The sequence below is a fragment of the Asterias rubens genome, chromosome 20 (assembly GCF_902459465.1).
Source record: "Asterias rubens chromosome 20, eAstRub1.3, whole genome shotgun sequence".
In the NCBI taxonomy this organism is placed as follows: Eukaryota; Metazoa; Echinodermata; class Asteroidea; order Forcipulatida; family Asteriidae; genus Asterias; species Asterias rubens.
Genome location: NC_047081.1, coordinates 3,000,785 through 3,144,541, shown reverse-complemented (window position 1 = coordinate 3,144,541; position 143,757 = coordinate 3,000,785). Strand labels below are relative to the sequence as shown.

At 38.1% G+C, this 143,757-nt stretch overlaps 9 protein-coding genes across 13 annotated transcripts in view; 6 read left to right on the top strand and 3 right to left on the bottom strand.

Moving 5' to 3' along the window:
- Positions 1 to 3,010: 3,010 nt before the first annotated feature.
- LOC117303950 (bone morphogenetic protein receptor type-1B-like) lies at positions 3,011 to 31,577 on the top strand (the record flags this gene model as incomplete). Its single annotated transcript, XM_033788417.1, has 9 exons — positions 3,011 to 3,165; positions 15,365 to 15,525; positions 21,358 to 21,472; positions 24,206 to 24,353; positions 25,272 to 25,464; positions 26,023 to 26,320; positions 28,315 to 28,490; positions 29,140 to 29,273; positions 29,895 to 31,577. Coding segments are annotated over 9 exons (1,503 nt in total), but the record flags the coding sequence as incomplete, so codon positions are not given.
- Positions 31,578 to 38,395: 6,818 nt separating this feature from the next.
- Positions 38,396 to 47,079, top strand: LOC117303687 (serine/threonine-protein phosphatase 2A catalytic subunit beta isoform). The gene is made up of 7 exons (XM_033787955.1): positions 38,396 to 38,652; positions 40,694 to 40,903; positions 41,168 to 41,341; positions 43,848 to 43,937; positions 45,217 to 45,378; positions 46,156 to 46,274; positions 46,903 to 47,079. The coding sequence occupies exons 1-7, from the start codon at positions 38,551 to 38,553 to the stop codon at positions 46,973 to 46,975; spliced, it is 930 nt and encodes a 309-aa protein (XP_033643846.1). The 5' UTR covers positions 38,396 to 38,550; the 3' UTR covers positions 46,976 to 47,079.
- Positions 47,080 to 52,455: 5,376 nt separating this feature from the next.
- On the top strand, positions 52,456 to 58,830 carry LOC117303859 (receptor of activated protein C kinase 1-like). The gene is made up of 7 exons (XM_033788253.1): positions 52,456 to 52,677; positions 54,406 to 54,577; positions 55,109 to 55,256; positions 55,976 to 56,071; positions 56,597 to 56,707; positions 57,149 to 57,289; positions 57,949 to 58,830. The coding sequence occupies exons 1-7, from the start codon at positions 52,569 to 52,571 to the stop codon at positions 58,123 to 58,125; spliced, it is 954 nt and encodes a 317-aa protein (XP_033644144.1). The 5' UTR covers positions 52,456 to 52,568; the 3' UTR covers positions 58,126 to 58,830.
- Positions 58,831 to 59,493: 663 nt separating this feature from the next.
- Positions 59,494 to 64,768, top strand: LOC117303742 (guanine nucleotide-binding protein subunit beta-2-like 1). 3 transcript variants are annotated; one of them, XM_033788056.1, is made up of 7 exons: positions 59,494 to 59,808; positions 60,097 to 60,192; positions 60,772 to 60,880; positions 61,547 to 61,656; positions 62,635 to 62,775; positions 63,165 to 63,305; positions 63,672 to 64,768. In XM_033788056.1, exons 3-7 carry the CDS (start codon positions 60,862 to 60,864, stop codon positions 63,819 to 63,821), a joined length of 561 nt encoding a protein of 186 aa, XP_033643947.1. In that variant the 5' UTR covers positions 59,494 to 59,808; positions 60,097 to 60,192; positions 60,772 to 60,861; the 3' UTR covers positions 63,822 to 64,768. The 3 variants fall into 3 exon arrangements, with proteins under 3 accessions (XP_033643947.1, XP_033643948.1, XP_033643949.1); XM_033788057.1 differs by lacking the exons at positions 59,494 to 59,808; positions 61,547 to 61,656 and adding an exon at positions 62,108 to 62,258 and having other exon boundaries at positions 59,984 to 60,192; XM_033788058.1 differs by lacking the exons at positions 59,494 to 59,808; positions 60,097 to 60,192; positions 60,772 to 60,880 and adding an exon at positions 62,108 to 62,258 and having other exon boundaries at positions 61,571 to 61,656.
- A 2,398-nt stretch (positions 64,769 to 67,166) lies between these two features.
- LOC117303741 (erlin-1-like) lies at positions 67,167 to 77,529 on the bottom strand. Of its 2 annotated transcripts, none has more exons than XM_033788054.1 (12): positions 77,334 to 77,529; positions 76,449 to 76,568; positions 75,839 to 75,861; positions 74,846 to 74,926; positions 74,309 to 74,355; positions 73,813 to 73,874; positions 72,690 to 72,815; positions 71,756 to 71,829; positions 71,179 to 71,237; positions 70,277 to 70,538; positions 69,744 to 69,875; positions 67,167 to 68,657 (listed from the first exon to the last, which is right to left on the bottom strand). In XM_033788054.1, exons 2-12 carry the CDS (start codon positions 76,531 to 76,533, stop codon positions 68,628 to 68,630), a joined length of 981 nt encoding a protein of 326 aa, XP_033643945.1. In that variant the 5' UTR covers positions 76,534 to 76,568; positions 77,334 to 77,529; the 3' UTR covers positions 67,167 to 68,627. The 2 variants fall into 2 exon arrangements, with proteins under 2 accessions (XP_033643945.1, XP_033643946.1); XM_033788055.1 differs by having other exon boundaries at positions 67,167 to 68,654; positions 77,334 to 77,528.
- Positions 77,530 to 78,275: 746 nt separating this feature from the next.
- On the top strand, positions 78,276 to 102,985 carry LOC117303822 (tetraspanin-5-like). Its single transcript, XM_033788204.1, has 10 exons — positions 78,276 to 78,671; positions 79,882 to 80,041; positions 92,247 to 92,297; positions 93,473 to 93,619; positions 94,445 to 94,519; positions 99,402 to 99,500; positions 99,631 to 99,768; positions 100,795 to 100,845; positions 101,715 to 101,831; positions 102,718 to 102,985. The coding sequence occupies exons 1-10, from the start codon at positions 78,430 to 78,432 to the stop codon at positions 102,787 to 102,789; spliced, it is 1,152 nt and encodes a 383-aa protein (XP_033644095.1). The 5' UTR covers positions 78,276 to 78,429; the 3' UTR covers positions 102,790 to 102,985.
- An 8,313-nt stretch (positions 102,986 to 111,298) lies between these two features.
- Positions 111,299 to 122,620, bottom strand: LOC117303923 (stomatin-like protein 1). Its single transcript, XM_033788384.1, has 9 exons — positions 122,540 to 122,620; positions 120,441 to 121,366; positions 119,185 to 119,291; positions 116,752 to 116,818; positions 116,166 to 116,248; positions 114,471 to 114,730; positions 113,898 to 113,992; positions 113,177 to 113,419; positions 111,299 to 112,698 (listed from the first exon to the last, which is right to left on the bottom strand). The coding sequence occupies exons 2-9, from the start codon at positions 120,592 to 120,594 to the stop codon at positions 112,493 to 112,495; spliced, it is 1,215 nt and encodes a 404-aa protein (XP_033644275.1). The 5' UTR covers positions 120,595 to 121,366; positions 122,540 to 122,620; the 3' UTR covers positions 111,299 to 112,492.
- A 211-nt stretch (positions 122,621 to 122,831) lies between these two features.
- LOC117303744 (glutamate dehydrogenase, mitochondrial-like) lies at positions 122,832 to 137,691 on the top strand. Of its 2 annotated transcripts, none has more exons than XM_033788063.1 (11): positions 122,832 to 123,077; positions 126,368 to 126,483; positions 127,137 to 127,278; positions 127,660 to 127,860; positions 128,449 to 128,723; positions 129,501 to 129,638; positions 130,300 to 130,437; positions 131,280 to 131,360; positions 132,115 to 132,238; positions 132,797 to 132,951; positions 136,136 to 137,691. In XM_033788063.1, the coding sequence occupies exons 1-11, from the start codon at positions 122,957 to 122,959 to the stop codon at positions 136,253 to 136,255; spliced, it is 1,611 nt and encodes a 536-aa protein (XP_033643954.1). In that variant the 5' UTR covers positions 122,832 to 122,956; the 3' UTR covers positions 136,256 to 137,691. The 2 variants fall into 2 exon arrangements, with proteins under 2 accessions (XP_033643954.1, XP_033643955.1); XM_033788064.1 differs by having other exon boundaries at positions 135,597 to 136,228.
- A 4,666-nt stretch (positions 137,692 to 142,357) lies between these two features.
- Positions 142,358 to 143,757, bottom strand: part of LOC117303824 (folliculin-interacting protein 2-like) — a 19,274-nt gene continuing 17,874 nt past the window's right edge. Inside the window, exon 16 of the mRNA XM_033788206.1 lies at positions 142,358 to 143,757. This exon is cut by the window's right edge and continues 98 nt beyond it. Within this exon, the coding sequence (XP_033644097.1) occupies positions 143,640 to 143,757 (118 nt within the window). The 3' untranslated portion in view covers positions 142,358 to 143,639.

Here is a 143,757-nt window from a genome sequence, read left to right as displayed (position 1 = left end):
AGGCAATTCACCTTGCAGTTACAGGAAGACCGTTCCAGGATTAATTTCTCTCCTTTTTTTCCCCCGGCCGGCCAATCGTGTGGATTGACTGAACATTTCTGCACATTTGAGACGGGCGAAGGAAGAAAAACAACAGATTTTCAATTTGGCTAGTTGTTGTTATTGGAAGAGGATCGTGCGAGTACTCTTTGAAAGACGATCGCGTTCTAGAAAGGTTGATTCCCCGACTGCCGCTAAATTTCGGCCCGGGCAAAATTAGAACAGGTTATTGACTTCAAAGAGGCAGGGTTCTGTTTTGTAAACTCATCTTTAGTTAAATGAATCGCATGTATGTGTCTATTGTGAACCATGGTGCATGCAACCACCGGCTTGTGATTGATTTTCAACATCCAGTAATTTCTGGTGGTTTCCACCCACTCCCAAAACTAAGCATTTCTTCTAATTCTTATATTGTCACTTGTTGTACTTTCGATTGTAAATAATTTAAGTAATCAGTCAATCAATCAATCAATCAAATAAATAAATAAACAAATTTAATAAACAAATAAATTAGTAAAAGTGTTTATAATAGTACCAGGAAAAATGCCACAAACCATAGTTAAGTTAATGAATTTTAATCAAAAGTCCTTTTTTTTTTGTCATGGCCCAGTTCTTTTGAAAGAAAAGTTACCTCTCATTTACAAATCTCCCTCCCCTCTCTTTTCATTTTAATTTTTCAAAGGCCCAAATTGAACTGTCTGTCTACATTTGGCACCGAATCACTCAGACCACAACCGAGGCTGAATGCTAACACAGTACTTCGTTGTTTAACACCACACAGGGCCTGTCGCAACGCGAGATGTTATTGAGCGTACACGACCCGGCAACACTCTGACAGCTTGTCAAGAATAATATATCAGTAAAAGCTCTTTGCCTGCTTCAGGAGAAGAAGGAACAAAATAAAAAAAAAGTTTGGAAATGGAATTGAGAAAAAGAAAAGGAAAGAAAATACAGGGGAAAAAACTCGCTTGGATCTCTTGGGCAATGAGTGTACTTTTCTTAAGATCCATTCCTTTGATGTGAACAATAACACCATTTCCTGTATAGTGCTTCTTTGTAGTAGAGGGCCTAAAACCATTTCCCCTGAAGGAGTTGGAACGACTGAATGGTCTAGAGAAGTTGAAATTTACAGTTCGTGTGGAGGGTTTTGTTCCGCTGTGGTATTTACACATGTAGTTTAGCTTGTCTGAAAACAAGTTTATGTACACATTAAAGCGGAGGTGTGTTTGTATTTCAATACAAAGTGGTGTTTAGTCGTAGTACTTTGTAATTGTAGTAGGAAATATTGGATGTTGAAGGGAAGTAGCTACCATTTACGCCATTTTTTTAAGCAATATTATACATGTATGACTGCTATTTTTGCCTGTACTTAAGTTATAAGGAACCATACTTGTTTCCCTTTTAGCCTTGACTTGGTTTCATGTTATTGAAGGGAGTAAAGCACAATTGAAAAACAGGCGTGGAATTAAACAGTGACCACAGAGGCCATGTCCTCTCTTGCCCTGGTCTTTGCCTTAGTGCCCCTTCAGAAGTTTCCTCGTAAACTTTAAGATTTTGAAATGTAAGTGCATAACTTAAATTGGCCTCGCCCTCTAAAAGATGAAACTCCAGGCTTGGAAAATGGAATAGACATGATAAATTTATTACAAAAGTTAATGAGTAGGGTATTAACCACAAAAGTATTCAAGTTACATACCAACCTGTCATGTGGTTGGGTTGTCCAGCCAGATTTAATTTGATTTGAATTGACCATGATTTGACAAACCAGACAAAGGTTACATTGGTACCATCATAGGCAAATTCCTTGCAGTTTGGAAGACTGAGCTTTCCTGCTAGGTACAGTATTATGCACTAGCACTTACTGGGGAAGATCAGGGGTGTTGGGGCAGGGCGTAACAGGTCCATTCATAATGTATCAGACAACTCATCTTTTTGATGCCTTAACATCTTACTGCAAAGCTGTGACTATTCCATCCCTGCCACTGTTTTGTACAAGTTGTTTGTGTAATGTTACAGACAGTTGGATTACTTGTCACATTGTCAGCCCTTGATGATTCACGTCAAACCATCCCTTCAAGGGATCTTGAATATAAAACGTGGCCATTCCTATGTTTATTCACCCTCCATGCGAAAGGCAAAACTGCAGTATTTTCAAGGCAGTGTTTCCGCTCGTCCAGGCCAGTAAACTGAGATCATTTCTCTACTGGCGCTGATTCCTGATAGATACAATGATCTCCATGGGAGGTTATGACATCAGAAAGCTGTTGTTTTTACAGTCTTTGTGCAGATCAGGTTTTGTTTATCTACCCTCAAGTCAGAAGGCATTTGTCGCACCACTACTCTCTTTTACCCTCAGACAGGAACCTGTTTTGGATTGGATGAATGAGTGGTCTGGTGCATGGATTGTTTTTGTTTTTTCTCTAATTAAATTGTGATCAGATTATCCGATGATACTATCGTCAGCTAAGGATTATTATCTTTTCGCTTGAATAATGAAGGTTTTTTATGACAGATTTTGAGTACCTTTACTTGAATGTTCTACTGTTTAGTGGAATGTAGACCTGTTATGTATTATGCAGGATTGGTTGAGCTGACAAAATGGTTGCAGACATTGTTCATTTTTTCTACATGAGATAAACCAAATGTGAAAATTTGTGCTTTAAATCCCTTGTGTGAGTTTGGAGAAAGTTGTGAAAACGCATGCATTTCGTTTTTGGCAAGACCCCAATGCGCTGTGCAGGCATGAAACTAATTTAAAGAACGTAAGCTTACAATGTTTTTTTAAACCTACACATTATTAAATACAAAAATGCATGATTAAAAAATCACAAGATGAAGTGAAACAACTGGCAGGAGAAATGTTTGAAATTCACATGCAAAGCAGGTTTTAAGTGAACTCTTGAACAGATCCATATAGTGTTCGCATTCTAATTTTTTGTAATTGCTTTATGTTTCTCGTATTTTTTAAATATTTGCAGTACTAGCAGACGAAGGATTGAGGTGTTACTGCAGTGAACACTGCCCAGAAGACTCCCCAAACAACACATGTGTCCTCAGACCGGGAGGTTGGTGTTTCTCACAGATCCAAGCCGGTGAAGACGGGGTCTTTCACGATGAAGCCATTTCGTAAGTACTCAAGAAGGGATGCGATGGTCATGTTTCTTCTTTTTTCTTCTTCTCTGATTGGTCTGTTTCTTTTGTGAAAAGCCACTAATGGTAAGGGGCTACAAGGATTGGTAATTACTCAAAATAATTATTAACATAAAACCTTTCTTGGTGACAAGTAATGGGGAGAGGTTGATGGTATAAAACATTGTGCGAAACCGCTCCCTCTGTAGTGCCATAGTTTTCGAGAAAGAAGTTATTTTCCATGAATTTTATTTCGAGACCTCAGATTTAGAACTTGAGGTCTCAAAATCAACCGTCTAAACGCACATAACTTTGTGTGACAAGGGATGTTTTTTTCTTTCATTATCTTGCATGTTCGATGACCGATTGAGCTCAAATTTTCACAGGTTTGTTATTTTATGCATATGTTGAGATACACCAAGTGTGAAGGCTAGTCTTTGACAATTACCAATAGTGTCCACTGCCTTTAAAACAGACTAGGATGGAGGGAAACTACAAAGGGAGTTCCAAGGAGATGCAACTTACCTAGCAGGCCTGATACTTCACAGGGGCAACAAAGACGATTGCCTTTGTGCCCCCTGGTGTTTGTTCCCCCTGGTGCCTTCATGCCCTTGAAATGCTCCAGAAGAAATATGCAATTTCCTCATATGCTGCTCTTTACCAAGGAGCAAATATCTTGGTACTCTTGCCCTTTCTAAAATGAACCGTACAGGTCTGACCTAGATTTGCTAAAGGTAGGAATTGATATTCCTCTTAAGTTAAGATTGTAGGATGGAGGGAAACATGTACAATGCAAGGAGTTCCAAAGAGATGCAGTATGTGGATTAGCTGAAGGTAGGAATTGATTTTCCTCTTAAATCGGTCTAGATTGTAGGATAGAGGGAAACATGCACCAGGCAAGTACAGTGTACATGAATTCCTGGGGAAAAAAGGCAGTCTGTGGATTGAAGCTGTTGTTGGAATGGCTCTTTGTACTACATCTCACCAAAGCAAGATTGTATGGGTGAATAGAAGCAGAAAGCCTTGTTTGGCCTTGTTAAAGGGGGCATGTCTTAGAGGGAAGGTACACGTTTGGTAATTACTCAAAACAAATATTAACGGAAATAAAAACTGACTTGGTAATGAGCTCTGGAGAGCTGTTGCTAAGATAAAACGGCTCCCTCTAAAGTAGCAAAGATTTTGAAAAAAAGAGAGTAATTTCTCACTAAAATAAGAAAAGACTTCTAGCCAGAAGTCTTTTATTTCTATCTGAAAGCACACAAATTCGTCCAGCGAGGGTGTTTTTTTCTCTTACTTATCATTTTCTCGCAACTTTGATGACCAATTTAGCTCAAGTTTTCAAAGTCTTGTTATTTTATGCTTATGTTGGGATACACCAAGTGAGAAGACTGGTCTTTGATAATTACTAAACGTGTACCTTCCCTTTAAAACTTGTTCAGCTGTGAGTTTTGTTTAACTCATGGAATTTTGAGCTCAATCGCTCGCCGAATTATTTTGAGTAATTACCAATAGTGTCCACTGCCTTTAACACTGTTTCAAGCGCTGTACAGTCAAGAAAAACATTAAAATGCAGGGTTAAAAAACATGAGCAAAAATAGCAATATGGATTGTTAAAAATACACAACAGTTAAAAAAGTAGAAAAAATTTAGTAAAAACATTGCATTACAAACAATCATATTACACGGAATAAAATACAAAAAGATAAGCGTCAGGCGGACCCAGAATAAATCAACCCCATTTCTGATAAAAAGGAGACAGAAAGGCCCTTAAAGTAAAAGGTCACTGTGCAACGAATGGTACATAGTCTCTTATTATAGACAAGGTCAGTATTGTAAAGAAACGTTACATGGTCTATTATTTCCCCATCAACAATTAATTTAGATCCAAGGTGTTCTTACCAACATGCCAGAAGCTGGACCATATTGCCTTTATTACTAACATCTGCCAGGTAAATATTTGTGGTAAAAAAAAAGTATCACCACTCGACAGCTTCCCCCAAATTCTTTGCATCTATAAATGCTGTTAATTTGTTCCAAGCAGTTGAGCCTAAATGCTTCTGGAACTGTATATAAAGAGGATATTTAAAATTGTTATTATTTTAAAATTTGTATGCGGGTAGACTAGGCTAATGAAGAATAAATTAAATTGATCCTATCATATGGCCCTTTTCATAGTGTTTTGTTTTCTCGACACTGTATTAATAGCAATAAAAGCTTACTCGTGTGCATTACAATTACAGCTTTTGATGGTATAAAGCATTTGGAGAAACATTTCACTTCCGGAGTAATGCGGTCAATTGAAAAAAGATGTTAGGTTTTTTTTTCTCCCAATAAACTTCAATGTGAGATTTGTTTCTGTCGAAAATGTTTCTCAGATTGTGTGTTCCAATTGGGGTTAATTTTTTATGCGTGGTTATTTCACACCAAATTGTTGACAAATTCTTTGACACCCTTTTTTAATGTTTATTTCCTTTATCAAATTAAAAGGATAATAAAATTAGAATGATTGACAGCAAATTAAAAGGACAATAAAATTAGAATGATTGACAGCTCGTTAAATTATTCATCGGTTCTGTTCCCTTCTAAATCCTTTGATTTTCCCATAAACTGCATTTATTTGATGGTAAAAGATAAATAACCTTGAACACCAGCCTTCTGTCATTTCTAGACTAACGGTCTATGCATATATTATTTTTTGTTTTTTATTTTTTGCTCGTACTTATATTACACCGAACAAATTCAGACAATGCTGCTTTGCAGACAACACAGGCCTGAAGTATTTTTATATTTAAATAATTAACTCTTGTGCTCTAACGGGAGCTGTTTCTCACACTGTTTTATGCTATCAACAGCTCTCCATTGCTCATTCTTTAGAAAGTTTTTATGCGAACAATTATTTTGAGTAATTACCAAAAGTGTCCAGTGCCTTTAATGTTACAAGTAAGTATCTTGTTCTTCAGATAAGGAAACCATCCATTTATATTAAATGTTTTCCGGACTAAAAGTACATTGTACAGTTACAGAATTTTCCATAAAAATGTGTCATGTTTGAAGCTCATCTACATGTTGGTTTCACACAAACAGAATTGTGATCACCTATCCAGCTGGCCCTAAATGATCAAAAATTTGTCGCATTTGCGACAGCAAATCACATAAGTAGGCTAGCAGAATAAATTGAGTTTGCAGATAAATTGTTAGTGACCCCCATGCATAAACAATCAAGAGCCCGGGCTCGGCTCACTCGAGCATCTGTGGTGGTAGCTTTACACCGACATGTTGACAACAAATCCAAACCAATGCCAGAAATTCTCATCTCATCTGGTAACAAATTATTTAAACACTCTCCTTGCGACAAGGAGGTTTGGGGAGATTTTCAATTTATTTATACAACAGGGAAGGCGCTTATATCGGTGGTACGTTGCATATGGTGTCTAAACAACCGAAAGACTTGTGTGGTAAACATGCCATGCATTACCGAAGGAAGATTAAAGAGGTTGAACTGGGTTTCCATTGTATTTGAGATACAGTTGCGGTCAATGTTTCAAATGTCCATGATTTGAAGGGAAAAAAAGTTTGTTTTATGTGATTTGTTCTGTTCGGAGTTTTAACAAACAAAATTGTGTCCATCAATTTGTTTTTCTTCTGTTAGCATTACATGTTTGTCATGTGATTTCAGACTTGTTTGAAAGGGCTAGGGCACCAAGCCAATTTCTCCTTTAGTTAATTGGGCATCTATATAAGGAAGTTGTCAATTTTTTATTGGGACAATTAAAGGTGCACCAACATGACCAAGGCAATGACCTGGGGCAATTCGATGCCTCTGTGAATTATCAGGCCTGTTATTTACTAAAATTGTCTAACCCTCTTTTTATGTTTTTTGTTTTGTTGAATTGTTGTTTCCTTCCCCCCCCCCCCCCCCAGTCTCTGATTGGTTCTTGGCAATGACTGATAGACCCAACCCTGATATGTTATTTTGGTCTTCGGTTAAGTGGTACCCCTTTTGTGTTTAAAGTACCATGGGGGTGATGCACTGTCACAACATTGTACACGGTACACAGCCATTTACAATGAACATTTATCTCATTCATTCATTTCACTGCTTTTGTTTACAGTGTTCTAGCCCCTAGGTCCATACTCTGTTTACATTCAATGTGCTGAATGGTAGATCAAATTTGTGCAGCTGCCATTTCGGGAACATTTGATTAGAAAACGAGAGAAGCAGAAACTTAGTAAATACAAGCGATTAACTGTATTTGACACAAGGGAAAGATTTTGATAGTAGCTCAGGATAATTCTGCTGATTTGTAAATTCAAATGTGACAGGAGTCACCCTTATTTTTTTAAAGGCAAAGTATATCTGAGATTTTTTGAACCATTTGATTGTTAAAGGCAGTGGACACTATCGGTAATTACTCAAAATTATTATCAGCATAAAACCTCACTTGGTAACGAGTAATGGGGAGAGGTTGATAGTATAAAACATTGTGAGAAGGGGGTCCCTCTCAAGTGACGTAGTTTTCGAGATTGAAGTAATTTTCCATGAATTTGGTTTCAAGACTACCAGTTTAGAATTTGAGGTCTCGAAATCAAGCATCTGAAAGCACACAACTTCGTGTGACAAGGGTGTTTTTTTCTTTCATAGTTATCTCGAAACTGCAACGACCAATCGAGCTAAAATTTTCACAGGTTTGTAATTTTATGCATGTTGAGATACACCAAGTGAAAAGACTGGTCTTTGACAATTACCAATAGTGTCCAGTGTCTTTAAAAGGCAAAGTATACTTTTGATTTTTGGAACCATTTAATTTTTGTGCGCCCCGTTGATTTAAAAAAAGAAAAAAAAAACATTTGAAACTGACAAAGGATTCATGCATGAATCGTTTCCCAGATGCCTGAGGGTAGTTGTCCTTTCGTGAATGCTGTGCAGCCCGAGATGCGCAGTTGGTACCCGCTGTCACCTCACCAAACGTGGATGGATTCTACGTTCTTGTGAAAATAATGTGACAGTTTCGTTGATGTTTTCTCAGCAAGCAGACGCTGTATTCAGATAAACTTTCACACGTGACTATTTTTGCACTTTTCTCTGATAATTTTGGCAATAAATCAACATTACCTTCACAAAAACCAATCTATGACCCCACCATTAATACTTTCTACAAGACTTGTAAACTGGAGAAGAAGAAAATAAGACAGAAAAAAATTGATGGATTCTACGTTTTTTTAATACATAACCGTGACATTTTTGTTGATGTTTTCTCAGCAAGCAGACGCTGTATTTACATTAAAGGATTTGGGTACTTTTTCAAAATGTCCATAGATTTACATTAAACTTACAGGGTTTGAAGATAATGATAGTGGAAAGCTTCCCTTCAAATCTTACTTACTGAGGTGCTATAGTTTTTGAGAAATGAGTAAGACAATGTCATGAAAATCCGTTTGTAAATGATTAAAATAATTTTTGTCTCATGAGACGAAATTTTTTTTTCATGACATTGTTTTACTCATTTCCCAAAAACTACAGCACCTCAGCACGTAGTATTTTCAGGGAAGCTTTTTACTATCATTATCTTCAAACTGTGTAAATTAAGTGTAGATCTGTGGACATTGTGTTTTTTGTCCTACAAAAGTTACATAGACCCTTTAAACTTTCACATGTGACTTTTATTATATATTTCTTACATAACATTCCCAATGAATTAACATTACTTTGACAACAAACCCAATCCATAACCCTACCTGTAATAATATCTTAAAAACTTTCAAAACTGAAAAAAAGAAGAATACAAAAACAAAAAGCTGATCCAATTTTTATTTTTTGTCCTCATGAGGCAGTATGAGCAATAATATGAAGCCCAAAGCAGCTGTTTGGCCGTGTTTAGCCAATAGTGATGAAGCATCCATCCTAGGCTGTTCCTGACGTGTACGTCAACAGTCATACCATCATAAGTTGTTGTTGTGAAAGCTCCTAGGCTGATGATGTTGTCACCATTCAGGGATAGCATTCTCTTACACCTTACCTTGGAACGCTCCATCCGCTGTATTTTTAGCTACGGGCTTGTCACCCAAACTGTCCCCTAAAGAAACGGATGTACATGTAATTCAGTCGATACAAAAAAAAACACCTTGAATTTTTTTTTTTCTTTTTTTTTTTTTTTTTTGGCATACCTGATGAGCTGCCAATTAAACAAGAAAGTAATCAATAAACAATCATAGTAAATCACTGATTAACTACAATGGATAGTGACCAAGACCCGATTGCATGGCGCCGGTTACCATAAAGAAAAAAGAAAAATCGATGATAATAATATGCTCCCTAAAAATTCCATGCGTATTCCATGGATTACTTTTCGTAAGGATTTGCTACTGACGTAAGCAAGAACGGACACTAAATGATTTCTAAAACAAGAATTGTTGGTAGATTCAAATTGTTAAATGTTGAATGTGGATCGATCTTATTCAATAGCTGAAAATCCAACAAATGAAAATTTTCAATGTGTTTTTGACGATACAAAATAAGAAAAATATTGCACAGGAAATGGCAAAAAAAAAAAAAATTAATTGTAACAATTATCTTGAGAGGAGGAAAATACTTTCATGCCATTTTACAATGATATTTACATTAATGTTTAATTTAAAAATGGTTTTGAAAAAGGCCACAGACCAGAGACCTCTTTGGTCAAAGGATCCTGCTTTTTCAAAGGATCCCTCAGGTTCTTGCAAAACATGTCAAGATCCATATTTGTGAGATGCCGTGTTTGGAAGACTCACAGAAATGACAAGGAAAGGGAGGGCAGTAAGGGGAAGGGTGGGCACTTACAAAAATCCCCCGGAGAGCTTAAAAAACCACCAAAATAGGAAATGTGGGGCATAAAAATTCACTGGTTATTTAGGATAGAGTGATGAAACACAATGTACTAACGTCCAATACATGTTTTAAACTCTGGATGTGGTCTCATAATAAGTTTTCCTAAAATAATTTTGTAGCATTTAAAGTGAACATAAAATGAGGTTTGTGGTAGTACCATGTATAAATCTCTACACACAGTTTACCACTGCGATTCTCACCTTATTAAACAAAGTTTCAAATCCTACTTAATATGTATGCAAATTTTATCACAAAAACCCTGTACACGACTGAGCGCAAGTTTGTGTCTCATTCTCTATTCAACTCATTCTCTATTTGACCCAATGCAAATGAACTTAATATACTTTCTTAGTTACTTGGGAAGGAACCTACTCAGATAATGTACCCAAAACAAGAGATTGATTCTTGCTGGCCGTTTATATTTTTAGTGGTTTGACATATTTTGGTGGGGGCCTAGCCAGCGTCTGCCTGTCTCTAATCCCAGCTAAATCAGCCATCTCTCAGCACCTCTTACTTTATGATCCACACATCACTTGACGGCACCCTCCATATGTTGGGTGATGACCTCAGTTTACTTCCCGAGAGAGAGGGTAAAAACTGAATATTTTTTTTCACTTTTCAGACTGGGGGGAAGGGAGTACTTTTTTTTAAACGTTTATTTGAGGTTCGGTGGTAATTACTTTTCTTTCAGTTTGAGAGTTGAAGGGAAATTGGACTGATTGAACTTTGTTGTGTTGATTGTACAATCCTTCTTTGTTGAAGTAGGGGGTAAATGGGTTGTTTTTAGTAATGGCCATTCTTAGGTTGTCTATTCTCCCTGATTCTGCATAGAGTTCCCTGAAAACAAACCAATCTTTCCATGTTCTAATGAACCTTATAGTCGAATATCGTCACAACTATAGTTGGCAACTTGAGTGTTTCATTTGGGATGCCCAATTACCCATGTTTGATAGTGATTGAGATAGGGACAGTCGTGTTTCATTCCTCTCAAGTTTCTCTCAGTCTCAGCTTATGTGGTTCTAGCAACACTTGAGAACAACCTTGTGTGCTATCAGATGCATAAAAAAGGCTTCAGGCCTGATTTCTTTTACTATTTGATTGAGAAATTACCTCTTTCTAAAAAATATGAACTTCAGAGTGAGCTGTTCTCACAATAATGTATACTATTAACAGCTCTCCATTCTCTTAAATTACCAAGTAAAGTTTTTATGCTTACAATTATTTGGAGTAATTACCGATAGTGTCCAGTGCCTTTAAAGGATTTGGGTACTTTTTCAAAATGTCCATAGATTTACCTTAAACTTACAGGGTTTGAAGATAATGGTAGTGGGAAGCTTCCCTTCAAATCTTACTTACTGAGGTGCTGTAGTTTTTGAGAAATGAGTAAAAAAATGTCATGAAAATACGTTTGTAAATGATTAAAATAATTTTCGTCTCATGAGATGAACATTATTTTCATGACATTGTTTTACTCCTTTCCCAAAAACTGCAGCACCTCAGCAAGTAATATTTTCAGGGAAGCTTTCTACTATCATTATCTTCAAACTGTGTCAGTTTAGTGTAAATCTGTGGACATTGTGTTTTTTGTCCTACAAAAGTTACATAGACCCTTTAAGAACTTATATTAATACAAAGCAGTCACCTTGGGATGGCTCCAGTGTTATAGAAACCCCTCTTTGACCAGTGTAATTCAATCAATCACATTGGCACCCTCCCCCCTATTGAGGTCAAGAGGCAACCTTGAAGGTGACCTTACAAGGGGCCCCCACTCTCTGACCATAGCTTCCTCTCTGGAGTCAACTCCTTGTTTCTTATCTTATGTAAACACAGGAAAGTTTCCAAATGGGGGTATGGGAAAGGTGCCGGGCTTCACAGATTGTGCAAGCTTATAATACCTGTTAATTAATTATGATTCATGGAGGTTGCAGATGATTTATGACTTTGAAAATTATGAAAAAAGGGTCAGCAGAATGAAGTTCATGTTAATGTTTCATGTAAAATTAATAAGAAAGTTGTTAAGAAAAGGTTATGTAGGGGTTTAGGGTTTGCCCTTAACTTTTATAGGGACTAGCCAGCATGTAATTTCAATAGTTGTCAGTTTTTCAGTACTCCATATTTCAAAAGAAATATGGATGCTTTTCAATACTGAAATATAGCAGGACCACTTGGAAAGAGTCAGGCCCAATACTTCACGAAGGCAGTGAAGGCGATTGGCTCCGTGCACCCTGGTCATTGCGTTGGTGCCCTTGACATGCTCCAGTAGAAATTTACTATTTTCTCTTAGGGTGCCCTTTACCAAGGAGAAATTGCCTTGGTGCCCTTGCCCTTTCAAAAACGAGGCATACAGGCCTGAAAAGTTCTGAATGGTACTCGGTTGTTTTACCTAGCTTTTGGCCAGCAGACCACTTTTAAGGGAGAACTATGTTTTAGTGGGAAGATATATACAATGAAATTCTTCACCAACTTTGTGCAGGAGTCAGTTTATGTTGATTGATGTGAGGAAATCAACCTCTTGACCAGAAACAAGTATATGGGGGTTGAGGTTGAGGTCAACCAAGGTCAAGACCTGTTGTAGAGTGGCCTGTTTGTAGTGACAGGTTGGTTGTGAAGATAAGTTTGGAGTTGTAGGAGCTTATCTGTATACATTTCAGACTTGCAAATTTATCATTTGACCACCTGATTTCCCTTCATTTTGATCTGTAAAAAATACCATTGAAGGTAGAGTCATAGATTGGTTTTTGTCAATGTAATGCTGGTTTATAGGCAAATAAAATTCCCATGTGAAAGTTTTCAGCTGAGTACAGTGTATACTTGCTGAGAAAACAATCACAGTATTTTCACATGGACAATGAATCTATCCATTTTAGCGAGGTGACAGCGGGAACCAAATGCATTTCTGGACGCAGTATACAAGATGCATGCATGCACCAACCCTCAGAAATCTACATTATTTCTCAGGTCTGAATATGTTTAGGGTAATTGAGTGTATTCGAACCATACCACTTCAAAGGGAATCCCTTTTCAAAAAAGTTGTATACTATCAACAGCTGCAGTGCTTCTCATGTTTTTCCGGTCATTCATTTTTGGAGTGCATGTACATCCCAATGTATTAACCATACCTCTAAATCTTTGCACTTTGAAATTGAAAGAAGAAAACAGTGTTGGAGTGCAAGGCAGTCTCCTTTTCTTTTAATTTCCCAGTTGCAAATATACAAGTCTGATGTTTTTCAAAAGCACCTAAGGGTTTCCAATGGAGTAGATCTGAGTAGTTATCGAGGCTATCTTCTCAAATCTGTAATGGACCAGGACTAATATGCCACACTGTTAGACCGAGTGAAAAACATCCTTTCTAGATCTTTTGAACGAGGCATTTAGCATTTCCTGACCCACATTTTCTCGGAACAAATTAGATAATAACCTCTTATGGTTGCGGGGGAAAAAAGTGGGGGAAAAATGATCTTCTTAATTAAATTTAACACTTTTCTCTCGTAGCTGAGCTGTTAAGTTTAGTAAGACCGATTTCATGTTGTTAACACCCTCAAGAGAGGCAAAGCAATCTTGTCCGGGGTTTCGTTTCAAGAATCAAAGAAAGATAAGGGTTAAATTGATACTTTGATTTGAAGATATCAGACGAGATTGAGTTATAAGAAGATTCTGGATCACCTGGTTTCTGAGGGCTTGTTCTAAACCTCATCTCGGGTTTGGGAGCAGTGCATTTTGTGTGATGTTTTAACATCAAACGGAGCCTGAAGATGGAACTGTTTCCTGGCACTGGAGACTGGAGCCGAAGCCAAGATTTAGAAAAAGCCCTAAAGAAACCAGGTGATCCAGAAACTTCTTAAAACTTCAATGCGTATTTCAGTGGTAAGCAGAGAATTTATGCTTTTAAGCTTGCATACTACAAATTACTAGGCATGCTTTGCTTATACAACGTGGGTGGGGGGGGGGATGTAATGGTACTCTCATTTTATATCCTCTATGACTCCATTTCTGTATTGCCTTACAGTGAACGACTTGCATTGTATATCAGGGCAAAAAGTTCCACAAAATGTATCAATTGCTACTCAAAAAATCACAATTTGCTACTTAATTTTTGCATTCAGTGGGCTCAAAATAAGTTCATGCTAACTCTTTTGCTGTGCATTTGCTGTGCATTTGCTAGACCAAATCGCTCCCTGCCTAATACCATGTTTGCCTGTAACCGCTGACTCACCCGAAGCTTGGAGGCACACATCCGTTGCCCCTTCTTTCCCCCTCCCCAATCCTAATGTTACGGGATGGAATCTTTCATCATTTACTAATGATTATAATCCTGGTGTTAGGGGAAGGGGGGGGGGACTTAGTTTCAAGAAAACCACAAAGTTTGGTTTCCTCAATGTCTTGTTCTTCACTTTGAATTTGCCAAAATCTTTAAGTTGCTGTGCAAGTGCTGTCCTTGGAATGTTCCAAGGAGTGGGATTGTACTTCTTGGATTGATGCTTGGAGGCTATTAAGACATTTTGATAATGTCCGCTCTGGTGATTTTCTTACTTCGTGTTTTTCTTTCTGAGTGATTCAAAGTGTACACTCAAGTACTTGTGCATGAACAAGGCTGTTAAAGGCAGTGTACCTTAACAGCCATCGATTTCATCAAACTCTTCCTTACTTATGAATAATCTTAGGACTTAAGACGAGTTAAGTTCCATATCCAAAGACATTTGGAAGCATTAACCCCAAGTAAGGGCGGGTAACTTGTCCTAACTCCAAATGGGATTAATCCTAGCGTTTTGTGAAATAGACTGCAGGCCTGTATGCTGTGTTTTTGAAAGGGCAGGGGCACCAAGGCATTTTCTCCTTGGTTAAGGGCACCCTATGAGGAAATTGTAAATTTCTACGAGAGCATTTCAAGGGCCTGGAGGCATTGACAAGGGGGCATGGAGGCATTTGCCTTTGTCGCCTCAGTGAAGTATCAAGCCTGCCTTACTCAAAAAACTAATGACATAAAAACCTACTTGGTAGGAAACACTGCAGCTGTTGATAGCGCTTAATGGACCATTGTCTTGGCCTTGGTAGTTGGTACCCCTTAAAAAGTTGTCCAAAGACTTTAAGAATTTCCAGTGGAAGTGACCTTTTTCATAATGAAAATGGCCTTACCCCTTTATATATCCCAGAATTAAGAAACAAACATCTGATTAAAGAAAAAGCAAATGTTTTTTTTCCTTCTCCTTTTCAGATTACCATTCTATTATTGTTATTATTATTATACTATTATTATAAAACAAATTCTGTCATTCCTTTTTTAAAGATCACCATTTAGAAAGTTTCCATGCTATTTTCTTTTATGTGTTCCAGGTCACACGGTTGTCTTCCACCCCAGGAAGATGGCGGACTGTTTCAATGCAAGGGGAAAGAGCACACCATCTCACGAACAATGGTGTGCTGCAACGACAAACCAATGTGTAACATCAACCTGCGACCAACACTGCCCCCAACAACAACAGCCGAAATTCCAGGTAAACCATTCAAGCCTTAATCACAGATTAATTTCAATGCGTCATATTTTTAACCGCGTGAGGGCGCTCTCAATAGTATATTTATCACTTCCAGGGGTTTACACGATTCATCCTGCACAGTTTTAATAGGCGTTCAGTCACTTTTATTTCGCCATAGTTTGAACATGCTTTAGAGGTAGGGTTTATATAACGACTCCTTTTAAGGTCTTATTGTCCATGATGGATATGATGTGTTAGGGTTAGGGTTAGGGTTAGGGTTAGGTGGTAATGCGTTCCAATCTTGGATAACTGATTTGGGTTTGAATTAATTTACCCCAGGAGGTGATACAAATTTGTTAGAGAGCACCTCACGCAGTCAATAATACAGCAATGCCTTTAGAGATGTCTTTGGAAGCACAAAATATAGCTAAGCAAACCAAAATCTTCTTAGCAGAATGAGGTTACCAGCCAAACTACCACGTCACGTGTACAATTCGTGACTGGTATGCTCATTTCTGCTTAGCAGAACATTTTTAAGGAACATTTGTTTGCTTCATAGCAGCTTGATGAAATTGGGCCAAGAAGAAGGGTTCTGGGAAAAGGATAATTTAGGTTGTGTGTTTTCTTGGCAGCAATCTCTCAAGGAAGCAAAGTTTGTCTTTTAAATTGTTTTTATGATAAATCTTTATTACTTATAACTCTGAATAATCAAGGCATGCAACTGATCAGATGATTTCCTCTTTTTCTTTTCAAAACCGTGCCACTTTTCAATACCGTGCCATAGAAAACTGAAATACAATTCAAAAGTTTAGTGTGATCGGCCATTTCCATTTTTGCAATTAGAAAGTTGCATTTCTGATAGTCCCTCTGACCCAGGTTAGATCATAAGTAAAAAAAAAAACTAAAAAAAACATTAACTCAAATTTGTCAACTTTGTCGGAAACAGATTTAAAATCCACGAGCATTTTGTTTTCAGAATCACTGGAAAATGATTAGTTTTCTTGGCATTAAAGAGGGATACATGTTTACAGGCATTCCAATACCATCATTCTATTGTGCCTTTAAAGCTTCGGTGAATATTTACCACAGGCCTTAAAGTGATAAAAATTTCCTCACTCATAAAACAGCGATAGTTATAGAATACACCAGAAGTCAATTGCATAAAAACAGAAAAAAGCACCATCCCCCGTTTTATGTATTCATCTCTCCGGAGAAGTCATGAGAGTCACGGAGATAACTGGTCTAGGGAGACCACACCTCTGACCTCACTGGTGCCAGTCTATGGATTCCAGTCTGGACCTCTTGCCTGGTATCCCGCTCATGGTCTGCCATTCACTCAACGCGGAGCCCGGTTACCACTGAATTAAGACCCTCTGGGTCACTAGAAAAAAAAATACCCTGCCAGACTGCTAGCCTAGGGAATTGTATATAATATAACATTTCACTGGAGTAATTCAATAAAAATAGAGAAATTGCTGGGCTCTTTGGTTCTGCATCTACTCATCAGCGCTTGGGGTTATAGGGTGTATGTCACCGAGAGAAAAAGAGCAATATAGACTTGGGAGTTAGATCTCACATAGGCCAAGGGGTTGATGATGTATGTGGCAGTGTGTTTCAACGTGACAGCATCCGAAAGAGATGTGGGGAAGGAAAAAAAAAAAACAGTTGTTGAGATAAATACACATCCGTTGGAGCATAATTGAAAAGGAAGATAGGTTTTTATGCGGATTGACGAAGACAGATTCAAGCCTATATGCTTTGTTTTTGAAGGGGCAAGGGCATTGTCTCCTTGTAGGGCACCCGTCATACTATTAGGAAATTGTATGTTTCTACTGGAGAATTTCAAGGGCACTAAGGCAATAACAAGGGGGCAAGGAAGCAATCGCCTTTGTTGCCTCCGTGAAGTATCAGGCCTGCAGATTGTTTGACTGCCCAATGAGAAGAAAGGAAAAGGTGTAATCATGATAAGGCTATTTTGCATGTTGACGCGTCACGGAAGTATGGCACGATTGTCATATCTTGAAAACCAGATCCATAATCCATAGATTTCCATTTTTTTCATCCCTTCTTCAATTATTTTCCTGCATATTTTTATTTCTGGAACTGATACTATGTGGACTCGGGGCATGATTGGCACAGAGGCAATTTCGTCTGTTCCACTTTGTTTTTTCCTTCATTCTCTGTTTACTGTGATGCGGCTTGAATTGTTCCAGTTGTCTACACAATTTTAATTCTCCTTCTTTGGGGTCAAAATTACCATGCCCTGGAATGACAACATTTCTAGGCCTACCTAGGGTACATGTAATCCATCATAGATGTACAGTCAACTCATTCCCTTGTTTATACCCAATAGGAGACTTTCCAACGCTAGGTGGCAGCAGACATACCGGGTAAATTTCCATTGTTTACGTAGTTCTGAACATGCGCATAATTCTGCGAACAATGGATTTACCCGGTAAGTCTGCTGCCCTCTATCGTCCCAGAAAGTCTCCCATTGCTCACTTATCGCAGGTGTGAATTGTCCTCAAAGGTTTATGTACAAAGGGAAAATGTAAGGGTAAATATTTCATATTTCTGTTTGTTACTTTTTAGTTTTGTTGACATTTTTGTGTGATATCTGTCACTTTTGTTTTACCTTCAGATTGTTTTTTTTTTTCGCAGTAGAAAAATTACAAAATCTCAGAATTAAAGAGCTCAATTCAATCTAGCCATACTTCAACGAGGCACTAAAATTTGGGTACAGAAAACCTTGCCTTGAAAAGAGCATAATTTGCTTCTATGATTGGTGTACCAGTCGCAATGTCTGCCTTGAGTTGGGAGGGATGTAGCCTTGGCCTCAAGTAGTAGTGTCCTGGTTTTATTTCTTGGTCCATTCAAGGGATTTTTTCATTGATTGAGTGGGTGTTACACATGTAACCTGTTAAGTCAATGATGATTTAAGCATTAGGATTTGGATGCCATTATTTCATATTCTAAGTCATTCAACTATTATGGATTGATATGAAATTCATTTCATCTATGGGTTATATTGAAGTGTTCCTGTTTTCACATAGGTTTTTGATCATTTTGTAGGCACTGTAGCCTTTGTAAAATACGCACGCATGTGATTTCTCAGGATTTTTTTTTGAGTTCAAGATTTTCTAAAAATCTTGCAGAGCCTTAAAGGCAGTGGACACTATTGGTAATTACTCAAAATAATTATTAGCGTAGAACCTCACTTAGTAACGAGTTAAGGTTAGTAGTATAAAACATTGAAAGAATCGGCTCCCTCTGAAGTGACGTAGCTATCGAGAAAGGAGTTATTTTTCACAAATTTGATTTTGAGACCTCAGATTTAGAATTTGAGGTCTCAAAATCAAGCATCTGAAAAAGCACACAACTTTGTGTGACAAGGGTGTTTTTTTCTTTCATAGTTATCTCGCAATTCCGACGACCAATCAAGCTACAATTTTCACATGTTTGCTATTTTATGCATATATTGAGATACACTAAGTGAGAAAACTGGTCTTTGACAATTACCAATAGTGTCCAGTGTCTTTAAAATTATCTCGATTGAAGTGAAGGAGCCAACTAAAGGGAGAAAGACAGAGTCCGTGTTGTGTCTCAACCTATAGTTTTTTACTTCTGGTGATTCACTGAGTCTATACACCTGAATTGTTATCAGCAGTTTGTGTTTTTTACAGTTTTCTTAAAAATGCCTTCTTTATGGAGGGGAATAATTCACAGGGAAAAATAGTTCTTGTATTTAGCTTTCGCACTAAAATTAATCAATAATGTTTTTTTATCCTTACCAATCCTGCATAATACCTTTAAAGTTTTAGAGCAAAAAAATCAGTTGTCTTTGACAATAACCAGTGATCATCCCTGATAACCCAAGTAGAAGTCTAAGGGCCAATGCAAAAATGGTTCTTGTGTAAGCTTTTCAGACTAAAATTAGTCAATGGTGTTTTTTACCCTTATCAATCCTGCACAATACCTTAAAAGTTTGAAGGGAAAAATCAGTTGTCTTCGATAATTACCAGTGATATTCCCTTATAATGTCTCAACCCAAGTAGAAGTCTAAGGACCAATAAGGTTGACACTCTGAAAAAAAAACCTAGAAAAAAACTACTGGCCGTTCAGAAGTTGATTTCCGGGCCAACAATACCTAATTTCCGATTCTCTCACGGTGTCACACAGAGCCCAAAGAATCCCGTGATATTACCTAGGGAATCCCAGTGAGATGTTTAAAGCCTTAGATCAGGCACCTGTTGGGTGGATTAAGTGGGGACTAGGACAATAGACTCCTTTAAGCCCTAGGGTGGGGGAACGTCTGGACCAGTCCGAGACAAAAAAGGGATCAAGGGTTAGAGTTGGAAGGGGTGATTAAAATGTTTTATGAAAAAAGTGTATTTTTCTTTGAAATTTAATGGGATGTTTTTGTCGGGGCTATCAGGAATGTTTCTTTTTTAGAGGGCAATGCCATTTTTCATTTTGCAAAGGGCACTTCCGTTGGAAAATCTTTAAGTCTATGTGAAACTTTTGAAAGGGCACCAAGGCAATTATTTCTTAACAATTTTGTTTTTCCACTGGGGTTTTCAGGCGTGAAGTGCCATCTTTGAGGAGGCAAGGCCATTGTCATTTTGCAAAGGGCACTACCTTCAGAAGTCTGTCAGAAAGTTTTGAAAGTGCACCAAGGGCAAGACCAGGGCAAGACCAGGGCAATGGGGGTCATGGCCTGGGTTACAAAACCATAAATCTAAGCTTTAGAACATTCCGAGTATGTGTACACTTTAAAAAACTTCTAGCAAAAGAAATCAGCCATGGCGCATTCGTTTAACGTTACATTCTTAAACTTAAGATGGCTCTGTTAACACCTGTTTCCAGCCTGGCAGAATTTAATATCCAGTGTTAAATATCACCGGATCAGAAATTCTTCCCTGCTCGGTTTCGTGACAAGGAAATATGTCTACGCCACATTCATGAAATGCTTCTACCAGAAAAGGTGTGAAGAGTGTAGCCTACTTGTAATGTTGGACGGTTACCGGCCGTGAACTTCACTTGTCTCGTAAATACCGTCTATGGGCGCGAGAGTATAACCAGAGCGTCAAACAAGGCAGATTCCCTGATAATCCGCGGGCATAAATTATGAGGAGGATAGGTAGAGTTCAAATCTCTGTTAACGAGGTGTACAAATATGAATTCACGGCTTGAAGTTCAGGGCTGATTATTGTTGGTCACATTCCTGAGTCATGGCTTAGAAGAAGACGGGGGAAAAATATGAAAAAAACTTACGCACCTGTTTGGCTTGTTCCAATTCATTAATCATGGTGTCATGGGGGTAGGCAATACCTGTGAACTGTTACTGGTCTGCTTGACCCCAGCATATAAAGCAGGGTGAAGTTATTCATATGCTTTGAGCAATGGCTTCTGAAGTCAAAGTTGAATGCATAAACATAATGGTGACTTTCGATGGGTTTGGGAATATTTTATCTGTAGTTTTCATCCTAAATTATTGGACATTAAAAGCCCTGTTTTGTAGAATTTCTAAATCTTTGTGAAATTTCAACTTATGAAGGAGGTAATGGATAATATCGTTATTGTATACACCCAAACCAAACAGTACACTCCTATCACGTCCGCCATACCTCAATAAGGCTTATTGTTTTACTACACTGTCTAAATATCGATGTCGTCTTAGCTCCTTTTTATATTCCCCTCAAAATTGTTCACCATTTTACTGTGCTATTTTGGAGCTTTAATCAATTTGAGAAATGTACATTTTCCATGGTTATCTTTTTCAAAGAGTGGACAAAAAAGAATTGAATTTAATTAAAATCTCACTTTTTTGTTTAAATCTTTTATTTTATATAGTTGAGCCACCGGAGGATTACGAGTATGACACAACAGCTCATCAAATTGTACTACTAGTCTCTGTCACAATCTGCGCAGTTCTATTCATTCTTACAAGTACTTTCCTCTATATCAGGTCAGTCTACAACCCTCAAAAAGTAAACAATACAACAACAATCATGGCCAAAATGCTTGGCCCACCCATTCCCAACATTACAATGTCAACTTCCCCTTGACAATCAAGATTCTCTCCCCCGTCCCCCTGCACAATGTACTGGTTCACAGAAGACTGCGCAAAGAGAGCCATAACGGTTTACAGCACCTTGCGCAATAGACTGTGCAAGTCTCGCACGCACCGGAGCGAGAAAACACAATAACTGAAGAACTTAATTTTTTTTATGAATCAAATCTTTGCTTAAATTTTTTCTTAATGCCGAATCTGAACAACAAAAATACCCATAAGAGCTTGTTTAAATTAGTTTTAGCTTTTTAAACAAATACATAATTTTCGGTTAAAGTCTATGTATAGACAAAAGTAAAACTTTGGGACAAGGATGTTTGTTTGATCTTAAATGTTTTGAAACCCCTTTTGTAAATCTACGCCCGAATGTCAAACTACTCAAAGCTTGTTTATACGCAGACGCACGATGGTCGCAATGGCGTTAGATAAACGCGTGACGCATTTTAAAGAGGAAGCCGACGCCTAAGCGACCAATGAAAAGGCTTTCCACCCGGCGCCGCCAAAACAAGCGTCTGCGTAAGTTTCGCGATCGGAGATGGGCACAAATTCTTAATTTTTTTACAAGTAACCTGACCTGAGGTCAAGTTTAAATATCGGTTTTTCTTCGTTATTGTGTTGACTTTATTTTTACTTTTATATATGTTGTTAATTAGTACTACATTTTTAACAACATATGTCATTTTTATGGTCATAAACTATATTAAACTAAAGAAATGGACGAAACAAAACCTCCCCAACGTAAAACTCCATAAAGTTGGGACCACAATGGTCCCGGAAGTTCAAATCTGCGCGAGACTTGCACGGTCTATTTGCTGCCAATCAAACCAAGAACACAGGGGCGAATCCCTTCGCTTTTTCGAGAAGTGCACCAGGTTCATTTACATGCGTTACACAACACACGGGACCATCGGCTTTTATGTATGACTCATCTAAAGGATGAGGCATCATGGTTTAGTGTCTTTCTAAAAAAAAAAAAGGGACAGGTGTCACTACTGGGACTGGAACCCACACTCTGCTGATCAGAAACATTAACACCATAGCTCGAGTCCGGTGCTCTTAACTGTAGGCCATGCAGAGTTTCACTCTCAAATATGTTTTTAAAATTGTGAAGGTTTCCGTATCCTGCAACAATTTTGACACCCATCTTTACCAAAAAGGAATATCTCATTTGAGTAAACTAGATACAAATCTATTGCATAAAGAATGAAAAAGTGGTGGCAGGATACGGTAATGTATCTGTAAAATTCTGTTGTGTGTCGTGGCGAAGTGGTTAAGAGCACTGGAGTCGAGCTCTGTTAGTTAAAGCAAGGATGCCTCATAAGTGAACCCAACTCTTTCAGTGCCAAGGTCCTACATGTACGATCTATTTTATGTATTCTGAAAGTGCCATTACCAAACATGTAAAGTTTTTTGATGTATTCCGAAAGTGCCATTACCATATATGTAGGATCTATTTGATGTATTCCGAAAGGCCATTATTGTACATGTATGGTATGGTTTATCTACTCAAAAAGTGTCATCAATCGTACATGCCTGACCCATAATATACATTACGAGAGAGGGCATTATACTAAAGAATTACTATTAACTTGAGATGTTCCAATGCAACCCAAACCAGCAGAATACAATTTGTTTGGTGAGAAAGAGGTTTTGTTAATACACAATTTTTAAAATACTAAAAAAGCTGGGCATTTTAGGTTTAAATATTTTTTTAAAAATTAAGTGGGCACTGTAAGAGATAAGCACCGTAGCTCCCAAGCCTAAGGAAACCTAAAAGTTAAACCAGAAACACTGGGATTAACCCCTACTCTTCCATGATAAGTCATCTTTTACATGCTCAAAGTTCTTTTACGAACACTACCAATACCTATGGCTTCATGTCCCATCTTGGTAAAGTATCTTGCTCAAGGATACAGTTACCACGACTGAGACTCGAAGCAACACTCAGTTGATCAGAACCATCGTAGCTTTATGTCCGGTGCTCTTAACCGCTCAGCCCCAAACATTGGTTAAAATGTGTATGCTTTGTGTTTAAAAGGGCAGGGGCACCAAGCCAAATGCCACCCTATGAGGAAAATTTCTACTTAAAGGATTCGGGTACTTTTTCAAAACGTCCACAGATTTACATTAAACTTACAGGGTTTTGAAGATAATGATAGTGGAAAGCTTCCCTTCAAATATTACTAACTAAGGTTGTGTAGTTTTTGAAAAAATGAGTAAAACAAGTCACAAAATAACTTTGGTCTCATGAGACCAAAATGGTTTTATAGCAAGTAAAATCCCCTTAACCAGTTATGATATGATACCAAAACCATAGCATAACTGGTTAATACGTTTTTACATGCTAAAACTGAGACGAAAATTATTACTTTTACTCATTTCTCAAAAACAACAGCACCTCAGTAAGTAAAATTTCATGGGAAGCTTTCTACTATCATAATAAACCGTTCTTATAAAAAATAATAAAAAATAATAATCTTCAAACTGTGTAAGTGTAATGAATATCTGTGGACATTGTGTTTTTTGCTGGGAAAAAGTACATACACCCTTTAAAGTCTTTCAGGCAGGTATTTTTTTACAAACAAATGTATCTAAACTAAGTATGTTCTTTTCACTTGACAAAACCAGATTAAAAAAGAGGGAAGCAAGGCGGAGGTACGACACAGAGGGAAGCAGAACACGGCAGAATGACACGTATATTTCTGACGGTGAAACGATCAGTGAACTCATGGGTAGAGTCTCAGGGTCTGGTAGTGGCTCAGGTCTTCCTCTTCTTGTAAGTGTTGCAACAGTAATCAATGGTTGTCTTGCAAATTTATATTTGTTCTTCTAATAATTAAAGACAATGGACACTATTGGTAATTGTCAAAGACCACCAGTCTTCTCACTTGGTGTATCTCATCATATGCATAAAATAACAAACCTGTGAAAATGTGAGCGCAAATCGGTCGTTGAAATTGCGAAATAATAATGAAAGATAAAACACCCTTGTCACACGGAGTTGTGTGCTTTCAGATGCTTGATTTCCAGAACTCAAACTCTAAACTTGAGGTCTTGAAATCAAATTCGTGGAAATTACTTCTTTCTCAAAAACTACGTCACTTCAGAGGGAGCCGTTTCTCACAATGTTTTATACTACCAACCTCTCTCTATTACTCGATACCAAGTAAGGTTTTATGCTAATAATTATTTTGAGTAATTACCAATAGTGTCCACTGCCTTTATAGGACTCAAAGTGAATAAAAAGGTTTAAAACTACCTTTCGCCCAGGTAGTATTCAATAAGAGGGTTGGTTCTTTGCAGAACAGAGTAGTCTCCCAAACTCCAAAGAGTTTACTCCGCTGTAGTAGAATATATAGCAAGACAAGTGCTCAAAAGAACATGATCTACCAAGCCAGTAGATATACAAATGGTGTTATCGCAAACCATATACAGGTTTTAAACTAGTTGTTCAAACAAACAAGTCTTACACAGAGACATGAAACAGTGTAAAGAACTAGCCGGGCGAATATGCACCTAGGAAGACTATTCCAAAGAAAAGAAACGGCATAAGAGAATGATCTCTTACCATAACAAATGGAAGAAGCTCTTGTAGTTGTGGTGAGCAATGACACAAAAGAATTGTGTAAGTTGTACGAAACTTAACTGGGAGCCAATGCAGCTTATAATCCGGTTGATTTTACTTATTTTTCAGGTCCAGCGTACTATAGCAAAGCAGGTACAGTTAATACGCTGTGTCGGACAGGGCCGGTTCGGTGAGGTATGGAAAGCCAAGTGGCGAGGGGAGTACGTCGCAGTCAAGATCTACCTCACAGAGGAAGAATCCAGCTGGTTCAGGGAGACGGAGATTTACCAAACGGTTCTTATGAGACACGACAACATCTTGGGTGAGGACCTTCTTTCAAGACGACCTTTCCTTCCATCTTCCTTCTGTACCTCAAAATAACACCTGGGCCCAATTTCATTGCTCTGCTTACCGTAAGCAAAGAAACAGCGCTTATGGAAGCAGGGAATTCCACACTTATGTCGAGCGTATTTCGGGTTAGCAGGGAATTTTGTTGCTTGTGCCTGGGTACTCCATGTTACTAGGAATTCTTCACTTACACAGCAAGGAATTCTTCGCTTGCAAGTGCAGAAATTCTGTGCTTGTACAGTAAGCAGAAAATGGTGATGGTAAGCGCAGAATTCATTAAGTAAAATTGGGCCAAGGAGTTGCAGGTTCCAAGGAGCTTTTGGGAACAGTATCCTTAGCGCTAGAGAAGGACAATTAAGAGCCCCCAGCCATTATTGAGGAGAAAAATTCAGCATCTTTTGTTTACCAGGCAAACTTCAAAATGTCTGAATTCAGATACAAAATCTTAAAATTCTCATCCCAGAGATCTCCACCTTCAATCTCATTTATGACATCTCTTAAATAAATTTCCTTTTTTTCCTTTCCTTTTTAGGTTTCATCGCAGCAGATATCAGAGGTTCCGGGTCGTGGACACAGCTGTTTCTGATCACCGAATACCACGAACATGGCTCACTCTTCAACTACCTACGCTTTAATATCCTCGACACAAAGGCAATGCTACGATTGGCCCAATCAGCCGCTAACGGCTTGGCGCACCTGCATTCTGAGATCTGCGGCATGCAGGGTAAACCAGCTATAGCACATCGAGATATTAACAGCAGGAATGTTCTAGTTAAATGTAACGGGACGTGCGCCATCGGAGATATGTCACTAGCGGCAAGATTTTTAAGGTTCGGTTTGATCAGATGATTTCCTACCTTTTTTATTTGAGGCTTTGACCGAAACTTACAGAAAATTAACAACTACCATTAGGCATGATAATTTTTTTTTTGGCCCTTTGGAAAAGTCGGAACAACTGTGATTAAATATAAGCTAAAGTAGTAGTCCCAGCCTTTTTTCTATACCATCCACCCGGGTAATAGTTAAAAAAGCAGGACAGTTCTTTTCAGAACTGAGAAGTTTCCCGAACCCCTGAACATCTGCTCTGCGGTAGTAGAATAAAGCAAGACAGTTCTCTAAGAACAAACTCTACCTGGCAAGTAGATACCCACATGGTGTTACCGCAAACCAAATACACATGTGATTAAATAGTCTTAAAAGTCTATTTAAGACTACACCACATGTAGATGTAAGCCCTTTTGTCAATACAATTTTCTTCTTTTTTTCCAAGGACACAATATCTTACAGAAAGTTTTTTGCTGATCAAAAAGTTACTTGCAGAAGGACCCTTTAAAGAAACTCTTCTGCCGATGCCCCCATTAGTACGAGATTAAAGAACTTCACTTACATTAGAGTGGAATTTATTTCATAGCATCTCTGTTCCACCGATGAGGAAACGAGATTAGGATGTGTCCATGTTGCGTCTAATTAGTACCCCCAGGGTTTCTGGATCAAGTAGAGCCGCTCTCTCTCTCTCTCTCTTTGGTTGGGGGGAATTAGTCTCGGCAAATGTGCCGAATTGAACTATTTCCCCCCAGAGGACTGGCTGAGATGAGGTGAATTTCCTGTGATGGAAACGAACTCAGGATGTGTCCCTGTCACATGTAATCCATCACGGGGTAATTTCACTTTAAGCCGCTTAGCAATAAAATTGTAACTTGCTAAGTATTGAAACTTGAATAGTGTTTACTGAAAGAATGATCTGTGCAGATACAATGTTACAAAATTGAGTTGAGCTCACTCCACAAGAATGGTTACAAAAGTTTGACTTTACAAAACTCATCAAACCCAATATAGGTTTAGCCTTGGCTGTGTCCCTGTCACATGTAATCCATTACAGGGTTAGTTTCACTTTAAGCCGCTTAGCAGTGAAATTGTTACTAGCTAAGTATTGAAAGCTAAACGGCGTTTAATGAAAGAATGATCTGTGTAGATACAATCTTACAAAATTGAGTTGAGCTCACTCCACAAGAATGTTTACAAAAGTTTGACTTTACAAAACTCATCAAATCTTATAGATTTGGCCTTGGCTTTGTCCCTGTCACATGTTATCCATAACGGGGTAATTTCACTTTCAGCAGCTTAGCAGGGAAATTGTAACTAGCTAAGTATTGAAAATTAAGCGGTGTTTACCAAAAGAATTATCTGAGCAGATACAATCTTACAAAATCAAGTTCTGGGCCCAATTTCATTGAGCTACTTAGGCAGAAAGTATTGCTGAAGTTTAAGGCCTGTGACAAGACACTTATGTTTATATGATGCCTCGTGATAAACTGGACCCTGTCTTAAAGACACTGGACACTTTTGGTAATTGTCAAAGACCAGTCTTCTCACTTGGTGTATCTCAACATATGCATAAAATAACAAACCTGTGAAAATTTGAGCTTGATTGGTAGTCAGAGTTGCGAGATAATAATGAAAGAAAAAAACACCCTGGTCACATGAAGTTGTGTGCTTTCAGATGCTTGATTTTGAGACCTCAAATTCTAAATCCGAGGTCTCGAAATCAAATTCGTGGAAAATTACTTCTTTCTTGAAAACTACTACTTCAAAGGGAGGTGTTTCTCACAATGTTTTATACCATCAACAGCTCCCCTTTACTCATTACCAAGAAAGGTTTTAGGCTAATAATTATTTTGAGTAATTACCGACAGTGTCCACTGCCTTTAAGGTACCTGTACGGTTTCTTGATGAACTTCTAATAGGGATGTCACAAAGAGGCATTCATTCTTGACTCTAACATTTGGTGTTTAATTCACATTGGCTCTGCTCTTTCTTTTTACAGCGAGAGTAATGAAGTCGATTTACCGACCAAATCAAGAACGGGCAACCGGCGATATATGGCACCAGAGGTATTAGACGGAACGTTGAACACCAACGCTTTTGAGTCCTACAAGAATGCTGACGTCTACTCTTTCGGCTTGGTTCTTTGGGAAATCGCAAGACGATGCGTTACAAGAGGTTGGTTTTGGAGATTTGGACATTGTACAACTGTGAAAAACAGTGGCGTGTCGTGGCCAAGCGGATAAGAACACCGGGCGCATACACTGGTGTTTCTGTTCAGCAGAGTGGATTTGTGTCCCCATTGTCGTGACACTGTGTCCTTTAGCTAGAAAAAGAGAAGATGTTCGCCCCTATGTTCCTGGTTTGACTGGCTGCATAATGCGCCACAGCACCTTGCAAACCATTACTTGGTACTATGTAAGGGAATTGGTCTCATACTTCAAAACATAGTTCCAAAATACCTTGCCAGAAAATACTGAATATTGATGGATATGTGCACTATATAAGAAGCCATTATTATTATTGTCTACTAGATGTTATATTTGCATCGGGGATAAAGAATATTCATTTTGGTTTTTACCCATATGCATCGATGTGTGTAACAATAATAATAATAATAATAATAATTAGAATAGGTGTGTTTTTAATTTACTCTTGAAAGTCTGGAGTGTGTGCTTTCCTGAGCTCTGTGAACAAAAATCACCATCATATTACTTGGGTTGGATTTGAACCCACGACCTTTGCAATTCTAGAGCAGTGTCATACCAACTAGACCGCCGAGATTGCCCGGTAGCATTATTATTATCGTTATTTTTCTTTCTAATAGGTATTGTAGAGGAAGCTCAGACGCCGTATTACGACTTTGTACAGAGTGCGAATCCAACACACGAAGAAATGCAAAAGATTGTTATACAAGAGAGAAGAAGACCTGACATTCCTAACAGGTGGAGTGGAGATGATGTAAGTAGGCCTCTAGAGGGAGCCCTTCCTTCTTGTCACAATACTTTTACTATTAATGAATCCTTATTGAACGGAAGGTATACATTATTGTACATCTATGATTGTTTTTATGAAAGGGCATTATCAGGGCATTTTTATGTTATGAAAGGGCATTATCACTGCAGTAACTTGACTTACTATTGACTTTGGGATGTACCAAGGCAACACAAAACAGCAAGATACATTTGTTTGGTGAAAAAGACTTTTTATAGAGAATTTCGAAAAAGCTGGGCACTTAAGGTTCAAAACGCAAAAATGAAAGTGGCGCTGAAAGAATTAAGAGACCGAAGTTGTTGTTATTGTTAAGATAAGCAGTTCAGATATGCATTGGATATGCATTGACCTTCCTCTGAAAAGTTCATACATTTTTTGTTTAAATGCAAAGTTCAGGCCTAAAACTTTGCCTGCATGGCCCCTGGTCATTGCCTTGGTGCCCTTAAAATGCTCCATAGTTTGTACATTTTCCTCATAGGGTGCTCATTACCAAGGGGAAAATGCCTTGGTGTCTCTGCCTTTTCAGAAACATACAGAGTTTCAATTGAGATAAATCTTAAATGTTCTTTTTTCTTTCTTTGTTTGCAGAGCCTTTTGTCGATAGCACGGGTGATGACCCAATGCTGGCACCCTAACCCTGCTGCCCGCCTCACCATGCTACGGGTCAAGAAGACACTGGTCAAAATGCAGGATGAGGATTTCAAGGTCTAATTAAATGTAATATAATATTATGTATGTCTCAATTAACCCCCTGACCTCTAACCCATTCCCTTCACCCTCGCATTGAGATGCTAGTCAGGCTGCCCACCAAAGTTGAACCATCAAGCCCGGTTCATACTTCCCGAGAGTTCAAATGTGATACGAATATTGACGTCACAATATCGCAACTAATAAATTGCATCAGTCGTCAACTCCTGCGAAACATTGGCTGCGAAAACTGCCCTGTGACGTCAAAATTCGTTTTGCATTGGCAGGAAATATGAAACGGGCTTTACTAGTGAATCAAATTGAGGCCGTGTCGGAATTGAAGGCTGTCCTTAGCAACACCCTTAGCAAAATCTGTAGCCACCAATTCGGATACGGCTTAACCTTCATCTGAAGCTAGTTTAGATTGCACTGCAAAATGGAGATCACTTTTTGTCAAAAACTATGAGTTAATGTTGACTCTGAAGCAGTTCAGATCTAACTACTTGAATATTGTCAGTAAAAACTGCGGGCGACCTGACTAAACCAATTTCAGTAGTGTTGCTTCATTCATGACTGTTCTCTGGGAGTTTGGTTACCAGACATTGTGCTGTTTTAATAACAGCCTAAAAAGTTAACTTTTGTCTGGCAGTTAACTTTTAATTAGTACAGGTCAAGAATGTAGAAGCACTGCTGCAAATGTCACCCCCTCCCCTCAAACTTTAACTCAATTGATGCAGTGTGTGGGTCAGAAGTTCAAAACTGTTTTTAGAAGACGAAGTGAAAAGCCAGTCTTGCTTTAAAATGTTCAGAACTGAATTGATTTTCCCCCTCTTTAATTCATAGAAACTTCGTGTCACATAAAGTTTGTTCTGTTGTGAATTAGACTTTTTTGGCCAGTAGAATTTCTAATCTTCCTTTATAAATGAATAACGGTTATTATCAGTATTCATGAACTACAGTCGACTCTCGTGATGGCAAAGTCGACGGGACTGGCCAAATCACCTCGAGCCTGCAGTCCTGTGTCCAAATTTGAGCCCTGTCGCAATAACAATGTTTTTTTTAGGAGACTTGACTGTAGTTGTTTAGGAGCTACTGCTGTTGTTTTAATAGTCAACAACTGTTTCATGAGCTACTCTTTTGATCAACAGACTGGTTTACTTAAACCCACATGCTGCATCTGTATGTAGATATAAATAAGAATGGTTTTTGTTTCAGCTGCGCATGAAACAGCATTCTACAGACTGCTTTTCATGTTTCTTTGAATATGCATCTAAATATTATTCAAAATATTCAAAATCCCTGCTACTGAAAACTGTCACCCTAGACTGAATTTTCAGTGATCTGAAATAAAACCTAATATCTTGTAGTATTATTATTATTATTTTTTCTATGAAAATGTATAAGTAGGATTTAAAATTTTTATTGCAAATGTATCATTAATACACCAAAGTTTATCCCAGCTAGTCACCAAAAACAGCTTTCAGAAATAGTTTCATTCAGTTACTCTGATTCAAAGGGTCAATTAAATTTCGCTTCAAACTTGATTGCAAAAGCAAAATCCCCCCCCCCCCAAAAAAAAAAAAATAAGTAAATAAAAAAAACACAAAACCCAATAATAACAAAAACAGTTTTTATTGATAAACATAAGTCGTCAAAAAGCAATGCTCTGTCTACCCTAACAGCTCAGATGTCAACCTTTTTTGTTATTTCAATTCCCGTAGTCATATTAAGAAATGAAGCACAAAATAACATCTCATCCCAAGATTCGTAGAAAGGGGGAAACATAAACACTAAATCATCTGTCATTCGAGAAAGTTTTTTTTTTTTCATCTGCATTTGTTGAAACGTAGAGTTACCCCATTATTTTTGTTACCTTTACCAACCTATCCCCTGAAATGTCCCCGTAGCTTGATAGAGAACTGAGACCCAACTTTCATGACTCTGCTCCCCGTTAAATTCTGCGCTTGTGACCAACATTTTTTGCTCACAGCGCAAAGTGCTGAATTTCTGCGCTAGCTGTGTAAGCAAAGAATGCCGTGGAGTACAGACATGCACAAGCACAAATTCTCTTCTAGTCTGTGAAATACACTTGACATAAGCCTGGAGTTCCCTGATTTCGTAAGCACCAATTCTTTGCTTACCAGAAAGCAGAGCCATGAAATTTGGCATATTTTGTCGTGGTCAAACTTTGATATTTCAGGCAACATCTTCATACAGTACTGTAAATGTACTCCATTTATGAATGCTGCAGGCTATTTTTCTCTATCCTTTTTTCCTAACGGACTAGAGTTTTGATCAGAAAGTATTCCTGACTTCCCTTTGTTTTTTTGTTTTTTTGCAAGAAAGGCAAAATTATGCATTTAAAACCAAGTGTCACTGCCATGCTGTATAACAGGGCCCAGTTTCATAGAGCTGCTTGAGCGGAAAAAAAGGAGCTTAGCAAAACAAAATTATGCTTGGCAGAAGAAGATTACCAGCCAAAATACCATGATGTCACATGAACAATATGTGACTGGTATCCTGCTTATTTTTGCTTAGTTGAAAATGTTCAAGCGATGTTTTCTGCTGAGGTAACTCTGTGAAACAGAGCCCTGATAACTAAACAGCTTTTATGTTACTCTTAGACCCCATGCACCACTGGGTGTTAACTTCAAGAATGTTAAACTGGTTTCTGCTCATAAAGAACCATTATTGTTAAGCTGAAATACATCTTTTTCAAGGGTCTGTTGCCAGACCATGTATTCGGAAGAAGAAAACCAATGTGTTCTGTAAATAAAATGAAAACCTCAATACTTTATTATTTAGATGATCAATTGTAAAAACTGGGTTCAGTCAAATAACAGTTCTTTGAATTACAGGGAGTAATGTCGACCGATCAAAAAGTTACGCAAAAATGTTTAAATGATTGGATAGCATTTTATGGTGAATGACACAGTAATTTTTTATTTTTTTTAAGAACTCTTACACACATACAACATTCTGGATTGGGTTTGTAGGGTTCTGCGGCCAATTGAAAAGTGATGCAAAAAACATGTTCAAATGATTGGATTGCATTTTATGGTGAATGAAACAGTTATACAATTTGTTTTAAGAACTACACCCTCTTACACATGGACAACCTTATGGATTGGGTTTGCAGGGTCATGATATTGTTCTATTATTCTTATTTTGTCAAGAACTCCTCTGTGGGGTCCAATTTGAACAAAGAAACAATTTGGGGTCCAATTTTTGATTGTGTAGTACACCCCACAATGGCATTCTGGTAAGCTCACATCTCTGTGTTGCAGTCCATCCGTGGACTTTCCTTTCTTCAACACTTTAAAAAACACTTTGTGAACATGGTTAAGTCCACATAGTGTTTCACGTCCCTACCTCTTTTTTTCTCCGCTCCACACTTCGTTTGAAGCGATAAATAAAAAACACCTAAACAAGTAACATTTAGGAAAAAAATCATCCAAGCACAAATTAATAATCTGTATATTATTCAATTATAAATTATTTCACTCATAAAGACTTAAACAAAGTAAAAACTGAGTTGTAAAATCTGCTTGGAAAAAAACCAACGTTTTGTTGTGTATGTAGTTGAAGAATCCCTGTGCCATTGCTAGTGTCTGTGTGACCATTTTTCTACCTTTGAACAAGTGTGCCAAAATGGGGAAAGTTTACCCCCATTGTTTATACCTGATGCCTGAAGAAGTGTACAATTCCTTAAACTTAGACTCAAAAGTATCTGTTTCATTGTGTCAACAATGAACAACACCCCCTTCTGCTCACTGTTGTTATTGCATTTGATGTTATTCCAGCTTGGCCCAATTTCAGGGCTCTGCCTACCGCCCAATTCTGTGCTTACGATCACCGCTCTCTGCTTACTGTGCAAGCACTGAATTTCTGTACTAGCTGCGTAAACAAAGAATGCCAAGTTACATAGAGTACGCATGCACACAAGCAAAATTTCCCTGCTAACCTGTGAAATACACTTCACGAAAGCATGAAATTTCTTGCTTCCTTTTGCTTACATTATTTGCTAATGGAAAGCAGAGCCATGAAATTGGTCCAGCCGTCGATTTCACAAAGAGTTAGGACTCGTCTTATCTCAAGTTAGGACGAGTAACTCGTCTTAACTTAGGATTAATCTTGAGGTCCGCATGCTACAGTGCAGGGTTGGGACTCGTCCTTATTCCTAAGATTAGTCTTAAGTTAAGAAGAGTTTTGTGAAATCGATGGCTGGTGATTGATCCATCTATCAAATGTTTTTGTCATGAAAGACACCTTGTGATCGGTTGCTATTCAATAATCAACCATATAGAAAATGGTATTTCTATGTCACTGGAGGTTTTAATGGATCTGCTTAGCAGAAATATTGTTTTACTAAGCAAAACATTGTTTGCAGGAAACCTGTCTCGATCACAATTTCATGATATATTAGTTGGTAACTGGTTTCTATGCTATATGAAACGTAGCGTGCTTAGCAATCTTATAATAATTGAGTTCAATTCACTTCACTGCGGGATGAAGCATGTGAAAATATTACTTTGTATTGTTTAAATTGTTTTTATTTACTTAAACCTGTTTTGTAAATAGTAGTCACAGTTTACATAGCGCTGTGCCAATTTTTTTTTATTATTATACAAATTTAACTCTGTACAGGTATTTTCCCTATTATATAAACTTGACTAATTTATTTCCAAAAACAGATATGACCTTTTTATGCACCAATGATTTGATATTGTTTTCTACCTATCTTTGGAGACCATCTCCTGTACAATAGTGTAAATGGAAGAAGCGAAACAACAAAACCGTTTACTTCACTTTTGAAGTGTTTTTGTAAGAAGGTGACTTTAGGGTGTTGTCTCTTCGCGCAACGCAGAGCGCACCTCCACATAATGCGCATCTACCATTAGCACCATTTTTGGACTCAATTTCTTTGTGTACATTTTGACTCCACAAAATGGCCGACAGGATAGGCGCGTGTGTAAAAGTGCGTTTTCTTTGTGCAAAGGGTCTGTAGTCAATATGGTTTGGGATCTTTTTCGAATTGACTGAGGCTCTGATGACACTTACTTGTAGCCATTTCGAATCTCAGTCTTTTTAAAGCATGGGATGGCTGCCAAAGCCTCAGGTTTCAAATAGGCCTCATGTGTACATTTTGTAGTGGCGTTTGACAATACACTGCATGTGTAAGGGCAGCTGCTTGTAAGGTTGCTCAGAAAAACCATTCACATTACTTTCCTAGTTGTTTAGGTGATCCAGAAAGGCTGTTGACGATTCTTTTCCTTGTTGCCTTCTTGCGTTTTTTTTTTTTTAATGAACTTTGTTCTCATTATTGTTTTTGGGTCGTTGTACTTCCACATACACCAGGAGCCAAACTTCAAAGAGCTGCATTCGTACTGAAAGTGGCTTAGCACTTTAAAGCACAACAACTTAAGCCAAACTACTAGGTCACATGTACAATTTGTGACTGGTATCCTGATTATTTCTGTCGAGTAGAAAATTAATGAGCAATATTTTCTGCTGAAGTGGCTTTATGAAATTGGGCCCCAAGCACAGACAAATTCTGATTGGACTTTTGTTTTTGAAAAGCTTAAAATGATTAGTGCACTAGTCACAACATTATAAAATCTGATGTTTTTTTGGCAGGTAACCTGTTAATTTATGCCCAGCGAGTTTTTTCAGTGCTTCAGACACATTTGTGATGCAGGTTTTATGGGCTATGGAGTAATGTGGGTAAATTTCCAAGTATAAATCTTAACTTCCTTTTTTGGTTATTTTTTTCAACCAAACATGTCGGGAAAACTTTTTGTGTTGAACCAACTAAATAAACATGTCAGATAAGTTAACAAGTTTTTTCCCTTACAATTAGTTTTCCGGGAGGAAAATATCAAATGTAATTGTCAGGGGATATTGATTGTAATTTCATAAATTGAGATGTTTGCGGCAATTCCTAAATGCCCATGGTTACCAAGCCACGAGGACAGAGCCATGCCCAAGCTCAAGCTGTGGTTTCACAAAGTACCTATGTAACAACAAATAATGTATATTAAAGACACTGGACACTATTGGTAATTGTCAAAATCCAGTCTTCTCACTTGATGTATATCAACATATGCACAAAAAAACAAACCTGTGAAAATTTGAGCTCGATTGGTCGTCGGAGCTGCGAGATAACTATGAAAGAAAAAAACACCACTGTCACACGAAGTTGTGTGCTTTCAGCAGATGCTTGATTTCGAGACCTCAAAATTCTGAACTTGAGGTCTCGAAATCAAATTCGTGGACTCGAAAGCTACGTCACTTCAGAGGGAGCCGTTTCTCACAATGTTTTATACCATCAACCTCTCCCAATTACTCATTATCAAGTGAGGTTTTATGCTGATAATTATTTTGAGTAATTACTAATAGTGTCCACTGCCTTTACCTTTAAACAAATGTTTTGTTTAGACTTAGTTAAATTATTAAGTAATCTCCCTACAATATCACCTTAATAATCTGCATTTAAACAACAATATAGTCACAATTATTATTTTACTTTACACAAAGTCTTCTCTATCTGCAAGTGGAGTTCAATCGAAAAATTTGAAATATCAAGTTGACTTCTTTTTTCTTAAGAACTCAAAATGTCCACATGAAACTTGCTTTATTTCGGCTGTGTTTATTTACTTGTTAGTCAGATCTTTTCTGGGAAAGGAAATGTTGCCAACTATTTTTACATCTGTTTACTGTTTGTCAGGAGTTATAACCCAATATTTTATTTATTTTAGTTTTGATGTGAGCATGTGTAGAAATGTTAGATTATTTTATAGCCAACAAACAATATCGAAGAAAAAAAAATCATACAAGAAGATTGTATGCTCTTTCATGTGAAGAACATTCAAAATGGTGTATTGAATAACTCTGTATATAACTTATCAACTACTTAAAACAAACGTAGACTTTAGGCTGAAAATTTTAAAAAACAGTAACTACCTTTTGTTAATAATAACAATGTTTTCAATAAAAAAAATGTGTAAATAGTTCTGCGAATATTTGGTGTGTCCGCTATGCTTTCTTACTCCTTTGTTTTGAGGGATTGTAGAGTTTCATGTACACTTTTTCATTTTTTTGCTTTTTACAAGTACATTTCCGTACTTAGATAAGATAAGAGGGGTTTCTCTCTGAGTAAAGCCAAATAGCGCCTTAAGCCGTGTTCGCACTGGACTTAATTTGGGCAAACTAACCGAGCCAATGGGTAACTTACCCATTTTAAGTCCAGTGCGAACAGCCTGGGTAGTTTTCCTGACAGGTAACTTACCCACACCGCGCGGTTAGTTTAACCGAGCCAAGGTGCCCAGGAAGATTGACCGAGTGCCCAGGAAGATTGACCGAGTCAGTTTTTTATTCCTCCATGACTGACCCAAGGAATTAGGATATCAATGAATATGACTCCTAAGGCATTTCTTTTTTGGTGCTTTTACAAAAGGCTCAAAAATTCATCCCTGATGCTCCATGGAGGCAATTTTCTGTTTCAAAAGGCCCTTGTCTTGGTGCTCTATGAAATAATGTTGCAATATAAAAATGTCCTCATAAGGGCGCCCTGGGGCGCCCTACCCTTTAAGAAGAAGAAAATACCCAAGTGCCTTTGCTCTTTTTATGTTGTTGCAAAAAACACTTTCTGCCGCAAATTAAAATGCGCCTTATGATCAATAGAGGGCGGTATTCAACTTTAAAGGGACACCAAGAATGGCCAAATTTAACCACAGAGAACATGGCAGAACTTCGGCCTTACAATTATTTACAAGCGGATTGTCCTGATTTGTTAGCCCATCCCGATGCAACAAACAAAAGACAAAAGAACTAAGTGGTGTTGCCGTTGTCGGTTGCCTTGAATCATATAGAGGCTAGGACAACAAACTAGCCTGTGTGAACATTTAATTTCAAAAGGTAGAAGTATTTTTTTATAAATATTGCATAATATGTGGAGTGGTTAGGGCCTACCATGGAGGAATAGAATAATCCGTAATTGGATACACAATCTGAGAAACGTTTCATGCAGAAACATTTCTCAGGAAACCATATTTCTTTGAAGGGGTCATTTTTAGGCTAACCTACCCTACCTGTAATTGAAGAAGTTCTACGTTTATTTTAAATATAAACACCCATTGTTAATGACATCATCCTTTGTTGATAACAATTTGTTAAGCTTTATGATTCATGTCAAAGATATTAAAGACAAATATTGTGTCGCACAGTGCAAACTTTATTGAAAAAAACTTCGTGAAAAAGGTATGAATCCCTGCCCGTTACGCACGATTGTTAGCATTTTATGGAAGGGTACCCGACCTTTTAATGATCGGATTATTTCGTCAGTCTTTGGCGGGTTGGTCATGACGTCACTCAAGTGCTCGTATAATGTGGCGGCCATTTTTGTTTGACACTCATTCACGTCGGTTGCGCAGTGTACCGGTCATTTGAAACGGTTTTTTTTCTTCATCGAAATTTCACTGCATTTGCTGTTTTTACACTGGTTTCGTACGAACAGAAGTGTGTAATAACAATCAAAGAACCCTTACAATCTGCCAAAATGGGCGACAAGACGCATGCAAAGGAGCTGGACCAGTGGATTGAGCAGCTAAACGAATGCAAACAGTTGCAGGAAAATCAAGTCAAACAGCTATGTGAAAAGGTGGGTCACCTGCGCTTTTGGACAAGTCGTCATTCGGTTTCGTTTTTGGATTCGTTTTGGTTTTTTATAACGTCCTACTGTTTTTGTTTTTCATGTGAAAATGTTGATGCTTCGCCTGACCTTTAGATTCTATTATTATCTGGTTTTATTTGAGTGCATTACTGTAATTTCTGACAAACATCTTGCATTCTTGGACATGTTTTGTTAATTTGACTTTTCTATGACGATTTGGTTGGGAAGACCATGGAGGTAGAAGACTAGCTAGCATGATTAGCTTTAGCTAGCTAGGGCTAGGCCCTCACATGTCAATTTAAATATTCTTCATAAAAGGTTACCATTCATGTTTTTCAAATGACAATAGCCTCATAGTTTTAGAAAAGGTGACAAAAACAAGTGCTAGGCCTACTCTTTTTTTTTACTCATTTTGACAAAAACAAAAACTATCTTTTTAGTTTTTACATTTGATTATAAATTTGAGTTGACCAGCCATGCCAACCTCGGTTGTTATGGCCGAACAAAATTATACCGGACGGTTGGCGCGGTGTCGGGTAGATGTATATTTTTGTTCATTGACCGAGGAACAAGTGGTTGGCTAAGTAAATTTAAATTGTCTTTTTCCTTTACTTCGCTTTTTTGTTTTTTAAATATCAACATCATTCTGTCATCTGACAACACTTTGAATTGGTGTCAGGACACTTCGCACCTTTGCCACTTCATACCCTTGACGCTTCGTACCTTTTCAAGGTACGAAGTGACTTCTTACAAGACACTTCGTACCTTCTCACGAGTCACTTGTTTGTTTGTTTGTTTGTTTGTTTGTTTGTTTGTTGGAATGATCTTCCCATCAAGGGAACTCGGCAAACTCCCACAAGGGATATGAACACCAAGCTGGCAATAGCCAATCTCTCTCACAAACATTGGTTTAACGTCTATGATTATGAATTACACAAATCAAGCAATTGTGATTCAATAACTAGACGACAATATTTATTCTCTAGTCATAGTGAAATCAGCGGTTAACTGGGGGATTCGAACCCACAACCTTGTGATTGCAAATCCTGCAGTCTAACCACTTGACCACGGTGACGAAGAACACATACAATGTTTTTTCATCTCGGAAAGGTCTAAAATAAAACCGTAAACTGTCAACATTCTGTCGCCAAAGCGAAAACAAAATGGCTGACATTTTGTTTGTGGAGGGAGAATGGTCACGTCCATAGACTTGGTCCCAAGTCTGTGATCATGCTAAAACAGCGCCCTCTTGTGGATACACTTCCGTCATTAGCCTACAATGCATGCAATGTGGCTGATGCAGAGAAACAACTGCAGTTTTTAGACTTGGAATCAAGTCTATCACGTCATGTGCGTTGATACTGCAGATACAGTGCAACGGCTGTTTACATGTTCCTGTTGCATGGATCAGCAGACACAATTTAATAAAAAATAATAATAAAACATTTTGCCAGTGTTTTTTAGAAAAATGTCAGTTAAAATTAACATTTAGGAAGTCTGCAGTGCAAGTTTATGTGTATAAGTGTATCCCTGGGTATTAAACAACCTTTTATCTAATTAAAAAACATGAAACAGAATTTTTTGTGCCTGAAACGGAATTCATGTTTTTGTCAAACGGAATTTGCACTTTTCTGAAACGGAAAATCAGTGGCCCTAGTGGTAACTTGCATTTGGTCAGCTGATGACTGTTAATGGTGAATGCTGTGCTGAAATATTTAGTGTTACTCTAATAAATAACTTTAAATTACATGTATGTAGAGTATCGAAGTATGCTTGCCCATACTTGTTGCAATTTTTTCACAAATGAGATACTCTTATTTATTTTAATCTTGGATCTTCTAATGGAAACATTTTGCATACATACATTTGATACTTTCTCATGGAAAAAAATTCAATTCTGCTACAAATTACGAACTGAAGTTCTCCGGTTTTACAGGTTTTTTTTTTTAAATCGAGCCCTGTTAGTGTTAATGTTGATTTCAATATTGGGGTTGATTTTATGAAATGCTTATTGTGTTGTTATTTACAGGCTAGGGAAATCTTAACGAAAGAGTCTAACGTCCAAGAAGTAAGATGTCCAGTGACTGTATGTGGAGACGTCCATGGTCAATTCCATGATCTCATGGAGCTTTTTAGAATCGGAGGGAAATCCCCGGACACAAATTATCTCTTCATGGGCGATTACGTGGATCGTGGTTACTACTCAGTGGAGACAGTGTCGTTACTAGTGTCGTTAAAGGTGAGTCAAGTTAGGCTGTTTGGAACCTTAGTAAATGAATGAGAAATTGTTCATGGTTTCCCCATAATAAGTACATATTACAAGCCTGATATTCTTCCTACTTGCCTATTTTGCATTTTGTTTGGCTCTCAGAAAAATCAGTAAAATAGGTATTGAACACCCATAAAAGTCAATTAATGCATACACATGTAGGTCAGCCCTTGTGCTCATTAAAGGTTTCCCTACTTTTTTCCTAAGGGTTAAATGTGTTGTTGTTTTTTCAAGGTGAGGTTTCCGGAGCGTATCACCATCTTGCGTGGAAATCATGAAAGTCGACAAATTACTCAAGTGTACGGTTTCTATGACGAGTGTCTACGGAAATATGGCAACCCCAACGTTTGGAAATACTTCACCGATCTCTTTGATTACCTTCCCCTTACTGCTCTGGTTGATGGTCAGGTATGTACTTTTGGTGTAAGCTTGGGCGATACCGATTTATTTTATTCACGATATATCGCCGACAACATATCGCGATATTCGATATAATCGCAATTAATTGAATTTGACATCATAAGGCCGAACAAAATAATAGTTGTGTTTTCGGTTACCCGACCGTCCCTAGAAAATCACGCCGACCCTACATCTTTTTATTCGTAAAAACGATATAAAATAAAATCTTATGGTGCCGACCCTAAACCTCATTTTTGTGCACATCGTCCTGGATTTCTTCTTCGTTTTTTCCTTTATTTTTTTACTCATTCAAACATGAATGTCGGACACTTCAAACCTTTTCCATTTCGTACCTTGGTCACTTCGATCGTACCACCACGTAATTTCGTGAGCTAGCTCCTACAAAAGTACTCCGTCGGCAAATTCAGTCACTTCAATCGTACGTACAGTTGTACCCACCGGCACGCCGCGTGTCGTCCCGTCCTTCGGATCGTTATGATTTCGTCCGTCCACACACACACACCACACGCACCAGGACCTTCTCGACAAATTCAGTTGTTGTGTTTATATATTCTAGAAGTGTGCTTGCAACACTTGCGCAAATTGAAGACGTGCCTACGCAAATTAAAACATTTTACCTGCGAGAATGTGCACATTTCCAACATTGCGCATTGGAATTTTGAACTTGCGTGACTACTTTTTTTGCGCGGTTCTGTGACGTACTTGGGCTCGTCGAAAAAGGAGTGCAGGGGTGTTTTCAGAAATTTGTCACTCCGTTTATTTGCAGATAAAGTTGGGGGTCAAGCATTGCAATTTCTGAAAAGTTATTTTTTGCAATTTTGTTTTTATGACTTAAGAATACATTCATATAAATGAGGAAAGTGTTTTTGAAAATATTTGACAAGGGTCAACACAAGCATGGTGCCCCACCGAGACGCAATCGATCGAGACTTCTCAACTCCTTTCGTTGCATGCATGTGCTGTACATGAGTATGTAAATATACATAAACATGTACATCTAAACCAAACATGTACTATGTGTGTACGTGCGGCGTGTGTTTGTGCATGCCGTGTACTGTGTGTGTCACGGCACCGCATGTAAAAATAAATAGTGTTTTTCGCTGCAGCATCATGGCGGCACAGCTGGGGACAGGGGGAGTCTTCGCATTGCTGCAAGGGATCTAGCATGGTGTCTCCACAAACCTCACATATTTATATTTATTCATTTACTTTTACATAAAAACTGCAATAAAAACATGTTGTTATTTGTTCTTGAAAGAATGGTTACATGTTCTTGTGTTTGTATTTGTACTCAAACCATCCAATTTCAATTGGTGTTAATTAAGTCAGATACATGTATTCACAAATCAGTGAATAGACAGTACTGCATGTAGGGACTATTGATATTTACATAACAAATTTGACACGGTCAGTTTTTCAATTGAGTGCGCAAAATAAAAAAAATATCGGAACATTAGCCTACCCTAATTTTCAGAGCCATAAAAACTTTAAGCAAAAAAAAAAGTTATTGCCTACCTACCTACCCTATTCTCCTGCCACAGTGTAATAGGAAACACAACTATTCTTTTGTTCGGCCTAAGTCTTCAAACTCCAAGTGAAAGTTGTAGAAGAGACAGTCATAGCATAAGAGGTGTTATAATGACCTACTCTTCTGGTTTTACTCCAAACCTATGGGGTGCAAGATGTCTCAGCTAGGAAATACATCGTGATATTGCGATATTTAATCGATATCGCGGTATATCACGATATATCGATATTTCGATTAAAACCAAATCGATCCATATCGAAATCGTTTCCAAATTAATAGCGCGATATTTGATGATATCGTGATATCGCCCAAGCTTATTTTAGTGCTCCCTTAGATCTGTCTATACTAGTGTTTCTACTCGGTACCGTGGCCCTATTTCATAGAACTGCTTTAAGGCACAATAAGTAGTTAAGCACCAGTGTTGTAGCCACGATGGATGGTGCCGGGCCAGAACTAAAATAATTCGCCGAGCACTCTGAGCAAAATACACTGTGCTGTCTAGCACAGATTTCCCCCAGATTGCCCTTCAGCAATGATGGCCCCATCTCCAAATTTTGTCGAATAGATTGCCTTGGTGGACTGAATAGACCAATCCAGTAGGCTCCGCCCACGACGCACGTGTGAGCAAGAACACGTTGGGCTCTCCAATGCCTTTTTGCACAACTCTGCCGAGCGCGCCAAGCATACACGCACGCATGTCGGACCTTAGTGTCGGACCTTCGTTGCGTTGTGATTGGTCAATATGCAATAGGGCGGAGCTTAATGGATCGGTCTAGTGAATTAAGAGCCCACCACTAAAATTAAAATTACTTCAACCTTCGCCTTTGTCGACATCTGCTTAATTTCTCTCGTATAATAGGTGTTAAATTTGCATACAGGGATAAAGAATATTAATTTTAAATAACCTTGCATTTTTTTTCTTTCTTCGTTTATTGATTAATTTACTTATGTTGTTGACTGATACAGATATTCTGTCTTCACGGTGGTCTGTCGCCCTCTATTGACACATTGGACCACATCCGAGCACTGGATCGCCTACAGGAAGTTCCTCATGAGGTAACTTAAATATTTTTAATGTGAATTTTTCAGGATAAAATATATAAAAAAACGTTTCATGGCTGAGGTCAAATGTTACTTCCTTGTACATATCCATGTCACAAAAGAGGAAGATGCATAAAGGAGACACCATTAAAGGTATACAACAGTCAGGTAGTAGAGCTTAGACAATAGTCACAGAGAGTAGTCATGTTTTGTGTTTTTTCATCTCGGAAAGGTCTAAAATAAAACCGTAAACTGTCAACATTCTGTCGCCAAAGCGAAAACAAAATGGCTGACATTTTGTTTGTGGAGGGAGAACGGTCACGTCCATAGACTTGGTGGTCACGTCCATAGACTTGGTCCCAAGTCTGTGATCATGCTAAAACAGCGCCCTCTTGTGGATACACTTCTTTATTAGTCATGTTTTGTGTTATCGGATGTATACATGAAAAATAAACCTGTTATAAACATTGCAGAACAGAAACTGAGAAGTTACATGTCGTTATAGCAGACATGATGTTCTTCCGACTTCATTTCTGATTTTTTTGCCCATGAGAGAAACCAGCTGATTAAAATTAAAATAGCCATGTACGTTAGCCCTTGTACTCGGTTAAATGCTTCTATTTTCTTCAAATGGCCAGATATCATGCATGTTATTTAAAAATTTACCAATTATTTAGGCATGTGCTTTCTCAAAATTTTCTTGAAAGAAGTTAAGCAGTCACCAAAAGGTGAATGGAATAGTCCACAATATGTCCAAACCCGTAGTTGTGTATTTCTGTCGATGCGCAGAGTCTGTAAACCGCGTGAGTTGTAACATAATGAGGAGCCTAGTCTAGAATAATGGGAAACTAAGGTCAACGAGTCATTTTCAGGATTAAGGCTGAGTCACACTGCAGCGATTGGTTGAATTGCTCCGCGTAGAATACGCACACGCTCATTCAACCAATGGAATGTGTTCTCTTTTCGATGTTATTGTTATCGTTCTCGTTATCGCTGTAGTGGGACCCGGCCTTTAGGGGATTTAGCTGCACAAAATTGTGTTGTTAAAATCGCTTGTTTTAGCATACGTGAAGTTACAATTTTTCACTACGGGTACGAATGTGCACGCAGACGTCGTAGGTGAGCATGCAATAAGCCCAAAGTGACGACATCACCTAGAAACAAAATTTTTTGACATTCACCTTCATGGATTTGCTCGCGTAACCTGCAGCTAAACCTCGAAAATGTCTTACTTTGCAAATCTCATCCCTGATTATCATACTAATGATATCTATCTTGTGATTTTCCTTTCCAGGGTCCTATGTGTGACCTCCTCTGGTCTGATCCCGATGACCGTGGTGGCTGGGGCATCTCACCTAGAGGTGCTGGCTACACCTTCGGACAAGACATATCGGAAAATTTCAATCATATGAACGGCTTGACTTTGATATCTAGAGCTCATCAACTGGTCATGGAGGTATGTATTATCAATAACCGGGCACAATTTCAATTAGACTTTTAAGCTGGGGACATTTGTTTTTTTCAACATAATGCAGAGATGAGGCAAAATTAGAAAGAAAGATAGAATAAAACATACAAGCGACAGTTACAGGTTTGTCTACTTGATGTTTATAAACCAAGAACCCCATGGAGGTTTCAGTTTTATTTGTGGGAGAAAAATCAAGAGAATTATGCCAGAGAGAAACCATGCAGTTGGGTATGGATTGAACACCCAATTCACATAGTGCCTAAGCGGGACTCAAACCAGGGTCCCAGAGGTGGAAGGCGACGAAAGATACCACTACGCTAAACGGACCAACAATGTTGATGAGTTGTCAGGCCTTGAACTTTGTCCTTGAAAGGGCCCAGCATTTTGCTCTGGTAAGGGGCACACTGATGATAAACATGTAAATTTGTATTGGGACTTTGCAAAGGGCATTTGAGCACAAGCACAGGGCACCAAGGCAATTGGTGTGGGTGCCTTCAATCAAACTATCAATCAATGTACATTTATCTTCCATGTCGACAATAACAAATTAAGCATACAGTAGAAAACAAAATAATATCGATGAGTATAATAATGAAGGAGGGATGCCAAATAACTTAACAGTAATACAATGTATAGAAATTTGAAAACAAAAGCTATACCGAAATTAACGAGTTTAATTAACGAGCCTCGAGTTTAATTTGAGGCCCAGGTTGTGACTTTGAAACAAGCAATCTGTATAACAATCTATTGATTGTCTCCCTACAGGGTTATAACTGGTGTCATGATCGCAATGTAGTCACAATTTTCAGCGCTCCTAACTACTGTTACCGATGCGGGAATCAAGCCGCCATCATGGAGTTAGACGACGCACTAAAATATTCCTTGTAAGTGCTTTGTTTATTTCAGATATCTGTTTATAAAACTATGGAAAATACTGCAACATGTAATGTCAAATTTTGGAACCTTGAGAACTCATAACACTCCCATACTGAAAACTCTTCACTGTCCCCAATTTTGTTGAAGGTATTTCATTCCTTGCATGGTTCTTTCCCCCCGACTATGATAAAGAGATTTCGCAAAGCTACGGATTTGTCAACACTATGTGTGTTCACGTGATATGTAACTGTAGCTTCCTTCCTTTTCATGCGCATAGTACAATGGATACAAGAACTCATACAATTTTACGTTTTAGATGATTTTTAGCTGACCTTCAAGTCAAGGGAAATCAATAAACACCCACAAGGGGATATAAACACCAAGCTGGCAAATATCTCTCTCATACAAACATTGTTTTAACGTCTATGATTATGAGTTGTACAAGTCAAGAAATTATGACTCAGTAGCTAGATGACAATAATTATTCTAGTCATTGTAAAATCAGTGCTTCGAACCCACAAACTTGTATTTTGCAAGTTCTGAAGTCTAAACTTTGGACCCGGCGACTTCAGAACTTGCTAAACAAATATTCCATGGTAGTTATTGATTGATTGTTTTATATGTTCCCACCCACAGTTTACAGTTCGACCCAGCACCGCGAAGAGGAGAACCCCACGTAACCAGACGTACACCAGACTACTTCCTGTAAATAAAAAATCCCCTACAAAAAAAATTGTGAGTTGTCTTTAGTAGCATTACTGTGTATGTAAAGAGTTCGCCAAAGGTACAGTTTTAAAACACAAAAAATGCCCTCAATGATTGTATAGTGTGTAGGTGTGTATATGAAGAACGCTGTGCGCATTTTAAGCAATCGTACGATGGGTGCGCCAAAGTGTCGTTTTTGGCGTCTTGAAATGGTCAACATATAAAGTTCAGTTATAGCATTGTTATATCTTTAATGATTTTCTAACCGGGTCTCTCCCACCAGTTCACACTTTGGTTTATGATGAGCAATGAAAAATCGCATTATTTATAAAAAAAATTGTCAAGTTGTATTCAGGTATTTCGTTTACATACCAGTATTGAACCTGAAGAATGACAGTCTTTCACACAATGACATATGACTACGAAAATTATAGCCAATATTTGCCCAACTACAGGTTTTCTGGTACAACAAACAAATGCTGTTAGCGTCTTACTCCGGGAAAGTCTATAGATGAACAACAGTTTTGAGACTAGTACTCTCTCGTCTAGTGATAAATAGCAATGCTGTAACCGATCTTTAAACTGATTTTTTATCAATGTGGAAAAAAAGCACTTTTGATGTACATACTGGAGTTTGGGTTTTCCAGCTTAATGTACCAAAAAGAAAACAAAATAAGCTTAATAAGTGACATAATTGTCCAAAGATTGGTCTGTTTTAAAGCCTAGATGTAACACTGTGATATGTCCTATCTATTCAAATGCAAAACGTGTTTTTATGGTGTTGTCAACTTTATTTTTTTCGTGAATTATTTTGTCGGCAGCTTGTTGGGCGAATGATTAATTTTTTAAATGTTATGTCATACAGGATTAGGAGCGATTGTTACTGTACTAAATTAACAACAAATACATGAGCAGATCACTACCAATTTTATATCTTACCCGAATTAACTGTTACATGTAAAAGTACCTCATCGTAAAATATCTATTACATTGGGGTCCATTTTTTAGTTTTCCAGATTTTTTATTAAGTAGTAATTTTTTGGGGAGTTTTTTTTTTTTCAAGCAAAAGGGTGAAGACAGTGTGATTGGGCTATTTCTATTAACATGTATACCCTGTCATCTGTATTTTATTTGACGATATTTAGAAGGAAGAAACTGTTAAAAAATTCACCATCTGATGTGTACATTATTGAGTTTAACAATAACCTTGTAGATCTGTGAGAATTTGTATGTTTTCAATTTCCTCTGTGAATATTATCCCTTTCTCCCATCCTTATAAAAGATCTGTAAACAATGTGTAGTAGACTAAAATATGCCAGCTCCTATGTGTGCAAAGGTAGAGTTGATAATGTTAAAACTATGAATGGGTCGGGGTGTGGGAACAAAAGTCGGGCCAGGGTGGGTATAATCGGGAGACGGGTTGGTGTAATAGGGGGATGAGATGTGTATAACTAGGTGGGGACGGGTGTGAGGGGTCTGATGGGAATCAAGTGTAGGAATCAATCTATTACACAAGTGTTTAATTCATAATGCTGGCATCATTCTAAAAATGTTATTTAGTTTTTGGTTAACTCTTTTTGTTTCCAAATGAATATTCAATGGATTTGGATGGATAGCTGATACTATCGTGTAGCGTTCAGCGCAATGTAAACAATTCTATGTTTTAGATCATGTTAAATTCAGCATGGAGGGAACATAATGTTTAAAGGTTTTGTACAGGATCGGTAAGTAAATACATTGTCCTTAATTTTGGTTGTAACAAACAAAATCAGCGTGTTGCATTTTTGTAGGGTTTTGGATACAGTTTTCTTGAGTATGACTTCATTTCAGAGAGAAACATCTCACAGAAAAAATGTTTCTTATGAACTTCGTAATCAGTGAGCTTTCAGACTAAAATTAAGCAGTGTTGTTTTGTATTCTTACCAGTCCTGTGTAACACTTTTAAGAAGCCCCCTGCGCTGGCTTGCATTAGATGGCATTAAAATAAGCATGTTTTATGTTTAAACGTCTGTAGAGAGGTTAACTAAATTCAGAGATGTCTTTAGGGTTAGCTGTATAGACCTTTCTTTTGTTGATAAACAAACCGCCTTGGTTGGCATTGTCGGCTGAATGTTAGTAAAGCATTCAATCGTATTAACAGATGTTTTAACAAAATTCAACCATTTCTGCTAACTTTCAACTAAACAAAATATCTCTTATAATTAGTTGTTTTATTTTAAACAAAATCAACAAATTTGGTTACATTGTTACCAAAAATAGCGATCTTTTCTTGATTTGCACTTACGGCTTTCCATAGTTTTCCAATCTGGGTTGGCAAAAACTCAGGCTGTGACGTTGGAAAAGAAAGGTCTATACAGTTTAGTTTTTTTTTTTTTTTTAAGTTTTTTTTTATTGTTTCTTTCTAAAGGATTGTGCCTGTGTGAATCAGCGTTACTTTTCAAAATCAAACAGTGATCCTACCTGTAGCTAACATTTATCTGGTTTTGCCAGCTTTATGAAATGGGCCATGTTGTAATGTTGAAGTTAGATGAAAACCAAGTTATTTATTTGCATTAATCAGTGGAAACTTAGCTTTGACCATTTCATACCAACTACTCGTCTACTGTAGGAATTGAAATATTGGGAGCTTGTTCGAGCTGGTCTCAAATTTTGATCATGTTTTGTTTATGTTGTTTTTGACAATTTTTGTATAAAAGTAAATTTAATTGGTTAAGCCTCCCATCCCAGTAACCCATCCCCTTGAAAAAATATTGTTAAAAACAAAATTAGGTGATAAATATCGCTGTAGAAAAAAAAAAAACAGTTGTAAAAGTCATATTAACATTTCAAGTACATACATATAACCAGTGACATGTATAGAACTATTATACCGCCTTGACATAAATAACATAAATTAAATCCTCGGTGTTTATATAAAAAAAATTGTGTACGAATACCCAAGGTCATGTAAATTAGCTTATTATTAATTATTAATTGTCCGTTTTAATGGTTCACATTTGTAAGATTATTTAAGCAATCAGTTGACATATCTACTATACACCGTATCTATCAATGATAAAAATGCACTCATAACCAGAAACACAGAGATGGTCAGTGAATGCATTCCCTGGTTTACCACACCATAGTTGCAGTCAGAGACCTGCAGCCGATTTCACGAAACGCTAGGATTAATCCTAGGATGGGTTCAATGTCTCATAATGTGTATGGATACAGAACTTAACTCGTCCTAAGTCCATGTTGGTGGTCATTAGGTTTACGTGTAAACGCCGCGTCACCTAAAATGCGCACTTCACTGAATATGGTCAATGCGCACAAATTTACCACAACTTTACAGTGTTGTAGCATTGTGTCCGCCATACCTCAAAAAGGCTTATAGCTGTAGCTGGCAAATCAGAAATTACCTTTTTATGAGCATGTGCACACCTTTAAGAACAACATAATTGTCTGGTTTGGCTACTGTCATGTAGCATTTGAAAGTCGCCTATTGCGCTCAGTATTGCCTGTTATGTGCTACTGTTATAATGCAAAACATGCCTTTTGCTGGAAGTGCAAACACTGTCGCATGAATGGCGCCCTCTGTGGTTCAAAGATAAGTTTGTCACGATGTAATGAGGTACATACATAAAGTAATTTAATAAACTTTCTAAAAAATATGGTGTGTTCAAAATCAAATCATCCAATCGTATCAGGTAACGTTATACTCCCACAGGTTGTATTATTACAAATCAATACTGTTAAATTCATAACCAATACTAGATACAGTTTTGTGTTAATTGGTTTATTTTATTGAACATTATGTAAAACTTATAGCCATTATAGCTTCATGAATGTTGTAGCTTCAGGAAGAGATCGCTTGAACTCTAAATATTTGTGTATTACATACATGACCTCAGACTGAAGTGGACGGCAAACTTAGTTTTATGAGCCCCACTCCTTTTATTACTAGGTGTGATTTCATTGCTTGAATTTTTTCTCAAAAATGTCTCCATCTTAATATCATGGTTTTGTTTTTGTTTTAATTACCCATTAAAAAGTGTTGAAATTACATTGTTGTGTTGGATCGATTTACTTTAAAATTTAAAAACATTATCCTGTCTTGTTGGAATTCTAAAAAGCAGTAATGGCCTGGCATTTTGACCCTATAAAGCCCGGTTCATACTTCCTGCGAATGCGAAGCGAATTTGACGTGAATTTGACGTCACACCCTCCTTTCGCAGCAATATTCGCAAGGGAGTAGAGCAGACTTCAACTGCTGCGAATTGTTTGTTGCGAATTTGTGACGTCAACATTCGCTTCGCATTCGCATTCGCAGGAAGTATTAACAGGGCTTTAGTCTTTCTCGAAGGCTAGGTCCAGTTGGTTGGTAATTAAATTACTAGTGGTTTGAGTTTCTTGTTTGAATTCCCTCAAAAATGCATTTTGTCATGGGCCTGGAATATCGTCTTTGGAAGGGCATGTCTGACCATTTTCATTAATTCAAAGGACACTTCCATTGGGAAAATCCATGGGAAACTTTGGAAGGGGCACAAAGGCCAAAACCAGGGGCAGGCTGACCAGGGGCAACAGAGGTTGCCTCCATGTAGTTTCAAGCCTGTCCTAATACATTCTTGTTAACTAATAGTTTTTTGGGGTTAAGCATATCAGGTTGATTCACACTAAACTAGGTTGGTTGCAGTTATTTTATTTCTAATATGCGCTCTGTCTGAAGTTTGCAGCAAAATTTGTAAGAAATTCTAACCTGTTTGGAAAGCCAAATTAAAGTCAAACACAAGTGAATTTGGGGTGTGCAGGCTTTTTGCTATTGGACGTGCAAGTCTAATAATTATTCCAATGTTAAAGTTAGTACACAATTTTGTTTCTCATGTTTAGAAAATATACATGCATGGGGACCCAAGCTTGTTTTATTTAGTAGTGAAAGGCCAGTTGTTAGGCACTTTAAAACAGTGTATCAATGCAAATGGCATAACACCATTGTGGACCCTGTCATGAGATAGTCGAGTTGTGGCGGTGCTCTCGCGAGATCATTGCTCTCATGGAAGACTTTAGGATTAGGCAGCACCAGCCGCCAAATTGGGATGCCCTACAGGTTGCTAATCATTCACATCAACAATTTATTCCCTTTTGAATACTCATTTACTTCCTTTTTATAGTTGATTGTTTTGCCCTAGATTGGCATACGCTACCCTCCACATTTTTTTGTTTCATCATTCATAAATCCTCAAGAAATGCCTTCCCAACTCATTTTCTTACCCGCTTTGCAAAAGAACTGAGCTATATAATAGCTCTATGAACATAACTGATGCAATTCACCCCTCTAGCCCCCCCTCTAGCCCCTCCCCATTTGAACGTAATTTTTGTAAGAATATAGCGCCATCTATTGACACAGATTGTGTACTAGAAAGACGACTAGTTCCCGCCTCTAACCACAGCCATTAGAGTTGAACGTGGCACGTTGAGTTCACGTTGGAGCAATGTGCTGGGGCCCGACTATTTTCCGGCCTCTTACACGGCCTTTCTCAGCCGATACGCTCGCTGCAAAAATTGCGGCCCCAAAATCCGTCGTCATCAGCGGCTAAGGCGGCCCAAAATTCATCGCGATGAGCGAGAAAGTAATAATGAAGGGTACCCTTAAGGGTCACAATGGATGGGTTACCCAAATTGCCACAACACCGGCATTTCCCGACATTGTTCTATCGTCATCAAGGGGTAAGTTTCATCTAATTTATTATTGTGTACATTTTCTATGGAGTTGACACGTTCTTTTCGTTTATCGTAAAATAACTTGATCAACGCATATGCGATGGAACATCCATAAGGATTATGATTTTGAATCATTATTAATTATATAAATAGAATTATTACACGATATGTTCATGCATTGGTAACTATTTTTATGTCATATTTATAATTTTATTTTGACTTTGAAATAAATTGTGTGTACAGATTCAGAATATGCCTGGACAAAAAAAATGGGACCCCTAAAAAGCCGAAACCCAATCTTATTATTATGAGGGGGTCTGAGGTGTTGGTATGCCTTTTAAAAGACATAAATATTGCCAGTATGCTGGTGGTCTCCCTCCGCTTATTGGTCATACACTCCAGAGCCCCACTTTAGTTGCCAAGTCTGAATCTTTGGCCACCAAAGTTGGGATAACTTTCCGTATGGCGCCACCATTTTTTTACTCATTTTTACAAAAAGGGATATCTCATTGAGGTAAAATAGATACTATATTATTTCATATCGAATGAAAAAGTGGTGGCGCCATGCGGAAACTTTTCCAAAAATTGTGCTTTCCCTACGACGGGCGGGTCGGAAGTTAAAAACAGCTAGATAATAAATGTGTTCACTTTCCTCATGTATGATCAGATGTTTAGATAATTACAATTTAAAAAATGTTCAACTTCCTCCAAGACGTTACCTCGCTCTCAACTAGAGCGCAGCCATTTTGGAATGATCCCAATTATGCCAATCAAATCATGGCGTCATCAGCCACAGGATTAGCCAGCAAGGCTGTGGTGGGAGCCGACACATAAAAAGCAATAATTGATTTGAAATGTTTACACCCGCGCTCCGCCCACACAGTGACAGAAATATCCCTAACATTGGGGGAAAAAGGCCAATCATCATCATGTCCATTGATTGGTGCAATGTTTTCACTTGAACATTTTTTAAAACATGCTTGTGGTTTTTGTCTGTCGAAATGTAAGTTGAGTCTTAGAGTCACCTCTTCGGCCGAGCCCTTGGCGTGTGGGGTGCTAAAGACTCATAAAGTAAACTCTGGTTTAATTCTCTGGCCACCTTTGCTAGTTCTGGATCCAGACACCCAAACCAGAAACATTTACCTACGAACAAAACATACTTTCATACGTATCCGAGTGAAAGATTTCTTGTTAAAAAGTTGCAAAATTCTTTTGCCAGAAATGCCCCTGTTTAAAAATCCATAAAACTCTTTAAAAATAAAAGTGTGTCAACAAATTTTGAATCTCCAAATCACACCCCAAGGCAAGTTTGGGAAACTCAAATTTCCCTGGTGTCCGTTTATGAGTGCTGCAGCCAGCAAAGTGGTTGGTTAACTGCTTTCACCTTGTTGAAAGTGGATGTATTTGACATTCTGATGAAATAGCTCAAAGGCTGAGCGACAATAGGCCTAAATGACAACACAAGGCAAGGCAAGATTTGGCCTTCAAGAAAGACTCTCCTAGGGACGAAATGTCAGGCCATTAACTATTTTTGCAATTCAACCATTGGTCCTTCAGGTTGGTAAGCAGCTTGCAACATCTAATTCTATGTTCTCACCTATTAAATAGTGTGGCAGTTCTTTCCATTTTTCTCACCAACTATACTCTGTATACAACCTAAATCAGCACTATGTTTGACATAAACTAATCTATGACCCCACTTATAAATAGCGTCTTGTGTTTTTGTTTTTCTAGACAAGTCTGTCATCATGTGGAAGCTGACCAGAGAAGAAAACAATTACGGAGTCCCCAAGAAAGCTCTGAAGGGTCACAGCCATTTTGTGTCAGACATTGTGATGTCCTCCGATGGTCAGTTTGCTCTCTCCTGCTCTTGGGATAAGGAACTTCGTCTCTGGGATCTTGCCACGTGAGTTGGGCTTAGTCTTCTTATTAATATTATTGCCCTTGTATATTTTTATTTGTAAACTCCCTGTGCCCCCCCCCCCCCACCCCTAACACCTACCTTTCACTCTCATCTGTCACCAAGGTGTAATTTTATAGAGGTGCTGAAGCAGAATAGAAGTTGCTTAACATTTTTCTGTCAAGCAAAAATAAGCAGGATATGGTCTTTTGGCTTGTAACCTAAATTCTGGTAAGCACAATTGTGTTGTGCTTAGCCACTTTTTGCATTTAGGCAGCACTATGGAAGAAGATTGACCATGTTTTTGCTCTCATTGCTTGAGTCTTAGAGTCACCTCTTCGGCCTAGCCGTTGGCGTGTGGGGTGCTAAAGACTCATAAAGTAAACTCTGGTTTTATCCTCTGGCCAGTTTGAACGTTGTGGATCCAGACACCCAAACCAGAACAGTCATCACAAAATATCTTTTGATTGGAGTAAATTTTTCTTGTTGTGTGTTTTGAAAAAGAAAATAAATGAAATAATTGTTGGTTCATTGCAGAGGAAAGACGACGAGACGCTTTGTGGGACACACCAAGGATGTCCTCAGCGTGGCTTTCTCTCAGGACAATCGCCAGATTGTCTCTGGCTCTAGGGACAAGACCATCAAGCTGTGGAACACCCTGGGAGTCTGCAAGTACACCATCCAGGTAAAGAAAGCATGAGTATACTGCTTTATATAGGATTCGAGGCATTGTATGTTTAGGTATCAGCTATCAATGTATATTTGGTTTGGGGTAACACCATGTGTGTCTCTGTTTGCCAGGTAGAGTTTGTCCGGTTGTCGGGAGAAAAATACCAGTCCCGATGACTAGAGCAAGTAGATACACACATGGTGTTACCGCAAACCAAATAAATATATACTGCATTACAAGCAAAGATCAGGGGCCATTTTCATGAAGCTGTTTAGCAGTAAATACTGCTTGACAAATTTCTTTGCTAAGCGGAGTTGAGTGGGGCATTAGTCTCAACAATGTGAACGTTTGTTAATTTGGCTGGTCATCTGCTTCTGTTAAACAACACTTTTCTTTGCGAAGCAAGGTGTTGTGCTTGCAAACTTTAAATCGGGCCCAGAAAGGGGGGGGGTGACTCTGGACGCATAGAATGGTTTATTGTATTGTGCTTTGCCCATTGAGGCGTTCCCACGACTGCTTTTACTGTGCTGTCCTCGGGGCTGTAATGGGCATAGAATAAACCTCCTTATGGTCATTTTACTACAGGGTGTATCGCAGATCATGGGTACACCCCGTGAAAAGTGATCAACAATTAGTTACAATTAATTTGTGAACTTGTTTTGTTTTTGCACATAAATAGTTTGTGACAATTTTTTTTAAACTGATTTGACTTTTTGTTTTGTTTCTTGCCAAAGGACGACTGCCACAAGGCGTGGGTGTCCTGCGTTCGCTTCTCACCAAACCAAGTCAACCCAATCATCGTTTCTGCAGGAGTCGACAAGCAAGTCAAGGTAAGCCATTTATCCAAACTCCAAAAAAAAGAGAGGAACCAGTGGTATCAATACACACTGTGAGATATTAACTGGTATGCTGTCTACTAACCAAGAAATTGAAGTGTTAAGCTGTTTCTGGGAACAGCGCCCTCAATCCTGATGCAGAGATTGAGCTCCAAAAGAGTCTAATTGTGCTGTATAGATAAATCCCTCGTATTGGTCGCCATCATTGATGAACGTGCACGTGTAAAGGGCTATCATTGGATGTTAAAACTGATGCATTTGAGTCTTAGAGTCACCTCCTCGGCCGAGCCCTTGGCGTGTGGGGTGCTAAAGACTCATAAAGTAAACTCTGGTTTAATTCTCTGGCCACCTTTTCTAGTTCTGGATCCAGACACCCAAACCGGAAACATTAAAAATATATTGTCGTTGGGAAACGACCAATCTGTCTTACGGTGTTATTCGTGGAGACAGTAATTCTGTAATGAACTATTCTGTCAGTTGATTCAATGTAACTAAAATAAATTGTCTTTGTTTCTACAGGTATGGAATCTCACCAACTGCCGTCTGAAGACCAACCACTTCGGACATTCTGGTTACCTGAACTGCGTAACTGTGTCCCCAGACGGTTCACTATGTGCATCTGGTGGCAAGGTAAGAAAAAACTCTTGAGCCTGGTGACCACCGAGTATACAGTGCTTTTACACACATAAGTTTTAGGGTAAAACCAAGAATTTTCAAGTTACTGTCTCCAAAGTTGTTTCACAACTTTGGGGGAATTTGTTATTGATGTATTTTATTGATTTATTTATTTAGTTATTTTAAATATTTGCCCATTGAGGCGTTCCCACGACTGCTTTTACTGTGCGGTCCTCGGGGCTGTAATGGGCATAGAATAAACCTCCTTATGGTCATTTTACTACAGGGTCTGTCGCAGATTATGGACACACCCCGTGAAAAGTGATCAACACCTAGTTACACTTAATTTCTGTATTCATGTTTTGCACAGAAAAAAACTTAAATGCATAACTCACTCTCTGAATCGTTCCCAAAGACTGTTTCACTAGTGTTTTGGTTTGTTGACGTAATTTTCAGGATGGTAAAGCCATGTTGTGGGATCTGAATGAGGGCAAGCATCTGTACACACTGAATGGAGCTGAGGAGATCAACGCTCTGTGCTTCAGTCCCAATAGGTACTGGCTGTGTGCTGCTGCTGGACCAACAATTAAGATCTGGGTAAGAAACATGCATAGTCTCCGAACCATGACTAGAGAAGAAAGCAAATTTATTAACAATTGTTTGTGGGTTTTTTTTGTTGGTGTTTTTTAGTGGGTGGGTTGGAATCAAAGACTTGCCCATTGAGGCGTTCCCACGACTGCTTTTACTGTGCGGTCCTCGGGGCTGTAATGGGCATAGAATAAAACTCCTCATGGCCATTTTACTACAGGGTGTATCACAGATCATGGATACACCCCGTGAAAAGTGATCAACAATTAGTTACAATTAATTTGTGTACTTGTTTTGCACAGAAAATAAACATAAATGCACAACCCTACTCTCTGACCTGTTCCTACAGAATGTTTCACTATTGTTTTTTGTGGGTTTTTTTTGGGCGTAATTTTCAGGATGGTAAAGCCATGGTGTGGGATTGATCTGAATGAGGGCTTCTTGTGGCTAAACCCTTTGTCCTTCTATTTATTGTTAGCCCCTTGGTGGGTTTTTCGGTGGGTTTTCTGACTCTCTCTCTCTCTCTCTTTCGATGTATTTTCACTTAACTGCTTATTTTACACTTATTTACCTGTTCAGGTTTGTCGTGTTGTCATTAGCCTCCCAGAACGACTCTACTTGGGTAAAAATGTCAGGCCATTAACTATTTATTGGTTTAAAAATTCTAGGATTTGGAAGAGAAGTGCATCGTCGACGAACTGAAGCTGGAGGTGATCAACCCAACCTCCAAGGCCCTTCCCCCAGGTTGCCTCTCCATGGCCTGGTCGGCTGATGGACAGACCCTCTTCGCTGGGTACACGGATAGTGTCATCCGCGTCTGGCAGGTGTACCAACTCAAGCAGTAGTGGGTCCCCCTCTCAATGATCTTCAGATGCCGCCAACCATCGTCAAGATTTTTCAGATCAGGAAAAGTCAGTGGTTTACATACATTTAACAGATTTCACAGTACAAAATGTTTATTTATTGATTGTTTTCATTCATTTCGCATAACAACAAATCTTTTTTAGGTGAAAAGTTCTTGCATAAAAAAATGCCCCTGCCTTTGTATACCTCGGTATGCAGGGGACCTGGAATATTGTCCTTGAGAGGATAAGGCCATTTTCATTCTGCAAAGAGCACCTTTGAAAATCTTAAAGCGTATAGGAAACTTCTAAAGGGGCACCAAGGCCAAGATCAGGGCAACAGCCGTGTAATTTCAGGCCGGGTCTGTACTTTCTACTCGTAAGGAAAAATTGTGAAAGGTGTGTATTAAGTATGACCTCGTCAACAGAACAGTAGCCCCTAACCATGGATTTCTCAAATTGTCATATTCTTTCTAAAAAATCTTCGAAGTAAAATCTCGCATCCTGATCTGAAGCATTTTCCCAAAAACTTTGACAACATCACAATAGAGATTATAAATCTTTAAGAAACTTTACAAAGAAAAACAACAACATGGCTGCCAGTCCAACATTTGTGTGTCCTTCACAACAACTTGATGAAACTGTTATGGACTGAGAACTTGTAAAAAAAATAAAAAGAAGCTTGGTTTATTCCAGGAAATAAAAAAAATATAACATTCAAGAATGAGTGCTGATAAAACTGAAGTCTTTAGTGTGTTTTTGTTTTCTCTGAACCCAAGTCCTTAATCCATTTCTGTTGGTGTTTTGTTTTTAGGATTTAGTAAGAGCGAACAGCAAAGGCTTTGTAATGGTATAATCCGGCTCGAATATTAAGGCCCTTGCATACTAGCTAGAACAGCGCCCTCATTGAGGTCAATGAAGACATATCGTAGGCTGAGAGATGTGCGCGTTTAACACACGCATGTCATGCATATTTCCATTGTTTTACCTTGGTGATGTCGTTAGTGCATATCAGACTCTTGTTCTGGTTTCCGAGTCGTCGGGGTGTGCATTCAGGTCCTGGTCATGACACTTTTGTTTTTGAGCATGAATTTGAGCAAGACACTCGACTGTAAATGCTTCTCTTCACCTAGAGGTAAATGGGTACCTGTGAGGGGAAAGATGGTTCTTGTGAATGATTTAGCTTTTTATAGTGTGCTACATACTTGACAGCACAAGCTCGGGTCTGTATGCTTCGTTTTCAAAAGGGCAATGGCACAAAGGCATTTTCTCCATGGTAAAGGGCACCCTATGAGGAAATTGTAAACTTCTACTTGTGCATTTCGAGGGCACCAAGGCAATGACCAGGGGGCATGGAGGCAATTGCCTTTGCTGCCTCTTTGAAGTATCAGGCTTGCAAGCTGTGTACTCCTCCTGGAGCTGAGATGGTGTTAGGAATGGAAATAAATGGATCAGTGACCAGAAGGCGTAATGTGTGAAGCGCAATGAATATTCTTTGGAATGGCGCTGTATAAGACTCCATATTCTTGTCAGATGAACTATGCAGACGCCCTATTTTTTCCCCAGTAATCTAAATGTCAAATTTGAAGATTTATAGCACACAGTAAATCTTATTGTTGCTAGCGATGGCTTGGTAACTCGGCAACTCCAGGTGCGCTGGGGTTAGTTTCCGCTGCAGACCAGAAGGTAATACAAATTTGTTTCATTTCTATTTTATACTTGAAATATTTTGAGTGAATTATTGACATTTTTATGGTTAAGGTATTATACAGGATTGGTAGAGCTGACAAAATAGTCGCAGACGGTGTTTTTTGATATATGTTATCAACCACAATTTATGGCATGTTAACACATTGTCCTTAATTGTAACAACCAAAACAAGTTGTGTTCAAATATAGTTTTCTTGAATGCGACTGTATTTCACAGTTTGTGACAGCTTTTTGTGAACTGATTTTCCTTTTTTCTTTTCCAAAGAATGACTTCCACAAGGCATGGGTGTCCTGCGTTCGCTTCTCACCAAACCAGGTCAACCCAATCATCGTTTCTGCAGAAGTCGACAAGCAAGTCAAGGTGAGCAATTAATCCAAGCCCCCCCCCCCAAAAAAAAAAAACGCTTAGCAAAAAGCCAGAGGATCCATTGATATCAATCCACACTGTTAGATATTGACTGGTATCTGATCTTCTAAGCAAGAAATTTAAGTGATCAGCTGGGTTTTTTTTGAAAAAAGTGCCCTAAATCCTGATGCAGCGATTGAGCTCCAAAAGAGACTTATTGTGCTGTATAGATCCCTTGTATGGTCGCCATCATTAACGAAACGTGCATAAAGGGCTATCATTGAATGAGAGTTTTGCATTTTCATTGTCTTTCATCAAAGTTGGCGGTCAATTACAGGATGTGCAATCCATCTTATTGTTAAAACTGATGCATTTGAGTCTTAGAGTCACCTCTTCGGCCGAGCCCTTGGCGTGTGGGGTGCTAAAGACTCGTAAAGTAAACTCTGGTTTAATTCTCTGGCCACCTTTGCTAGTTCTGGATCCAGACACCCAAACCAGAAACATTCAAAATGTATTGTCGTTGGGAAACGACTTATCTGTCTTACGGTGTTATTGGTTGGGACAGTAATTATGTATGAACTATTCTCTCTACAGGTATGGAATCTCACCAACTGCCGTCTGAAGACCAACCACTTCGGACATTCCGGTTACCTGAACTGCGTAACTGTCCCCAAACGGTTCACTATGTGCATCTGGTGGCAAGGTAAGAAAAAAACTCATTAGCCTGGTGCCCACCAGGTATACAGTGCTTTTACGCACATTGGTTTTAGGGTTAAACTCAGAAATTTGAAGTTATGAAGTGATATCAATCCACACTGTTAGAGATTGACTGGTTCCTGGTCTTCTAAGCAAGAAATTTAAGTGATCAGCTGGTTTTTTTTTTTAAGTGCCCTAAATCCTGATGCAGCGATTGAGCTCCAATAGAGACTTTTTGTGCTGTATAGATCCCTTGCATTGGTCGCTCGTTGATGAAACGTGCATGTGTGAAGGGCTATCACTGGCTGAGAGTTGTGCATAGTGCCTAAATGCATGGACATTTCCATTGTTTTTCATCAAAGATGGTGGTCAATAGGTCGGTGCAATCCATCTTATTGTTAAAACTGATGCATTTGAGTCTTAGAGTCACATCCTCGGCCGAGTCCTTGGCGTGTGGGGTGCTAAAGACTCGTAAAGTAAACTCTGGTTTAATTCTCTGGCCACCTTTTCTAGTTCTGGATCCAGACACCCAAACCTGAAACATTAAAAATGTGTTGTCATTGGGAAACAACCAATCTGTCTTACGGTGTTATTCGTGGAGACAGTAATTCTGTATGAACTATTCTGTCGGTTGATTCAATGAAACTAAAATAAATTGTCTTTGTTTCTACAGGTATGGAATCTCACCAACTGCCGTCTGAAGACCAACCACTTCGGACATTCTGGTTACCTGAACTGCGTAACTGTCCCCAGACGGATTCACTATGTGCATCTGGTGGCAAGGTAAGAAAAAACTCTTGAGTCTGGCGCCCACAGAGTATACAGTGCTTTAACACACATCAGTTTTAGGGTGAAACAAAGAATTTTGAAGTTATGGACTCCAAAGTTGGTTCACAACTTTGGGGAAATTTGTTATTGATGTATTTTAATTATTTATTTACTTATAGTTATTAAAAAACTTGCCCATTGAGGCGTTCCCACGACTGATTTTACTGTGCGGTCCTCGGGGCTGTAATGGGCATAGAATAAACCTCCTTATGATCATTTTACTACAGGGTGTATCGCAGATCATGGGTACACCCCGTGAAAAGTGATCAACAATTAGTTACAAATAATTTGTGTTTTTGTTTTGCACAGAAAATAAACATAAATGCACGACCCTACTCTCTGACCTGTTCCTACAGAATGTTTCACTATTGTTTTTTTGTTGGGTTTTTTTTGGCGTAATTTTCAGGATGGTAAAGCCATGTTGTGGGATTGATCTGAATGAGGGCAACATCTGTACGCACTGAATGGAGCTGAGGAGATCCGAGATCAACGCTCTGTGCTTCAGTCCCAATAGGCACTGGCTGTGTGCCGCTGCTGGACGAACAATTAAGATCTGGGTAAGAAAAATGCATGACTAGAGAAGAAAGCAAATTTATTTACAACTGTTTGTGTTTTTATTTAGAATTTTCTTTTTTTGTAGGGGCCGGGTTGGGTTGGGATCAAAGACGTGCCCATTGAGGCGTTCCCACGACTGCTTTTACTGTCGGTCCTCGGGGCTGTAATGGGCATAGAATAAAACTCCTTATGGTCATTTTACTACAGGGTGTATCGCAGATCATGGATACACCCCGTGAAAAGTGATCAACACCTAGTTACGCTTAATTTCTGTATTCATGTTTTGCACAGAAAAAAACTTAAATGCATAACTCACTCTCTGTCTCGTTCCCACAGACGGTTTCACCATTGTTTTTTTGTTTTTTTCGTAATTTTCAGGATGGTAAAGCCATGTTGTGGGATCTGAATGAGGGCAAGCATCTTTACAAACTGCATGGAGCTGAGGAGATCAACGCTTTGTGCTTCAGTCGTAATAGGTACTGGCTGTGTGCTGCTGCTGGACCAACAATTAAGATCTGGGTGAGTAACATGCGTAGTCTCCAAACGATGACTAGAGAAGAAAGCAAAATTATTTACAATTGTTTGTGTTTTCATTGAGAATTTGTTTTTTTTAGGGGCCGGGTTGGGTTGGGATCAAAGACGTGCCCATTGAGGCGTTCCCACGACTGCTTTTACTGTGCGGTCCTCGGGGCTGTAATGGGCATAGAATAAAACTCCTCATGGCCATTTTACTACAGGGTGTATCGCAGATCATGGATACACCCCGTGAAAAGTGATCAACACCTAGTTACACTTAATTTCTGTATTCATGTTTTGCACAGAAAAAAACTTAAATGCATAACTCACTCTCTGACTCGTTCCCACAGACGGTTTCACCATTGTTTTTTTGTTTTTTTCGTAATTTTCAGGATGGTAAAGCTTGGTTGTGGGATCTGAATGAGGGCAAGCATCTTTACAAACTGCATGGAGCTGAGGAGATCAACGCTCTGTGCTTCAGTCCCAATAGGTACTGGCTGTGTGCTGCTGCTGGACCAACAATTAAGATCTGGGTGAGTAACATGCGTAGTCTCCAAACGATGACTAGAGAAGAAACCAAAATTATTTACAATTGGTTTTTTTTTTGTAGGGGCCGGGTTGGTTTAAGATCAAAGACTTGCCCATTGAGGCGTTTCCACGACTGCTTTTACTGTGCGGTCCTCGGGGCTGTAATGGGCATAGAATAAACCCCCTTATGGTCATTTTACTACAGGGTATGTTGCAGATCATGAATACACCCCGTGAAAAGTGATCAACAATTAGTTACTTTTAGTTTCTGTATTCTCGTTTTGCACAGAAAATAAACGTAACTGCACAACACTACTCTCTGACCCTTTCCCACAGACTGTTTCATTGTTGCTTTTTTTCGTAATTTTCAGGATGGTAAAGCTTGGTTGTGGGATCTGAATGAGGGCAAACATCTTTACAAACTGCATGGAGCTGAGGAGATCAACGCTCTGTGCTTCAGTCCTAACAGGTACTGGCAGTGTGCTGCTGCTGGACCAACAATTAATATCAGATGTGGATAAAAAACTGGTTTATTCCAGGAAATAAAACAAATTTAACACTCAAGAATGAGTGCTGATAAAACTGAAGTCTTTTGTGTGTTTTTGTTTTCCCTGACCCCAAGTTCTTAAACCATTTCTTGTGTTTCTAAAGTTTAGTGGGAAAGAACTAAGACTTTTTGATGGAAAGGAAAATTTACCCCTTCTTTCTTTTTTAAAATACAAGACACAAAGCTAGTGTTAGTCAAGACTCTTAGTCAAGGCTACGTCTCCTATTTTGATATAGTGTTCAACTTTTACTTTTTGTTTGTGTGTATGTGCCTTTACAAAAAATGTATATGCCAACATATGGGTTACTTCACACAATGGACGATACAATCCCCACAATGTTTTCTTTGTTGTACATGTGTAGTGATAGAATTTATTGAGAAAAAGGAATATTTTAACAGCAATTGAAGGAACTAGTAACTGCTATAATAATGTAAGGGAGTGTGGGTTAAAGTGAAAGACTTGGCATCAACTCTAAACTTTGGGTTTGGATAGTCTTAAGATCCCCCAGAAGCATATTAATTTTGGTCTCCCTAGGACAAATCTTGAGGTTGTTATGGCGTAAATAGAATTTTTTGGGAGCGATAACTGTAGAACAAGATTCATGTAAACATGCACATTATTTTTTATGGAATAAATTCAACCTGTATCTTATCCTTGCGTATTGTTGACTCTAATATAGACCCCCCTGCACAAGCCTAAATAGCGCCCCCACTGAGGTCAATAAAGACGCATCATTGGTAAAGAGATGTGCGCAGTATGACCGTATGTATGGCACTTGGGGGAAGGCAGCCTTTACAATGGGTCTATCGGAAAAGAACTATTCAGATGCCCTTGTTCCCCTGAAATGAAGATTTGAAGATCATAGTACATGACCTGTGTATAATAACCACTTTACTAACTAACAATATTAAAAGGCAGTGGACACTATTGGTAATTGTCAAAGACTAGCCTTCACAGTTGCTGTATCTTAAAGGCAGTGGACACTATTGGTAATTGTCAAAGACTAGCCTTCACAGTTGGTGTATCTCAACATATGAATAAAATAACAAACCTGTGAAAATTTGAGCTCAATTAGTCGTCGGAATTGCGAGACAACTATGAAAGAAAAAAACACCCTTGTCACACAAAGTTGTGTGCTTTCAGATGCTTGATTTCGAGACCTCAAATTCTAAACTCGAGGTCTCGAAATCAAATTCATGGAAAATTACTTCTTTCTCGAAAACTATGCCACTTCAGAGGGAGCCGTTTCCCACATTGTTTTATACTATCAACCTCTCCCCATTACTCGTTACCAAGTGAGGTTTTATGCTGATAATTATTTTGAGTAATTACCAATAGTGTCCACTGCCTTTAACCCAAATTAAAACTAGTAACCAATAACCAAGTCCATTAAACAGTAAAAGTTTATTCTCTTCATGTACTTGACATTATGAAATAATATATTTACCAGTGCCAAACCCATACTGTAACAAATTAAACAAATAATTACAATTCTTTCATTTTCTGTCCAAAAATTTACTTCAAACTGTCCGACATGAAGGTGCAAAAATTCTACCTCGCACTGAAATGATCAAAAATTCTAAAAAATTGCTTCAAAATAATATTTGAATTCTGAAGATCTGTGTTAAAAAAAATTGTTTTAAGGCACAATATTGGTTTTTGCATCCTTACCGTTTTTAACTCCCTTTGAACAGTTAAAAATTTACAAAAACTTTTAATTTTTTCAGCTTATTTTATGTACTTTTTATCAACACAGCTTCCAAACTTCTTTAATAACGTATAACTATTGAGGTATAAGTTCTAACTTATGTAAATGAGATATCTTTCTAACCCCTAATTTTTTTAAGAGAAATGATATTGAGAAAATGTCCACTACTTTAGACTAAAACGAGGCTGAATAACAAAAACAGCTCTCCTCCACATTATCCAGATTGTTGTTGGCCAAACCAATACATGTAATAGGTACTCCGAACACAACATCAGCGTACATGTGATATTGGATGCACTCCGAATTCAACGACGACGTATGTGTGATACCAAGTACACGATAATAACACGTGCGATATAAAAACAGCCTATAGCTGTGTGATATTGGATGCAGTTCAAACACACTAACGACTCATTATGCGATATTGGATGCAGACAAAAAACATAAACGGCATACATGCTTAAGTCATGTGTTTAAATGTGTACAGAGTATTGATATTATGAATGATGTCGGTGACATTATTTACCGGTACAAAATTTACATACGAGTGTACATGTATTAACAAATGCTGGGCCCAATTTCATGGCAGGAATTACAAAAGAATGCTACACTTATGGCACCCGTAAAACATGATGTTTTATAGGCTGTAAACGCATACTAATACTTCCTTAGTAAAAAGAGCCATGAAATTGGGTCCGGTATGTTCGACTTAGTTCATTGGTAAAAATATCAGTGGAGGAATATTCTGCAGAATTTATTGCACTTGATTTTGTGTTAAGAATCCGAAGGCAAAATGTTTGACTTCAATCAGTACTGGCTATACTTATAGGGACGAATGCGAAGCGAATGTTGACGTCACAAATTCGCAATGAATAATTTGCAGCAGTTGAACTCTGCTCTACTCACCTGCGAATATCGCTGCGAAAGGAGGGTCGTGTCGTCAAATTCACGTCAAATTCGCTTCGCATTCGCAGGAAGTATGGAACCGGGCTTTACTGTACATGAATCATTTGTGTGTACATAAGCTTTACTTGTACTCTTGCATTGCTATCTTTGAACCTTTGTTAAAAACTGGTGTTCATAATTCTGAAGCGTTGGCAGGTACAGTGTATGTACATGTACATGTAGATACGATAAATCTAGGTAGGGCACTCGTGTGATCATGACGACACAACACCTTTAAAAGAGTCCCAATAGAAATGGAATGAACGAAGCAAAAATACATCCTACTATTTTTCAGCATGTATTGTGTAACAAGCTACCGAATGTAAAATACTTTCCTTTTCATGCAGTATTTTTAATTACCGTTATTTCCTCGTGTATTTTTACCAAATCAAAAGTCCGTTTACTGTTACATTACCACTATACTCCTTGCTGAATTTTTTTACCATTACACTTTTCATAATTCCTAACTACTTATCAAATTGATACACAAACTATTAAAGGCAGTGGACACTACTGGTAATTGCTCAAAATAATTATTGGCATAAAAACTTACTTGGTAACAAGCAGTGAAGAGCTATTGATAGTATAAAACATCGCGAGAAACAGCTCCCTCTGAAGTTACGTAGTAATTTTCCGCGAATTTGATTTCAAGCATCTGAAAGCACACAACATATTATGTTGAGGTACACCAACTGTGAAGACTAGTCTTTGGCAATTACCAATAGTGTCCTGTGTCTTTAGGGTACTTTTCTATGACTGCAATTTGTTGAGAACATTATAAGAATGATCTCAGAGCTGCCAACTCTCCAATCCGCAGAAAATACCCTGAAAATAAAACTAATCTTTCCATGTTCTTCAATTCCACAGGAAATTCCCTGAAAATAGAACAAATCTTTCCATGTTCCCCAATTCCGCAGAAATGTCCCTGAAAATAAAACTAATCTTTCTATGTTCCGATGAACAGTACATTCTTGGCAGTTCCAAAGGAGCAGTCTGCCGCTGGGGGGTTGTGCATTTTACACACATGCCCCGCGTCTTTGGATCTGTCTCCCTCATCAAACTCGTTCAGCCGAGTCCTTTGTAGTTTTCAAGAAACATCTCAAATCTTTCTTATTCAACGGTTTCTTTATAAGGACCAACTTTCTTTGCCATTATTAGTGCCTTTTTTTATTCGCTTGTTGTACTGTTTATTGTAGGCGCTGTGTTACCCTGTTATTATTATTATTATGAACATATACAAAACCTCCTAGGTTATGGAAAATTTGTCCCTTTTACCTTGAATGAAATTCTTAATTATCTCTCACATTGTTGGACAGGTCAAAATCTCCCGATTGCAAGATGCAAATGTTGGCAGCTCATTTACAATGCATTACCCTACTACTTATCTCACTCTTTACAACTACATGAAGAAAACTTCAAAGACGTAAACTAAAACATGAGAAAATGCCAACAAAACAAAATAAATTGTTTTTTTCTCTATAATGATTTTCTCTAAAATTTGTTCATCATAATAATCGCCACATAATAATTTCTTTGTATTTTGTTAATTATTTGCATAAAATTACGATAAGCTTTGTTTGTTCTATAAACTTATAACTTGAACAATTTGTTACATTCTGCAAACTATTCTGTTAAAAACAATGTGAAAAAGCACCTCCAAGGTTTGCATAAACTTTGAAAAACTTCTCCCGTTTTCTCTTTTGCAACATAAAACAAAACGAAAATAGTGCCTAAAACTAACTTTGTGTCCAGAATATCATCTACCAATTTGTGTAACTTAAAAAATAACCCTTGCAACATACCAAATGGTATCTTATTGTGCAGTTATTGAGAAATATACAAATAATCCTTGAAAAAATACAATCATGAAAACAAGGGAATGATAGATAAATAAGTTTTTGTTCATCAACACATTTTCCCAACTTTGTCTATTTTCACTTAAGTTGTTTACAAAACCCCAAAAGACGTAATACCTTTTTAGAACTTAATTAACAATCCATGTTTATCTGCATCTGGCTGATCTCTTTCTAACAATTTGAAACCAAACTTCTATTTCTTTCGAAGATCTACTGCCAGTAATTTCTGCTTGGCCCATGAGTTTAGGACCACAGTCATGAGGACACTCATTACTTCTTCTGTTTTTCTTGTGCCAGCTTCTGAAACAAATTGGAAACATACATGATGAAAGAAATATGGTGTTTTGTCGGGGTAATAAATGGATTGCACACATGAAGTTATTGACCACAATCTTTGATGAAACAAAAGGCGTAAAAAGCTATCACTGGCTGAGAGTTGTTTATCGACAAATACAGCGGTCGATGAAGCTGTGTGCACAGCAACTCAATTTTAAATTTTGTAGACGTGGGTGAGAGTCATTACTAACGAAAAAGTCTGAAACTTGGATACAACTTTCAAGGTATATTGAAATGATGCCATTTCTACCGTTTGGTAATCCCTGGGGGTTATAGACTCCAAGTAGCTTTTGGGAACAGTATTCAAAGCACCACAGAAGTAGACCAATCAGCAAAAATGTGTGTGATTTTCTTCACCAGGCCGACATAAAAAGTCTGAACAATCCCTGGTTAGAGTACAATATGTACATAGGCCTCATGCTTAAGCTTTTTGTTACAGAGCCCACCGGGCTTGTAAACTGTGCATTAACTTATTTTAGTTGCCTAAATATTTATCATATATTGTAACAAATTAATGTATCTTTCTGTAGCTATATTAGTTAGTAAAATTAAGTTGCATAGTTTTTTAGTAGCCCAAAGGGCTAATTTAGAAGTGGCGTTCTAGCAAGTAGCAGTTTTTATGAGAGAATGTACGCCACGCCAGGCCCGTGATCGCCCGATAGTCCGAAGGTTCAATAGTCCGAAGGTTCGATAGTCCGAACGCACACATTTCCTATATCAGGGGGTTCATTAGTCTGAAAATGACATTGGGTTCGTTAATCCGAACACTTGATGCGATAGTCTAAAGGTTCATTTGTTCGAAGGTTCACTGATCCGAAGGTTCGGTAGTCCGAATCGACGATCGAACCGTACGTCAATTCAAACTATCTGACCTTATTGTCAATTCAGACTATCGAACCTTCGGACTATTGTACCTTTGGACTAATGAACCTTCGGACTGTCGAGCTGTAACCGCCGGGCCAGTAAGACATAGCTTTGGTCCGGTGAACTAGACCACTCGACCCACGACACGCCGAGTTTTGAGTAATGAGTAATTGCATCTCCACGTACCTGAGTGGCTTTCAATGCAGATGACTCGTCCGCAACAAACATGCTTGGAATGTCACTCCCAAAGTAAATCTTATTGTTACTAGCGATGGCTTGATGTCTCAGCAGCTCCAGGTATTGTGGGGTAAGTTTCCGCTGGAGACCAGGAAACAAAGGTAACAAAAATATGTTTTATTTCTTATTCATATTATTTGAAATATTACAAGTGAATTATTGACATACTCTTGTGAAAAGTATTAGATAGGATTGGTAGAGCTAACAAAATAGTGTTCATGTTTTGTGTGATCAACCAAATACACTGTTAATGAAATAACAAACCTGTGTAAATTTGGGCTTAATCTGTTGTGGGAGTCTGGAAAAAATAGTGAAAAACCCTGAACAATTTTCAGCATGTAAACACATTATCCTTAGTTTTGGCAAACAAAAACCTGAAACAAGTTTTGTTATACAACTTTATTTCAGAGGGAAATGTCGCTCGATAGATTTGCACCTTCGGTCGGTATCAAAATGAAATTTGGTTTCAGTTTTGAGATTACCGTGTTAGCGTCGGCCTCCTTATCAGCTTTGTAAAACTCTGCGTCAGCCATGGCTTTCTCCTTGGCAAGGTGAGTAGCGTCTTCAATCTCTGAGATTTGTTTCTGACTCTCTTTCTCCATGATCTTTTGGTCGTAGCTGATGCGGGCGACCTGGGCAAGCTTCTCGGCCTCGATGACCGCCTTCTTGCGTTCTGTCTCGGCCTCCTTCTCGACGACCTTTTGGTGCTGCTCGGCGATGAGGAGCTTCGTCTTCTCATTCTCCCTGTGTTGGTGAATATTAAAAGGTAAGGGAGTTTTGAAAGGGCAAGGCCTCCAAGGCATTTTCTCCTTGGTAAAGTGCAACCTATAAGGAACTGACATTTCAAGGGCACCAATGCAATTGCCCCCAGTGAGCAACAGCCTTTTTGAATGTGGCGAACACCATTGGAAGACAACATTTTGGTCTGGGTGTATGCAGATGGATTTTGTCTACCGGACAAACTTAAAGGCAGTGGACACTAATGGCAATTGTTAAAGACTAGCCTTCTCACTTGGTGTATCTCAACATATGCATAAAATAACTAACCGGTGAAAATTTGAGCTCAATTGGTCATCAAAGTTGTGAGATAATAATGAAAGAAAAAAACCCTTGTCACACGAAGTTGTGTGCGTTTAGATGGTTGATTTCGAGACCTCAAGTTATAAATCTGAGGTCTCGAAATCAAATTCGTGGAAAACTACTTCTCTCTCTCGAAAACTATGGCACTTCAGAGGGAGCCGTTTCTCACAATGTTTAATACCATCAACCTCTCCCCATTACTCGTCACCAAGAAAGGTTTTATGCTAATACTTTTTTTGAGCAACAAGTCTAAACCAGATCAGTGTCTGAAATTACTACAATGATTTCATTGTAGTTTACTTACATTAATTCATAGTTCTTGCGAATACTCTCAGGAATTTTGGGTTTTGTGACACGAACAGCCTGTGGGGAAAAGCAAAATGGTTGTGATTTAGGTTTGAATCCGTCTTCATTGTTTAGAAAATAGTAGGCCAGCATGTGTGTTGATGAAATTGTCGTAATGCTATGCTGATTTCAATCTAAAGTCTGTCAGCCAGTTTTTAGTTGGGTCCTTGGCCAGGTGAAGGGCTTCGATGCCATCATCAAGGTGAGAGAGTGGGCAGTTGGCTATCACATGGTGCATCGTAACTTGTGTGTTTAAAACCATTGGTCTTTCACTTCCATGCAGTAAGCACCGAAGGTTAGCATGACTTTTCGTTGGCTTACAGTATAAATAGCAGCGCTATGAAGTTGAAACTTGCTCTATAAAATTGGGCCCAGGTCATAAAAGCAGATTTGTTTTTGTTTATTTCTTATTTACCCTGGGGAAACCTCTCAGTAAAAAACGGTTTTTCAGAGGAGCCCAGCTACTACAAACACATTATTACACAGTGTAACTCAAGTCAAAGGTATCATTCTACAAAATAAACTCTTCTTAGTACCTGAATGTAGAGACCAGGAGCCATGACAGTCAAATCAGCCTGGAGTGCCTTCTTCAAATTCTCATCAATTTGGTCTGAATTAGGATAACGAGAAGTTAGCAATGGAAGAAAGCTTAACTGGTTTCTCAGTTCTGCCCAAAAAAGACTTTTGGGGCTCGATATTTGGTTCTTGGGTAAAAGTACAAGGCTAAATAACAATAATAATAATAATAATAATACACCGTTTTTATATAGCGCCTTTCACGCCCGAGGGGCGTCTCAAAGCGCTTCCGACATTATTACCCCTGGTCACTGGGCCTTAAATCATTCCTTAAACCATCTCAGCTCCCTGGGGAGTATACAGCCTGTGCGCAGTGTATGCGCTACTCGGCTAAACTAATCAAAAGAATCATCTCTGCCCTCACAGGTACCCATTTACCCCTGGGTGGAGAGAAGCAATTATAGTTAAGTGTCTTGCTCAGGGACACAAGTGTCACGACTGGGATTCGAACCCACACTCTGCTGAACAGAAGCATCAGAGCTTGAGTTTGGTGCTCTTATCCACTCGGCCACGACACTACATGTACACATCAGTGAACGATGTCCCTTGTATAGCAGAGCAAAAGACTATGCAAAATGTGTCATACAGTTGCCATTCAAAATTCATCCTTTGCAACTCAATATTACCATTCAGCGTGCACAAATTTGTTTCAGTCAAAATATTTTCATTTGAAATAATGCTGGATGAAATCGTTCCCTGTACATGGAATAGATTCATATTTTATGGATCTTAGTTTTGGATCTTTTTATTATTTAGTTTTTGTGGTTAAAATTTTCTTGTTGTAAAGCGCCTGGGAGCATTTTTAATGGATTTGGCGCTATATAAATGTTTTTATTATTATTATTATCATTTACAAGGGCAATGTCGATTTGGTTGGATAAAATCTCAACTCACCAAACAGCTTGATGTAAACTTCTTGTAGATTGTGGGCGCTGCAGAATTGATTGAGTTCATGATGTACTTTATTGAATATAAGCGTCTTGTCGTAATCCGCTGTGTAGTTTTTCACCATGTTAAACACTGCAAAATAAAGGATAAATAAAAACTTAATCCGACTTACATATTACAAAAGAAAAAATATTTCTTTTTACTCTTTAAAGCCATTGGACACTTTCGGTAAACAATATTGTCCAAGGCTCACACTTCCTGTACCACAACTTATATATAAAATAACAAACCTGTGTAAATTTAGGCTCAATCGATCATCGGAATTGGGAGAAAATAACCTGAAAACCCACCCTTGTTTCCCCACATTTCACCGTGTCATGGCATGTGTTTAAAATAAATCCGTAATTCTCGCTATCGAGAATTGATATTGTTTTAATGTTTTCTCAAAAAATAAAGCATTTCATGGAATAATATTTCAAAATAAGTCTTTCACCATTACCTTCTGTAAACCCTGTAAATTATTTGTAAATCTGTGAACTTTTTTTGTTTTTCAGTACCGAAAGTGTATAATGGCTTTAATTGAATTGTTTAATATTATAAAGTCCTTCGGGTTGGTTCAGCATGATGCACTTAATAAATAAATCTACCGTAATTAGTATTCATATTATTGTATAATGCAATAGTGACACTTGTGTACTTAAGCAAGACATTCAACCATTGCTTCGTTCTCCAATGGGACATAAAGCCCTTGGTCCCATGTGTTGTCTAACGCATGTAAAAGAACCCAGTGCACTTATAGAAAAGAGAAGGGGTTCGCCCGGTGTTCCTGGCTGTGGCTGCTAAATGTGCCATAGCACCTTGTAACCCCTTATACGGTGCTACATAATTGTGTCTCAGAATTCATCACTTCAATAACATATCTTTCTGAAAGTTTGTATATACTAAGCGCCTTGAGTACCTTGTTAGGTAGATACGTGCGGTATATAAGACTTTGATACTATTATTATTATAATGTAAAAGTATATACATCGCAATACTACAGCAATAACGTAAAAAACTAGGAATTTTCTAGGATTAATAGAGGAATATGAGCCACAATAGAAGTCTGTGGACGAGATGATCAACTAACCTTCATGTTGTGCCAGGATATTGACGACTTCTATTCTGTCAAAGTAAATCATAACTCCACCACTGCCCAAGAAAAACCAAAAAAGAGTAATGTCAATTTGGGTTTGCATTGCAGACTGACACGTCATGAACTTTTTTTCAAGTTGATCAAGTTGTTGACCATGACATGAATCCCTACTCACTGTGAATAAAGATGTATGTAACATAATGTACCTGTATAAGTTTCAGCCTTTTAGTCGCCAAGTTCTTGAGAAAAAGTGTAAACCACAGAACATAGTTTTCAAGAGAGTTTTGTTAATCCGTTGTGGCTAAAAAAAATTTGTGAAATTGTTTTACTCATTTCTCAAAAACTACAACCTCTCAGCAGGTAATATTTGAAGGGAAACTTTCTATTATCATTATATTGAAACTGTTAAACTTTTGTTGTTCGTGTTTTGTGTAGTACATAAACTCAACTGAAAGGTTTTTGATAGTCTACAGTAGAAATCAATACATACCTCGTTCCACACGGTACATTTTTCACTTCATCTGACTGTAAAGTAATCTGCCAACAAGAAAATTGATGCACAAATTCACAAATTAAATTCATTAACTTGCTACCAGGTAATCTCGGTGATCTAGTTGGTTAAAGACACTGCTCTGGAATTGCAAAGGTCGTGAGTTTGAATCCCACCAGAGTAATATGCCTGTGATTTTGTTTACAAAGCTCGGGGGAGAATACCGAGTATACAGTGCTAACACCTCGATGCAAATTTAACATTAATTAAAGTAAATTGCGGTGCAAAGAAAAAACTTGGAACAATAAAGCAGTCCTATAATTACATCTTTGAGAGCGAAAGGCCATTTCATTTTGCAAAGGGCACTTCCATTTGGAGAATCGTAATGTCTATGGGAATCTTTAGAAAGGGCACCAAGGCCAAGGGCACAGAGGCCAGAGCCTTCATGGGCTCCCGTGTACGTACAGATCTGGTAAAGATATTTTTGAAGGATTTTGGAGGACCATAAATGTGCTATTATGTAGAATGAAAACTTACCTGAACAGTTCTATATGACGTAAGAAACGGAAACATAACATGGTAACCAGGTCCAGCAGTTGTTGTTAGTAAGGCACCTCCCTGAAATAACAAACAAAATTTTTTCATTAGACAATAAGTGTCCCTGGTCTTCACAACGTGGTAATGACCATAGAGCTGCTAAGCACACAAATTTGCTTAGCATGAAATTTTGCCTTGATAAAAACAGGATCTCTCAACCAAATTTCCACCTGATTTTCAGGATAATCAAACAACAGCTAAATACAAGTACCAAGCAATAATCCACAAATGTAAATTTTGTTGGTAATCCTGAATTTATCAAGGAAGAAATTTCATGCTAAGCAAATTTTCGTGCTTAGCAGCTCTATGAAATTGAGCCCAGGTCTCGATTACACAAAGCAATGAAATCCATTTGTCAGTATAACCATAGTAATTTGTATTGTTACATCACACTTTGCTAAGCAACTTTGATTAATTTGCTGTTAAGATCACTCTTAGCTCTTAGTGAAATCAGCCCCAGCCCGGTGGCTGGCTGTGCTAGTACTTCACCAAGCTGAAGGTGAGGTTCTTTAACAATTAGAGAACAGCCACGCCACCAACCGAGGTCTTGACCTCGCAGTCATGACCGACCCTTCATACTGTTATTTTTCCCAATGTATTATCTTCAAGGCCCATTCTTTTGGCAGTTCAATTTGTGCATGGTACCTAACCTCTATCCCATCACATATCTCTTACTATTTATGCCTATTTCCAAGAACCAGACTGAGCTTTGAAAATTAAAAGCACCAAAAATAGAAATACTCTGGTTGGTGCTCGGCTTTGCACACAACATTTTTTATAGCAGTTGTTCCATAACTTTCTAAAGATCAATGCAATTTTTTGTTTATTCTGGAGCAGAACCTTTTCTCATTGAGAAGAATTCCTGTCCAATGGGAACGGCTACATTAATCTTTACAGTTCGCTTAAAAAGAAATAAAAAGACTGCTTCCTTACCCTGTAATAAACTGCAATGTGACCTGCAACAAAAAGTACAAAGTGATAAGTTGATAGTCAGGATTTTTTGCTGTTGAGCTGATTGACAGAAGACTTGAAATTGTGCAACCAGGGTGTTTTTACTTTCATTATTTTCTTGCAAATGTGATAACCAATTGAGTCCAAATTTGCACAGGTTTGTTATTGGGATACACCAAGTCAAGTGAGAACACTGGTCTTTTAGACCCAGTGACTGGGGCGCTAGATTCCTTTTTTCGAAATTTTGACATTATCGGTTATCTAGCGCCCCAGACCATAGCTCTCTGGAACTCATGAAGTTGTTATTTTCTATGACTGTCACACGAAAAATGCCCACGGAAATGTCACACGAAAAAGGAATCTAGCGCCCCAGTCACTGGGTTTACTGGTCTTTGACAATTACCAAAAGCGTTCAGTGCCTTAATTTCAAACACTTTTCCGTACTTACCAAAAAAAGTGTATTCTGTTGAATTGTTTGGCTTTTATTATTATTTATTAAATTATTATTTTCTTATTATTATTTAGATACATGAATTGAAAACTATGACTAAGTCTTTTTAGTTTTATATTTATTGATAAATATTTGACATACCTTCCTCTATTTTATGCAATGCAAAGTTTAGCATAATAGATGACAATGCCACCACTGCCGCCAGCAAAGGAACAATGTTTGCCATGACTGCACCACTGAGATTTATTAAAGCATACGAATCTGAATAAGGGGAAAAAAAACTATATGAATTCAAGAACAGAGGGTATAAAATTGCCGACTAAGTTTAAACCTGAAAAATGAACGAGGAAATGGGCTGAATATGAATATGGTGTGATCATAATAGTAGGGCCCAATTTCATTAAGCTGTTTTCGAGCGAAAAACTATGCCAGCAGGCAGCACTCAGTGTGAATAACTTTCCGTATGGCGCCACCACTTTTTCACTCATTTTTACAAAAAGGGATATATCAATGAGGTAAATTAGATACTATATTATTTCATATCGAATGAAAAAGTGGTGGCGCCATGCGGAAACTTTTCCCTCAGTGTGTCAAGCATAACAAATGATATTCAAATTGCAAAAATGTGGGTTCATTCAGTTCACAAAACTGTTGACGTTGTGTTTTGGTTGTGCCAAGCAATAATTTTCTGTGAAGCAAGCTTTTAGCTTTGTTGTGCTAAATTACTAAGCTTAAATTTATCAGTTATGGTTATATAGTAATGATATTTACAATTGAATAAGTCAATATGCTTTAATTCTATGAAAATCATGAAAATTTCATTGAAATGGGCACAGCATTCGAGTAACCAGTCACTTACACTGAGTGATCCTGAGCAACTGAGTTAACGTCGCGTTACAATAATAAGTTTTTAAAATTAAAATTAAATTAATTTATTAGTAAATACAAATTTTACCGATTCCCTCGATCCCGATATAGAAAAGTGAATTTTAAACTACACATTAGCTTGCACAAGTTTGACCTCACCTGTAATATAGATCCACCTTACTTGTGGCGATCGGGAAGCAGCAAAACCAAGATCTTTATTGTATCGTGCTGTGTGTAAAACAAATTACATCAGCAGAGTACATGTGTGGTTAACTTGTTAAAATGCCTCACTCCAAAAATATTTGGATTACATGTAAATCGCTATTTCTACTTTATTTTGTACTTGAGAACAGCTAAAAGTGCATATAGTTTAGATGTTGATATAAATGTATGTTTTTTGTAAGGTTATATGTTTTAATTAATGTTTATTTGTCTTTAAAATAGAAATACTGGTGATACAATTTATATGGGAACACCATTTGACTTATTTTTTGGAATACCGCCCCCTTGTGATAAATATCCTAGGAGTTCCGCCGAAAAATCACACGCAGCAGATATTTTGGTGCAGTAGTCTTATTATTTGAACAGATTTTTACTCTGATAGTATCAGCATTCAGCAATTGTATGTCGCTAAATTTTGTATGATTATCTACATGTAACATAACGGGAACACAGGGCAAAGTTAATTGAGAAGGACAGTTTTGATAACAGCATTACACAGATGAAGGAACAACAATCATTTCCACCAGGAGGAAGGTGTGTGGAAATTTTGCACTAAACCAGTCACTTAAACCATGGAGGAATAATTTATTCCTCCATGCTTAAACCCCTGGAGTTTTATATACCCAATGATCATAGGATATATCCAAAACCACAATGTCATTCAATTTAAAAACGAAGTAACATTTACTTTAAAAACAGTTTTAACACCCCATGGTGTTTTTTCAACCAGTGATGTTTTCACTTATCACAATTATTTTTTATCAATGACGTCATAAATTTTGGACGTCACGTCGTAAAAAAATAAAGTCTGAAACCTTGTATCACCAAAGCGTTATTTTTATGTTTTATAACGAGAGTTGGTCTGTGGGTACCAGACTATTAATTGACTGTTTGTTGATGAAAATCTGTGGCTGGTGAAAGGTGGAACAACGTTTTTACTCCACCCTTATCGAGTTAGTTTTCCTTGGATATTTCGTTTATAGGGGGAATTTATTTTGAGGAAATTCCCCTGGTTTGTTGTTTATCAGACAGAATGTACCCTCCCCAAGAATCACGACCCCCACCGTACTCCGGGTACGGTGGTGAACAACAGCCGCCGATGTACCATCAGCAGCATCAAGCAGGATATCCACCGCCGCAGCAGCAGGGCTATCCTGGGCCCGGTGGGCCGGCTGGGGCCGCTCGGGGCCAGGGACCAAAGGCGGGCCGTGGAGGTAGACAAAGTAGAGCTGCCCCACAACAGCGGGCACAACAACAACAGCAACCTCAAAGCAGGTATGTATTCCAAATGAACCCTTTTGTTAATTGACAAATTAATTAAGTAGTCACAATAAACAAATTTTTATTCAATTATCAACAATTATATTTATACAAATTAAAAATCGCAAAAATTTTCGAGTAACTTAACTAAGTAAATATTAAGCCACAGGGGAAAATGATGGTTTAAATACTATTAAATTATTAATTTGTAATCTTAAAATTTTCATTCTGTTAAAAAATTAATATTTTAGTATAATAATATCAACTTTAAATTATTTTTCAAAAACATACCTAGCCTACTGTCATTTAATTAATATTTTGTGTAATAGTTTTCCATGTTCATAGCATCATTGACATAATGAATGTAATTTACATTCGTTCTATAGTAAGTTCAAAAAGTAGTACTCTAGACTATTTTAAATAGTAAATAGTATTTACAATGTGTAGTAGCACAGTCACTTCGTGTCAATGTATGTGATATAAAAATATAAAAAATTTCTTCAGTGTGTTCTTTAGGCAGGCCTACTATGTGTAGAATTTCCCCTTATTTTATGTGTAGCTAGTAGTACCCATAGAACTATGAATGAGAGTGAAACAAACTTCGTATAGTTCTTGAAATACTTGTGTGGTATACGGCACTACATTTGCCCTAGACCCATTACGACCGATATTGTCAAAATACGTAAGAGAGTACAGCATGTGCGGCAATGGCATAGAAACAAAGTAATTTGAACAGTTATTGAGTTATAATAGATGTTAAATTTGCATCGGGGATAAAGAATATTAATTTTTTTTTTTTTTTTAGGATAACATAGGATAACCTTTTTTAACATAGGATTCGAACTGCCTCTAGCTGCCGGGCAACCTCGGTAGTCTAGTTGGTAAGACACTGCTCTAGAATTGCAAGGGTCGTGGGTTCGAATCCCACCCGAGTAACATGCCTGTGATATTTTTTTCACAGGACTCGGGGGAAGTACTGAGTATACAGTGCTAACACACATCGGTGTATGGGTAAAAACCAAAATTAATAGTTATTGAGTTGTTTATATTACTTTTAGTTTGCTGGAGACCATGCTCTTTCGCTCTGTATACTTTTTTATTATCTGGTGGAAAAAGTAAGCAGGGAAAAAATATACAGTAAATAATTGTCAACATTTATTTTCAAAACAATGTTTTGTGAAACCTCGGTCAAAACCACTTTTTCTTCGCTCTTCCCCTCCAATAGAAAACAGCAGCAAAGAAAACAGCCTCAACAGCAGCAACAACAGAGACCACCTCAACCGAAGCAGAAGGCCCAAGTTGTCAGAGCACAGAGACGGGACGAGCACTCTGAGATCAGTCTGTGTATCAAGTTCTCATTATTCTTCGCCAATTTTGTCTTTTGGGTGAGTTGGTTTTAATAATGATTTTCTTTAATATAATACTATAAATGCTTCAAATGTGCAAATTGTGGCATGGCAGAGTGGTTGATAGCACTGAACTTGTGCTCTTGTATTTCTGATCAGCAGAGTGTGGGTTCGAGTCCCGGTCATGGCACTTGTGTCCTTGAGCACGATACAGTAATTGCTTTTTCTTAGGATTGGATATTAAGCTTTAGGTTTTGTGTACTAAGATTGTTTTGTATTAGACGTAAAAAGAACCCAGAAAACTTATCAGGAGTAGGGGTTAACCCCTGTGTTTCTGGTTCACATAGAAAGCGCCCTTGTTTACAGGTTTCCTCAGGCTTGCGAGCTACAGTGATTAAGTTCACTTATGAGGCATCCTTGGTTTCATTACCAGAAATTTATTTTGGTAATGTTGTCAACTTTATTTTTCTTAAAAAAAAGATTTTTGTTTTCTTATAAAATCACTGAATTTGTAGCATAATATTTATAGTGTGGAGAAGTTCACTTCTTAGTGCAAGCCGTCCTCAAAAATAATATTTTAAAACATCCAGGCGATTCAAAAGTACTTGAAGGTTTGTCTTTGATTCCAACGGGAAAAAAACTCATTTATCATACAGGATTGAGTTTTATACACAGTTTTTGTGCAGTTGCATTGCTTTTAGGGGTGTGTCTTACATGTATGTTAATTTGTATTACTCACGTGGGGGTGTTTAAACCGTTGATAATGACCAGTGTTTATAACCAGTTGTCCGCGCTAGTCTTGATGCAAGGCGTTTCTTGTTACGGGCGATGCAGGCACTGTCAGTGATTTGGCCGCGCTGTGTGTGATAGGAAATGCGCACGAACGGAACCGGAAAAAACACGCGTATGAAAATCGTACATATAATATGTACAACACGTATACTGAACATACCATGGAGGTGGAAACATACAGAGCTCAAGCACTCGGAAATGGATAAGTTTTACAGAGTTTCTTACTTAATTACGCCTTTTAACCAAAAAGGTATTTATGAATGGGAATCAAAGTGTGTTGAATCGGTTTTCAACTAGTGGTTTAAACCCACCAAGGCCTGGTTCTTGATAGTTAACCTTGACTTCGTGTCGGTAAAATTATCAAGAACCAGGCCTCGTTGGGATTAAACCACCAGTTGAAAACCTCTTCACCACACATTGATTGCCTTAGTAATTGCAGTTGTGCCCTGTGCTTTTGCTGCGGTACCCTGTGCTTTTACATTTCACTCATACACAGGTGCCCCTCCCCATAGGGAAATTGCTGTGTGGCTTCAAGAGCGAAATTCAAGGCACTGCAGCTGTTGATAGTATTGTAAACTATTTTCAGAGCGGATTACCTTTTTTGTGATAGGCCTACATGTATGGTTAGGATAATTTTGTTTACACAAACATAAATTTTGATTCTTAGAATTGATTGATTCATGCATGAATCGTTTCTCAGATTTCTGAGGGTTGGTGTACGTGTACTTTCACAAATGCTGCAGTCAGAGGCATGCAGTTTGCACCCTCTGGCATCTCTCCAAACATGGATGGATTTGCTGTTCTTGTGAATATACATGACAGTTTTTTGCTGTTTTCTCAGCAAGTAGACACTGTGTTCAGCTGAAATTTTCACAAATGACTTTTTATTATATCTTTCTGTATATGTTTGCCTATAAACCAGCGTTCCATTGACAAAAACTAATTGATGACCCCACCCTTTTAAAGACTCTTCTCTCTTGATGTATCTTAACATGCATACATAAATAACAAACCTGTGAAAATTTGAGCTCGATTGGTCGTCGGAGTTGCGAGATAACTGTGAAAGAACAAAAAGTTGTGTGCTTTCAGATGCTTGATTTTGAGCCATCAAATTCTTGAAATCTCGAAATCAAATTCCTGGAAAATTACTTCTTTCTCAAAAACTATGTCACTTCAAAGGGAGCCGTTTCTCACAATATTTTGAACTGTCAACCTCTCCCCATTACTTGTTTTTTTTTAATAGCAATTACCAATAGTGTCCACTGCCTTTAAAGATTTATTCTACTGAAAATGTCTCGTCAATTTGAGCAAATAACTCAAGTGTCACACTGTCATCCCAACTGAATAGCTGCAAAATTGTCTAAAAATAACCAGGGAGGATGCGTGTAAATAAAGATCTTTTGAGGCTGGAAATGTCAAATGCCAACCGTACACATCATAGACTGTTATCCTTTAATCCAGTAGGCTAAAGACAGTTTGTAAATCTTACACGCTCGCTCTTGATTTTGAATATTTTTAAAAGGAAACAAACTTGCCAATTCTGGCGGGTCCCAATGCTGGATTATGCAACACGCTTGAGACTTGCACTTTTTAGGGTTTAGTTGTATTGGCAATTATAATCATATTACAGTCAACCATCACCATCAGTCATTCCCTCTGTTGTATAGCCTAGCAACAAGGCTACACAACATGTTGTTGCTCCAAAGAATTGGCATTCTTCACTGTTTACAAAACTTGTTCCGTCTACGTCTATAGCTTTTGTGAATAGATTCTGCTATGTCAGGCCATTAATTTTTGTTTGCCGTTTATAAAATACAACAGCTCCTTCAAAATTTGTAAGCAGTTCGCAATTTGCCAATTTGTTTACTTCTTCTAAATATTTCACTGCACAAAATTACTGGACCAAATCTTTCACTGCTGCTTGTATACTTGTGTTTCAGTATGTAGTACACTACCAGTTAAATTTATGTAATAAATGAGTGTTCCATAACATGAACTACAAAACAGATGCATCTAACACAAATTGTTGGAGGTATTGGAATCAATACAACCTAGCTTTTTATGTGAGTCATTGGGGCTTATGTGTCCTTGGCCCTTTGGGTTAGGGCAGTACACAATGGTAAACAACAGACTTCTCTTTGTTGTATACAAAGTTGTTTTCACTGAGCAGACCCTCATGTACATGGTTTATTAACTGTTAACTGTGTGAGTGTTTGTATGTTCATGCATGGAGAAAGAATTTGTTTAGTTCTGATGTTTGGTGTTGGAGTGTTTTGCACACAAGTATCAGAAAAGAAAAGGGCAGAAGACAATATAGAAGTTTAATTTAATAAAGTAACCTTTAGTCCAGACAGAGAGTGATTTACTAGGATTAGTTGAGCAAAATTACAGGCATACTCTGAACCACACGCCCATGATGCCTTTAGCCAGTGGATTTAGTGTCTGGGCCAGTTAAAGGCAGTGGACACTATTGGTAATTACTCAAAACAATTATTAGCATAAAACCTTACTTGGTAACGAGTAATGAGGAGCTGTTGAAACGGTTCCTCTTAAGTAACATAGTTTTGGAGAAAGAAGTAATTTTCCACGAATTTTGATTTTGAGACCTCAGATTTAGAATTTGAGGTCTCGAAATCAAGCATCTGAAAGCACACCTTTGTGTCACACAGGGTGTTTTTCTCTCTCACTATTAATATTATCTCGCAACTTCGACGACTGATTCAGCTCAAGTTTTCACAGGTTTGTTATTTTATGCATACATGTATTATGTTGAGATACAGCAAGTCAGAATTACCAATAGTGTCCAGTGTCTTAAACTCATAATGCAAAATTTTATTCCTGCGATATATAAATTGACATAATTTTCCAATTGTTTTATTTAGTTCACAGTCCTTGTCGAGGGCTTCAACCTGACACAAAATAATTACTCAGGATATATAATGAACCTGTAGGCCTACTAGATAGATTATCTAGAGGCCTACACCCGCCAACATAGGACCATGGAGGAAGGAAATTCAAATAAGACTAGATTGCTCATTTTGGTAAAATCCAAAGGTCGCAGGTTCAAATCCCGCTCTAGTCAATTTGTTTTTGTAACCTAAAATTAGGTCAGTTCCCTGTGTGGTTTATTACTGGATGTTTATATTCATACTTTTTTTTGTGCACACTTTACGCTGCAGTCAGGGCATAACACACAGGATTTTACTGTGTCTTAATGAACAAGAATTTAATATTCATGAAAAGTCCCAGAAAGTTAAAGGCACTTGATGTATGTTTGGTACATGTACTTGTCAAAGACGAGTATTCTCTTTTGGTGTATCCCAAATGCATTTTAGAAAATAACAAACCGGTGACAATTTTGGCTCAACTGGTCATCAAAGTTGCAAGAAGATAATGAAAGAAAAAACACCTTTGTTGTATAGAATTGTGTGCTTTCAGATGCTTTAGAAAGGCTTCAACTTCAAGTTGCAGCCTGAAGTCTTTCTCAGATTCAAATACTTCAGTGAGAAGTTACCTCTGCTGTTCTGTAAGGGTCGTGTCACACGAGGCAATTTACAGGCAACCGGTTCCAGGCAATCTCCGAGAAGAGAATGCATTCACGTTTGAATGTTCACATATTATTCTTGCAGATCATAAGACATTGCTTGAAAAAAGACTCATGTGCTACCAAAGTGTTCCTGTAGCATGCACTGCAGTTGGTTGCCTCTAAGTTGCCTGTAAAAGTTGCCTTAAATGTGACAAGGCCCTAAAACTATGTTTCTTCAGGGGGAGTCGTTGTTCATATTGTTTGATACTACATAACATACTATCATCAGCTCTCCTTTGCTCATTACGAAGTACGTTTTTAAAGTTATTTTTAGTAAATTACCAGTGTCCAGTGCCTTTTATTACAGAGTTGATTATGACATGCTATTATTAGGAAAAGAAGAGTTCAAGTCAGGGTTACTGAGTTTGTTCATTCCAGATAGTGGAACTCTTGTATCATATTCTGCCTTACTGCTGATGACTCTTGTTTCCTCTGGTGATGCTATCGGATCCAAAGCGTGTCACCATCCTTCTAATTATACCCTTGAAACATGAGCTGTATATTAGGCCTATAAGTTGACTTTGAAAATGTAAAGCATGTCTGGAACGACCTGGGCCCAATATAAAGCATGCAAGCACACAAACTTGCTTAGCACATAAAACATAATATTGCTTAACAGAATATTATCAGCCAAAATTACATTGATGATTGCATTGTTGTGACTGGTGCACCAATAAATTCTTGCTTAGCAAAGAAATTTGTCAAGCAGTATTTTTTGCTCAAAACAGCTTCATGAAATAAGGCCCTGAGCCTAATAAATCCTGTATTAGCACAGAAACTTGCTAAGCACAGAGAAATATTTCCTAGCAGAAACTCAACCCAAGAGTAATTGCCTAAAAGTCTATAAAGTTAGCAATGCTAAGATTGGTGCCCCACCCATTTTTTAATCGGCAAAGAATGTTGCTTAGCAGTATTTTCTGCTTTAAACAGCTTTGTAAATGAAACTTGGCCTTGGCCTTGGTCTTGGTACAGATCACATCTTTCCGAATCTAAGGTTTGCCCTTAATCACTTTTTCAGTGATACAACTGCAAACCAATCACGACCAAACAGCTTTTTCACTAGTCCATAATTCATGTTTTATAAATGGACACGTTTCAACGCTGTTAGTGTACGTGTAGTTAGCCGGGCCAGTGAGTTGGTTGAAAACGTTGCCGCGGCTGTACGATTTGCAAAATTAAACTGGCCTTGTGTGATTATTAAATGGGGTTTTCATTTTTGCAATAATGAATCTGGCCTTGCCCTCTCGGAGATGAAATTCTATTCCTCGTTTTAAGCATTTTGAAGTTTAAAAAGCAGTTGTTCGTTGGATTTCTGATACTTGGGAGTTGTCCAAAGTTTTTCAGCTATGGTCAACTATTTAAAGGGTATGATGAGGGCGGGGGATTAGGGGGTCAGGGACCTGACCTTTGACTTAAAGGGAGAGTAAAATAAAGATATTCAAATAATGCGCATACATTTGTTTGTATTTCATTTAAGCCCGGTTCATTTCTTTATGCGTATTCAAACCGAATTTCGACGTCATGGGAGGGCTGTTTTCGCAGCGAATATTTCACAGGAGTTGAGCACATTTCAACTGATGGGAATTATTTGTTGCGGATTTGTGACATCAAAATTCTATCTTACTCGCAGAATGAAACCGGGCTAAAACATACTTCTTGAGGGGGGAAGGGGTAACGTCAAGGGGGAGGGCAGTGTCAAGGGGGAGGGGGTCCTCAATTTGTGGTACTTTGTGTGCACCTTTAAAGGGTGGCTGCAGTGTTTTTTTTATTCATTTAAACGATTAAACATGACTTTTTAAACCTGAAATATTTTTAAATATTTTTTATTAAATGCGCAAGTATTTTAAAAATGGTTTTCAAGAGATTAGGGGAACAAACCACCCAACCCAAAAAGGGATGGGGCCTGTATGCTTCGCTTTTGAAAGGGCAAGGGCACCAAGGCATTTTCTCTTTGGCTAAGGGCACCCTAGGAGGATATTGTAAATTTCTACTGAGAGCATTTCAAGGGCACCAAGGCAATGGCAGGGGCAACGGAGGCAATCGCCTCCGTTGCCTCCGTGGAGCGTCAAGCCTGAGGGAGCCTTTATTTGCATAAACGCGACGTCATGTCAGTAACCTGAGCCGTCGGGCCCCCTGGCTGTGTGCATATAGAGACGTGTGCACTGTGTGGCCTGGTACCTAGGCGCGTGTAGTTAGGGACCAGACTCTTTTTGCCGACAATTTATGTTTGAATTCCCGACGTAACGTCGATGGTAGGGGGTGGTAACAATCAACAAAAGGGGGGGGGGGCATGACTTATTCCGCAAGTCAGATATGTCGGGAATAAACAAAACACATTTTGTTGATGTTCAATACATATATCAGAAATAAATGACGGCAAAATTAACTGTTTTATTTGAATTCACTGCAGCATCCCTTTAACCAAAATTAAAACTTTGGATCGGCTTACACATGTAGTTGCAGAGGATAATGCTCTAAAGTGTTCACATTGATTTTGCTTTTTGCAGACTTCATGTACATGTAGTGTGGGACTGAATCATTCATCGCCATCGTTTGTCTTGCCTCGCCCATCTGTCAATGTGAAAATAATCAATCAAGTATTTAACATGACATCAATGTACAATGCCCATCTGTCAATGTGAAAATAATCAATCAAGTATTTAACATGACATCAATGTACAATGCACATGTAGGCCCATGATATACATGTATTCAGCCACATTCCACTCTTGAATGTTTGACATCACAGGTCATGGGGTGACCTTTGTCTTACTCTTGCACCAGTTAAAGGCACTGGACACCTTTAATAATAATAATAATGAACCATTTTTGTAGAGCGCATATCACAATCACAGAGAAGTCCCTATGCGCTTTGACACCAGTCTTCTCACTTGGTGTATCTCAACATGCATAAAATAACGACAAACCTGTGAAAATTTGAGCTCAATTGGTTGTCAAAGAATAATGGCAGAAGAAACGCTCTTCTCGCACAAGTTGTGTGCTTTCAGATGCCATGACTTAGAGACCTTAGGTCTTGAAAACATTCCAATATTTTAGTGAGAAACTACTTCTTTCTCAAAAACTACTAGGCCTATACTTCTTTATTGCTGGTTTAGTTTATTATTTGCCTGATGGAAGGGGGTTGGACTTGTTTGCATTTTTACTCATTCTGCGCCCCTGCTTTGAATTATCTTTCTATTGTCTTAATGTTCTTAATGTCTTTATAGATTTATTGTAAATAATTATAGATTTTAATATATGGCCAGGGATTTTGGAATTGAAGGCCTTCAGGCTACAGTTTTTAGGTAAACTTTTTAATTCCATGCATATGTCCCTGGCTTTTGTTTTGTTCTGTATAATTGATGAGGTCACTGAACAAATAATAATAATAATAATAATAATAATAATAATAATAATAATAATAATAATAATAATACTATGATAATTTACATATAACTTTAACAGGGTTTACAGAAGGAAATGGTGAAAGACTTCTCTTGAAATATTATTCCATGAAATGCTTTACTTTTTGAGAAACATTTAAACAATATCATGACACGGCAAAACGTGCGGAAACAAGGGTGGGTTTTCCAGTTATTTTCTCCCGACTCCGATGACTGATTGAGCCTAAAGTTTTACAGGTTTGTTATTTATATATAAGTTGCGATTACACGAAGTGTGGGCCTTGGACAATACTGTCTACCGAAAGTGTCCAATGGTTATAATATTAGCAAGTACCGGTAGCAATGTTATGTACATTGTAAGCACAGTACTACTGTAAGGTAAGTGAGCACTTTCATACCGACTACATACATTACTCAATGTGTAAGAATTGTTAGTGTTTGTTTTTGTTTCTACAATTGGGTGTGGCTTTTAAAGGGTTTGGGTACTTTTTGTAGGAACTAAAAGCAATGTCCACAGATTTTCATTAAACTTACACGGTTTGAAGATAATGATAGTAGAAAGCTTCCCTTAAAACATAACTTGCTGAGGTGCTGTGGTTTTTTAAGAAAGGAGTGAAACAATGCCATGAAAATAAGTTTTACATGCTAAAATAATTTTCGTCTCACTTGAAACGTAACGATTTTTGTGACTTGTTTTACTCATTTTGTCAAAAACCTCGACACCAAGTCATGTTTTAAGGGAAGTTTTCTACCATCTTTAAATCGTGTAGGCCTAAGTTTAATGTAAATCTGCGGACTGTGTGTTTTGTGTCCTGCAAACAAAATACTGAAACCCTTTAAAACCAGCGATGCAAAATCTAACCCTGCCCACATGTTCACATACTGGCTGTTGGAGTCATGCATTGTGATGTTAATGAATAAATCCATACAGTTCTATTCAACTTACAGCAATACGCAGAATGCAGGAACTCGTTGTGTGTCACATCGCTTCCTGTTCAATAATAATAATCATTCATGTTGTTCAAAGTCACAAGATATTTCGTCTAGAGCGATTTTTTACCAGTTCTGTTACAGGCTCAAAATGTGAAGCTATTACTTCTTGTGCATCGAACATTTGTGTGTACAGTTAGCCAGGTCTTGAACTTTGCTCCTAAAGGGTGCACTGCAATTTCCCTCTGATTAAGAGCCTGTGCACTTGAGAAAAATGTAAATTTGTACAGGAACCGTGCTTTGCTGTGGGTGCTGTGGGTTATTTTGAGGCCTGGGGTCGATTTCACAAAGAGTTAGGACTAGTCCTAACTTAGGACTAGTCCTAGGAGATATACAAATTGCATGGATAGTCCTAAGTTACGACCAGTCACTGGTCGTAACTCGAGATAAGACTAGTCCTAACTCTTTGTGAAATCCACCCCTGGACTTCTTCAATACAAAGATATTTATCAGACAGAAGAAAAAAAACCAAGACCATCGGACTTGTCTGTTAATGAATTTACTGGCCAGAGACTTACAATCACTTGCCACAGGCCTGTGGTCCAGTGTAAGTTTCAAGCCCTGCACCCATGTGTACAAATCCATGCAATATCTTCGTTTGCATCCTTGTGTTCTTTCCTTTGCCCTTGAAGTTAAAGATGCTATGTCAGATTTTTGGCCCCAAACATGAAAAAATATAATTTTTTGAGTGAATGGTATTTCAAAGAGTATCACCCGCTCTAACAAAAAAAAGTTTAACTTGTACTTTTAATGGTCAGGAACCATAATAAAAGTTTTAAACGTTTCTTATAAAACACATAAGAATTGGTCACGTGATGTATTGTCAGGATCCCGACAAAAACTAATTTTGAGCACTTTCTTTCACTGCTACTAATAATTGGCGGCTTTTTCGAGCAATGGCTCAAATGAAAGCTTGTAACTTTCTCGACCCCCATCAAAATACCTATTGAATTTTAAATCAAAATTTTGGGATCAAATTGGCCAAAAATCTGACATAGCATCTTTAAGAACCTCCCATAGACTTTGTAAACCAAATTTGTTGTGGAGCACCCAGTTGTCTTAAGAATTTCCCTGTAGAGACCCTTTGTTTTCTCTTTTCTGTTTTGTTTCTCGATCTCCATTTAAAAGCAGTGGACATTATTGGTAATTACTCAAAATAATTGTTAGCATAAAAACCTTACTCGGTAACGAGTAATGGAGAGAGGTTGATAGTACAAAACATTGTGAGAAACGGCTCCCTCATCTGAAGTGACGTAGTTTTCGAGAAAGAAGTAAATTTCCACAAATTTGATTTCCAGACCTCAGAATTAGATTTTGAGGTCTCGAAATCAAGCATCTTTGTGTGACAAGGGTGTTTTTGACCAATTGAGCTCAAATTTTCACAGGTTTGTAATTTTATGAATATATTGGATACACCAAGTGAGTAGACTGGTCTTTGACAATTTACCAAGTGTCCAGCCGGCGATTTCAAAAAGAGTTAGGACTCGTCTTATCTCGCGTTAGGACGAGTAACTCGTTCTAACTTAGGATTAATCTTAAAGGAACACGTTGCCTTGGATCGGACGAGTTGGTCTATATAAAAAGCGTTTGAAACCGTTTGTTATGAAATGCATATGGTTAGAAAGATGTTATAAAAGTAGAATATAATAATCCACACAAGTATCACTCGAAATTGCACGGTTTTCCTTTTACGTCGCGAACTATCACGGTCGGTCATTTATGGGAGTCAAAATTTTGACTCCCATAAATGGCCGACCGTGTTAGTCGACAGGGTAAAAAGAAAACCACGCAATTTCAAGGCATATTTGTGTAGATCATTGTATTCTACTTTTACAATATCTTTCTAACCATATACATTTTACAACAAACGGTTACAGAACGCTTTTCAAAGACCAACTCGACCGATCCAAGGCAACGTGTTCCTTTAAGGTCTGCATGCTACAGTGCAGGGTTGGGACTCGTCCTAAGTCTTAAGATTAATCCTAAGTTAGGAAGAGTTTTGTGAAATCAACGGCAGTGTCTTTAAGAACCTCCCATAGACTTTGTAAACAAAGATTCCTTGTGGAGATCCCTTGTCTTTAGAATGTCCCTACAATACAGAACCTTTATTTTCCCTATTCCGTTTTGTTTCTCGATCTCCATAAAGATAGTGAATAAGAAATCACGCCGTTTCACATTCGTGCATTCTAATTAGTATGCAGAAAACCACAGTATGTAATTGTGACTTGACTCTCTGATTCTCTGAATCTATCGCTTAGACCTTGACTGTGATAGCCCTATGGCATGTAAGGGTATGTTGACATAACTGTGTATAAATCATGGGCTGCTAATATTAATTCGGTAGCCAAAGCAACAGGGTCATCTTCATGTCAAAAGCCTAGAATTGTTGACAGAATTCTGACTAGGATCATGTTAGGTGCAGTCAATAATGTCAGATTCTTATGGGAGTATATTGACCTTAGGGCAGAAAGATCACTACAGGGGAGAAATCATGCTTAGAGTACTTTTTAAAAGCTTGGTATTTTTTTAAAATAATAATTTAAATAATATTAAAGTCTTACAAATACGTGGAACTGGATCAACTTATTAGATATTCTTACTGAAATATCCGTACATGAGCGTTTTGGTATATATATATACGAGGGAGATATGGGAGACCACCAACATAGGGCTAGATAGCTCAGTTGGTAGAGCGCCGGCACGTTAAACCGGAGGTCGTTGGTTCAAATCTCACTCTAGTCAATTTATCTTTGTTCAACCCAAAATCATTTAAAAATGTACCCAGTCAGTTTCCCTTGTGGTTTATTATTTGATATATATCTGATTATATAAAACATCTATTTAATGAGGTCAAACAAATATGTTTGATTATTTTAATCATTTACAAACGTATTTTCATGACATTGTTTTACTCATTTCTCAAAAACTACAGCACCTCAGTAAGTAATATTTAAAGGGAAGCTTTCCACTATCATTATCTTCAAACCCTGTAAGTTTAATGTAAATCTATGGACATTTTAAAAAAGTACCGAAATCCTTTAAGTAGTGAATGTTACATTAAAGCCATTGGACCCTTTCAGTAAACAGTATTGTCCAAGGCCCACACTTCGTGTATCACCACTTCTATATCAAATATAGTGCAAATTTGGGCTTAATCGGTCATCGGAGTCGGAAGAAAATAACGGGAAAACCCACCCTTGTATCCGCGCGTTTCGCCGTGTCATGACATGTGTTTAAAATAAATCCGTAATTCTCGTTAACGAGAAATGATATTGTTTTGCTGTTTTCTCAAAAAGTAAAGCATTCCATGGAATAATATTTCAAGAGAAGTCTTTCACCATTGCCTTCTGTAAACCCTGTAAGTTATTTGTAAATCTGTGAACTTTAATTTTTTTTTCTGAACCGAAAGGGTCCAATGGCTTAAAGTAGTGAATGTTACATTAATAGATTATTCTGTGATTTTTATTTTTAGCTTGCTGGGTGTGGTTGTATAGCAGCAGGAGTCTGGGCGTGGAGCGATAGAGTAAGTTACATATTCAATATTATCATAATATCTGTTTCTGTTTAAAGACACTGGACACTATTGGTTATTGTCAAAAACTAGTCTTCACAGTTGGTGTATCTCAACATATGCATAAAATAAAATAACAACCCTGTACAAAATTTGAGCTCAATCGGTAGTCGAAGTTGCGAGATATTAATGAAAGGAAAAACACCCTCGTCGCACCAATGGTCATACACAGTTGTGTGCTTTCAGTGCTTGATTTCGAGACCTCAAATTCTAAACTTGAGGTCTCAAAATCAAATTTGTGGAAAATTACCTCTTTCTCGAAAACTATGTCACTTCAGAGGGAGCTGTTTCGCACAATGTTTTATACTATCAACCTCTCCCCATTACTCGTAATCAAGAAAGGTTTTATGATAATAATTATTTTGAGTAATTACCAATAGTGTCCACTGCCTTTAATTTTAGCCCGCCAAGGGTTCTCCTAATGTTGCAAAGCTATCCTTTTGGCAAATACACACTTTTTGCGTGGCGATTTGTGCACATTTCGGCCGACTCACAAATTAATAATAATAGTAGGTTTCCTAAGCCAATTTCAACAAAAACTTCATTAAAACTTTTAAATGCTTTAATATTCAAATTCACACATTTTCTCCTAATAGGCCTAATAAATAATAATAATAATAATAATATTGTGGCTTTATATAGCACACATGTCTAGTACTCTCCTGGCGCTGTAACATACAGTATTTCCTGCGAGATGTCGGACTACGTTTGAATTATGAGACCTAATTCTGAGAGCACTATGTTATGTTTTATAAAAGGTGCTGTGGTGCAATTTGCTAATCCACTCAAACTAGTGTTTCTTTGTACCTACAAATGCATGGATTCAGTTTTGTTTTCGTGCACACATTGCCTCGGACTAGTCCTAAGTTACATGTAGGTAGAGTTTTGTGAAATCGAAGCGAGTGCCTTCAAGCAGCTCAATGGAATAAGGCTAATGTCTTATGCTGAGTCATGGACACAGGTAGAGTTTTGTGAAACCGATGCGAGTGCCTTCAAGCAGCTCAATGGAATAAGGCTAATGTCTTATGCTGAGTCATGGACACATGGACCTTCATGTTCGAGTGAGATATAAATTCTTCTAGCTAGATTCAGGAAGGTTTTTTTTCCTTCTCTTTTTCTTCCTCCAGGGTGTTCTTGGTGATCTTGATCAGCTGATTTCCTCCCCTCTCGTTGACCCCGTCTGGTGGTTCCTGGTTATCGGCGGGGTCATATTCATCCTCGCTACCTTCGGATGTATCGGCGCCCTCAGGGAAAACATCATGCTCCTCAAAATTGTGAGTATAACGTTTTAGTACCTCACAGGAGATTTGAACTGTGGAGGGTTTCGTCTACATTATCAATGATTGCCATGGCGACTGAATGATTTCATTGAACATGCCCATTTAAAGCCATTATACACTTTCGGTACAGAAAACAAAACAAAAGTTCACATATTTACAAATAATATACAGGGTTTACAGAAGGTAATGGTGAAAGACCTCCCACGAAATGCTTTAATTTTTGAGAAAACATTAAAACAATATAAATTCTCGTTAGCGAGAATTACAGATTTATTTTAAACACATGTCATGACACAGCGAAACGCTGGTTCGGGAGACTTCTCAGTTCTGAAAAGAACTGTCCCGCTTTTTAACTATTACCAGGGCGGATTCAATTCAATTCAATTCAATATTGGTTTATTTTCATATAAAAATACAAGACCAAATAAAAAGTCATAGACTAATGGCATTTGGTTAACAATAAAATTACATCAACAATATATGTACAAGTTTACATGATAAAACAATAATATTAAAAATATTTCTAAAGTTAAACGGACAAACAGGAATTGGGAAAACAGCTATAGACAGGAGAGGGGATTTGTGGATTCCTCTTGAAATCAACAAAGTCTGTAAAGGATGGTATAGGAAATAGACTGGACTACTACTCTAGCTTATAGGATCGTAATTAACTGTACTGCCGCAGAGTCAGTTCTGAATTGGTCTCAACGTTTCGACTAGCTTGCTCTAGAAAGCTTTTAATACAACAATTACTTCATTGATTCATTATTCTGTAGAAATTCCACATAAATTATTTTTATATTTTCATTTGGTCTGCAGTATAGTGGGCTTCTTGGTTTGATCCTGCTGGTGGAGATTGGAGGAGGCGTGGCCATCTACTTCTACAGAGCTGAGGTAAATACCTGATAAGTATATTTGTTTTGTTTTAAGTTTGGGCTTGGACCCAAACTAACTAAAAAAATTACCCAGTCAGTTTCCCTTGTGGGGTGTTACTTGATATAGACCAATCCGACGAAACAAAATTGGTAGCGCCCCCTATTGAAAAATTACCAAATGCGGTGTCTTTTTGTGCACAAACTAGGCATTGAAGACACCGCAGCAGTGGCGTGCGGTGCTCAATACCTGTGCGCTCGGTGCGCGCCTTGATTTATCTATTCATAAATACCTCGGACAGTTTCGCTTTTCCTCTTGGTGGAGAGCGCGTCACATGGGGTGTACACTTGATAATGACCAGCTAGAGCTGTTTATAACCCTTTTAGGACACGCTTGTGCGGGTGAGCCCACAACCTCTTTCGCAGGAGTGATTGATCTCACTGCGCCTCGGTCACTGCGCTCTTTCGCACGGCCACAACCCTGCCGGTTTTAAATTGCCCATTAAGAACTCGCCACTCCCCTTTTATTCCCTTATTAAATACTAAGAAGTAGCAAGATGATCCCCTGGCTGGTACTTTCCAGGTTGTATTGTTGACCTGGGTGTGATCCCTGTCTACACGGTAGCTAACGATTGTAAGGCCTTTCCTCTTGAAATCAACAAAGTCTGTGTACGTCTAATGCAAAATGTAAGATTTTTTTCTATTTAATCCTTATAGAAACACTCTGCTGTGGCTAAACGATAGACAACTTCCTTGTTTTTTTTGTTTTTTTGTTTTTTTCACAACTTCGTTCATTGACTTCACAAAACCTTAGGAAAATGGGTCCAGTTTTCAACTCCCCCAGGCCCCCTCCAACTTTTTTGGAAACTAGTATTAAAAATAACAGGATATAGGGAAATTGGCAAAGTCCGGAGTATGTTCCCAAACCTACATTGTACATGTACACCTTTCAAAAGTGTTTTTATCCTCTCCTAAAATGTCTTGTTTTGTAACGGGAAATATAAATTTCATTGGAAATTTGTCATTTGATGTTTTAGTATTCTGATTGATGTGTTTTCTAGAAAGTAGTAAAGGTGGAAATTTGTTGTTTTTAAAATATTTTTTATTGGAATATTATATATATTTGGTTTGCAGTAACACCATGTGTGTGTGTGTCTACTTGCCAGGTAGAGATTGTTTTTTAGAGAATTGTTTTGCTATAGTCTACTACAGCGGAGTAGACTTTTCCTGGCAAATATACACGGTGTTACTGCAAACCAAATTTGTATTGATACCTCACCATGCAATGCCTCAAATCATATTAATGTAAAGTTCAGGCCTGGAATCACATGGAGTTCCCTTCAAAAGTGTCCCATTGACTTTAAGATTTTCCAATGCAAGTGCCCTTTGTGAAATGAAAATTGCTCAAAGATGAAGTTCATGCCTCCACGCTGATCTTTAGAGCGTAATCCAAAAACTACAAATACCATTACAAATAATGCACTAGACCCTTCCCATGAAATATGTAAATTACACATAGCGCGTGCGCACTAACGTTTTGGTTGGCAAAATGAGAGAACATCGCGCTGTTTTGCACACGGCTAATGGGTGCGTGACGCAGACGCGATTGCGCGTCTGCTTAGTGCACAACTCTATGGCGTTTGCCAACGAACAGGGTCTGTACGCATGCGTGAATGTAATTAGCATATTTTATGGGAAGGGTCCATTGGTTTTAAAGACATTGGACAATATTGGTAATTGTCAAAGACCAGTCTTCTCATTGGTGTAATCTCAATAATATGCATAAAATAACAAACCTGTGAAAATTTGAGCTCGATTGGTCGGGAGAGTTGCGAGATAATACATGAAATATGAAAGAAAAAACACCCTGTGCCGCACAAAGTTGTGTGCTTTCAGATGCTTGATTGCGAGACCTCAAATTCTAAATCTGAGGTCTTGAAATCAAATTCGTTTAAAATTACTTCTTTCTCTAAAACTACGCTACTTCAGAGGGAGTTGTTCTCACAATGTTTTATACTATCAACCTCTCCCCATTACTCGTTACCAATTAAGGTTTTATGCTAATAGTTACTTTGAGTAATTACCAATAGTGTCCACTGCCTTTAGTATAAATACACCCATGATTCATTTTGCAAATCAAAGATTCTTTTAAAAAAGCAGCAACCCTTCCACTATTCAGATATTTGATTTGATTTCTGTTTTGTTGAACAAGTGCCAATTTTGTTTTACCTGGAAGCATCAAGTCCAACCTCTGGACGATTGTACTTTAAAAAGCTTGACGTACTTTGCACTCTGAAGTGCGTAGTTTTGTGGTTTTATGACATGTCCTCTAGCAATGTGACTAATGCGTGGAGTATATTGAAGCATGAAACATATGGTTTTGACATCATTCTGGTCCAGTGATGATCGAGCGTGCTCTGTCTCAACTCAGGTCGATGGGGGTCACCGAGTTTGTGAGTTATATTGAGGTAGATTGAAAATGGATTCTCAAAAGGAAAGATAATTAAACAGCATTGTATTACAGGCGTGTGATTTCTCAGAGTAATTGTCATGGTTTCTTGATTTTCCGACCTCCTCAGGCCTGGAATTTCATCTTTGAAAGGGCAAGGCTATTTTCATTTTGCAAAGGGCACATTACAATTGAAAATTCTTAGCGTCATGTGAAATTTTTGAAGGGGCACCAAGGCCAAGACCAGGGGCAACAGAGGCCATGGTCACCATGACCTGCGTGTAATTCTAGACCTGCCTCCTTTAGCCTTCAAATTTTCTAGAAAGGAGTGAGGCAGAGCTTAAGGGAAAAAGAAGTACCGGTAGTCCACGGTGTGTCCAAAGTAGTTGTGTATTTCTGGCTTCTTATATTCAAATCTTGACCCTGTAAGGGTTGGTCTTTAAAATGTTGTTTTGCCCCGTCATGTAATTTAGGTACCACCAGTGGATAATTCTTAGGATTTTGGTTACAGAAAACAACATAACATGTAGTTAGCAGGCAGCATTTTTTGAACAAGGACAAATAATTTAATTGATATTAAATTTGCATCTGGGAGAAATAGTATTATTTGATGTTTGCCCTTACATGAACCTACACCAATGTGTATTAAAGGCAGTGAACGCTGTTGGTAATTACTCAAAATAAGAGAAGACTGGTCTTTGACAATAACCAACGGTGTCCAGTGTCTTTAAAGGCACTGTACACGTTTGGTAATTGTCTTAGATCATTGTTCTCGCTCGGTGTATCCCATCAAAAGCATAAAATAACAATCCGGTGAACATTTGGGCTCAATTGGTCAGCGAAGTTGCAAGAAAATGATGAAAGAAAAAAACACCCTTTTTTGACAATTTGTGTGCTTTCTTCAGATAGGAATAAAAGACTGAAGTCTTTTATTATTTCAGTTAGAAGTTACCTCTTTCTCAAAAACTACAATATTTCGGAGGGATTAGTTTCCCACAATGTTTTATACCATCAACACCTCTCCAATGCTTGTTACAAAGTCAGTTTTTAAGTTAATATCTGTTTTGAGTAATTACCAAACGTGTACCTTCCCTTTAAGCACTGTGTACTCAGTGCTTTCCTGAGTCCTGAAAAAGAAATCCAGGTCCCTATTGCATAGAGCTGCTTAATCAACAAAAAGTACTTAACGTTTTCTGCCAAGTAAAGATGCACACGATACCATTCACACATATGATATATGTGTGATGGAATCTTGGCTGGTAAACTGATTTTGGTAAGCATAATTTTGTTGTGCTTAGCTCTACTTTTTGTGCTTGTAGGTAAACTCCATGAAAGGTGTTTTGGGTTCACTGGCAAGCCCCCATGTTTACAGTTTTCTCAGGTCTTGCAGAGCTACAGTGATTAAGTTTACTTGTGAGACATCCTTGGTTCCATTGCTAGAAATAAATGTTAATAAGTTTAATTTATTCCAGATGTGATATATTTGTTGACGGTCTAGTTGACAGATGGTAAAGCTGAATTATACAGTTGCTTGTCATCACCCAGTGACCAAACAGGGGTCGACTTTAAAGGGATGTCTCAATCCATACATATAAAAATAGTATCAAACTGGCATTTATAGAGCATCTTTTCCAGGTGTCTGTAGCACTGCCTAGCCCCCCTCTGTTCACAAGTTATTATGGGTGCGTTCGTTTAGCTTCCCTGGATCAACCCGGTCTGCCCCGGTACGCTCGAATAACTTTGACTGGGCTCACCCGGGTGAGCCCCCAGTGCCCTGCTTGTTGAGTGGGTCACTTGGGGGTGACATGAGGTGCATGCCGTCACCACGAAAGGGCGAGTGTGATCGTTCGATTAGCTCTTGCCAGGGGCTCACCCGAGTGAGCACCGTGGGGTCGACCCAGGGAAGCTAAACGAACACACCCTATGCAAGATTGTTAAATGTCAAAGGTTAAAATTCAGAGGTCAATAAAAAAACAAGCATCTTCTTGGATTGGAACTTCCATATTTCGTTGCCTTTGTTCCAACACAGAGGCAAGATGTGCACAGAGAAAGCAGGGCATGAACAGGGAGAAGGGGCTGATTTAACCACAAGAGGTTGGAAATACAACAAATACATTCTATGGTGGGAAAGTGGAGAAGAAAGTAATTAACTCTTTCAGTGTCAAACACTATCTATTTCATGTACTCCCAAATTGCAATCTGTGGTGCATGTACGCCCCATAAACTACAAGATATCAAGAGAGGGCATTACCACACCAACGTTTAATACAACTTTGTAGGTACACAGTGTATGCAAATGTTTGTGCTAAGTATAGCAGAAATTGTTGCGAAAGCGTAAGCGTACTTAACAGGTTAGCAAGCAAATCGGGCTGCTACAATGTAGCTTGACTGTTCACCATGGATTATTTTACATTGTTACACTTACTGTTGTTCTTGTTGTTGTTGTTGTTTACAGCTCGAGTCGTTATTCGCTGACCAACTAACAGATATTGCGATCACCAACTACCGAGGGAATGAAGATTTCCAGGATGTGGTTGATGCTTTACAAACGGGGGTAAGTAATTCCTCAGCGCTAGACCTCTGGAGAGTACTGAGTGGGTGCAAGGATCAAAACCAAATTATATTGTTGACCTTTCGAGGCAAAAATCTACTAACTTTAAATTCCGTTTGTGTCTTTCCAACAGCTTTTATGCTGTGGTGTGAACAGTTACCAGGATTGGGACATGAACATTTACTTCAACTGTTCCGAAAGCTACGTTGGCAACAACAAGAACTTGGAGGCGTGCGGAGTACCGTTCTCCTGCTGTACGATTGATCCAGCTGTAAGTACCGTAGGCAGCTGGGGTACCAATGAATGTACATGTAGGGTGTCATGGCCGAGCGGTTAAGAGCATGAAGTTCAATTTGTGGTGGTTAAGTCATCGGAGTGTGTTTTTGAGATGGTTAAAGACAGTGGACACTATTGGTAACTGTCAAAGACTAGTCTTCACAGTTACTGTATCTCAACGTATGCATAAACTAACAAAGCTGTAAAAATTTGAGCTCAATCGGTCGAGATAATAATGAAAGAAAAAACACCATTGTCACACGAAGTTGTGTGCTTTCTGATGCTTGATTTCGAGACCTCAAATTCTAAACTTGAGGTCTCAAAATCAAATTCGTGGAAAATTACTTTTTTATCAAAAACTACAGCACTTCAGAGGGAGCTGTTGCTCACAATGTTTTATGTTATAACACCCCTTACAAATATTCTGCCTGCTCATTGGTTTAGAGCGCGTCACATGACACGTCTTAGTTTTGCCAGACGACGGCCGTGTGATAGTGCATCGGTTTGTCGTGCGCTAGTCCGAAGACTATCACTTGGCGTGCAGTACCCAGACGTCCGTTGCATGTACGAGGATGATAAATTAATATTCTGTAACCATTTCGGATTGCACGACACTACATGCAGCACAGTAAAAGTTTTTGCAGTCTGTTTTCGCCTCGTCCGTGGATTGTAGCATTCAGGTCTGTAACTTAATAGTACAGTATTTAGAAATGTTTGGGGTGTTATAAAACAAATATTGGCTGCTTTTACTCGTGCAATGGTTAAAACTATGACTCCCTCGGTGATCCCCGTAGCATTCTATTTTCCCTCGGGAAAATAGAATGATCGGGGATCACCTCGGGAGTCATAGTTTTAACCATAGCACTCGAAGCAGTCAATATTTGTATACTATCAACCTCTTCCCATTATTCGTAATCAAGAAAGGTTTTATGATGATTATCCCGTATAATACCATTACAAGTGTACATGTACATCTGTCTTTCTTTTTGTAATAATGTATTAATTATCTTTGTGATTCCAGAGTGAAGTCATAAACACACAGTGTGGCTACAACGTACGATCAGAAGAATCGGTAAGTCTTGCCAAACCATTCTTAGTTACAGTCGACTCTTCTTCAATTAAAGGAGTTGTATACCTTTGGTACGGGAAGACTTTATGATGGTCCTTTTTCACAGTAGTGTGCGTGCCCTGGCCTACCCGCGCAATACTGAGCATGCGCGCGCACGCTCAGAGCCCCCCAAAAAGGGCTGGTATGTCTGCTGCTGCAAGCGTCTCAAAAGTCTCCTTTTGGAACCTGCTGATTTGTTTTAATCCTATATAGTTGTAATACTTACCATAAAACTAACCTGTCAAAATTTCATTTAAAAAAGTAGTAACGCTTTTGAGATATTGCTGAAAATCTGTCTCACCAAGATAATTGACAGGTAGTCCCTCTTACATCTGTTCACGCTGTGACGGGATCAATGGCGTTTTGTACACACGAGGGGGCAAAACGGCACCCGAGGCGAAGCCGAGGCTTCAATTTGCCACCGAGGGTGTACAAAACCCATGGACCCCAGTCACAGCGTGCTACAATTGCTTTGTTATACCTTGGTATCATTGTTATTACTCTTCCAAAAATTCTGTTGTCATCTTAAAACACTGTTACGACGAGTATGCATTGTTTAATAATATATAAAAAAAACAGTTCCAAAAATAAACAATTCTTCACTGTGCCCTCGAACCTGCGGGTGTTTCGTACACAGCACTTGAAATCGACCAACGGTGGGAACGATTAAGGTGATGTACACCGGTGTACATCACTTTTCATGTTACCCGACCCCCGAGCCATGTAACATGTGTCTTTGTCTTATATCACGTGATTGGTACTTGACCAATGAAACTTTACAATTTGTAACCGTGGTATAACAATAATGTTTTGTTGTCATGTTCTGTTTACAGCTGAGTCAAATCTCGTCAAAAATCAATACAGTGGGATGTTTGTCCTCGTTCCAAATGTGGCTTCAAACCAATCTAGTTGTGATTGCAATTGCTGCCGGAGTGATCTTGCTTATCGAGGTAAGACAAAATTTGAAACAATCCTTTGTTTAGTAATGTTTGAAACTTTAGTTGGGTTTAAGAAATATGAAGAAACTATAAATAAATAAGTAGTAACCTTGCGGGTACAACCATGTGTAAATCTTTTTTTTGCGCGAGTGTTGGCTCTGAGAAGAGCCAGTTTGGTCTTGACGTTTCGAACAGTATACTCTGCTCGTCTTCAAGAGAATGCTGGACTACTGGAGGTTGTTGAGCTTAAGTAGCGCTGCAGCTAATTTCACGAAGTGCTAGGATCAATCCTATCTCGAGATAGGACGAGTAACCCGTCCTAACTTAGGATGGGTTCAATGCGTCCTACGTTTTTGGATACGGAGTTGAACCCGTCCCAAGTCCTAAGATTAATCCTAAGTTAGGAAGAGTTTGGTGAAATCGACGGCTGCATATATGGGCGGGAAAACGTTGTTTGTTATAAAAATATTTCAATTTTGCAGAAAGAACAGGTTTTTTTTAACCCTTGTACAAAGTGCTGTATACTCTTTTACTGTCCCGAGTTCTGTGAACGAAACCATGGGCAAATTACTCGTGCGGGATTCAAACCCACAACTTTTGTATTTACATGTACATGTAAATCCCGGTTCATACCTTATGCGAAGTGAATTTTGGCGTCACATGGCAATTTTCGAAGCAAATGTTGCAGGATAGTTCAACTGTTACAAAATTTGTATATGGCATTCGCATTCTTAGGAAGTATGAACTAGGCTTCACATGGGAGATTCCTAAACAGAAGGCTTCTTGGGGATCCCAAGACCAATCCACACACCTTAAGTCTTAAGTTAATATTATACGAAGTTCCAAGATCCGTCAACCATGATCACTAAAAGTTTCAAACGCTCTGAATTTTTTTTAGATTTTCGGCTTCTGCTTCTCAACGTCCCTGGTGAGTGACATCAAACGTCAGAAGTCAAAATGGCGGCATTAGACCACACGAGGGCCACGGACTCATCGGTCCCCCGCACACCCATCCCACTTCTAGTGTCACCTCTTACACGGAAGCAGCTAAGTTTTGAAATAATCGCATTATTAACAACTAAACACAGGTCACGTAAAGTACTTTTTCTACAGTAATTTTTATTGTAGATGTTTAAGGATTAAATTTTGTGGAAACCCCCCCCCCCCCCAAAAATAATGAATCATCCCACCCTAATGAAAGCACGAACATATCTTGGAAGAAATCATTCCATTTTGTCAAGACCAGGAGTTCTTGTTTTGTATTGGAATTACATTTACTTTACACATAAAGTTTACTTACGCAATAAAACAGTTCACAGGGAATGCATTGATAAATGATTGTCAGAATTTTGCACTTTTTTTTAGCAAGACCATTTTATAAGCAGGGGCTTGTTTATGGTACAAGGTTACTTTTTTCGAAGACACTGGACACTATTGGTAATTGTCCAAGACTAGTCTTCACGGTTGGTGTAATCTCAACATATGCATAAAATAACTAACCTGTGAAAATTTGAGCACTATCGATCATCGAAGTTGCGAGATAATAATGAAAGAAAAAACACCCTTGCAACAAAAAGTTGTGTGCTTTCAGATGCTTGATTTCGAGACCTCAAATTCTAAATCTGAGGCCTCAAAATCAACATTGTGGAAAATTACTTCTTTTTCTTACTTCAGGAGGAGCAGTTTCTCACAATGTTTGTTATATTATCAACCTCTCCCCATTACTTGTTACCAATAAAGGTTTTATGCTAATAATTATTTCGAGTAACTACCAATAGTGTCCACTGCCTTTAATGAGTCAAAAATAATCCCAAGGTTTCTATTAGGATTCATTTGGGTAGAGATACATGTACAACTCTAGCACTAGACACTATTGGTAATTACTCAAAATAATTGTTCGCAGTAAAACTTACTTGGTAACAAGCAACGAAAAGCTGTTGATAGTGTAAAACATTGTGAGAGACAGCTCCCACTGAAGTAATGTAGTTTTTGAGAAAGAGGTAATTTCTCAGTCAAATGTTAAAAGACTTCAGGCCTGAAGCCTTTTATTTGGGATCTGAAAGCACACAATTTGTTCAACAAGGGTGTTTTTCTGTCCTTATTCTCTTGCAACTTCAATCAATCAATCAATCAATTAATTAATCAAAAGAAATTTAAAAAGTACCAAAATAATTCTAAGGCGCTGATGAGACCAATTGAGTCAACATTCTCATATTTTATGCATATGCTTGAATACACTGTGTGAGAATACTAGTCTTTGACAATTACCAAAATGGGCCAGTGGCTTTAAATCCATTATTCAGTCCAATGAAACATATCATGCTAACGTTTCAACATCACTCATTATGTACTTTAAATTTGTTTATATACACAGATTTGTTTTGTTGTTTGCAATGTAGAATTTAACACACATATATAGGTATTTGTACATTCCCAAGTCAAAATAGTAACGTACAATGTATATTCACTTTCAATGCATTTTGTTTTATGTGTTAAAGGAACACGTTGCCTTGGATTGGTCGAGTTGGTCTATAAAAAGCGTTAGTAACCATTTGTTATAAAATGCATATGGTTGGAAAGATATAATAGATAAAAAAAAAATTCACAGGACTCTGGGGAAGTCCTGAGTGCTAACACACATGGGTGTATGGGTAAAAACCAAAATTAATAGGTTGGACAGATGTTGTAATACAAGTAGAATACAATGATTCACACAAATGTGCCTCGAAATTGCACAGTTGTCCTTTAACTTCGTTGTCTAACACGGTTGGCCATTTATGGGAGTCAATATTTTGACTCCCATAAATGGTCGACTGTGTTTGTTCGCACAGTAGATGGAAAACCACTCAATTTCGAGGCCCATTTGTGTGGATCATTGTATTCTACTTTTACAACATCTTTCCAACCATGCATTTTATAACAAACGATTACACACGCTTTTTATAGACCAACTCGTCCGATCCAAGGCAACGTGTTCCTTTAATATGTGACAGCAAAGAACACCTAGTGTAAAACAAATTTTGTTTATTTGAATTTTACAGAAGGGGGGGGGGGGTTGGAATGTTCGTGTTGAGCTTTAGGAAAAGAAGTATAATAACTTCCTAAGTTGGGACTTTCACCATGAAATGAAGTGTCACGTCGTGTGCTCATTTTGAACGGAATTGAATCAAGATGGCTTTTTATGTTTTTAAATATACTATCATTTCCTTGTACAAAATTAATAATGTTTATTCTGTATTGAAATACTTCAAAGGGCAATAGATTAATGAACTCTTTGACCAAAGGTCAATAGGTCAAAGGTCAATAGATTAATGACCTTGGTAAGCATTTTAAATTAGTAAGGTCGGTTTAGTTCAATACACAGAGTGGAAATAGTTCATGCGCAGACCTATAGCAACATTCACTGAAGAATATTTTTATTAGTGTGATCATTTGAGTATTTTGTATTAAAATCAGCAGTCGACCCTCGTTATTAAGAGTTTCTGCTTTATATAAAGAGTATATTCTTAAAGGTACGTTACAGAATTGGTAAGAAACAAAAATCGCGAAGATCACAGATTTACATAAAACTTACATGGTCTAATGATGATGATGAGAGAAAACGACCCTCGAAATACTTATGTCTGAAATTTCATATTTTATGAGAAATAAATAATCTTATTTCGCGTGTGGAGTTTATCGCTAAGGGAGCGTTTTATTCATTTTTGTTTTGGCATCAATGCAATGCAAAATGTGTATTCCATGAATTTTCTTTTTCCACTCTTGCCTATCTTGCGCGCTCTTCGATGTTCCAGTTAGAAGATACTTTTCATGATGATGTCATTTTCCCATCTCTTCCGAGGCCTACCCCGCCTTATTTTTCCAGTCACTGTTTCAAGTAGGGTGCATTTTGGGAGTCAGTTGTTTTTCATTCTCACTTTGTGGCCATTGGATCTCGTGGATGCGTGAAGTGATCAACTCTGGTGGGTTACCACCAGCTGACGCGGCTCTCCTCCACACCTCCTCATTTCGCACCTTGTCTTGCCAGGAGATGTTCAGGGTTGCACGCAGGCAGCGCATTTGGAAAGCTTCTAACCTCTTCTGGTCTGCCTTCCTGATGGTCCAGGCTGCTATTTTGTTAAGAGCTAATTTGGCTAGTCCCCGCGATCTTGTTATAACGAGAGTCGACTGTTTACATGTATTATATCCTTTGTACTTTTTAGTCAAGTTGTTCGTACAAAACATAAATTAATATATTTTTTTTTGCATGAGGCATTTTTGTTTCCCTCAAGAGAGTTCTATTGGTTCAATTTTGATATCGTTAGGTTGGTTTTGAAAGCGACTATTTTAAGGGTTTTTGCCTGGCAGTGAAGTTTCGTAACTCTCTGTTTAGGTTTTGGTTTCAGACAGGGTTTTGTTTTAGCCACTTGTTCATGACAGGTGTGCCTATTTTGTTAATGGAGAATGCTATTGATGTAAAACATTGTTATATAGTCAGTTGTGTTTATTAAAGGTAGGGTCATAGATTGGTTTTTTGTCATAGAAATAGAAGCTGGAGAACACTTAGTGCGACGTTGTGCATGGGATTTCTCTGTGAGACCACTTTTATCGATGCGTGTAGGCCCTTTGTTTTTAGGCCAAACAGTAGACGTCATGAACATTGACCAATTGAAAACACATAGAAACTGTCTTGAGCGTGTTCATGATGATCATTTTGCCATACACTTGTGCCACGTGTCCAAAAAGCCCTGTCCAAAAACGCTGACGGGGCGGTTGAGCTCAGCATTTTCCAGGTTCTATTTCAATGTTTTTTTGTAAACTAAATTCTATAGACCGATATTGCTGGGACGGTGGCAGGGTAGGTTTTGTACACAAAGACATGGAAAAAACATCGTCATATTAGCTTTTATGTGATTAAGATTAACACAATTTCCTGAAAAAAAATTCTACAAAATTATGTAGAGAACACTGACCATGAATATTTGCAACTAAATAGAAACTGAATCCTAAAAATGGTACTGACAATAGGCGAGAGTAAGTGTGATACCACATGGAAACTGTAAAGGTTTAACACTTTCAACAGCTGCAGTGCAAGTAAGTTTTTATGGCAAAAATAGAACATCAACCAATCCATGCCCCTACCTTTAAAGGCAGTGGACACTATTGGTAATTACTCAAAATAATTATTAGCATTAAACCTCACTTGGTAACGAGTAATGGGGAGAGGCTCCCTCTAAAGCAGTCTCAAAATCAAGCATCTGAAAGCACACAACTTCGTGTGACAAGGGTGTTTTTTCTTTCATTATTATCTCGCAACTTCGACAACCAATTGAGCTCAAATTTTCACAGGGTTGTTTTTTATGTATATGTTGAGATACAGAAGACTGATCTTTGACAATTACCAATAGTGTCCAGTGTCTTTAAAACAATTTTGAGATATTTAAGTTTTGTTAAATAAGTTTTTAGATGTATGAAATATTAACTACGAGACTCATTTTCATTGATCCCCTTCACATTATTATTATAGTTGTTCAAAATAAAGCTTAAGATTCCACTGATTTCATGACATTTCTGATTAAAGGGAACGCTTGTACCATAAAGAAATATTTGATCGACTTTGGCCTTTGTGAAAGGGGCACTTCAAAGCAATTCCAATACGTAAGACATTTGTAAATTAATTTTCTATTATTCCAGTTATCATTGTTTTGTAATGGGCTTTCCGCGATACGTTAAATTCTGTAATCACAGGACAATTAAGTTGTAATCACTGTAGCATTTCCTTTATTTGTATGTTTTAAAAGTTTTGTTATTTTATAAATGAAATATATATCTTTTTTGTTTTCAGAGAGCCAAGTTTGAATTCCTACATTTTTGGTTTGAAGTCCAAGTGTACAAATGCATGAGCCAATCAGATAAGTAAAAAACAAATATGTGATCGGGTCAGTGAGGTGACCAAGGGTCTCTCAATTAGAGACCATTAATACCCCCATTGAGTGACAAGTTTTCCATCATGGGTATAAGTATACCGAATTGGGATAGTTTGTTTGACAGTGACTGAAGGCAAAACCCAATCACTGCGCTCAAATGTACCCTGATTGGTAACCATTTATACCCTCATTCGGAAAAGTGGGTTCCATCAGGGTATAAGTATACCCATGGAGGAAGATAAACCTTAATTGGGATAATTTGTTTGACAGTGAATGAGTTCACTGCACTCAACAATACCCTGATTGGTAACCATTCTCATTTGGAAAAGTGGGTTTCATGAGGGTATAAGTACACGTATACCCCAATAAGGATAGTTTGTTTGACAGTGAATGAGGCAAAACCCATCACTACACCCAAATACACCCAGATTGGCAAACGGTACACCCATTGGCTGAACAGTGTTTCAAATCAGGGTACATTTCCCCCAAAACATAGAACTGTTTATTGCTCTCTAGGGTAAATTTTATAAGGGCACTGGACACCTTTTGGTGAATGTCAAAGACCAATATGCATAAAATAACAAACCTGTGAAAATTTTGACTCAATTGGTCATCAAAATTGCAAGAGTTTAATAAAAGAAAAAAACAACCTTGTTGCACAATGTGTGTGTGTTTTCAGATGCCTAATAAAAGGCTTCAGGCCTGAAGTCTTTTAATATTTGAGTGAGAAGCTACGTGGGAGCGTGTTCTCACAATGTTTTATAATATCAACAGCTCTCGTTACATTGCCCGTTACAAGTTTTTGTGCTAACAATTGTTTTGAGTAATTACCAAAGGTGTCCAGTGCCTTTAAGCATTCGTTTACAGAAGTTGCTTCCTTTCTTATTGACAAACATTTTTACGCCTCTTTCGCATTGGGAATTAATCAAACTATGGAATTGTTTATGTAAATAAATGCACATTTTAGTAAATAATTTGAATTATACACCTGTGTGATATTTATTGTAACTTCTTTTTAAAGCCACAGGGAGATGTCTTAATCTACTTTTCTTGCTAAGGAAGCATGTGGGGTTGAGCAGATAAGAGCACCGAACTCAAGCTCTGGTGTTTCTGATCAGCAGAGTGTGGGTTCGAGTCCCGGTCGTGACACTTGTATTGGTAATTGTCAAAGACATGTCTTCTCACTTGGCTGTATATCAACATATGCAAAAAATAACAAACCTGTGGAAAGGTGAGCTCGATTGGTTGTCGGAGTTGCGAGATAACTATGAAAGAAAAAAACACCCTTGTCACACGAAGTTGTGTGCTTTTAGATGCTTGATTTCAACTTGAGGTCTCGAAATAAAATTCGTGGAAAATTACTTTTTTCTCAAAAACTACGTCCTTTCAGAGGGAGCCGTTTCTCACAATGTTTTATACTATAAACCTCTCCCCATTACTCGTTACCAAGTGAGGTTTTATGCTGATAATTATTTTGAGTAATAACCAATAGTGTCCAGTGCCTTTAAGCAAGACACTTACTTACAACCATTATTGCTTCGCCCTTTGGATGGGACATAAAGCTGTGGGTCCCGTGTGTTGTGAACGCGCGTAAAAGAACCCAGTGCACTGTTTGGTAAGAGAAAGAGTCTGCCCTGGTGTTCCTGATTTGATTTGCAGCATATTGCACCACATCACCACAAACCATTACATGGTGCTATGTAAAGGAATAGGTCTTCATTATGTAGCGCCACATAGGACAATACTTACATTAAATGGGGACCTCACAGTGATATGCGCAATACAAGAATAGTTTAATACATAATGATGTAACTCAAAAGGGGTCAACAACTCCAACAAATTGTTCTGAATAGTATTTTTGATTTGAATTAATTGTGAAATTTTATTGCATCACTTAATTATCTGCACACAATGTAACTTGTACTTCTATTTTGCAATTATTGAATGCATGTGAAATGGAAAAAGCCAGGGGTGCGTTTTCCCGGTCAGAACCCAATACTGTTTTGATTGATGGCCAGTGATCAATTAACAGCAAGTTCAACCGAAATGGTTATTGGTTACGACCGCGATAAAGGCACCCTACATTGCACCGAGTGGTCTTATTCTTCAAAAAAGCACAAATAAATTCACTAATTGATTTTTAATACAAATTAATTTCTATTTGTTGCACACTGAATAAAAAATAGGCACGGATACTAAAAAAAGGAAATTCCTCCACCCTACACAAAGGACGGGAGAAATTGTTTTAGAAAAGCAGAAAGGCTTTGCTGCAAAGTTTCTCAATCATCCTACATGTATATTGATAATAGGACTCCTTTATCAATATAGGACTCCTATATTTATCAATAATAGGACTCCTATATGAAATTTTGGAGCGTCATGCATTACGACAGTAAATACATGGCAAAGTAAGGTATGTATGTTCCACCAATCAAACAACAAGGAACTACGTGTGGGGTATTCAAATGTAATTATTTCAATGATCAGAGTTTGTATAATTATTTTAACTACTTTAACAATCACAGTTACACAAATACACACGTATATTTAACAAGTATTTACATGCACTCATACCTAGGCACAATATTCATAGAACTGCTTAAGCACAAAATTAAGCTTACCAGAATAAGGTTACCAGCCAAACTACAATGTCACTCATTTGTACAATTTAGGACTGGTATCCTGCTCATTTCTGCTTAGCAGCTCTATGAAACTGGGCCCTGGTGCTTTTTATTTTCAATTCTTCATAATGAAGGAAAGCTGCTGCAGAAAAATAGTTTTTTTCTTAAACTTTAAAAGCACTTGCAAGTTGCATACCACTAAACAAAATGTTGCATTACTGTAGAGACAACCAGGGCCCAATTTCATAGAGCTGCTAAGCACAAAAATTGGCTTAGAATGAAATTTCTTTCTTGATAAAAACAGGATTACCAACCAAATTTCCATTTGTTGCATATTGCTTGTTACTGGTGTTCAGCTGTTGCTTGCTTATCGTGAAAATCACATGAAAATGTGGTTGGTAATCCAGTTTTTATCAAGGCAAAAATTTCATGCTAAGCAATTTTTTTGTGCTTAGCAGCTCTATAAAATTGGGCCCTGGTTGACATCCCAAACACATTTCTGACACCATACACCGGTTCTCTGAGGGATCATTCTTACAGATACCGTTCACCAGAACAGGGGTCTACCAACAGCATTAGGATATGGTACAATCTCCCTGAAGGCCTAGTCAACTGCGCATCTCTTGCTAGTTTTAAAGGAACACGTTGCCTTGGATCGGACGAGTTGGTCTATAAAAAGCGTTTGAACCCGTTCGTTATGAAATGCATATGGTTAGAAAGATGTTTTAAAAGTAGAATGTAACGATCCACACAAGTATCACTCAAAATTGCACGGTTTTCCTTTTACGTCGCGAACTACCACGGTCGGCCATTTATGGGAGTCAAAATTTTGACTCCCATAAATAGCCGACCGTGTTAGTAGACAAAGTGAAAAGAAAACCACGCAATTTCGAGGCATATTTGTGTAGATCATTGTATTCTACTTTTACAACATCTTTCTACCCATATGCATTTTATAACAAACGGTTACAGAACGCTTTTCAAAGACCAAATCGACCGATCCAAGGCAACGTGTTCCTTTAAGCAGGATGGACAGTCAGTCCAGCTCCGCTATTAGCCACACTCGATGTTTACTGGTCACCCACCTGCACTGTATTTATCCACACCCTCCCACGCACACAACAACCACAGTACATAAAACACCAAATGGTGGACTGTACTCTTATGGAAGAAGAAGAAGAAGACATCTTAAGTTGTTCTTTCCTTTGAAACTGTCTTAAAGAAACTCCCATAGACTTTGTACACAAATTTCCTTATGAAGCACCAAGTCTTTTAGAATTCACCTATGGAGAGATTTTGTTTTCCCCTTTTTTGTTTTGTTTTGGGTATCCAAGAAGGTAGTGAATATGAAGTTTTAAAGTCATGTACTGCTTGAAAGCGGCACGGAAAGTGATAAGATTTCCGACCGCACCTTGGATAACTTTTGTTTTGATTATTTTTACGTGTTACAAGCTTGATCTACTTGAAATTACCTTTGCACAGTTGCTTTAGTGTCCTTTACCACATTTTAATTTGGTTGAAACCTTAATACAGATCAACTACACTTAACAAACACCTGTAAGTCTATTGTGAAAGTATGTACGGGCGCCGTTACAGTGTACATTACTACATTGTGCGTGAAAAGCATTGTACATTAAATACCCTTTGTACACACATAGAACAACTACAGGTTGGGTGTAGCACATGTGCCTTGTTATGGACGGCACTTCCGACCTTTGGAGATGGAGAACTAGCTTTTCTTACGGGGACCATGTGTTATTGATTGTACTATCGAAATATTGAGATCGTGCACTATCTGCGGCTGTTTGAAGCATTTTAGGGACTGTTAGGACACTAGGTGGCAGCAGACTTGGCTAGGTAAATCCATTATCCATGACAATGTGTGCATAATCAGAACTACTTAAGCAATAGAAATTTACCAGGTAAGTCTGCTGCGCATGCCAGCGAGCATTCCAAAGTCTCCCATCGATGAGTAAAAATTTCAACTTGGCAAACTTCTCTGGTGGTTTTGGGCGGTTTGAGGAGTAACAGGCAGGGCGGTTTGGGGAGTAACAGGCAGGGCGGTTAGGGGCAGTTTGAGATCTAAAGGGTTAAATTCTCCAAAATCTCTAACAAGCTTTTGAAACTATTAAAATTGCTTCAAGGTCTAGCAACTACTATTTTGTAGTTTCTGCATGACTGCGTCAAGTTTCATTGCAACGGATCTGTCGCCTTCCACCTGTAGTCTCCCTGTCATAAATGCCATGTAGGGTCGGACTTCCCCAGTGAACATGGCATGCAGGTCAGAGGTCGCCATGGTGAGAGTAACATCCGGTGGAAGTAAGGGCTCACCAGTACCGGCATCACCAAACCCTGAAGGTATAAACAAAACAATTCTCCTAAATCTCTTGTTCCAAAGGTGAATATTTATTTTAATGCTTTACATGGCGTGGAAAATAAGAAGTAACTATAACTTTTGGGTACAACCAAATGTGCATCACTCCATCTCTGCATTCTCCTGACGACGAGCAGAGTTAAATGCTCGAAACTTTGAAACTACATTAGCTCTTTGAAGGGCCTTGTGTACAAATTATACGGGCAACTTGGATGCAACCACTCGCAGTGCATGCTACACGACCACATTGGTAGCACCAAATTAAATTTTTCAAACAATGTCTTTTGATCCCCAAAAGAATGGATTCTCTTCTTGGAGATTGCCTGGAACTTGTTGCCTGTAAATTGCCTCGAGTCAAATAACCTCTAGAGCTAACACTCGTCCAAAAAAATTGACTCATGTTTGTACTCACAACATTTCTATTTACATAATATTGTTGTCTCATTATCAACTCACCACTCTTTAAATCCAGGAAAAACGTCCCTCCGTCCTCCCCCGTGACGACGAATTTGTACACAGCTCCAACTTCATCGACGAGGGACTTGGTGAGAAGTGGTCTGACTGATGAGATAAGCTCCCTGGGGCTTGTCGTAGGAGGCTTTGAGGACGGAACATGTGTGGCGTGGTGTGGCAGAGATGGGGCTAGAAGAGTTGGGGCAATTTGGGATACAGGTCCTGTCCCCAGGAGGTTGGTCATAGCTAAGGTAAAGAGAGAGAGGTCAAATATTTAAATCTTAAATACATTCTTGGACAAGTTGAACCAAAGCATTACTCTGTCATAAGGATTAGTTCACAAAGTAGCTGGAGTCGTGCGTTAACTTTTATTCACTGGAAACTATTAGTAGTTACTCAAAATAATTGTTAGCATAAAAACCTACTTGTTGACGAGCAAAGGAGAGCTGTTGATAGTGTTAAACACCGTGAGAAATGGCTCCGTCTGAAGTAATGTAGTTTTAGAGAAAGAGGTAATTTCTCACTTGAATATTAAAAGACTTCAGGGCTGAGAAGCTTTTTAAGGCATCTGAAAGCTCGCAAATTTGTGCAACCAGGGTCCAATTGAGTCCGAATCGTCACAGGTTGGTTATTTTATGCATATGTTGGGATACACCAAGTAAGACGACTGGTCTTTGACAATAACCAAATGTGTCAAGAGCCTTTAAAGATTGAGTCTACTTACGTGAAGTTTGACCCGACACAAGTTGACTGAAGATACTGCCGAGTTTGTCAATGCTGACTCCAGCCACTGCCTCCTGGACAACAGTCACTTGAGATCTACAAAGAGAAAACAAAATAGCGCCTAAGAAATGCTTCTTGCTTTAAGAAGTAAGTAGGATTTGAAACTTTGCATGGTGGACATACGATATAGAAAGATTTGCGGTAACACCATGTAATGACTATCTCTAATGAGTTGGGGTGGTTCTGAAAAGAACCGTTGGTTTCAACTCTTCTGGACAAACATAACTAATCGCTGATGACGGCAATTTGTTTTCAAAGCTTTTATGAACAATTTTTGTCAAAAATTGTACAAAAACAAAAGCTGTTTTGTTTGCTGCGCGAAACAGCTTTTATACCACAGTCACTTGTGAAGTTGAAACTTTCACATGTGACTTTTATTGTAACATTGTTTATAATTTTGCTTATAATACATAAGCATCACGGTGACAAAACCAATCTATGACCCTGCCGCTAAGTTTGTTTGTCTTCAATGCTTATTATGAGGGGAAAAGAAAAAGAAAAAAGTTTCACTTACAGTTCCACTCTGCTAACCTCAACGCCCCATTTATTGGTCGTTTCGTTCATCTCGTTCTGCATGAGCTCATGAATGTACGCCTTCTCATTCTCAATCACCTTCAACGATCGTGAACTGAGTATGCCCAGTAGGATAGTCTGCGCGAGCATGCGCGTAGAGTGGTTCAGATCCTGGACGCTTGCAATAGACAGAGCGACGTCGGTGGTCCGGGAGTAGATGGTGGCGCCAACAGAAATAGCTGCACCATCAGCTGTGATAAGCTACAACACATGAAAAAGGAGTTTATAGATGTTCAATGGGGGACTTTCTGGGACGATAGAGGGCAGCAGACTTACCGGGTAAATCCATTGTTCTCAGAATTATGCGCATGTTCAGAACTACGTAAACAATGGAAATTTACCCGGTATGTCTGCTGCCGCCTAGCGTTGGAAAGTCTCCTATTGGCATCAGGGACAGGGAGAAAGATTTTGGTTTTACCCATACACCATGTATTGACCCCTTGCACATGCGTCACACGCGGCGACTGATGCCACGCTCACCATGTTGGTGGGCAGTTAGGTTTAGGTGTATTAACGCCCCGTCGCCTAAAAGGCGCACTTCACTGCATAACGCACAGCATAGAGTTGTATGGCACAGTGAAATTGCCTACCAGTACATGGCGCATTCAAGCTTTTTTTGATGATGACGTCAGGTAAATTGGGTCAATACAGCGATGTGGGTTAGCGTACATTATATACTCATCACTTTCAAGACAAAGTTAAATAACAATAATAACAATATGTAACCCGCTACTTTTTAAGATCTTTTGTACTTTTTAAGATCTATATTTGCATGATTAACCTTTAGAACACTTATAGTTAGGCATAAAGCTATGAATACAACAATTGTGTGATCATACTTATGTCTTATTTGTATAATTTTGTGCGAAATGGTAGTTTAAAACATCACTTCACTTGTAATTCGTTTTTCAGAAAAATATTATATATTGGCTAATTTCAAACGGAAGTAACTCAGCAACGCGATACACCCCAAAGCTTAGACATGTACCAAATTACTGCTGCTGGTGTGTTCTTTCCAGCCATGCATATAACTCAATCCTTGAAATTGTCAACATCCGACTCATTTTCACGTGGCAGGTCACATTCTTGGTTTTTATATACATGTAGCACTTTATATACCATGTCTCAAAGCGCTTCCAACATTATTACCCCTGACCACTAGCTCATTTAATTCCTTAAACCATCTCAGCTCTCTGGGGAGTATACAACTTGTGCCGCCAAATATGTAGCGCACTAAGCTAAACCAACCACAAGAACCAACCACAAGAACCATCTCTGCCCTCACAGGTACCCATTTACTCCTGGGTGGAGAGAAGCAATCATAGTAAAGTGTCTTGCTCAGGGACACAAGTGTCACAATCGAGATTCGAACCAACACTCTGCTGAACAGAAACACCAGAGCTCGAGTTAAATGCAAGCCTTGAAACAACCCACGGCACCCAAAGCAATTGCTGTGGTGCCCTGTGCAAGGTTCCTTCATACAAATTTACAGTTTCCTCGTACAGATGCATGCCCCCTTTTTTTTACCAGGGGGAAATTGCTGAGCCCCTTGAAGAGCAAAGTTAAAGGCTTATAAACACTTCATTGAATTGAATTGTGTTGAATTTAAAACTCTTTTTGCGTCCTTCATACATACCTGCTGTGGAGGCACATTGAAAGCTCTCGTTCTCATGTCAACCCGACGCCATTTATCAATGAACGGTAAAACCAACACGATACCTGCATTAGACAGAGCACAAATAAATTTGAAAAACAACATCATGATATTTCAATGGCATCTCATGGCCAAGCGGTCTACCTTGGCCACATGGCTCTGCTTTACGTAAGCACAGAATTGGCGCTTACGGAAGCAGGGAGTTCTGTGCTTACGTCAAGCATATTTCATGGAAATTTCGGCTTGTACACGTGCATTTTCCACCACACTTGGCATTCTGCAGAAATTTGACGCTTGCACGTAAGCGGAGAATGGTGATTGTAAGCGCAGAATTCGGCGGTAAGAGCCATGAAATTGGGCCCTGATCTCATGCTTGTTGTGTTGTGATTCAGCACTTAACAACACTCTGCTAGGGTCGAATCGTCAGGCAATTAATCATGTTTTGCATTTATACCATAGGTCCTTTTGGTAAGTATTTTGCAACAGCTACGTCTACTTTCTCATAATTGTTTTTTTAAATAGTGGGGAAAGCAAGTTGATAGTGGGGGGAGGGGGGGGGGCTAATTACCTGGACCTTTTGGTGGCTGAAGTCGTCCCAGTCGGAAGACGACTAACCTCTCAAACTGCTGAAGCCTCTGAAAGCCAAATTTATACAAATTTTAAAGTCTTGTTAAAAGTCAAGAAAAATTTGCTGTTGTCTTTGACCAGTTATCATTATCAAGCATAATAATTATACCTTTGAAAGAAGAAACGATTTATTGTTTAAATCTGGGCTACTTAACCTTTCTGGGGTAAAGAAAAACACATTGTCTACAAACCCGATGGTCTACTTTACAAAAAAGCTTAAGCGCAAGACCTGTAAAAAAACACAAAGCTCATCGAAAATTTATGACTTTAATCCTATGTTAAGACAACGTGTTTTAAACATTAAGTTCCCTGCCCCCCCCCCCCCGAGTCAAGTAATACAGTATGACCACACGGGTCATGATTTAATCAAGAAATCTCACCAAGGGAAAAAGAGAGAAAGAATGAATTACATGTACCCTCCCTCCAATCTCAGGTTCCCACTAAAAAATGCATAATATTGAAAATTGACTATGCTTCTGCTTTATACGCGAACATATCCTCCCAAAATGTCCCATGAGAGAGCCATCTCATTTCGTTAAAATCCCCGCGGGGAAAAACACACAGAATTTGATCCATTTTAATTATTTGCAACGACGCCCGGAGATCACAGGAGCTGGGTTCACCCCTCCTCTGATAAATCTCTAGAGATTTAGGTAAAGGTACATGTATAAGGTCCTCGATACGTATTCTCTGGACAATTTTCGTTATTGCCGTGGTAACCATTAAAGGGAACATCACATCATTGATAAAACTATGACCTTATCCAAGCTGACTCTTTTCGGATTTCCAAGAGACCTATAAAGCCATTGGACACTTTCGGTAAACAGTATTGTCCATGTCCCACACTTCGTGTATCACAACTTATATATAAAATAACAATCCTGTGGAAATTTAGGCTCAATCGGACATCAGAGTCGGGAGAAAATAACGGGCAAACCCACTCCTGTTTTCGCGCGTTTCGCCGTGTCATGACATGTGTTTATAACAAATCCGTAATTCTCGCTAACAAGAATTTATATATTGTTTTACCGTTTTCTCAAAAAGTAAAGCATTTCATGGACTAATATTTCAAGAGAAGTCTTTCACCATTACCTTCTGTAAACCCTGTAAATTATTTGTAAATCTGTGAACTTTTTTTTTTTTTCTGTACCGAAAGGGTCCAATGGCTTTAAAGACGAATTTGTTTGAAATTTGATTTCTGTCACTATTGCTCTATTTATTTCATATCATTGTTTTAAGTTTGGTGTTGTGCATAGAGGCTCCTGCATTTTACAGTGCTATATAAATGTCATGTACTATTATTATTATTTTTATTATTTATATCATTATTATCCAGATAGCTTTGAAGCTTAAAAGGTATTATACAGTATTGATAGAGCTGCCAAAAAAAGTCACAGTGATCATGTTTCGGTTGATCAGCCATAAAATAACAAACAGGTTCCCTGCTTAGGCACAATCTCAGCATGTTGCATTCTTTTCAGGGGGAAATATTTTACAGAATTAGTATGAACTTTACATTATCATGTGCTTTTTGACTAAAATTTAACAATATTTTTTATCCCAACCACGTTTGTGTAAATATCTTTGAGAAACATATATGAACGTTGCTGGTGTAATCAATTAGTATTGATGACAAAATTGTTTCAAACACATCAAGCCCCAAAAGTAGTGAGGCATATCTGAACAACCAGCGACAATGTTACCAGCTCTAACTAATAACAAGACCCTTTAAAAAATACTCCTTTTTAAAAGTTTAAACATACTGCGACATCCTAAAAAGACTTGTAGCACTAGGCATTAAACAATCTCCCCTTGGCTTCTGCAGAAATTCTTTATTTTTCTTGAAGTTCAAATTTAATTTCTTCAAGTTGGTCGATAATTTAATTAAAAAACTTTCTGGGTGGCCTGGGCCATCCCCTTCAGGTTTTAAACGTGTATGTTCAGTGTGTAAGCCCAAAGGGTTTTTAGCAGATGTTTCATTGAATGACGATAGTTTTGCCCAGAAACGGTGAAACCAGTGTGATAACAAATTGAATTACTTGTTATTATAATGCCAAACAAACACAAATTGTTTGTACATGGAGAGGGGCACACAGGCAACAACGTTGATTGCCCCCATGCCCCTGGTCATTGCCTTGGTGCCCTTGAAATGCTCCAGTAGAAATTTACAATTTTCTCTTAGGGTGCCCTTTACCAAGGAGTGGACCCAAACGGAAAGACATAGTGTAAGTTTGTATAATGTTTGGGCTTGGAACACTAATCTTTTTTTAAAGTGTGTCAGAACGTGTTACCACAACCAGTTTGAACAGTGATTTAGGGCCAGTAAGAGCTATTTATGATTATAGATTAAAAATTAGATATGGAACAAACTTACCTTGACAGCGACAAAGCATGTGATTGGGAAGGTTAAGAACACAAAAAAACAACTGAGAGCAACGACAACGGATGAGCAGATACGAGTGAAGATTGGTGGATCGTATGCTGAAATAGAACCACAAAAGTTTCAACATATTAGCTTCATAATGTACAAATGTACTGCAGTTATAAATAATTGAACGGGCCTGATATTTCACGGAGGCAACGAAGGCGATTGCCCTAATGCGCTTGAAATGCTCCAATAAAAATGAAAATGAAAATGCCTTGGTGCCCTTGCCCTTTAAATAGTGAAGCATACAGGCCTGATGGTAATAATTTTCTTGGTGTCAACTAAAAAGGATTTGGGTACCTTTTCAAAATGTCCATAGATTTACATTAAACTTACAGGGTTTGAAGAAAATGATAGTGGAAAGCTTCCCTTCAAATATTACTTACCGAGGTGCTGTAGTTTTTGAGAAATTAGTAAAACAATGTCATGAAAATACGTTTGTAAATGATTAAAATAATTTTCGTCTCATGAGACGAAAATTCTTTTCATGACATTGTTTTACTCATTTCCCAAAAACTACAGCACCTCAGCACGTAATATTTTCAGGGAAGCTTTCTACTATCATTATCTTCAAACTGTGTAAGTTTAGTGTAAATCTGTGGACATTATGTTTTTTGTCCTACAAAAGTTACATAGACCCTTTAAACAGAATTTTACCAACAGAGCTATGTGTTAGAGAATGGTAAAGTGCTAGCATGTTTAATTCAAAGGTCGCAGGTTCAAGGCTGGGGTTGTAGCTAGACCAATTTAAGTGGTGGGCAATAAATCAAATTTTGTTGTAAGTCTACCGAGGGCAAGGGGATCAACATATCTATTCATGTTTAATTATGAGCCATTATTTATGAATGGCCTTTCGATTGTGTTCTTTCTCTGTGACATTTTGTACTCCTTATCATTAGCTGTGTCTCAGATCAATGCCAAATAGACAATATTTGAAATCTGCGGTGGGCGGCATAAAGTATTTTGCTCCGAGTGCCGGGCAAAAACTCTGAGTCCTGGGCAGGCCTGCCAGCACCGCCCACCGTGGCTACAACACTGTTCAAGTCCCATTCTGTCAAATTATTGTGCAACCCATTTTTTTTCCTATTCATCACCAACTTAGTTTCCCTGTGTGGTTAACTTTATTTTTTTTGGCTATTACTTCTTAGGCCAACTCGTATTTTATTTTAGTACATTTTGGTGGAACTTAACGCTAATCCACTTACATCTCTCTTCCGCCACATACGGTGGGACAGCCTTGCTGTACGTAAACACCGACTCAAAATTAAACGGGGAACTGAAATCAATGGCGACCTGGTCATGTGACATTGAAACCCAGTCGGCCCTTGGCAGGCGACTATACTTGACTGACGACTTCATCTTCACAATGGATTGCGACAAAACTGTTGATGTTTCGGTCGCTCTAAATTCCAAAATGAGTACACCACCTTTAAATTTCACTTAGTCAATCAATTAGCTCGGTCGAGTGTGAAGATAAACGTCAATTTATGACTCTGACTTGCGATCGGGTTCTTTCAGAAAACAGTCCGGTGAATGGTTGTCCCCTCTTCCATCATTTCTCGTTCTGAAAAAGAGTCCCCTTCCTGGTTTCAGAAAACGTCAAATCAACAGCAAATAATTTGTAACATCAGTGAGGTAAATATTAGTACTGCTAAATATCATCTGCTGATCACACTCTGAGAATCATCACTCTGGAAGTATTAGAAGACACCAAGCAAGCTACAGCAACGCACTCGGACCACATCTCATCTGATTGCGTCGATATTGAATTCACCACAGAGGCACTGTTTCCTGTGCTGATGAAAGCCTGATTACACCCTGTATTGCAAGTCGTTCCGTCCGTCTCCTTTAAAGTCTTTGCAACTAATCAAATTAATCCATCCCACAGTCGGAGAAGTGACAATTATCTCACGCGAGGCTGAAGACGAATGTTTGTTGATGAAAAAAAGCCTCTGAACCGCTGACAGCGTAATCACGTAGGTTTTTCCAATCAGTCAAACTGTATGATTGTGAGGGAACATTTGTGATGGTTGGTTGACAGCATGACAGACTGTATGTTTAGAAAGCCACTCCAAGCGTTTTTATACGGTAGGGCCTTTACATTTCTGAAGGTTCCGAAGATAAACACCACCTAGAAGAGTAGAATGAAATAAAAAATCACAGGTTAGTGTGAAACTGTAACACATGAACGTACTACAAACTAAACCTTATAATTTGTTAAATAAAAGTAGGATCATAGATTGACAACTACTCCACAAATTAATGACCATACATGTACCAACTGTTTGATGAGAAGCAACCTATAGCTAGTTTTGAGTATACTAGTTTGAGAAAGGACTCATTTAACATAGGCCTTAAATATCGTAATCGCTATAGTATTAATGGCGACTAAGAATAAATAGGACCCATGTTAAAGGAGAGGAATATTAGCAGCACAAGTTGGGCTACGGTTCAGAGATTGGGTTGCATCCGCTGTCACTTCCCATCCCTTAAAAACTTGAATGAATTCAACATTCTTCTAAAAATACAGCAATAGATTTTGCTGTTTTCGAAGCAAGAAGTAGACACTGTAATATTCAGCTGAATATTCACATTTGACTTTGCAGCATTACCACAACCTGATTTATTGACAAAAAACAATCATAGGAAACAAAATTACGATGACCCTACAATAGTACATTAAAATAAAGATTTTAACAAGAAAGTATGATTATGAAGAAGAGAAAAAAAAGGAAAACATTGTATTGTAGATGTGTTGTTCTGCGGCAACCAGGATACATGCAAAAGTCTGTCTGTCGGTTTTTTGTGGTCTTGTTTTCATAATTATTGTGTTATTAATTTTTTCCTGTATTAGGCCTATTGCATGTTTATTGTATGTAGCCATGCAACCTAGCTGCGCCACAGCAAAAAGTCAAGAAAACAAATGACCAAGCAAGGCTCACAGAATGGCAAATGGCAACCAAGGAAAGGCATTACTTATTAGAAAGGGATAGACAGAATACATGTACAACAAAAGGAGATTGAGAGATCATGCCATGGAGAGATGAAGTCACCAAATATCTTCCAAACAGCAGAAATAAAATAAAGAAATGTCATAATAGATGTTAAATTTGCATCGGGGATAAAGAATATTAATTCCCCCCCCCCCCCCCCCAATACACCGAAATGTCAACAAAACAAATGCGTGACAGGGCAGACATGACAGAATTGATTCGATCATCCAAATTGAACGATAGCCTGACGATGATGATGATATAATCCTGGGCTTCAATTCAATCATCCAGCAGGGAAGACCATCGCTTACCTTGTTTTACGATGAAAGTCCGCATCTGAATTTCGGAGGAATGAAAAAGACAAGAACTGTTCCCCTTTTTTCCACGCACGATCAACAAACATACATGACCGTGTTTTTGCCTTTCACTAATTTGAAGGGGCGCCCTCTGTTGATCAAATAATAATTGTTGTCGTATTGATTTAACCTTTAAACTTCGAACCAAGACATGACGTCAGAATATTTGTTTAATGTGATTGGTCTAATTTCTGACACACCTCCGAACCTGCTCATTAATATTCATCAGCTGATATGGTTTAGAATTTGTACGTGTGAACGCAACGACAGTTCACATTTTCTGTCTTTTAAAATTATATTTTTTCGCATTTTAGTATCATTTTAAAGCATATTTATACAACTTATCGACAGAAGATATTCCATAGAACCAAAATGTTACGAATTTTGGCAAGCAGTTTACAAAGGGAAGGCTCAAGGAGCCTGACTTTGTCAGGTCTTTCGAGAGCTTGTTCATCCACCCACAGGAATTTATGCAGCGTAGCCGAACAAGAAGGTAAAATTTTAACACACAATCCTCTCACTCACTCTCTCGGGTTTCTGTGTGTGCTGACTTGCTCAAAAGTCTAAATTAACTTGAAAAAAGTGGTTCATTGTTCGGTTAACTAGTGGTGTAAATGATGATATGGTTTTGGTTGAGTGACTACCTTTTTAGCTGACGAAAAATCTTGAATGAAATAAAGGTAAATATAGCCAGAACAGAATCATTTAACATGGCAGGGTTGGAATTTAATCTTCTAAAGAGGGCAAGGCAAATTTCATTTTGCAAAAAGGGCAGTTTCATGTGGAAATTTTAAAAAGCTATTGGGAAGCTTTTGAAGGGGCAACAAGTACAAGACCAGGCTGCCTGGGCAACATAGGCCATGACCTTTGTGTGGTCTTAAATGTGAATAACCGAGTGAGAACAGGAGGTGGATAACAACAATTTCAAATTACACACGATCGAAAGAGGATGTGCAGTTTAAACTTTCTTTTCACAGAACCAGGAGCCGGCCACGTAATCTTTTTCTTTCCTCATTAATTGCAAGGACTCTTAAAGTCTAACCCTGCAACACCCAACTTCCTTTGCTGTCATTTCTCATGATGTAGTTTTAATTCATAGGTTAATCGCGATTCAGAAACGCAATGCGTTATGGGTAGGCTGAGGGGGCATTCGATGACCGACCATGTGTATGTTGTCATGCACGACTTGCGCACGCATGGCCTACATGTATCCCTGTGTGGATTCAACAGCGCCCTCTTGATATTTTGCTATTCGCGATAAACCTTATCAAAAGAGAATGTATTTTGAATGTTACTTTCTTCATTTAATTTCCTAAGACAACTGAGCGGGATTTAAACACAACAATACACAACGACTGGACACCAACTACAAGGTACAATGACTTGTGACCTCTGACATGAACTACATAGACTGTAAAAATTGGACTTGGACATGGAACCGGCATGATGTGACAAACCTGGACCGTGGGATGCTGGGATACTGTTCCAAGATGGCAATCTGATATTCTGACATGCTTGTGATTAATTAACCAAATAAATAATCTTTAAGTTCGTTATACTCTGCCTCAGTTCTCAATATTAATCCATTCTTCAGTCATTGAACAAATATAATGTAACGTTAGAGAAAGTGTTACGGTATCCCCAATAATAATGTATTATTTTGAAATACCCAGTTACTACAGCTTTCTTTTACCATGGAGGTGTTCCTACCTCCATGCTTTTACAAAAAGCCGTGCAATTTAACCATATTTGGCATTTAACACGCGCAGTGACTGTTTCTTTTTTGCCTTTGGATTTTATCCTTTAAAATTTGGTTCGAATCTGTGCTATTTTTTATTGTCCATTTTGATTTTGTATTCACAAGAATATAATCAGACCATGTACAATGGCAATCTTCTTAAAATAAAAAAGTTTAAATCAAGTGACGGTTGCTGTAAAACCATTTGTATACATCGATTTTGAGTAGAGTGGTTTCTTACCCATGGTGTCACCGCACAAATTTCAGAGTCAATTGTTCTTCCACCATGCAAAGTTTTAAATCCTAAAATAAAAAAGTAAAGATTATTTATTCAGCAGGAGTCGGTTTTTAATTCTTATTTTTGGGAGTTGAAAAACAAATTGAAAAAAAGAAAATCAGAAAGTCAAATGTAGAGCTTGTTTAAAAGTGGTTTAATTTCCTCTCAGTTATTGGTAACCAACTCCGTATTTTAAGTTTCAATCACAAAGGGCGCTTTATTATCCACTGCCTTAAAACAAAAGCGTTTAATAACCCACTAAAGGAATACTGCACCGCCAAAATATACAAAACAATTTCAAACGGCACCCAAAGGTTTTGGCCTATTCTCTTTTTAAAATATCATATGACCACAAAATTTATCAAGTAAACTTTGGACTGAAACCGCATAAAATGACCACTTTGAAAATAAGGCATCAATTATCACGAAGTATTATAAGCAGGGACTACCCACACGTGGGTACGTGTGTTTGCTGGTAGTATATGATTTTGATATCAAATATTGACTTTTGATAGCGTATTTTATTATAATTTAGTGGGCATACGTACTCTGTATGCACTGTGAAAAACCTACTGGTATGGACTTTAGAGGGTCTAGGAGTAAAACAGTACCTTTTTTATTCTAAAGCCATGAAGTTTAAAGAAATTTTATGTCTTAAAGCCAGTGGACACTATTGGTAATTGTCAAAGACCAGTCTTCTTACTTGCTGTATCTCAACATATGCATAAAATAACAAACCTGTGAAAATTTGAGCTCGATTGGTCGTCGGAGTTGCGAGATAACTATGAAAGAAAAAATCACCCTTGTCGCATGAAGTTGTGTGCTTTCAGATGCTTGATTTCAAGACCTCAAATTCTAGACTTGAGGTCTTCTCTCTCGAAAACTACTCCACTTCAGAGGGAGCTGTTTCCCACAATGTTTTGTACCACCAACCTCTCCCCATTACTCGTTACAAAGTAAGGTTTTATGCTGATAATTATTTTGAGTAATTACCAATAGTGTCCACTGCCTTTAACCCAACGATTTTATAAGAAACCAAAATGTTAGCATTTCAGTTAGTTCCACCCACTCATAGTATTACCAAATAGTACAGTGTTTTCTTTCTCTGGTGTCAAATATTCTCTGGTGTTCAAACTACACAGAGCCCATGGAGGCCATGACCTCTGTTGCCCCTGATCTTAGCCTTGGTGCCCCGGCCTTCTATATCAAGGCCCTACCCATAGACTTTAATCTTTTCCAATGGATGTGCCTTTTCAAAAAGGATATGACAGTGCCCCCTAAAAGATAGCTAGACCAATTTCAGTGGTGGTCAATACATACAAATAAAAAATTCAAAGTCCACCAAGGGTAAGTGGATCAACAAAATTTGTTGTGGCTGTTTGATTGCACTTGTACTTGCTCAATCAAATCAAGTGTAACCCCAAAATCGAGTTTCATTAAAGGGTGTGGTTCTGCTTTTGTCAATTTAAAGTATTGACAAACAAACAAACAAACTTCCCCATTAGTTGTCAATGAAGTGTTCTCCCAGAGCCCTGGAGAAATGATTAAATGCAGAGGCAATGAAGGTGATTGACTTGTCATTGCCTTGCTGGTGCCCTTGAAATGCTCTGGACAGTAGAAATTGACATTACCTTATAGGGTGCCCTTTACCAAGAAGAAAATGCCTTGGTGCCTTTGCCCTTTCAAAAACCTAAGCAAACATGTACAGGCCTGTAAATGAATAAATAAAACTAAGTCCCAGATTTCTGCTGGTTATTTGTCTTTTCAGATCCCAACTTCTTTGAGATGGTAGAGGCGTACTTTGATCGTGGAGCTGCTCTCGTTGAAGACACCCTTGTAGATTCCATGAAGGGGCCGTCCTCCGATGCTGAGAAAAGACTCAAGGTAGTGTTTCAACTTTCTTGAATAAACCAATACAGGAACCTCTTGCATAACATGCGCTATGGGGGTATCGTGTCCGAGCAGATAAGAGCGTTGAACTCAAGCTCTGGTCTTTCTGTTCAGCAGAGTGTGGGTTCAAGTCCCGGTCTTGACACTTTACGCCCTGAGCAAGAAACAATTGCTTCTCTCCACCCAGAGGTTAAATGAGTACCTGTGAGGGCAGAGATGGTTCATGTGATTGATTTAGCCAAGTAGTGCATTTGTTGCACAGACTGTATACTCTTCAGATAGATGAGATGGTTTAAGGAGTGATAAATGGGCCAGTGAGCTGGGGTAATATTGTTGGAAGCGCTTTGAGACACCCTTGGGATATATGTAAAGCGCCGGAAAACACCCCAAAAATCAATTATTAATAATATTGAACGCAAAGGAATTGACTCTCCAAATGTTGGAAACGGTAGACACACATATTGTAAGGAGGATGTATTCCGCGTTGTGCAAGTGGTCAATAGACCATAATGCCAATGTCTTTTTAGTAAGGCACCCCTCGCCAAGAGGTGAACAAATTATTGATTTTATCATTTTTAAATTGTCATGGACAGACGCTGTACAAATGTTCATGTATTTATGATTCTTGTATTTCATTTGACAACCAGGTTCAGGGAATTCTCAAGCTGATGAAGCCTTGTAATCATCTACTTAGCATGAACTTTCCACTCAGACGCGACGACGGTAGCTTTGAAATGATTGAAGCATACAGAGCACAACACAGCCAGCATCGAACACCTTGCAAAGGAGGTCAGTTCACCACATTAGTTCAAATGACTCAATTAATTTCTACTCAAATAATTTAAAATGACTGGAGAGAAAACTGAATTTATTTAGCAAGCTTGTTGGATGGAGACCCCCCCCAATTTGTGTACGTTACGCATCTTTGAGAAAGAACAATGCAAGAAAAGACTAAAAAAATCGAAGGCACACAAATTAGTTACACATTAAGACACAGACAAATCACAAACTGGACAACACAGTATCAATGGTTCAGTAAATGACGGTGTGGAGACGAGATAAGTAGATAGGTAGAGCGGGGATGAGATTGTTATTGGCAGAAGGTTGAAGAGAATTGTTCGAGGATTGGTTAGCCCTGTACTGTTACTAAAATCTTAATCACTTCTTCAGGTATCCGTTACAGTCTCGATGTTAACGCTGACGAAGTCAAAGCTTTAGCCTCTCTAATGACCTACAAGTGTGCCGTCGTAGATGTCCCCTTCGGTGGCGCTAAAGGAGGCATCAAGGTCGACCCTAAGCAATATTCAGAGCGAGAGCTGGAGAAGATCACCAGAAGGTTCTGCATCGAGCTCGCCAAGAAGGGATTTATAGGTGAGATGCCAGTCCAGGGTTTGATTTCACATAACAATTATAATAATAGTCTTTTAGAGTTTTTCCTGCAAGGTATGCGCGCTACGTTTTTTTTAATTATGAGACCTACTCCTTTTACATAGCACCATGTAATGGTTTACAAGGTGCTGTGGTGCAATATGCTGCCAATCAAACCAGGAACAACGAGCATGCTTGGGCGAACCTCTTCTCTTTTCGATAAGTGCACAGGGTTCTTTTACATGTGTTACACAATAGCTTTATGACCCATCCAAAGGACGAAGCAATGGTTAAGTGTCTTGCTTAAGGACACAAGTGTCACGACTGGGACTCGTACCCACACTCTAATGATCAGAGATACCTGAGTTTAAAGCTTCTAGGTGATGCCTCCATACTTTATTTATGTACGTATTATTCACTGCCTTTTAAAATTACATTATTTTTTGTTACTAGTTTTAAAAGTTATTGTCTGTACTGTGTTTATGAAGTATGGAAATAAATGTAAGTATGAAGTTGAAAGCATACGAAGACAGAGCAAATTTCCAGTTTTATAGCCAGTCAAAACTGAATTGAATTGAATTTGGATTGTAGGGCCTGGCATTGACGTCCCTGCCCCTGATATGGGCTCCGGTGAACGGGAGATGAGCTGGATGGCAGACACGTACGCAATGACCATCGGCTATCAGGATATCAACGCACACGCCTGCATCACAGGCAAGCCGATCACACAGGGCGGCATCCACGGCCGTGTGTCGGCCACAGGCCGAGGCATCTACCATGGTATCGAGAATTTCGTCAACGAGGCTTCCTACATGAGCACTGTAGGACTGACACCCGGCTTTGGCGATAAGACGTTCATTGTTCAGGTACTTACTTAGATTTTCACTTTGAATTTAGGACCCCCAACAAAACCATGGCAGCATTCTGTATATAGACCTTATGCATTGACGTCACCCAGCGGCCATCTTAAAGATAAAATGGTGCTTTAGCAGCGCGTAATGCAAAGACTTTATTCGGTGAGATTTGCATCGGGGATAAAGAACATTAATGTTGGTTTTACATTATTTTATTATATATGATATTATTTATGTTATGAGTAGGGTAGATGGCCTTAGAATTTGATCCAAACCGAGCCTTCTTCAGATGCATGAACAAGTACAAACAAAAACATATCCATTTATAGAAAAAAGGGTCGCAAAGCATAAGGGAAGGGATCCAGAAAATGCGGGGAAATTATAGCCAATCAAAGTTCTGTTTTAGAAGCAATTGGTAGCTATGAACCAATAACAGTTAAGTAGTGAGGACAAAGGAATATTATTGAAAGTTTAGAGAGCAAGGGCTATTGAGATTGTACGCCTTTGCATAAGGTCTGTCACATGTATTTAAATCTGATACAGTAAAGGTTTGCGGTAACACCATGTAATGATAATCTCTTAGTGAGTTGGGGTGGTTCTGAAAAGAACAGTTGGTTTCAACTCGACATTTAGATCAGTCGCGTTGAAACCAATGGTTCGTTTCAGAACCACCCCAACTTATTTAGAGATTATCATTACATGGTGTTACCGCAAACCTTTACTAAGTTGTATTTCCACCATGCAAAGTTTCAAATTTTAAGTATTTAATTCTTGTTCTTCTTGGTTCAGGGTTTCGGTAATGTGGGTCTACACACAACACGTTATCTCCACCGATATGGCGCTCGTTGCATTGGTGTGATAGAGATCGATGGAAGTATCTACAATTCCAATGGAATCGACCCTAAAGAGCTTGAAGAATATAAACTGGTAGGATTGTAATTTTTTTTAAGTCGCTAGACACACAAGGCCTGAAGGCCTCTTCAAGGTGTGGGCTACAATTTTTTTCTTCTTTCAGGGGCCGTTTCCACCTACTCCTGGGGCTGAAACAGGGTTACCCTCTTTACAGTCCATACGGATGTAGGTGAAAACGTCTGGTAGAGCATAAAGCACTACCTCCCCAACTTTAAGAAGCAATCATGGTTAAGTGTCTTGCTTAAGTGTCACAACCAGGACTCCAACCCACATTCTGCTGATCAAATACCACAGCTTGGATTTGGTACTCTTAACCGCTAGGTCATTGCTGAGTGGTTTAATCCACCATTACCAAGCTTGGGACCTAATTTCATAGACTGCTTTTAAAAGCAGAAAATGTTGCTTGAAAATTGTCTGCTAAGCAGAAATGAGCAGGACACCAGTCACAAGTTGTACATGAGACATGGTAGTTTGGCTGGTAACCTTATTCTGGTAAACATAATTCTGTTTGTGTGCTGAAGCAGCTCTATGAAATTGGGCACTGGTTTTGGGATTACACACAAAGCAGACAACTTTCATTCATAGACTGCGACTGTGGTGTAATTCAATTGTATTGACTAAGCATTTGTGTACTCTTTTGATAAAATTTGTTGTCTCCATGTTCTTTCTTCAACAGAAAAACGGAACCATCGTTGGATTCCCTGATGCCACACCCTATGAGGGTGATCTGATGGTAGAGCAATGCGACATTCTGGTACCTTGCGCTGGAGAGAAACAAATCACCAGTAAAAACGCCCCTCACATCAAAGCCAGAGTAAGTAGCCCCCTCCCCCATTATTCCTTGGGGCTCAAATTTTTGAGAAAATTTAACAATAGACCATACCGAATAGCCCCTTTGTTGCTATGACAGTGGCCATCTTGTAAGGCAGGCCGTATGCGTGTCTAAACGCCTACATCAATAAAGCACGCAGCATTCCCGGTTTGATTTATACGGCACACGCACACTCATTGCTGTATCCCTTTTTTTTGCTTTTTTAGTGGGTTTTTTATGTAGTGTCCTATACATATGATTTGAGGCATTGCATGGTGAGGTACCATGTGCGTATCTGCTTGCCAGGTAGAGTTTGTTCTTTGGAGAACTGTCTTGCTATATATTCTACTACCGCGGAGTAGATTTTTCTGATTTTTGGGGAGACTTCTCAGTTCTGAAAAGAACTGTCCTGCTTTTAAACTACTACCTGGGCAGACGGTAGAAAATTGACTGGGACTACTACTTAAACTTATAGGATCGTTATTAACTGCACTACCAAGGAGGGAAATCTTGTTTCTATTACAAGTTCTTGTTTAGTGATGTCTTGTTTTTTAAAACACAGGATATGGAATTTCATGTTCTTATATCATTATGAAGAACAATGAACAAATTAAAGAGATGTTAAATGTGCATTGGGGATAAAGAATATTGGTTTTTTTTTTTTTACCCATACACCGATGTGTGTTAGCACTGTATACTCAGTACTTTCCCGAGTCCTGTGAAAAAATATCACAGGCATGTTACTCGGGTGGGATTCGAACCCACAACCCTTGCAAGACTAGAGCAGTGTCTTACCAATCTTAAAATTAATAATAAATAAATTAATAAATAATGTTTTGTTTTAGATTATCGCTGAGGGAGCTAATGGTCCTACAACGCCAGCAGCTGATAAGATCCTACAAGAAAGAAATATCATGGTTATACCTGTAAGTAGAGAAAATATACTTCACAAAGAAAGTTGAAAGAAATTATTATGGTTCTTTGTCTTCAGCAAATATTTCATTTCCGACATTTTAATTGTGAGACTATTGTTTGACTTTTTTAAAGACACTGGACACCTTTGGTAATTGTCAAAGACAAGTCTTTCAATCTTTCGACCTCTAGCGGCGTCCAGTCGATCTTAACTGTTTCAGGCGTCAAACTTTTGGTTGTGCGACTCTGGAGCGCCTGTCTGAAACGGGTGTTACACGGTAAGCTTGGGCGATATCACGATATTATCGAATATCGCGATATTAATTTGGAAACGATTTCGATATCGGATGGATTTAGTCTTAATCGAAATATCGATATATTGCGATATATCGCGATTATCGCGATATCGATTAAATATCGCGATGCATTTGCTAGCTGAGACATCTTCCACCCCATAGGTTTGGAGTAAAACCAGAAGAATAGGTCATTAGAACACCTCTCTTATGCTATGACTGTCTCTTCTACAACTTTCACTTGGAGTTTGAAGACTGATGATGTCAAATTTAATTAATCGCGATTATATCGAATATCGCGATATATTGCCGGCGATATATCGTGAATAAAATAAATCGATATCGCCCAAGCTTATTACACGGCAAGTGCAGAAAATTGATTTGGCGGTTTCGCAGAGCTAGTATGAATTTTGGCAAAGATCTCATTGTTTATTGCCATTTTCTTAGCTAAACCCATTCCTGTATCTCCTTTTAGGATATGTACATCAACGCTGGTGGTGTAACTGTATCCTTCTTCGAATGGCTCAAGAACTTGAATCATGTCAGCTATGGCCGCCTTACTTTCAAATACGAGAGAGATTCAAACCAGTTCCTGCTTGGTGAGTTTTTGTTTTGTAATGATTTGTTGTTTCTTCTTTTTCTTAAAGGGTTTGGGTACTTTTTGTACGACACAAATCACAAGGTCCACATAATTTGAATTCTGGGTTTTGAATTGTTCTGATGTCTCAGCCTGTTTGACAACCTATGGTTCATAACTTCAATTATGCAGCAGTTCAGTTATGGTTCCATAACTGAACTGCTGCATAATTGGAAAAAGTGGGAACTATACGACTTTGGTTTTGAAATTTGGAGATATGGTGATAAACAGGGGCACTGTTAAAACCAATATGTGATGGCTTGTTTTTTGTCTCATTTATATACCTAAAGGGATTGCCCCTTGGGATAGTGATTTGGTTCGCTTTTGGGCAATCCCTAGGCTTCTGTTTGCTTTTTTGATTATGTGTCTCTAATTGTTTTCCTACTGTTTTTTAATCCTCCATTTTCTGTTATTGTTGCTGTGTGTTTTTGATGTTAAAGCCTGAACAAATAAATAAATATATAAAATTTTAAAATCTCTAATTTTAATTTCTCTATCCTCTCAACTCAACACTATTCAGAGAGTGTACAGGAAAGTCTTGAGAGGAAATTCGGCAAACACGGAGGCCGCATCCCCATCCTACCATCAGAGAAGTTTGCAGACCGCATCTCTGGTGCAAGTGAAAAGGACATCGTTCACAGCGGGCTCGCATACACAATGGAGCGCTCAGCTAGGGTAAGTAGAATTTAAGTTTTCTCAAACGAGCGTCTAATGGTTTATGTTTTGAATTGAGGTTTCTGATTTCTCATTCTTTTTCTCATGGATATGTCTCATAAAAAATTATGTTTTTATAAACAAAGATTATTTTTATTTGCTGTATCAAAACAGGCCTGGAATTACACGGATGCCATGGGCTCTGTTGCCCTAGTCTTTGCCGTGGTGCCCTTTCTAAAGTTTTCTATTCAGACTTTGAGATTTGCCCAAAGTAATTGCCGATTGCAAAATGACAAGGTATCAAAATAGATCCACAGAGGCTTGACCCCGATGCCCCCTTTTAAAGTTTTCCCCTAGACTTTACGATTTTCCCCAATGAGCACTTAGCTATCATTAAGGGATATTATGCTTGGTTTTCATGGGCTACTCCTTAAAAAAAAAATGTAATTGCTGTTTGCAAAAAGACCATGGCCTTGCCCTCTTGTAGATGAAATTCCAGGACTGTATAAAAACACATTATTTGTGCCTAAGTTCTGTTCGCTTGCCTGCAAAGCAAGTTTCCCATAAATGTAGAAAACAGAGCAAAGCTTAACTTCTCCCTCTAATTTGCTTTGCAACCGATTTTTGTTTTATGAGCGAGAGACAAAATAATAAAGCTTATTTTGAAGTTGTGTTGCTATTTTATTTCAACATTGAATACTGAAGCCCACAACTTACCATATCCCGTTGTGTCAGTCACTTTGTTAAATTCATTGGCTTTTATGACATTGGTAAAATATTATGAGGGATCTCATCAAATGTTCTTCTAAGGTTTTTTTTGCATCTGGTGTATACAAGTCATTTTATTTGAAATGAAAGCCATTTTGATATCATTGCTTTTTTTGTGTCTTGTCTTGTCATTGTTTTATCATTGCAGGCAATCATATCACAATGACCGGCAAGACTAACGACCATTTTTCCATTACAATTTGACATTTCTATTTCAGTCATGTCATTTCCATTTCGTACTGTACACAGGTACAGTATTAGCGAGTGAACACTGAATAAATATCCCAGGACATACGATCACACCGGCTACGTCACAAAGCCGTAGAATATCATTGTTGGTTTCGAGGGACAAATGACGAGCTTTCAGATATTTCCATTTCAGTTGACATTTATCATTGACCTGAAAACCATCAACGCTCTAATTTCCATGATCGTCATTTTCGACTTTGAGGAGAACAGATAACCTCTTTGGATAGCCCTTTCTCTTATTCTGCTGGTGCAAATAACAGGTCCTAATTTCATAAAGCCTGTAAACACAAAAACTTGCTTAGCAAGAAATAAATTCTTTGCAAACATACATACCGTACAGTTAACTTTGCTGTGACTGATACTCCGGTCATTTCTTCCTTAGCCATGAAGTTTGCTCAGAAAAAAAATTCTGCTTATAGTTTTACATGAAATTGGCCAACCAGGGCCAAATTTCATAGAGCTGCTAAGCACACAAATTTGCTTAGCATGAAATTGTTGCCTTGATAAAAACAGGATTACCAAACAAATTTCCATATGGTTTTCAGGATAAGCAAACAATGGCTGAACACCAGTAATAAGCGAATGCAAGAAATGGACATTTGGTTGGTAATCCTGTTTTTTTTTCAAGGAAGAAATGTCATGCTAAGCAAATTTTCTTGCTTAGCATCTCTATGAAATTGGGCCCAGGGGGGGTTACGCTCCCATGATAAATCACTGGAGCTGTTTGTCGCCATGTTTTTCTATTTCCTTAGGTGGTGGGTCCCACATACTATTGCTGATGCATGCTAGCTCAGTGCTTTAACCATGTTACATGTTAAGATCAGTGTATCAATGTATAGTGTGTTGCCATAGCAAATCTTTGTGACGATTTCCAAATCATCAATTTCTTTTTCCTTTTCTTGATATTTTCTTCTGCTCTTTCCTCTCCAAAAAAAAATGTGTAAATTGGTTTGTTTCGGTTAAGGCAGAGCTCTCTTTAGCTGCTACGAGTATTGCATGGCCTTTGCTCCAATCCTTCAACTGTTTCTCTTCTTCCCTTCCATGCCATAATCCAGCCTGCCCTTCCCAGCAATCGCAAAGCATGGCTGTTAACTTAAGAATTGCGCAGGAAACACGTAAACTGGTCAGTCCAAAGCCCTTTCAGCAGATTTCATCCACTAAAAAAAGCTGACTGAATACCAAACATTGTTTAAGTTATTCAGTATCTGATTCTTTGCTCATTGCATATTCATGTAATCTTCAAACAGCAATCTACTCATTGGATGCATCTACTTGTTGAATACTCCTACTTGTTGAATACTCAGATACGTTGAATATTCATACCCATAAAGCCTTCAAAAGAGTTGTTATTACCAGGGCCCAATTTAATAAATTTTGAACAAAACTTTTCAGAATTTTTCATCACAATCTTTTAGAAAAGAACAAAACAGCTCATTTCAGTTTCTAAATGCAATACCATTTTCAAATTCATGGTGTGAGGAAGAATCGCTACAAAAGAGAAGTAACATTTTAGGACATGCTCTCAAAATCAAAACATTGTCATTTCCACCTCACCTTTGGAACAAATTGACGTTAAAACTTGTTGTTGAACTGAGAGAAGGAAACAAAAACAAACGAGCGGGTATATCTCTTCTGTTTTCCTCCATCAGCAAATAATGGACACAGGTCGCAAATACAATCTTGGCTTGGACCTTCGCTCAGCTGCCTACGTTAAATCCTTGGAGAAAATCTTCTACACTTATTCCGACGCTGGGCTCGCCTTTATCTAACCAAACCAAAAACCAGTGTGGTTTAATATCCTTCCCCTTCCCTTCCAAAAAGCCTAACTTTATTGTTAGTAAGCTAATTCTTCTACTCTATTAACTCTGTTAAACCTATGATCTATCTTATTCTATTGGTTGTTTATATAAACTATTATGTAAAAATTGTTAAAATATGTTATCTTCGATAAGTTAATGGAAATTATAGGTTCAGTAATGTTTTGGAAGTCACTGTTTTCCAGTGCTAGAGATGGTCATGTGTGTTGATTTCAGATAGTAGAATCTGTCTTTTCAAACAATAGAGGGCGCTCTTGAACATGGATGAAAGCCCCTCTCTCTTTTCAAACAATAGAGGGCGCTCTTGAACATGCATGATGGCACAATTCATGCTGTGAAATCTTTTTCTATCACTCCTCGCTTTTCTCCAGCAAATCATGAAAACCGCCATGAAGTATAATCTAGGTCTGGACCTGCGAACGGCTGCCTACGTCAACTCCATCGAGAAAATATACAAGACCTACAGCGACGCTGGGCTTACCTTCACATAAAATTGGTGCAACGGGAACGCAGACAAAACCAAAATAGGGAAATTATCAGTTAAATTATTCACGGAATTAAAGTGTATTGGGTCAAGCAATTAGAACCCATCTCTCAAATAAACCAGAGGTAGTTGTTAAAATCAAAATTAAATCACTCTTTTTCATGAACACATGATTGATACAAACATTTCAGTCAAAAACATCTAGTCTTTGACAATAGGTTTTTGTTACTCAAAAGGTTTCATTCAACTTTTTTTTTAAACCAAAAGTTATCCCACATATATAGCCAAAGATACCAGTATCAACTTAAAACCTCATCCATGATATTTTGAAATATATTGATTTACACAAGAATAGACTCATATGTTGTCCCATCTCGGCCTATTTATAGATTAAGTTATGAGGATTTGTTATTGTAGAATAGGTTTGATATATTTCAGAATACTCCATTGCCGCCCCCGCCCGCCGCTGGTGGTCCACCCCGCCCAGAATGCTCCGCTGAACCAGGGCGCGTCCGATAAATAGACTCATATATTGTCCCATCTCGGCCTATTTATAGATTAAGGATTTGTTATTTTAGAATAGGTTTGATATATTTCAGAATACTCCATTGATAATATATACCACCATACCAATAACATTACTAGTGTGGGTAATGTATTGAAAGCTTATTGTATCGTTGGGTTTGGGTATAAATTTCATTGAATTATTTTAAAAGCTTGCAGACTCTATTGCTTTCCCCCTGGCTGATGTATTTTTACTTTGCATGAGGGCCGATATCACACAATTTTCCCATGAGCCCCAGAATCACCTAATTTTCATGAGGGCAATATAATATTACAGAATGTTCACTTGAGGTCCAATATCATAGAAATTATAACATGAGGGTCGACATTTCAAACTTTTCACAAGAAGCCAATTTGCACAAATATTTCATGAGGGCCAATATAACACTGTTTTCACTTAAGGGTCTACTATCCGAGATACTACATGAGGGCCAATATCACAAAATGTTCACATGAAGCCTTAATATCAGAGATATTACTTGAGGGCCAATATCACTGAGTTCGCATGATGAGGGCCAATATCACAGCCATTACATGAGGGCCAATATCACCAGGTTCGCATGAGGGCTAGTATCACAAAATTTGGATAAGGGCCAATATCACTTATTGGAAGAAATGATTAAAAATGCTGGCATCCATCCCCTTGTGCATTTTATTAGTATTTAATGCAGTGACTCAAATCACACTCAATGTTCAACAGATACAGATTTCAATTCTTTCAAAAGTACAAATACAGCACATCCAGGAAATTAATATTGTTTTAAAATCATTGGTTAATTCTTCTTTCGTCTTGATTGTGATATTTTTTAGATTTCCTTGAAAAACTTTATTTGGAAAGTTAAAAGAAGTGTAGAGATGGTGCTTTTGTCTGTCACTTGGTTTTCTGTTGTTTTAAAATTTGGAAATAAAGATGTGCTGCATTGTGCATTATTCTTCCCAATTATTATTTTATTTTATTTGTTTGTTAGTCTGGAATAATTAGCCCTTAGATTCAGATGTTTGAGATGACAGAAACATTGCAGAAAAGTACTATTTTATTAGTCCTGGAATATAAAGGTGTTAAAGGATTGAAGAAAACATATTATTTTGAGTTTAATTGCAAAAATTGTGATTTGCAGTAATGTTTATTGCTTAGGTTGTGTGGTGAAGAAGTAATAATATCAATATTTGATATTCAAGACTCAAATAATGAAGTGAGAGCAATCCTGTGAAATACATTTATTATGAAACATATTTTGGGAGTTTCAGTTTTGGTTTTTATTTTTGGAGTTATCAAAAACAATACATGATAGAGACAGAATCGATGCTCTGTTGAAACGCGTATTATTTTCTTTTGAACAATTCTAACTCATCCAAACCATATTATTCAAAATATTTTGGTCATCCGCTGCCTTCCTAAAAACTTTCAGTATAATCTGCTCCAGCAAAGTTAATTGGAACTTCAATTGCTACACGGTTTAGTATTACTTTGATTTTGTTTTATTGATATATAAATTATAGTCTATTTGAATGATTGGCGTTCAGCGAGTTAAAACAAAAAATGAAGTTTGTGTAAATATCAGAACTTTTATTTGGATTTTAGAACTACTATAAATGGGCCGCTCTTACTCGGTGCTAACACCTGCATACCTTGGGCAATATTTTTAACAACCAGTTTAATTGATTTTACAGCACAACTTTTCTCTCATTTGATTAGTAGATATCGTTTTATGCAAAGAAAGAGATTTGATTACTTGACAAGATGTCTTAAAGGCACTCAAACTATTGGTAATTACTAAAAATAGTTGTTAACATAAAAACTTACTTGGTAACGAGCAATGAAGAGCTGTTGATAGTTAAGACATTGTGAGAAACAACGCACTCTGAAGTATAAACATAGTTTTTGAGAAAGAAGTAATTTCTCTGGAATTTGCTTCAATTTATCAGACACTGAACAATTCCACCTTAAAGACACTGGGGTGGATTTCACAAAGAGTTAGGACTCGTCTTATCTCGATTTAGGACCAGTTACTCGTCCTAACTTAGGACTATCCATGCAATTTGTATATCTCCTAGGACTAGTCCTAACTCTTTGTGAAATCGACCCCTGGACACTTTTGGTAATTTGTCAAAGACCAGTATTCTCGGTTGTTCTATCCCAACATACGCATAAAATATTAAACCTGTCAAAATTTGAGCTCAATTCGTCTGTGAAGTTGCAAGAAAATAATAACAGAAAAAAGCACCAGTGTTGCACAAACTTGTGTGCTTTCAGATGCTTGAGTAAGCCTTCAGCCAGGCCCGAAGTCTCTCACAGATTAAAATCTTTTAGTGAAAATTGTTTTCTCTCAAAAACATTACTTCAACAGCTCTCTGTTGCTTGTTACTAAGTAAGTTTGATGGCTAATAATATATATATTTTTTGAGTAATAACCCAACGTGTCAAGTGCCTTTTTAATAAGACACGTACATTGATACAGCTATAAGGACCTCCACTGTGTTGAGCCTGCATCAATTCAGCTCAAGTCATTTCGAAAAAAAAAAAAACCAATTCGTCATTACAAATTTACTTTGTGCAGTTTGGTTTAGCAGATACATAATACCAGCCAAAGCACCATGTGTGATGTGTATTGTTTTTGACTGGATCCCATAGCGAAGCATAAATTTTATGCTAAGCTAATTGTTATTACCCATTTAGTTGCTATTATTCAAATTGGCCATAGTTCTTACTAATACCTAGTCGTATAAAAATGGCAGAGTGATTAATAACTGTTGAACTTTGACCCTTGTACAGCATTTTATGACCATTTTAAAAATAGACAAATTAAAATTTCTTTTGGTCATGGATGGGTATAATTATTTCATGCACAATAAATCAGTTGATAACAACAATTTTATTTGTCTTTGGTTTGATTTTGTATTTATTGTGTAGAGTTGAAAGCGTTTTTAAACTTACTAACTCTCTGGTAATCTTATGACGTTAGTCCCATGTGTTGTACAACACAAATAAAAGAACCCAGTGCGCTTATCGCAAAGAGAAGGGGTTCGCCCCGGTGTTCCTGCCCCCGATTTCACGAAGCGCTGCGACGCGTCGCAAGTGCAAGTTGCGACCGGTTACACGTCGTAAGTTGCGATGCGTATAAATCGATTTCATCAAAGTTACGATGCGTCTGATACGTCGCAAGTTCCTTGACAACGAGGAAGAACACGTCGTAAGTTACGACTACCCATAGGGTCATCGTAAGAATGCTATGTTTCATTTGTTTACGCACAAAATGCATGAAAGGACATAACAATTACCACACGTAACTTCCGTGAACCAATCGGGAAGACACTAGACAACAAATGGAAATTTACCCTCCCCCCCCCCAAAAAAAAAAAAAAAAAGGACAGGTAAAAGAAAAGAAAACAAACACACGCATAACAAACGAACACACACAAACTAAAACAACTAAACAAATAAATAATTATAAACCAAAAACCTAAACAACTAGTCCGAAACGGTTGAGTGTCTGCCATCTTGAATGAACTATAATACACGACTGTTTCATGACCAAGTTGTACACAACATAAAACAGCCGCAGAACTTAAGCAGTTCATCCTCGTCCAAAGGGTTGTTTTTATTAAGAGTGAAAATAGTTTGTATTGCGACTCGTCGCGCTTACGACGTGTTTGGTGAAATGGACTGTGGAACTCGTCGCAGCTGCGACGTGTCTTAGGTCTGCGACGCATCGCAAACCCTACGATGCGTCGCTACTTGCGATGAGTTTCGTGAAATCGGGGGCTGGTCTGATTGGCAGCATTATGCGCCACAGCACCGTGTAAACCATTATGGGGCTATGAAAAAAGGAGTTAAGCCTTATAATTCAAATGTAGTCATACATACATCACAGGAAAATACAGTATGAGCGCTAGCCGCTTAGAAACAGCAGTGAGTAATGCAAGTGCCTGATAAATGCTGTTTATTTCATGTTTATTTCTATTATGATCTTGATGGTATGGTACAACACCCTATCAATTTTAATTGATGCATTAAGCATATGTCATGGAGTTATTAACCACACAAAGTCCATAATATTGTTGTAATAATTTATTTATTATTTCAATGCCCGTAATAAAAGGCAACTTCAATTCCAATTCACCATTGTTAAATAATTACTTCTTTGTTTTCTTTCTTTTTTAATACAAAAACAATCATTATTTTATACTCTTACCATTCTTCAGATGCTCTCATAAAAAAATGCTGTCTTAAGACACATGTTTAAATTCAATCAAAGTTCCACGATGCATAAAGAAAATGTTGTGTTGTAGCTAGGGGATGTTCTTATCTTTCCAGAAGTGAAGTCAAGTTCTTCCAAATCTTCATTACAAAATATTGGAAATTTGTTTAGTTGGTCTTAAAGGAAAAGACACCTCTGTCCAAAACTGTATGTACATGTATGTAGCTTTCCAATCATCTGGGCCCAGATTTCACAGGTTAGCGGCGAATTTTGGCTTCTGCGCGTGCGTACTCCCCGTTACTAGGCATTCTATGCATTCAAGGCTAGCGCAGAATTTCGGCGCTTGCACGTAAGCGGGGAATCAAGATCGTAAGCGCAGAATTCGGCGGTAAGCAGAGCCATGAAATTGGGCCCCGATGGTCTTGACCAAGGCCTTGGCTACTTGTTTAAGCTTTGGACCTTTTCTATTGTAAATTTCTACTGTAGCATTTTAAGGGCACCAAGGCAATGCCCAGGGGGCATGGAGGCAATTGCCTTTGTTGCCTTCATGGAGTATTCGGAGTATTATAATCCTTCTTTACGGGAAGATCCGAAATGGTCAACCCTGTAAATTACTACAAGACGGCACACTTTGCCAATCTTAAAATTACAAAAACAATTGAATTAACCTTTTTACAAAATATACAAACAGAAATATCGTTATGAACATTCAGCCAGCTGTGTTCGAAGTATTCCACTTAATAATAAAAAAAGGAAAGAATAATTTAGGAATTATATATAAATTACACTTTGGCTAGCAAAAAAAAAAACTTGTATAATTGTGTGGTTTTTTCTTCTTCTTCAGTAAACACATGTCAATTTCAATTTGTAGAGCTTCCAACATAACTCAAAAATGCTTTTTAGTTTTGCAAAAAAATTCTCTCATAATACCAAATTAATATGAACACTTGATCTCAATTTTTGTTAACAAACTGTACATCTTACAGCAGAAATCTTATCTTTACACTCATTCCACATGATATAAATAAATTTCAGTGATAATTAATTTACAACCGACTTACAACTTTACAATAAGATTGCAGCATAATTGTTTCCGAGTAATTTACGACTTAAGATATTGAGCAGCGCAACAATCAATTTCTCCAGATTAATCTTAGCCCAATTCCATAGTTTTGCTTAGCGCATAATTCTGCGCTTACAATCACCCTCCTCCAATAGGAGACTTTCAAACGCTAGGCGGCAGCAGACATACCGGGTAAATTTCCATTGTTTACGTAGTTCTGAACATGCGCATAATTCTGAGAACAATGGATTTACCCGGTAAGTCTGCTGCCCTCTATCGTCCCAGAAAGTCTCCCATTACGAAGCAAGCACAAATTTCTGCACTAGCTGTGTGGGCAAAGAATGCCTAGTAAAGTGGAGTGCGCATGCGCACAGGCAAAAAATTCCCTGCTAACCCGTGAAATAGGCTTGAAGTAAGCGTGGGATGCCCTGCTTCTGTAAGTGCTGATTCTTTGCTTAGAGTAAGCAGAGCCATGAAATTTGACCCTGTCCATTTATGCCAGACATGGACTACTAAGCGCGAAATGACGCAGTGTGTGACAAACCTCTGTAATTCATGGTTAGCTTTCTTTGTAAAATGTTTTCTTTCTTTCTTGGGTGATGAGCGTTCGACATGCATACCGTCTATTGTTTCTCATCTCGTATTCCCTTGTGATATTTCATTCTGGCATCAGAATTAGACTGGGCATAGTCAAACATTAAGACCCGGTAAAGTGCATAAATATGTTTCCTTCACACTTTAAACTTAAAGCAATGAACATGGGACAAAATGTTTGAACACCCGCTAGACTTGCAAGGTGTTCTGAAGAAAATGTCACTGTTGCATAATTGCCGTACGCTCTTTTGTTGTATAATTGCTGTACGAGGTATAGACAGAAGTAAATACTATTGAATACTTGAATAACTTTAGTTTTCTGTATACATGACATAATTACAATTGTTATCAAAAGACTTCCAAATTTCCTGTACATCTTTGAAGCATATCTATATTTTGTTGTGGCAGTCCCTAAAGTGGAACTTATGCTTTGTGCGTGTCTGACATTTTAAAAACATCTTATCTCGCTCAGATGAGCTCAGATGTACACACAAAACAAGTACCTGCCGAGATCATAGAGTTAGCTAGAGAGTTAAGGTTAGGGTCTGGGTGTCTATTGGACACCCTGCTTTGTAAGTGAACATTTGGACACCCACTATTAATTTTTTCAGCAAGTTTTGGACACCCTTTTCCTAAAACTTGGCTTAAACCTTTTGTTGAGATGCAAGATTTGTATCTATATTTATGACAAATCGATATACTGAAACACTGATTTCTCCTCTGTTTTTTTCGCAATGTGTTGTCTAGTGTTGCTCCCCCGACAACCCACCCAATCTCGGCTTCTGTCCCAATCACAGGTATGTGAGCGCAAAGCCTTGCTTACATTTATTTATCTTTGGTTTTAAAAGCCCCTTCTCTGCAATCTGGGGTGTTCCATATGATTTTCTCTTTTTCATTTCGTCATTTTTGTTTCTCTTAAAAAAAAACTGGATTTCTAGTTAAAAAAATGAAGAAATCACATCAGTCATCTTTTATCTCTTCTCGAGGGTCTCCCACAACACGTTCTTGATGACATTTGGGGAGTGAACACTGAGTACGCTTAGGAGGAGGGGTAAATCGGACGGCTCAAAGCCCAGGATGGCCGTCATC

Bases quoted from the DNA above. Each gene is read 5' to 3' on its own strand.
- LOC117303742 (XM_033788056.1), top strand. The intron at 61,657-62,634 runs GTAAGAAAAAAC...CGTAATTTTCAG, and splicing joins TATGTGCATCTGGTGGCAAG to GATGGTAAAGCCATGTTGTG. The intron at 62,776-63,164 runs GTGAGTAACATG...CGTAATTTTCAG, and splicing joins GACCAACAATTAAGATCTGG to GATGGTAAAGCTTGGTTGTG.
- LOC117303859 (XM_033788253.1), top strand. From the start codon at position 52,569: ATGAGCGAGAAAGTAATAATGAAGGGTACCCTTAAGGGTCACAATGGA. The intron at 52,678-54,405 runs GTAAGTTTCATC...TTGTTTTTCTAG, and splicing joins TGTTCTATCGTCATCAAGGG to ACAAGTCTGTCATCATGTGG. The intron at 54,578-55,108 runs GTGAGTTGGGCT...GGTTCATTGCAG, and splicing joins CGTCTCTGGGATCTTGCCAC to AGGAAAGACGACGAGACGCT.
- LOC117303822 (XM_033788204.1), top strand. From the start codon at position 78,430: ATGTACCCTCCCCAAGAATCACGACCCCCACCGTACTCCGGGTACGGT. The intron at 99,501-99,630 runs GTAAGTAATTCC...TCTTTCCAACAG, and splicing joins TTGATGCTTTACAAACGGGG to CTTTTATGCTGTGGTGTGAA. The intron at 99,769-100,794 runs GTAAGTACCGTA...TTGTGATTCCAG, and splicing joins GCTGTACGATTGATCCAGCT to AGTGAAGTCATAAACACACA.
- LOC117303741 (XM_033788054.1), bottom strand. From the start codon at position 76,533: ATGGCAAACATTGTTCCTTTGCTGGCGGCAGTGGTGGCATTGTCATCT. The intron at 72,816-73,812 runs GTTAGTTGATCA...TTTATTTTGCAG, and splicing joins TATCCTGGCACAACATGAAG to TGTTTAACATGGTGAAAAAC. The intron at 71,238-71,755 runs GTACTAAGAAGA...TTTTCCCCACAG, and splicing joins CTCCTGGTCTCTACATTCAG to GCTGTTCGTGTCACAAAACC.
- LOC117303744 (XM_033788063.1), top strand. From the start codon at position 122,957: ATGTTACGAATTTTGGCAAGCAGTTTACAAAGGGAAGGCTCAAGGAGC. The intron at 123,078-126,367 runs GTAAAATTTTAA...TTGTCTTTTCAG, and splicing joins CAGCGTAGCCGAACAAGAAG to ATCCCAACTTCTTTGAGATG. The intron at 131,361-132,114 runs GTAAGTAGAGAA...ATCTCCTTTTAG, and splicing joins GAAATATCATGGTTATACCT to GATATGTACATCAACGCTGG.
- LOC117303687 (XM_033787955.1), top strand. From the start codon at position 38,551: ATGGGCGACAAGACGCATGCAAAGGAGCTGGACCAGTGGATTGAGCAG. The intron at 38,653-40,693 runs GTGGGTCACCTG...TGTTATTTACAG, and splicing joins TCAAACAGCTATGTGAAAAG to GCTAGGGAAATCTTAACGAA. The intron at 43,938-45,216 runs GTAACTTAAATA...TTTCCTTTCCAG, and splicing joins TACAGGAAGTTCCTCATGAG to GGTCCTATGTGTGACCTCCT.
- LOC117303923 (XM_033788384.1), bottom strand. From the start codon at position 120,594: ATGAAGTCGTCAGTCAAGTATAGTCGCCTGCCAAGGGCCGACTGGGTT. The intron at 116,249-116,751 runs GTAATTAGCCCC...TGTCTAATGCAG, and splicing joins TCAGCCACCAAAAGGTCCAG to GTATCGTGTTGGTTTTACCG. The intron at 113,993-114,470 runs GTAAGTGAAACT...TTCTCTTTGTAG, and splicing joins GAGGTTAGCAGAGTGGAACT to ATCTCAAGTGACTGTTGTCC.